This window comes from Tribolium madens, unplaced genomic scaffold, assembly GCF_015345945.1.
Source record: "Tribolium madens isolate multiple individuals breed KSU strain unplaced genomic scaffold, Tmad_KSU_1.1 Scaffold_97;HRSCAF=244;Tcas5.2_LG3a, whole genome shotgun sequence".
Taxonomy (NCBI): Eukaryota; Metazoa; Arthropoda; class Insecta; order Coleoptera; family Tenebrionidae; genus Tribolium; species Tribolium madens.
The window spans coordinates 6,388,339-6,515,577 of NW_025401069.1; the positions used below are offsets into that span (position 1 = coordinate 6,388,339).

General features: G+C 31.4%; 9 protein-coding genes across 20 annotated transcripts; 5 read left to right on the top strand and 4 right to left on the bottom strand.

The window, feature by feature from the left end:
- The first annotated feature begins 3,240 nt into the window (after window positions 1–3,240).
- LOC123014721 lies at window positions 3,241–4,165 on the top strand. The gene has a single exon (XM_044413969.1). The coding sequence runs from the start codon at window positions 3,264–3,266 to the stop codon at window positions 3,861–3,863; it is 600 nt and encodes a 199-aa protein (XP_044269904.1). The 5' UTR covers window positions 3,241–3,263; the 3' UTR covers window positions 3,864–4,165.
- Window positions 4,166–19,149: 14,984 nt separating this feature from the next.
- LOC123015139 (gamma-glutamyl hydrolase-like) lies at window positions 19,150–27,761 on the bottom strand. 6 transcript variants are annotated; one of them, XM_044414646.1, is made up of 6 exons: window positions 24,058–24,266; window positions 23,920–24,006; window positions 20,794–20,926; window positions 20,689–20,739; window positions 20,411–20,637; window positions 19,150–19,712 (listed from the first exon to the last, which is right to left on the bottom strand). In XM_044414646.1, the coding sequence occupies exons 2-6, from the start codon at window positions 23,924–23,926 to the stop codon at window positions 19,231–19,233; spliced, it is 900 nt and encodes a 299-aa protein (XP_044270581.1). In that variant the 5' UTR covers window positions 23,927–24,006; window positions 24,058–24,266; the 3' UTR covers window positions 19,150–19,230. The 6 variants fall into 6 exon arrangements, with proteins under 6 accessions (XP_044270581.1, XP_044270578.1, XP_044270576.1 ...); XM_044414643.1 differs by having other exon boundaries at window positions 20,794–21,038; XM_044414641.1 differs by lacking the exons at window positions 23,920–24,006; window positions 24,058–24,266 and adding an exon at window positions 27,617–27,761.
- On the top strand, window positions 24,544–27,454 carry LOC123015137 (pentatricopeptide repeat-containing protein 1, mitochondrial). The gene is made up of 4 exons (XM_044414639.1): window positions 24,544–26,035; window positions 26,087–26,217; window positions 26,268–26,442; window positions 26,501–27,454. The coding sequence occupies exons 1-4, from the start codon at window positions 24,587–24,589 to the stop codon at window positions 26,732–26,734; spliced, it is 1,989 nt and encodes a 662-aa protein (XP_044270574.1). The 5' UTR covers window positions 24,544–24,586; the 3' UTR covers window positions 26,735–27,454.
- Window positions 27,762–28,082: 321 nt separating the features above from the next.
- On the bottom strand, window positions 28,083–30,966 carry LOC123015138 (eukaryotic translation initiation factor 3 subunit L). Its single transcript, XM_044414640.1, has 4 exons — window positions 30,818–30,966; window positions 30,319–30,582; window positions 28,316–29,530; window positions 28,083–28,265 (listed from the first exon to the last, which is right to left on the bottom strand). The coding sequence occupies exons 1-4, from the start codon at window positions 30,854–30,856 to the stop codon at window positions 28,131–28,133; spliced, it is 1,653 nt and encodes a 550-aa protein (XP_044270575.1). The 5' UTR covers window positions 30,857–30,966; the 3' UTR covers window positions 28,083–28,130.
- On the top strand, window positions 30,611–40,614 carry LOC123015136 (85/88 kDa calcium-independent phospholipase A2). 2 transcript variants are annotated; one of them, XM_044414635.1, is made up of 7 exons: window positions 30,611–30,680; window positions 31,311–31,515; window positions 31,569–31,659; window positions 31,710–32,012; window positions 34,798–36,074; window positions 38,047–38,314; window positions 38,370–40,614. In XM_044414635.1, exons 1-7 carry the CDS (start codon window positions 30,653–30,655, stop codon window positions 38,586–38,588), a joined length of 2,391 nt encoding a protein of 796 aa, XP_044270570.1. In that variant the 5' UTR covers window positions 30,611–30,652; the 3' UTR covers window positions 38,589–40,614. The 2 variants fall into 2 exon arrangements, with proteins under 2 accessions (XP_044270570.1, XP_044270573.1); XM_044414638.1 differs by lacking the exon at window positions 30,611–30,680 and adding an exon at window positions 30,702–31,251.
- LOC123015140 (mitochondrial inner membrane protease ATP23 homolog) lies at window positions 40,554–41,433 on the bottom strand. Its single transcript, XM_044414647.1, has one exon. The coding sequence runs from the start codon at window positions 41,388–41,390 to the stop codon at window positions 40,611–40,613; it is 780 nt and encodes a 259-aa protein (XP_044270582.1). The 5' UTR covers window positions 41,391–41,433; the 3' UTR covers window positions 40,554–40,610.
- An 11,861-nt stretch (window positions 41,434–53,294) lies between these two features.
- LOC123014859 (pleiotrophin) lies at window positions 53,295–79,889 on the top strand. 3 transcript variants are annotated; one of them, XM_044414150.1, is made up of 5 exons: window positions 53,295–53,590; window positions 61,131–61,257; window positions 73,733–73,867; window positions 78,751–78,909; window positions 79,299–79,889. In XM_044414150.1, exons 2-5 carry the CDS (start codon window positions 61,131–61,133, stop codon window positions 79,319–79,321), a joined length of 444 nt encoding a protein of 147 aa, XP_044270085.1. In that variant the 5' UTR covers window positions 53,295–53,590; the 3' UTR covers window positions 79,322–79,889. The 3 variants fall into 3 exon arrangements, with proteins under 3 accessions (XP_044270085.1, XP_044270086.1, XP_044270084.1); XM_044414151.1 differs by having other exon boundaries at window positions 53,298–53,590; window positions 73,730–73,867; window positions 78,751–78,903; XM_044414149.1 differs by having other exon boundaries at window positions 53,300–53,590; window positions 73,730–73,867.
- A 614-nt stretch (window positions 79,890–80,503) lies between these two features.
- Window positions 80,504–82,543, top strand: LOC123014278 (cyclin-dependent kinase 9). Its single transcript, XM_044413309.1, has 5 exons — window positions 80,504–80,814; window positions 80,886–80,970; window positions 81,025–81,401; window positions 81,456–81,723; window positions 81,966–82,543. The coding sequence occupies exons 1-5, from the start codon at window positions 80,708–80,710 to the stop codon at window positions 82,257–82,259; spliced, it is 1,131 nt and encodes a 376-aa protein (XP_044269244.1). The 5' UTR covers window positions 80,504–80,707; the 3' UTR covers window positions 82,260–82,543.
- Window positions 82,544–82,585: 42 nt separating this feature from the next.
- On the bottom strand, window positions 82,586–121,587 carry LOC123014277 (ataxin-1). Of its 4 annotated transcripts, none has more exons than XM_044413308.1 (4): window positions 121,387–121,587; window positions 93,609–93,753; window positions 90,662–91,490; window positions 82,586–85,013 (listed from the first exon to the last, which is right to left on the bottom strand). In XM_044413308.1, the coding sequence occupies exons 2-4, from the start codon at window positions 93,728–93,730 to the stop codon at window positions 84,594–84,596; spliced, it is 1,371 nt and encodes a 456-aa protein (XP_044269243.1). In that variant the 5' UTR covers window positions 93,731–93,753; window positions 121,387–121,587; the 3' UTR covers window positions 82,586–84,593. The 4 variants fall into 4 exon arrangements, with proteins under 4 accessions (XP_044269243.1, XP_044269241.1, XP_044269242.1 ...); XM_044413306.1 differs by having other exon boundaries at window positions 93,609–93,756; XM_044413307.1 differs by lacking the exon at window positions 121,387–121,587 and adding an exon at window positions 108,199–108,379.
- Window positions 121,588–127,239: the final 5,652 nt, after the last annotated feature.

Here is a 127,239-nt window from a genome sequence, read left to right on the forward strand (position 1 = left end):
GATTTAGAGCGTTCAATACAATTATGTGATCTCCCTGGATAGCAAATTAAGACTTATAAATTTGTTATTCAATACTTTGAAGAAGACTGCTTCGTTATTCAATGTTTGTTTCGTTGACCAAGGACAAGATCATCATAATTATTCGTGTGTCTTTTATTTTTTACGTCTCACAATCAAACGGTCTGATTGAAACTGAATAATAAAATCAGCGTTCCAAAATTAACAAATCTCAACAAAATAAATATATTTCCTTTTAAAAATCAAATCAATGTGCACTAGGTACTACTAGCCCTTTTTCTAACACAAAGAGAAAACATGCCATTTATAGCAACTTATTATTATTTTTATTATTTGACAGAAAACAAGTCAAGTTGCAAACAAATAAATTATATACTATAAATCAATTATACCTACAACCTGCTGTTTTTATGTTAATTGATTTAATTTTTACCCCGATAATTGCTTTATAGAAATATGTTGTAAATAAATCATTCTAGAACTCGCAGTTTGCATCAGAAATAAGAAAGACTTTAATTTAACCCGATTTGACCTGACCTCTTGCAGTGCCAACTTATGTCTCACTAAATTCAGTGCTTTCAACCGCATTTTTTATTAACAATCAGAAGTACATTCTTACTTTTTTCATTTGCAATTACTCTCTTAACGATTCATTGACTTATATTGGGTTATTCTTCTACCCACTTATAAAGCAGAAACTCCAATAGTTACCTGAAATTCAGCAAAGAAAAAAAAAGATAATTACAAGCACATACAAGTAATAAAAAAGTTAACGACAGGAGTATTTTCAGCAACTTTGTTTAGAGGTTACTGGTGGTAGACATTTGATCTTTCTCTAATTATCGCATAATTACTGTTTAGTAAAATGGTTAAATTATTAATTTCACGTCGACAACTCTTGTTTATGACATTTAATTCGCACGTGGATCGTTTTCCTTGTTTATCCTATAGCTAAATAGCAAAATTTACGCGTAGTTGTTCTTATTTAAATAGTCTTGTTTTGTATTACCTAAATAATTTCTTCTGAAACAAGTAGCCGCTCTTATTCTAAAAGAAGGAAGTCAATAAATAAGTCAGTCTCACAATTCAGAGAATTTTATATTTAAAATTATTATAAAATGTATTATTATTTTTATTTTAATAAAAAAATAGAATACCTACATACATAATAAAAAGACTTAACTGAATAATATTGCTTTTATAACAACGCATTATTATTTTCAAGGAAGTTTCGGTAGCGTCTCCTTTCTGTTAACATTTAAAAAAAATTCCAAATATATTGTGTGATATACATATGTAAGGTTTTAACTGTTGGATTGTAAAAGGCATTGAAGACGAGGTGAATGACATCCGCGATTTGTAAATAAAAAAATGAGATTTATTAAATTATCTCTATATGATTCGCAAAAAGAATACCAGTTGCACATAATAGTCACAATAATAGACTTATCTTTTGGCACAATAAAGACACAAGACGTAAATCTAGTTTACTCGTTTTCACGAATAATACTGTTTTCGAGTAAGCTTCTGAAAGCTTTGCTGCCATGCTTTAAAGGTTTTCTCTTACACGAAAACTATCAAAATAAATAGGAAAATTAAAATTAACAATGTAAAATCAACTAGATTCCCTTTAAAACAATGTGGTAAATAAGGATTGTATCCCAGATATTATTGTTCCACCTGTTGCTACTGTAGTTGAAAGACACTAATGTTGAGTAACACTATGCAACGGCCATAAGCTAATTTTAGTCAATTTGAAAATGCTAAGTGTACAGGGTGATTCTTAAATAAACCGCCAAAGTTTTATCCTTGGTAGTATCAAATGAGTACATGCTGGAAGAAATAGTAAAAAACTCTTTGTTTAACAGTTTTCAAAATAAAATTCATTACAGTTATGTTAAAGCGAACGCCATTGTGTTCGTAAATAGCATTACTACAGTTAGTAAAAACCTCGGTAGAAACCATAATAATAATTTGATAAAAATGTACATCATTGCAACAATTCATAAACGCCGTAAGTGGCACGGGTCAAGATGGTTGTATCCCTAAAAGATCTAAACGTAACAAGGGTACAGATCATCTCCTCTTATCCTTAGGAAGCTGTGTTAAAATTTTGTCGGTCTATTAAAGAATCACCCTCTATTTTTGAAATCAAAATTGTGTAGTTCGCTCGTTTTATAGTCTCATGTGTTTTTTACATTTTTACAAAAATTGTGTTAATTTATTGCTAGGGAAATGTAGAAACGTAATGCTCCCATGCTCGCAGGTTGCTATTGTAGAGTCAGAAAGACTTCAATAAACATTATAATTACATATCAAGAAACATATTAAATTGGATAATGCTCCACAGCTTAACTTATTAAAGAAAATGCAATTATAAATATACAGTATGTCCCTGGATTGAGTTTACAAGAGGAAAAATTTTTTATCTTTGATTTTACGCCAAAACTGCAAAGCAAAAACATTTTGTTTACTTTCAGTAAACTAAATCCGGGGACATACGGTATATCTACATAATTGTAGTATCTTTTTTTCTAATTTTCTTACTCGTAGCATTCGCTTACTGTGTTACTTTTATTGCGTCGTCAATACATTTTCCGTTCGTAAAATCATGAAATTGAAAAAGACAACTTGTCGTTCGCCATGATTACAACATAATGTAAGTACACGTGAAATTGAAAATGGTAATATTGCGTATGTACTTAATTATTAATTTGGTTCAGTAACGTGATCGTTTAAAGAAATTCAACGTGAAACATCACGTTATTTGCGGAGCAATACTGCAGGTGAGTTCTAATTTCACGTGATCTTTCTAATGATTTACGTGCGTCTTAAGTCGTTTGAATAATTAACAAGTTTAATTGCAAAACTTTTGAAAATAATTTAACATTATGCAAGAAAATAAACTCTGGATGCACGTTTTTTTTTTACTTAACAAATTGCTCATTCCGGAAAAGAATAACAAGCATCATATCATGCTTGTTAGTCTTAGTTGATCTTCCTCTTACCCGTCCCGCGTAATAAGACACCTGTCGCGCAAAATTTTTTGTTATTGCGTTTAACATCCCCTATCATAGGCATTTATTAGCCCTACGTCGATAGCTCGTCGTCTCGTCCACGTGCTCCAACCCTACCACCTCAGAGCTTGCGCAAAAACTGCAACCCCACATTGGCGTCGTCTATAAAACCGGACGTAAACACAGCCACCGCAGTCTGATCAACCCCCGTGCAAAGTTCAAACAATCATGAATTCAGTGATCCCGCCGACTGACAACACCGTGGTGTTAATAACGCTAAATACCTCAGAAAATCGCAGTGTGTCTCCTATGACGCCGTCGCCCTCCAGGGAAATCCGAGGCATAAGACTCTTCCGGGCCATCAGCCGCAAACTGGCGCGCCGTTCCAACGAGGACCTCAACACCGACGTGGACAGTCGTTCCTCCAGCTCCGACTCCTGCTCGTCGACTAAGAAGGAGCACCTTTCCGGAGACTCCGGGTTTCGGTCGGTGTCCCCCAACCACTCCAGTAGCTCAAGTGAAGCCGGGAGCGACCTCCAGGTGCGCCCTCGACACCACCACTCGACTTCGGCCGACAGCATTAGAAGAGTGTTTCAAAATCTGAACCTAAACAGCCGGTCGCAGAGCTGCACCAATGCCAAAGAGACCAAGAGGAAAAATAGCAAGAAGTCGACTCCGAAGCGGATTTTGAGGTCGCCAGTGACTTACACGTATGTGAAAGGGTTGTCGGGACTGCCGACGCAGAGGATTCCCAAGAACCAGTCGAGGATGTACATGAACAATCCGTGCGGTTGCAGTATACAATACATGGCCGGTTTGAATCGATAATTTTTTAATGTCGATGACTACCTGAGTTGTGACTGCAGCAATATGTGCGTCTCTATTATCCTAAGACTCAAGACTGTAACGAAGGAGAGAATTCTTCCAATCCAATAGATTTAAGATTTGTAAATAAATCAACGTTTTTATAAGTATCTATGTTGAAATGTTGTTGACACAGTTATATCTTACACCATGTATACTATATTAAGGGACTCAATGATTCAAGTAGGCTCTAATTAATGGAATTCAATTACAAAAAATGTACTTATACAGCACCAATGTCAGTTTATAATGGTACAAATGTTGTGTATGCCTAATTCTATATTGATTCTGTATCTTTTACAGTTTACTATTGTTCGTATAAAAGCACTGACTATTCGAATTATGCAAATCCCCACTTAGTGCCTTGTAGCTGTCGACCCTATTAAACATTCAAATTAATTTAAATGATTTATTACCCTCATTCCTATAATATTTAATATAATTAACCCAAAAACAAAGCGATTACTGATGTAAGCAAATCAAAAATAAAAAAGTCTTTTTATTTATAGTCGTAATACGTCATCAGTATTACGAGAAAAGTACTCGAGAACAAGCTAACTATCTAACAGCTTTTTTAGAAAAAGTAATTTTTCTCAAGCTTAATAATTAAACAGATTTTAACTGGTTCTTATTTTACTTGACAATGAAAATTTATTTAAATGAAATAGAATCCCAACAGAGTTTTGAAAATAAGAAGTTGGGGTTATCGATAACATCCTTAAGTAGGTCACAACAACAAGTATCAAAATCATAATTTGATCGTATCGGAAAAATATACTTCCACCACAAAAGAAATCAGAATATTTTTTTCAACAATTATTACATTAATTTATCAACTTCATGAATTACACTAGTTTACAAATAACACCTTTAATCAAATTATTATTTCTATGTTTCTTTACCTTTAATTAAACAAAAATAGTATCATGTCACAGTTTTTTGTTACGGTTTAAAATTTATTTATAATTCAAATTGTTGCTAAATTATTGCTACATTATCACCAGATCGGTCTAAATGGGTTTTAAAATACATTTCATTGATTTGCATTTGGACTTCTTTTCTAAAAACTTAGGCAGCATGAGTGACGAACAGGGTGAAAATTTTCACAAAAATCTGAAGGGTTTTCAAAGATATGTACAAAGGGTTTTGGGATGAAAATATGTTAGGAGATTACTGTTGGACTGTTATAAAGAAAACAGATCCAAAACAGTATAGAAAACAAAGTAAAATAATTTATTTTTAATTTGTTGTTTAACGATTTTTGTGTTTTTGTTAATAACTTATTTCTTAAACGTGACGTAGTGAACTTTTTTAAATATTTTTTGGTACTCAGTGCTGAGAAATTAAAACTTTCAGTTAAGGTGTTAAGGTATAAAAATCGTGTAAACTAGTGTTATAATTAAAGATTTAAAAAATTCCTTTTTGCTGAAACAGCAGTTCTAAGCTTTTTTTTTTTAATAAATATCACATATTAGACGAAGCATTAATTATTAAACCTGTAATCAATAAATGCCTAATTTTCTTTGCCGTTTTCCGATTTCTTGCCTCAAGCGGTCTACCAAGATTTCAATTATTTTCAATTCTCAAAAGGAATTGTTCTTGCTAGAATTTGAGTTGAAAATTTTATGAAACATTTTCATCATGTACAGCTATTTTCGGTTAAGGTTAGTTTTAGTCAAAGTTACCTTTAGTCAAATTTTCTTAACATTCACAACATAAATCACTTGTTTTTAAACAATCCTTTAAATTACAAAAATCTTTCAATTGCAAGACCACTTAACTAGACTTTTAATTAAACTTAAAGTTATGTAGATTAGATAAACATATTTCCTTGTAGATATAAAAAAAGGGCAATTCAAAAAAATTGGCAAAATAGGTTTCTCCAACAATTATACCAATTATTCGAATATTTCTGCAATAACAAAATGCATTCAAGTGGCTTTTCTTGCTTTTAAATGAGAGTTTTAAGAATTTTAATTATTTCTTTGCAAATATCACATACATTAGAGAGATTAATAATAAAATTTAAAAAAAAAAGTTTTAAATCATTTGTTTTTCATTTTCTTTAACAAATTTATTTGAACCGAAATTTTGATCAAAAATTCTCACCATATACAGCAATCTAAGCTAATTTTTTAACCAATTCCCACTTGAGTCAACTCAACCTTTCAATGTTTCCAAAGCTCCACGAACATTAAAGAGAATAATAACCTAAAGCACATGTGTCAATTTCATATAAATGAAATTTTTTTATTACACATTGTAGAAATTTCACTGTGAATATTCCCTCAGCACCTCCACTGCTTGCAACTAATCAAAAGCAGATTTGTATAATAAGTTAATTATAATTAGTGTAACGGTGATACAATAAACATTACTTATTTTTGCAGTAAAACATGAAATATGTATAAAGCCAGTCTATTTAGATCAAAATTGTGATACTAATTAGATACCATTAATATCAGACGAACAAAAATGAATCGAAAACATAAATTCAACTTCTCTTTGAGATCAAAATAAAAATTTATTTTACCACCGAACTTGTCGTTTTTATAGCTTACAAAGTTTAACGACCTTTATCCCCGTTCAATTGAATTTCCCCATTCAAATTTACATGATTGAAGTAAGCAAAAAATAATTCGTTTATTTCCATATTTAACACATTTAAGAGCTTTCAGCGGACGTGAATCCCATCACACATCACATTTCATAATTTTTATCCAAACAACATTCCACTTTATCGGTATTTGACCATTATTTATGTTTTACATTTCTATGGTGGTAGTGGTGGTGTCGGATTTATCAAACAAACTGATGAAATTGAAGTCTGGAATAACTCTAATTTGTGACAACTTAAACGCAAATGTATTGTTAGTATGTATAATCAAATAATTTTATACATAAAATTATTTTCCAACATCGCAAATTGTTGAATTTCACCTACATCTACCCACACCCCACACAGTGAATATACCTAACGATTCTTTCAGGAAACATCAGACATTCTACTGGTGTTGCTATAAATAGATGCGGCTTTGAATCCTCCTATTAGTGTTTCAATTAAACACAGGCCTTATCTTTTGCATTATTGTCTTATAAAGGTTTATAAAGCGAATGAAGTCAAACAACAATAGCAAAGTTATGAATGAAAGTCGTCAACGAAAATAATGTAAATTTTAGTTTGTGAGTGTGAAGTGGATATTGTGTGTTTTTTAAATAAATAATTAATAACAAAAGCCTTAAAACAAACCTCTGCGTTTGACACGAAGTCGAAGCGCTTTAGAACTTTACACTCGTGTGATTCAGAACATTATTCCGAACGAAAATGAGTTTTTTTTACATAATAAATTAAAAAGCTCATATTCGTATATTTTGGTTTCTGTGTTGTAGCTTAAATATCGTAGCTGGAAGAAAATTATGAAAAACTTGAACAAAACATGAAAAATCAAGACAACCCTGAACATGTCCCGGTTACACCAGAACACTTGATTTAATTACTTTTCTCAGAAAAGAAGACCGTTATGGTAAAAAATGGTTTTTCCTATTTATACTTATTATCTGAAATAATTTTTATTCGCATACGTCAGCAAAATGACCTTTTGATGTCTAAATGACAGGAGTAAAAATTTTACCTTTCAGGCAAGGAGTAAAAACTTTATTTTTCCGCCTAAGCGTTTTTACTTTTACCATGCAGCATTCGACATTTTGCACTACAAACTACACTAGTAGTGTTGTTTGTTATGATTTCATTGCAAAACGTTCTGATTATTTTGTTCATTTACTTGCTAATTATTATCTTGCTCTTTACTCTCAATCTAATACGTTTGCAGATAAAATACATAGTATATCCTCGGATTGAGTTTACAAGAGGAAAAATTTTTTTATCTTTGATTTTACGCCAAAACTGCATTTAAATTTTTTTAAAAGGATTAATAACCATTGTTTACCTATACATAAATTAAGGGACCAGAAATAAAAAAAATAATCTACAATAATGGGAAACTATAAGGGAAATGAGGATTTGAGGAATATACTTAGGTATAATACATATACTATTAAAAATGTTCTCTCAATTACGTTTTTGATATTTTCATTTACATTTTATTCGTTTAGTTAACAAAACTTAGCCACTAAGCAAATGAATATTAAAAATCAATTTATCCTGTATTTTTCCATTGTTTTGAAGCATTCTTTCTTTTATTGAAGTAAAAATTTTTTGAAGGATACAAAAACACCTTCAGAAAATGTAGGTCAGGTCAGGACAAAAATCAGAAAAAGTTCACATTTATATTCGAGAAAATATGAACATAACTCCTTTATGTAAGACTTCTACATTTTTGCCCAGTTTCTTTTATAAAAATTTAGTTTCTTAGAAATCAATCTTATTTGATTTTTATTTGTAACAATAAGAAAATTAAAATTATTAAGACGGTTGAGTGACAAAAATTCTATACAGCTTCATTAATCTCTTACATAACTCCTGATTTATTCCTGAAATACAAACAAGCAAAATACCAACGACCTCGGCCCGGTCACCGGCCTAGATTTTGTAAGGGATGACCCACTTTCAGATATACATCTCCCCATGACGTCATTATATTCCCCTTCTGACGTCATTTTACTCAACTAGGTAACCCGGACAACCAGCCAAATTCATTTTTTTAAAGAAATGAATGGAAAATGTGTCCCTCAAGTACCAATAATTACAAAAGTGAGCAACAGGGCTCTTTTACTATTTTATAATCCAATTGTGAAACAATTTGTAAAGAAAAAAAACGTAATTTCGTGACGCACTTCAAATAAAGTTTGTAAAAGTGTTTGTTGATCTAGCAAATACAGGAATTCCTGTAAAAATAAACAATGACGCATTTTTAAGAGAGGTTTTTATCGATAATTACATATAAGTGCGTCTTTTAACGATCTGTGCAGCCATGACGTAAAGATCATTCAAGGCACCAAACACAGGAATGACCTAGTGACCCGAAATTTCATCCCCTCCAACTTCATTCACGTCCCGGAGTTTACCGCTCCCGACGATTCCCTGGCTAAATATAGCTCAGGAGTCAATGAACTACAGAATTGGGTCGTCGATCCTGGCGTGGCCTCTTCCCCTTTCTTCCTTGCAGCATCCAGGATTGTCTACCGCATCACAATCAGTTCATTACTTCCAGGGAGTAAACTCTCCACGTTGGTGGATAATCAAAAAGGATCAAAACAGGAACCAAAGTTATTTATAGAGCCAATAATTGCCAGTATCGCTGGCTTTCCTAGATATGTCAACCGTGAAATAAAAAAAAAAATATTTTCCTAATTGGAAATGAGAAATCATGACCTGTTTTTTTCACCTTCACTTCCTTCTCCAACACCAGAATCAATTATTACAGAAATACGCAACTAAATATACAATTGTTTTAGATAAAAGGATTCCAAAGGTCAAAATTTATTTCAATGATCTTTTTCTACGTAACATGTATTGCAACTTTTCTAAATCTAATAAATCTGTACACATATGTAGAGGTATGACTATTAAAATTACTACTTTTTCCTTAAATAGAAAAGTTTAAAGTTTAATGACAATCTGGTGCCTTTACATACTTTAAAGGCCTATTTACAAAAAAAAACAAATTAAAGTACATAATTTTAATTACGTTAAGTCATTATTTACTCGTAAATTAATTAAAAGATGTGTCAATAATATTTAAATACTGCCCTAAACATTATATGCAAATATCTAAATAAAACTAATACTGTATATGGTTTTCTACCTCATTAAAACAAAAGAAAGTGCACAGAATTTATATTTGTACAAATTATTCCTTTTGTCTCAGATAAATAAATATTTTTACAATTTTATTTAAAGACATACTTATTTCTGACATAAATATACATTTCTCAAAGTGTTAAAATAACTATTGGCTAGAAAAACAAAAGTTATATAAAAATTACTTCGATTTGTTTTTAATTTTGAATTTTATTTAGTCTATTATACCACAAGGTTTTCAGATAATTGGCAACATTGTTTAGGTATCAAATGATAGGGTATCATTAAAAACAATTTAATTTAATTTCAATTAATTTAATTAATTAATTTAATATTCAACCGACACAGTTTTGAAGTTTTTTTTGCTGGATCGTGAGAAAAATTATATGTATGTATTACACTGAAGAAAAGTGTCTTTTCCTCCCTCGGGCAGTAACTTCCACCCGCAGGAGCAAAAGATATACTTTCCTCTTTTTTAATAATACATATAAATAACTATTACATGTTTTTTTGCTGCAAGCTGTTAGAAGAAGAAACAAAAAAATTCAGGTATGCTGAATTGTAAGTATGTTTAACGTTATTTGTGACTTTTTTGGCAAAGTTTTTGTAGCTTTACTTTATAATTGTGAAGAAACATATAGAAGATCATCGACAACATTAAATCTATGCATTAAATAGACATAAAGAAATCAAATGTCAAAAACTAAATGCCAATTTTTTTGACATAAAAGATTTTTTCATGTTCCTGATATCTTATACTGTGACATCAAAAATTATCTTGGTCAAATGTGGTCATGGATTTTAAAATAATTGTCGTAGGTTATGTCATCGACGATGTCAGGGAGTCAAATATTGATAGAATTATTTCAAAAGGATATAAGCAACGACAGACGTTTTCCATTCCATGACCACTCTTGACCAACATAATTTTTGATCTCACAGTATTACTTGAAATTTTTCTCTGGGGCGCGAGTTCTGAATCACATTGTTTGGGAAACTTTCAGTCTTAACAAAAACTAGCGCCTTTCTCTTTCTTATTAAAATAGAGAGAAACAAAGTTTAACATTATTAATTTCAAAATAAATTTAATCACAAAGCTGTTACTGCATATTATCATCTTGGCAGTGAATTATTAAATAACCAAGTAGATAAAAGACTAAAGTGTGTTAAACTTGCAACATAAAATATAGAAAAGCAAACTGAATTGAGTTTGTTACACCCAGTTTTTGCAAACGTCTTCGTCTGGCATTTAAATAGAAAACTTCCAGATAGTTTTTTTCTTTAGCAAAAAGTGTAACATTCTGCGTATCGGCTGCATAAAAGTTCGTACAAATACTTGTTTATTGCATCAAAGCTAGTTTTTAGAATTGAAGACTTAAAAAATACGGCAGTATCACGCACGGGGGATTTCAATCAAAATACAAAATTAAAAGTTTTTCCAAGCGATGTAAACAAGCAATTGGGAAAGTTACTTTTAATACGCCGTGGAATTTTGAAATGCGAAGTTTATGAAGTTTCAACTTATACTAAAAGCTGTGCTTCAAATATCTCATTAACTTTTTAATTATACAATAGAAGTAGATGATCTTTTACAAAAATGTCAGAAGGTTCCGTGTACTAGGACACTTTGTATTTGACATCCAATCCACTCAGGTAGGTACAGGATAAATGAAATTTTACCACAATCTAACTGACACCCTCCACATGTAATTGGCACAGAACGTATTACTCATGACCACACACACATGTGAGCTTGTCATCCACAAACCGCTAATTCCTTCAGTTGGTGGTGTTCAGTGTTTCCGTTCAGTGCGTCATCGACAGCAGGGTTATGACCCTTTAGCAAATGCGTCACATTTGAGCGAACCAATCCAATAAATGAACGATTCTTTCTGACCCACTTTAAAACTATGTTAAACTGCTTTTCACATTAAATTAGAGCTCATCGACAATTCCATGCAATGATGGCAATTTATGTTTAGAAGAGAAAATGTGTAAGATTTTAAGCTAAAATTTTATTAAAATACAACATAACAAAATATACCAGTAGGTACAGAAGGAGCTATTAATGAGACTGACAAAATATGTATTAAAATCGGTTTATTTTTGCTTGAATTTTATGGTTTTGACTTACCAAACTAGTTTATGACAGATTTAATGAGGGTGGTTGTAAAGCTATTGTTACCAAAACGACCAGCTGGGTGCCAGTGTATTACGCTCACTTTAAGCACGGCATTTTAATCCCTACATAGGACTGCGCTCAGAAAATTTTTACTTACCTGCGTTGCGTTAATCCCTATGTCAACTGCGCTCAGTTCGGTCGATGTGTCTCAGCGTAATGGAAAGAATTACATTATTAAAAATTAAATTCCCAGGCTAATAAAAATAGGGATGAACCAGTTGCAAAAAGGTACTTTGCCTTTTGAAATAAATAAAAACGAAATAGGTTATTATTCACATTTACTGAACACAAATATGTATAGGTATACATAACATAACAGTGTATTAAAAAATTTGGTCAAACTTATAAGATAGACATTTTACAAAGAAAAATCTATTTGCTTCTCTTTCAATATTTTTTTTAATTAAAACCTACCTTTTACTACAGGGTATTTCAGAACAATAAACCTTTACAATTAAGAAGTTAGGGTTTCTTTATCGTTAAAGGCCCAAAAATTAAAGCAAATATAGACAGACTTTAAACTCTGCTGTAATAATATTAGTTACGTTTCTTCTTTTCAAGTAATTAATTATATTCTACATATGCTATTAATTAACATAAGTTAACTGATGACAAAAATCCATACTTGTCATTTAAATTTCTTAAAAGCATTTATAGTGAATGCGCTTGACATAGGCTTTTTGTTGTCGAAGTAATTACCATAAATATCACCCATAATAACTTTCAATGATTACTAACCCAACCCTTGAACGCAGATAAAGACTGAGTTTGGACCCTGTCTAGGGTGTATTACTGGTTGCTTTTGAAAAAGAATAATAAGTGCTGAAAACCGACTAGTCCGTTCACTCCCGGACAGCCTTAACATAACATGAATAGAACAGTATATCTTACTAATAAAAAATATTTCATCAATTTGCACAACCACCAAATAATACTGTTCACATACTCAAAAGTAAATTACTTGTTTATTTAAAGTTAAAATGTTTAGCATTATTTTCACCGCAAATACGAGTACATAGAAAAAAACTCCTACTTCAAGATTTTGTGCTAAGTGGGATAAGAATGTAATTTAAAAGTACTTTTAAGATGAGTTTACTCAAAGGTTTGAAAATTGTCTATAAATTACTGCTAACATGTACTAAATTGGTAATGCAACTTTAATAACACAGCAAATTAAACATCAAAGGGTCTTATCCTTACAAGTTCCTACATAATTATAAATCCTAACCAAGACAAAGGAATTACTGATTGATTTTGCCACTTACTTGCTATACTAGCAAAGCATAAATGTCAATGCACCTATTTATTCACCTATGAATTTTAATCAGTTGTGACTGCAATTTTACTAGCTAGATGGGGTTGTGCTTATAAGTAAAAAATGATATCTATTTTTTTAATGCCATTTATTAATACAACAAACTTTCTATCCCAACTATCAATAATTCAAGACTAGAAGATAAAATTCACTTCAGCAAAACTAAGAATGAAAAAGTTCATTGGCCGCGGAAAGCTTAACACGGAATTTAAATTCCCACCATGTACAAATTAGATTAGTCACATATTGCCTTTCCAGTATTATGAATTAATTGAAAGCGGAAATTAAAACCCTGTTAAAAAAAATAGAGTAAAGTTGATTCCTCTCTCGGCTTGAGTTCCTCCAAATTAAAACTTTGGCAAATACAGTGTGCTCTGTGGATATATTATATAGATGCGAAAAATTTAATTAGGAGGAAGTTGTGGTCTGAGTGAAATTACGTTATTAGAATTTTTTTAATAAATGTGTTTTTTGAAAGTAGATTTTTTTTTCGAAAAAAAAATTGCCTAGTCCATGTCGTGGCATCAAAATTAAGAAAAATTAAATTGCCTTGATATACCAATAACGACTAAACTACAAAAGTCTAAGGGCCGGTTTTTCAATCGTTGATTAAAGTTAAACCTCTAGTTAAACTAAAAATGCAGCATTTTGATTGGTTAAATTGGAAAAATTTTTATAGAAACCTACTAACTAAAGGTTAACCAACGATTGAAAAACCGACCCTAAAAGGATAAATTAAATTTAAGATTTTGTAGGCTTTTATTAATTTTTATACTATAATATGTAACACAAATCTTCTATTACAAATTTCTTTTATTAACTTTTATTAAATTGTGTCTATAATAACTTTAGATTTCTTTAACTGTTCTCTAAATTTCTATTAAATTAGTGTTCTCTGTCACATTACATCCTCTAATGCCTCTGTTGTTTGCAGGTTTCTCTCAATAATAGACAATGCAAATCAACAAGGTTTGTCAGCTACGCAGAAAGGACTTCGTAACACGTGACGTAACAATTTAATACGCTGAAAATAAGACGAGTCCTGTATTATTTTAAAGAAATGAATGGAAAATGTAACTTGGTTGGCACAGCGTTTGGGTATCAAAGTACATATTTAGACTCTGTTTTGATTGAAAATAATAATTAGAATATGTTATCCTAGAGAAAGGGTAATGAGCTTCTAGAAGCACTAATGCAAGATCTCTAGAAATTCACGTGAATTATAACCGCCGTCATTTTTGATTCATCTATAACGTGTTCAAAGTTCACGTGTTTATGTTTGAAACGATTCCACAAAGCGTCGACTTTGTGACGCTTTCATCTATCCCACGGAACTTCCTTGGAAGTTGACAAACGTGACGTATTTTTCCTTTACCTACTCCACCTCAAATACCTAATTAATTTTGCTTATTAATTAATACATCGTCCTCCAATACAGCGCCTATAAATAATCCCGCTTTCTTGACAGGAGTTATCACGTGTTGGAGTAACGTGCAAGAAATTTTACTCACCCGGTTCATTTTCGTCAAAATTCCCAATTTATGTAATTAGAAAAAAAGAAATGTTGAACTGACATTTATCAAACTCTACTCACAGAAAAATTACATGTGCCTTAAATCAGGCACATGTAATTTCTGTCAGCCACGTGTTTACTTCATTCTTCACAAGAATAAACCGAGTACCTAAGTTAATATCTGTGGAAGACGTTAGATCTGACCCCAGCATGTCTTTTCTATTTTTAGAGGGGTGTACAAATTATATAATTTTAATAAAAAATTCAAGATCAAAATGAATTTTCTAAAGGAGGATAAATTGAAATCGATCATCTTTTTTAAGAGCAGATAATAGCCCCCGACCAGGGTCAACTGTACTTATAACGTCTGACTGTGTAAACAACTTATTCTTGTCAACAATAACGATTGCTGAACGCAATTTTAACTGCTAAATTACACTACTAATTACTGATATGGCCAATCTAGTGTAAACAGTCCTTTTATAAAATTTTCACAGCTTATTTTCAACTTCAACACAAACACAACACTTTGCATGCACTCAATTAAATATTAATAGCTGTTTACATATCGCAAACAAAATTTTCCGCATTGAATTTGGAGTACTTAATAATGATGTTATATTATAACGAAAGGTTACATTTATGATTTGAATTGTGTAATAATAAATAAAAACACTTATTACTAAATATAAAAGCAAAATGACTTCTCAACTTTCCAAGAGAGGGCTTTTTGTGTAAGTTAATTAATATAAAATTTATATTTTCTAATACAATTTTGCAAAAACCCATCGCAAAAAAATTTTATTCCTATACTTGCACCGAGTGTAAAGAGGTGTGTGATGTATTAAAATTTGATGACGTAAAACAGGAAATTAAAAGGCTATATGTCTGTATGTAAACTGGATCAATTTTCAATTAAAAACAACTTTACATGTCCATGTGTCATTTGAATATGAAATGATGTGACGAGTTATAACCGTGATAACTTATTGTATTCTGGAGTTAACCGACAACTAGTAGGATGGATGATTTGATAGTAAGTAATGCGTTTTAAATAAAATGATAAAGATAAATCAATAACAAATTGTAAATAAACTGTACACAAACATATTCAAACTCCTAAAAAATGTTTTGAATTTACTGAAAACACAATTGTGTGCTTTGAATCTGCCGTTGTACCCGGATTGGGTTTAAAAGAGAAAAAAAAATGTATCTTGATTTTACGCCAAAACTGCAAAGGAAAACAGTTTTTGCTTTACTTGAAACCAGCAAATCTGTAATTAAAACTTCATTATTCTAACTCAGTAGAAAAAAAAGTTCATTTTTCTCTTGATTTTGGACTTTTAATTTTTCTCTGCTTAAAAAGTCTTTTTGGCGGTTTTAATTATTTGACAATTATATGTCACTTTGACAATTAATTTATTAATTAAATAATGATAGTTCTTGTTAAAAATGACTTCGGTTTTTATATTAAAGCTGTTTCTTTGAGTTGCTGGTTATTAAGAGTATATTATAATACTAGATTATAAGCAAGCCCTTAAAACACGCACAACGCGTTTAAGAGCACGACGCGTCAGCGGAGTGCTTTTAACGTCGTAAGTGTTTTAAAGCCTCTTATAAACGAGTTTTATTCGCTATTTTTTATTATATCTGCCAATTTGCGATCTTTTATGAGCATTGAAAAAATGTGAATTTACACAATAAAATTATCAAAGGTTGTTTGTGAATCGTTTTCGTAGAGACGGTGACTAGTTTAAATTGTTAGGCACATTTTTCACGTTGTAATTGGTCCAGAGATTTCACTATTTCTTGTTACATAGACAACTTTAAAATTCAGAGTGCCATAAAGGCCAAATTACGCACGCTGCAGCGTGTTTTAGTTTAGGATTATAATGCAGGTATAATAAAAAATTATGTTTTTCACAAACATACAGGGTGTTTACAGTCTTGGAGTTGAAAATTGACCTAGTAATAGAAGAGTACAGAAATACTGTAACCGAGAAAAAAACTCACACAATTGTTATTAGCAAGAATATTATTTAACTTCAAAATATTGGTACACGGTTTGAGGGTCACTGGAATTATTTCCTTGTTCAGATAAATTGTATTGTTGCAACAAATAAAAAAATCGTATCCAAGTTTTGACATTGTCATCATTTGATTTACTTTTGCTTTAGTTTTTATCAAAATTCGAAGATCTTCTGTTTAATCTCTTTCAGCAAATGGTTGGTTTCCAATAGGTTTGATTCGTTTTTCTTAATTTTTCTTCAATTTTATGAACACGTATGGCAAAATATTAAAGTAATAAATTGGTTGTCGTGATTATGATTTATGGTGAAACACAAGGTAATAATACTAATGGCTATTGTTGCAGCCGAAGCAGCAGTTCTCAAACAAATAGTGTAAAATGAATCATTTCCTTTAACAAAGTGAATTTTTGTTTTATATAGCGTATTAGTTTTCTTCTACCGTGAATATCATCTCATTTAAATTTCAACCTCAAGACCGTAAACACCCTGTATTTGTTATTTAACTTGCGTAAGCTCATTTGTCAAATTGACAATGAGGTCAAAATAATAAAACCGCCAATGTGATAGGACTTAAAATGCAGAGAAAAATTATGAACTTTTCTTTCTACTGAGTTAGAATAATGAAGTTTTAATTACAGATTTGCTGGTTTCAAGTAAAGCAAAAAAAATTATTCCTTTGCAGTTTTGGCGTAAAATCAAAGATAAATTTTTTTCTCCTCTTGTAAACTCAATCCGGGGACATACTGTATATTGGATAATATACAATATGTACAACACGAAAGTTAACACAAAATTAAAGGCAGCAAACGCAACGTAAGAGGGGACGGTACTGTGCCTGGTTCCTGGTTGATGCCTGGTGGAGAGTCGAAGGCTGGAATCCATCGGTTGACGACAGGACGGACCAAGATGGTACTACAAACTACCCGATGGTAGTTGAAGACGACGTCGACGACGGAGATGTGACCACGATGCTGGTTGTAGCAGTGAGCTTACAAACGACGCTGGACAGTCGTTGCAACGCACACTTGACTTGATTCACGTTGTAATACAACTTGACAACGACTTGACAACGGGTATCTATTTTCAATTCCTAAACCACGTGGTCCTTCGAAATTTTTGTTCCGACGAATAAGGCCACAAGCAAACAACAATATTTTTTTATCATTAGTTTCTGTCCTGTTTTAGATTATTGTAATAAAAATAAATAAATAAAAATGCAATAAAGCAACTTGTAGATTACAAGTTTTCCGTAGGATAGGGTCATTTGATATAGCATCTTTTGCATTATAAAAAATTCGTAAGTATAGTGTGTGAGTTTTATTATCTAAAATAGGTAGGTATGTAGGTAGTTTAGAACGTAATCTTTTCCCCAAAACATCAATATATCTTAAAGAATGATTTGCTTTAAAGAAACATAAAAAAACGCAAAAAAAAACTTGAATACGGACTTATTATAAATAAAACTTGATAGGAAAACTAATGATGAACCTAATGATAATAATTGACATCATCATGAAAGTGTTTTGGTGAACAAAAGACTTCTTTCAAGAAAATCACATGGCTGCACCACATAAAAACAAACACCTACCCACGGACATCTGAGAGTAATATCAGCTTGAAGCACGATCTCAAACACGCTTATTCTCCAAGCCGCGTGCATTTTCCTGATAAAGTCCGTCACCACAATATTCTTCCGTATAAAAATTCAATATTCTTTATTCTTAATAACTTTTAAACTTGCAGCCAATGTTAAATAAAAGACAAATGCAAACAAATCAAAACTTTAAAGCACAAAACTTTTAAATACGTCAAAGCTACGAAAAGTATAGTTATTTATTCGACGAGTTTGAGTGTAAATCGGACGCTTTATTTCACGGAATGGATCATCCACGAGGTGGAATAAAGCGTCCGATTTACACAAAAACGAGTTGATTACAACATTTTATTCTTCGAATTAGACCCAACAAGGCTTAAAATTGCTTTAAAACTGTTAAAAATAATCTGACGTTTCCTATTGAGAAATGCCAAACAGTTGTCAAAACTTCCTTACACAGAACAAAACCATAAATTTTGACAGTGTCAAAGAATAAAATAAATAAGAATTATTTATCCACAATCACTCTATAAAGAGACTTCATTCCACACTTTAGATGCGTATAAAGTACCACTTTATCCACTAGTGGAATAAAGTAAATAAGGTTACTATTAGTAACCAGCGCACCGCGTAACAGTTTACTACGTTTAACCGAAAGCACATTTGGGGTGACGTTTAAATGTCAGTTAAATTTTTAATTAAGTTTGGAATAATTTGGTCCTGTGATTGTGAATAAAACGTTATATTGCAGTCGTGTGTTAGTAGCGTTTTATCCACTTAAGAAAATTAAACATTTTTGCGTGGATAAAACGCTATCTAACACACTCTTACAATAAATAACTATAAACAACTAAATATATCAGCAGTCTTTTATTTCAAAATTTGTTTTTTACTCAAATACAACAAGTTAAAACCACCACAATAAAACCTATTAGCCTACAACAACTTTCTACTGTAATCTTTGTCATTAAACAAATATAATTGCTCATAAGATGTGTTGTAGATACTGTACACTGGATTAAAATTGTAAATCAACGAAGCTTCTTCCACTTTTTTGTTCTCGAATGTGTGATTATTTTTCCTAGCTTCATTAACAAAGAAGTTTCCAAAATACTGAGCAAGTTCCACTGCTTCTGGACAATGAGGAACAGTAGTTTTTTTAAATTCGAAAGGATTTTTCTCCGGGTGAAACTGCGTTCCAAAAAACGGATAATTCACATGTTCCATCGATGAAACAAATTCCAAACCATTCTTGTCTTTATTTTTTGAAATAATCCGCCAGTCTTTTAATAAATTGTTATTCTTTAAAACATCTTCAAAGATACAATATCGGTGGTAATTGTATGTCAAATTCTTAGTCTTTAAATTTTCGAGAAGCTGAGACGAGGCTTTGGAAAATAGTTTACTGTCTTCATAACCTGCAAAATATCAATAATAAAAAAAGTTACAAGCACAAACAATTGTACAAGTTCTCAAAATAAGTGAATAAAAGAAACAATTACACATTTCTGTTTTTTAATGTAAAAAATGGTGGATGCGCCGGGAAATTGCAATTTATTTTTATTTTGTTTTTACTAATGCATATAGCTTAATAAAACAAAATAAATTATTATATTGAATTTATTCTTTGACAAAATTCATGTAATTTCATAACACGACTGTAAGACCTATAAACTTTAGTGTTTATGTAATTAATTATGTAATTCTAAATTAATTAAATGTGTTCGCAAACGCAATTAAGTAGTAATATACTCCAAATAAAAACGCTTAGTTCACAAAAATATCCGTCAACTTGTGTACAAATCAGACGCAAATAAGGAAGTTGCTAAAATTTATAATACCAAATGAAGTCGGTAAATAATGCAGTATAATATTGTAAGTAGGTGGCAATAATTTCCTTTTTAGTCCAAGTTAAAAGCACATAATTACCAATTAGTCAAAGGTCAAACACCACGACATGTTTATCTTTTGTTTCACCTCAGTCGTCTCGTGTATGTTCTTTAATTAATACTCAAATCCCTAGGATTACATCATAACCTGACACAACAGTTCCCGATATAGTTTTTTGTACTCAAAAATAGATCATCATTTCAATACGATAAAAAAAGATTTTAACCTGCGACAAACTCCAGAGGCAAAGCGACGTCCTTCGATTGGCAATCCCCTCGAATATCCCTGCCCAACGCCCCATACATCAACACCTGCATACCCAAACATATACCCCACACAGGGTAATGAACTCCCTTCTCGTTAGTTTTGACGGCTAATTCATAAAGCTGTTTTGCTGCCTCGCCATAACCTCCCGTCTCATTAAAGTAGGTCCCTCCGCCGGGAAATAGAATGCTGGTTAATTATGGAGTTATGGTGATTACTGATTAGTTATTACAAACTCACCCGTTAGTAAAATTCACCACCCTTTGGTAATACGCCGCATCTTGGCCTATCCTACAAAAAATTTGATTTGATAATTTTATGTGTTAAAATTGTAGTTTTGTTTACCAAATTGGCAAAACTCGAGCACCACTACTTTCCAGGATTTTTATGTAGGAAGCTACGATGAAGCTGTCAGCGTCTGGATATGCATCTTTAACTAAGTAAGCTTCTTGGGATAAAATCCCAATGATCGGAGATTCTGCGGCATTTATGTAACTCGTGAGAGCGAGAATTAACAGATATTTGAACATGATGAACGTATCGTCTACTAACTACATATCGCATTTACAAAAACAACTAAGGCGGCTTATCTAAAAGGGGAAGAGTACAATATTAATTTATCTCTCTACAAACAAAACAACTGTGGAAAATTTCCGTAAATCAATAAAGTGTTCAAAATTTTGCTTATCAGTGATTTTTTCTACAATAACAAATTAGTAAAATGGTTTATTTTTAGTGAAACTAATATAGTTATTTGAGTTTTCATTTTAAATACAACTACAAATAGATTTTTTTCTTTTTAAGTAACATTTCCCAATGGTTCTAATGAATACGCATTTTATAAAAATGTAATTACTTGAAATTTGGCTTATCTTGTTTTATTATAAAAGAATAAAAAAACTATCTTACCTAAAAGTAGGTAGAAGTAAGTACATATTCTAAAAATTCAATTTATTTTTATTCATATTAATAAATCACACATAGGTCGTAATCGATAAATCGATAAATTCGATAAATCTTTTAATTGTCGATGAAATGACAACACAAAAATATTAAATATTAGGTACATAAAGATTTCGAAAAAAAATCATCTAAAAAGTGAAATAATATCAACAAAAAACAATCATGCAAACAATCAAGTTGAGAATTTAGTATAAAAAAAAATGACCTGTTCGAGCATTTTTGTCCAAATAAAATATTTTCAATTTTAATGAATATGATTATTCCATAACTTTGCCGCTCACTGTTTAGGATATTTACAAATAAGAAAAAATGCTTCTCATTGAAAATGTTTACTGCTTAAATTTTTAAAGTAGAAACCGTTGGTTTTGTTATTAAAATATTAAACATTTAATCCGTATTATTGCAATTATAAAAAAATGTTTGTTTAAACAATTATTCCTCAAAATTGATTATGTGACGGAAAACTTTCAATATTTCAAAAATCACTACATAAGTACAGGGTGTATCAGAACTCGCGCCCCAGATTTTTTTTTATGTAAGATAAGATACCAAGAACACGAAAAAAAATGTTAAAAAAATTCCATGTGTCAAAAAATTTTGATATTTATTTTTTGACATTTGATTTTTTATGGCTATTTAATGATACTGATGACCTTGTATACGTTTTTTTATAATTATTCAGTGAAGGTACAAAAATTTTGCCAATAAAAGCCACAAATAACATTAAACAGATTTACTATTTAGGATATAGCTTCCTTATTTCCTCTTCTAAATAGCCTGTAGCTAATTATTTTTCCAACAGAACTAAAGTCAAAGTGCAAACTTTAAACTCTCATAACTTCAAAATTTTTATAGGTACTTAGAATTTTTTAACATTTTTTCCATGTTCCTGTTATCTTACCAGGGCGCGAGTTCTGGCGCACCTGTATAAAATCATTTAAAAAAATGTCCTTTTATTTATAAAAACCGCTCATCAATTCGACACCAAAATTTGAACATTGTATTCACCCAAAACAAGGAGTAGTTTAGTAAAAGTTGCAGACTTTGTTAATAAACTACGCATTCATTTTATTTGTCCAATAAATGTAAACAATATTGTAATAAAATATAAATCTGCACTAATTTTGAAAATTCGATATTCAAATAAAAAACGTGGAAATACGAATGCGTATCGCAAAGACAAACAAAATGTTTTTTAAAACTAAATTAATTTGCTTTCCCCAAAAAACAGAACCTACACATCTTTGACCCAATTAAAAAAATGTTTGCATTTGATTGCTTAACAAACAAAGATTTTTAAATAAATTAAAGTGAAGTAAATAATGCGTTCTGACCTAGTTTTAAATATGAGAATGAAATACAAACAAATAGAGTTATTAAAAAGATTGATTAATTAAAACATATTAAACTTACCCTTCCAAAATGCAATCAAAATTTATCATTTACGAACCTTTAACCATTATGTTTACAATTTTGAGAAAATTATTGATTACTGTTAACATTAAAGGTTAAAGTATAATTTTAAACAACACAGTCTCAAACATAGGCATTGCTGGTAAACATAAAACATCAAAATGAGCGTATTAGTATTTCAAGGCTGACAGGCAGAAATAAATATTTACAACGGTATGTAACAAAAATTCCCGAATACTAGTTATGCGAAGGATTCTAAACTTTGAACAAATTTTCGAGCAAATCTCTAAAGTATTAATATTAATTTTTTTAAATGTTACTCGAACACCAGTCAATAACCTTCAAACGAAAATTAATTAGGATCATCCGGATCATCGTTCACACTGAATAAACTTTATCACCCCAAGCATTCTTTTATTAACTTTTTTATAGCCAATTTCTCTTATTGAACAAATCTCATATTTTCATTTAGCAGTCTGGAAACCACATTATATCCTGTAGTATTTAAATCTCACTTTATTTAAATCGACCAAAAATGAACAAAAAAATCAAAAATTTTTTTTTTGTACAACTATTATAGAATAACAATATTCTTGGTTAATTTTTAATTACAGAATATATATTTTGTAATCCTGGAACTCCTTTAGAATGGCATATTACACACTCGCTTTCGGCTTGTGAGACAAACTTTTGCAATTGGGCCAGAATATGATATTCTAAACTTGTTACAGAATATATTATTCTTGAGGAGGTATTTTGGAAGCTTTTTTTTTCTTAAAAGAAGGACAGTTTCTGTTCTCTCATGCAAAAATGCAATTTTGGACAAACTGCTTTTTGAAAGTCTGCTCCTCATTTATGATCTGTAGGTACGCAAGACGATCGATATAATAAATTAATAATTTAATCTTTAACTACCTATAGCAATCTCTAGTTTTTTTGAAATCTTAGAGAAAAAAATGTGAACTGGGCGAAATTAACATTCCACTAAGCAGCTGCCAGACGCTTATTTTAATGGAAATAGAACTCTTATGTAAGAGCCTCTAACTTGTTTTACTGAAGAAAAAACTAAATTACATGGAAATGTCAGGTTCTTACCAGTCATATTTACGATACCTCAAATTCGCAGCAAACAATAAATATTCTGACGCCAGAATTTTAAGAAAATTACTCTTGACATATTACCTTTAAAGTCAGCAAGACATTAATAAATTAAAATTAATAAATTTATTTTACCCAAATAAATTATGTAATGTGTCTCGTTTATGATTAAATTTTTCAATTAATTCTACTACCGCAGGTTAATGTTACTTTGAGGTTGTGAAGACAATTTTAATATCGCTACGTCATAGCTAAAATCGACGACCAACGCCGCGACGTCTGACGTCGCATGTTCACCAACCTTGAAGCTCATAGTTACTATTCTTACCCCAAACAGATTTTTGTATTAATTAGAATAGTTATAATTAAAAGTGTAGGAAAAAATGCAATTAAATAATCGTTTTTTGTAATTATTACTTTACAAAAAAAAAACTAAATCAAAGGTTTACTTCTATACGAAAAAAAATTGTGTTAATGTAATTGCGTTAGATGATGCAAAAATTATCTTTAAAACTACCAAACTACCCTATTTTTAAAATAAAAAGTATTTTGTGAAAAAATATTTTAAATTTCTCATTGTTACCATGTTGGCGTCACTGGAGAACTGTCAATTGTCAACGAGTCAACAAATGTATTTTGAGGTTACGAGGAGAAGACATTTGAAATGTATCGTTTAAAACTAATAAAATTTTTGACACGGCAAGCTACACGAAGTGCAAGAACACAAGAATCTAACACATTACACACGACTAATCGTTATCAGCATCTATTAAGTTGTAAATTTGCAAAAAATGCGCAAATCAATGACCTAACCTCCAACACAAAATTATTCTCACATGCTGCAAATATTACACAAGAAAAAACAGAACAGGAGTTTTTAGTCCGTCTCAAGAATGATCCCGACACTTTTGGGGACCCTGAAGAAAGAGAAGATGTATATGCAAAAGATTTGGAAGAAGAAAAAGATTGGTCGGAGAAAACAATCCCACTAGAAAGACTGCGCACAAAACAGTATGCAGACATAATAAAGGCACTTATCAAACAACGCAAAATCAAGGAAGCAATCGATGTAGTTGAAGTAAAAATGATAAAGGAAGACAAGGTGAAACCTGAAAATTACATCTACAATTTATTACTGGGAGCTTGCGGACGTGTGGGGTACACGAAAAAGGCGTTTTCCATTTACAACCAGATGAAAAAACGCGACTTGAAAATCACGGCGGGTACATACACAGCCTTGTTCAATGCATGTGCGAATAGTCCATGGCCAGAAGACGGCCTAACAAGAGCCCGAAAATTGCAAAGCATAATGATTGAAAAAATGTATCAGCCAAATGAAACAAATTATCATGCGATGATTAAAGCATTCGGACGATGTGGAGATCTTCCAACAGCGTTTAGTTTAGTCGACGAAATGGCGTCGAAAAAGGTGAAAATAAACGGCGACACAATGAACTTCCTGTTGCAAGCGTGCATCCAAGACAAGGTTGCAGGTTTTCGTCACGCTTTATTACTTTGGCGAAAAATGGTGGACAAGCGAATTGCCCCAAATTTGTACACCTACAACTTAATGTTAAGATGTATTAGGGATTGTGGAATTGGTAATTTGGATGTTATGAACGACACGTTGCAGTTAATTTTGAAAAAAGATTTGCGTTTAAACGGCGGTAATAATAAATTGTTACTGGAGGGCTCAAATGATGGCAAATATGTGATTCAGAATCAACTCCAATTAAAGACTGATGAAGAAAATAATGAGTTATTGTTAAACGAGAATTCTTTAGTAGTGAATCAAGTCGAACAATGCCGCCCAAATCTCATGGCAAGAGTGCCTCATTTAGGAAATATTATTTCCTTGTCTGAAGTTACTAAACCCGAAGATAGGTTGCTGCTAGTTGGGGGTTTGAGGGGTTTTTTGAGTAACATGTCGGAGAAACGTTGCACTCCTGATATTAAGTCGTTTACGCAACTTTTGGATTGCTTACCTGGAAGTGTTGCGGCTGAAAAAGAGCTCTTACGTGAAATGAAACAACATGATGTTAAGCCGGATATTGATTTTTTCAACATGTTAATTAAGAAGAGGAGTATGAGATTTGATTATGAAAATGCAAAGGCAGGAGTAAATAAAATTGCAAGTTGTTTTATTTAATTTTGATGATTTTAGGCCGTTTTGGACGATATGAAGAAACACAACTATAGACCAGATTTGATAACGTATGGGGTCTTATCACTGGGTTGTAAAACCAAGGACGAGGCTTTAGAATTACTGAGGGACATGGAGGCACACGCATATAGGTTGTTCTAACTTAACACGTTTTTTTTTATATAATCTATTCTTAATTTAGGCTAAATACTGAAATTTTGGGCGCGATGCTACACCAAGCTTGTTACCACAGAAACTTCCCCTATGTCCTTGAAATAATGGAAATTAGCTTAAGAGAGAACGTGAAGCCTAATAAGAAATTCATGGAATGTTTGCACGATTTTAAAAAGAAGTGTAAAGATATCTCAAATGATAAGGTGATTATTTTTCCATTCAAGATTTTATCATTTAATCCACTTTGATTTTAATTGTTAGGAAAATAAATTATCGCAAAGTGCTCCTTTCCAAAAAGGATTTAGAATATTCCAAATGAGGTACAAAACGTGGTTGGACCAAGTTGAAGTTGATGATAGTGAAGACGTCCATCCTTGGGCACAGTTCAGAGACACAAGTAGAACAGACAGTAGGCATTACAAGGATAAATCTCAGAGGTTTAAAGCTAGACATTTGTCAAAGTTTAAAGTTAAGACATCTACAAAACGTAAATAAAGTAGACATAAAATTGTACCTTGGGCTATTTCTTCAGACATGTTGAAATAAAATTATGTGATCAAGTCACGGAGCTGTGTTCAAAATATGGTAGCACTAAGGTATATTGTCACGTGTTATCATATACTGAATACATAAATCAGTAAAGCGCATGAGTAATTTTCATTATGAATTTTATCAAGTACTCATTAGATTATTTTGGTATGGAAGTACGAGGATGCGGCGTAAAATTACCGGCCTAAAAAGGGAGACAGTAATCTAATGCAATGTTTTTATTTATCAAGATGTTATCAACTTAACGTTTAGTTAGAAACAATTCAAAACCCACCGCAACAACTGACCCTTGTTACTCGACTATAATTTGTATTACTTTTAATCGACAGTCTTGCAATGTTATTTTTTTCTCTTTGAATGAAAGAGAAATTTCTTTAGTGTCTAGTGTGCACAATAATTATAAAACTCAATTAGAACAATTTAGAATTGTTACAAGAAAAACTACCTGACGAAACTTTATAAAATTTTATAGTCACACTGGAAAAAGCATATTATTCAATGAATCTATAGATATTTTTGGTAAAAACTAACTTATATTATGCCAGGAATTATTCATCCCATCCTCGAATTATGAATTTATAAAAATTAAATAAAAATCAAATGAAAATTTGCAGTTTGATTACGGCACTTGGACCTCTAAACCAATAGAAAGTGTTTTCCACAATTTAATAATAGCAATTACACACTGATTAAAAAAATAACCGAAATGTTTTATTTACGTTTTTATCCTTTTGTCATTAAAATTGAAATAGAACGCTTTTATTTAATTACATAAATACCACTGCTATGCTAAGCTTATTTTATAATAAAGCAAAAAAAAATACTCACTTCTGTACGCAAAATATTTTAAAACATCACATATACGCATGTGTTGATTAAGTCGTGAAACTAACTTGAAATACTTATTCATTTGTTTGTGAACGAATTTTACAGAAATTAGAACAGTGACTGCAAAGCTAATAATTACGTGAAATGCAACATTTTTTTACAATAAGAGATAAGATTTATAATAACAAATGATACTTACGTATTGTTTCACACACATGACTGATTATTATTATTGTTACTTAAATGATAATGATAAAAGACTTTCCTCTCGATTTCACAGTGAGTAAACCACCTAATTAATTTCAATGATACTCGTACTTAAGTGATGTTATAATAAGTTTATCTTAGACCACCATTTCTAAATTTACATAGACATTCAAGGTTAAAAGTGCGAAAAAATTCCATTTTTAAGTTTAGGAAATGAAGGAAAAATAGCTCCAAAGAAAGATGAAGAAAATAACCTAAATTATTTCATTCCATTTTATTCGTCGAATGCAAAAGTGATACTTCACACTTACAATTTAAGATTGTGAAGTTTTCTATTCAAATCTTCAAACTTTAAAATTTTCCTTATAAAGAAATCGCCGTATCTGTGAGCCACCTTCGTATCGGCAATGTGGATCATATCGTTATCGATATAGAAATCCAACTGAAAATATTTTGTTTCATAAAAAACATTGACAATTAAAAAAACAATACCTCTGAGCCACTCTCCAACTTTCCTTCCAACCCCGACGACCCCTTCGACCACACCACATTCTTCATTTTGTGTTTGAAGCACAACAAATGAATCAACAGATTCTGCGTCTCTTTATCAACGTCGAACTTGCCCTCGCTGTTCTTGTTCTGTGCCATGAAAGTTGCCAATTTGGCAATAGGCAAAGTAGTGTACAACTTCAAGTAACTTCTGATAGTCGGCAACATCTTTTGTTGCTGTACTTCATCCATAAAAACTTGAGTTTGGTGGCGGATCGCCTCTTTTGAGTAGTCATCAGGGATGGAATCGACTGGTGGAGGACACGGAGAAAGGAATTTAGGACAGGCGAAAACGAAACAGTTTTCGAACTCCTGGAGGTCGCCATATTGCATCTTGTACATTTTTTCGTGGTAGCTTTTCTCTCTCAGAGTTTGTTGAATCGATTCGTCGATGCATTGAGGATGCAAAACCAAACAAATGGCCAACAAGTGGTACATTTGATCGGTTTGTTTGTTAATCTGGTCGTGTTGGTAGCTTTTCGAAGCAAACAATTGTTTGGTTCTCTGAATGTATAACAAAATCGACGAAAAAGTGCGAATAGCGTCAGAATAGCGCCTCATCATCATGTACCCAAATCCGACATAGTACGATGTTGAGATCAAGCAAGCCGGGATGTGGGCATATTGCGACTTCTTGTGAAGTTCAATATTTTCCAACACTTTGATCGACTGGTAATAATCCCCAAGTAGGGAATGAAGTCTCAAAAGCCCAATCAGGGAAAAGTAGCCCAACATTTTATACAGCGAGTGACTCCCAAACTCACCAGCAACCGAATCGGGGTCTCCCCCACTAGCGCAAACCTCCAATTGTTGTTTAATGTTACTCTTATCGACTAAAGAATGCAGTACATTCAATACGCAAAGTACGTTCCATACTTTATTGTGCGAGTTTAGAGTCTCCAATTCTTGAGCTGTTTTCTTTTGAAGACGGGCTCTGTATTGCGCGAAGGATTGAAACTGGTACACGAATTCGTCGATTAATTCCCATAACCACAAGTCGGGGAGTTCCAGAGGCACAGGTTCATCTGCGCTTAGGATGTAGTTGAAGAGGTCGCAATAATTATAGAATGAATTGAAACGTTGCTCAAGGGTTGGGCCCCCCTGAATGCGTGCGTAAATGTGGCGGAAATAGAGCTCTTTGTAAAGGATCATGAAAACCTGGAAAAGAAAGGTCACACACTATATTTTTGCAACGAAACATGAAAATACATTTTTTTATTTTTATTATTGAGGCATTTTTGTGAATTTTGTGCGGTTATAATAAAGGGAAAAATAGTTTCATAGGTTCTGTTCTCTCAAAGTTTATTATTGTATGTACTAGCTACATGTTTCGGCTATTTTTTTAAATTGGTTTAGCAAAAACTAATTGGAAAATAAGGGGCAAAAAATTCTAAATTGAAAATTCAATATTACAGTAACATAATGAATTGGTATTTCTATAAACCAAGCAATTTTATCTTTTTTTTTCTATTATTGTGAATTCTTTCAATTTGTTCATCTATGCTACATAACTAAACAGGTATTTAGGCAACAACTTTGAAATCAATAAGCATCAAAAAATCATAGATATTGATGGGATGTCTCTGTAATTAGGTCATTTCTGACGTGTCCTTTTGCTAAAGACTTAATAAAACTCATTCCTTTTTATTGTCCCCGATATTGTTTCCAGTAGTCGCAATGGAGCATTACAAAAGGCAACTACTTAGCAAAAAGGAAGAGCTCAAAGAGAAAATCACTGAAGAAATAAAGGACAAGAGTGAGCACGTGAAGGAAAAAATTAAAGACGTCCAAGACATTGGAACAGAAAGTATTGATCACGTAAAGGAAAAAATTAAGGAGGTCCAAGAGAGTGAAACTGGGGGTAAAATACTAGATCAAGTGAAAGGGAAAATAAAGGATGTGCAAGAAATCGGTTCAGAAGGTAAAATAATTGTGGATTTACTCACAGGATCACTGTCGACTAACGCAGACACTTCTGATTCTTCTGGCCAGGGACGCTTCTCGAAATAATCTTCTGTTAGTTTTGGCCATGAAGTTTCATACAAAGTTTGCAACTCAAAGATTAAACCTTCATTTACACAATTGCGGAAATAAATCAAGAAATTTTTGACTATTTCCGGCATCTTTAGGTGCTGTTTATTGTATTCATTATCCAAGTTGGGGTCCCCTGTGTGAGCCCCATATTCATCATAGCTGTTGTAATCATAACCCTGAAATAAATGAAAATCAGTGTCTATTCAATTTATTGTCAATTTTTAAGCAATTTTACTACCACTAATTATGGGAATGGTGCATGCAAAACATGTAGGTCGGTATTAATTGTACACTTTTACAAATATGCTTGAGACACATGGTCACAATTTACAAAGCTTTTTACAAGAGTTTTAGCACACAATGTAGCTTTAATGATAAATAGTTAAAATTTTAGGTGTTTGAGTCACTTACTTGTTCAAATTCGTCGGAAAACATTCTGAATTTGCTCATTATATGCTAACGCCACTATTATAACGAACAAATGGTCTTGCACCTAACCTAAAACCAGTTGACGTTTCTCAAATGTCAAAGTACAGATTTCTACTTTGACAAGTAAAAGAAAAATCCATTTTTTTCTCATTTTCAAACATATTTCCACTGAGTAAATGAAGAAAATGCTTTAAAATAAGACGATCAATAAATGTTATGTTAATTCAAATGTAAATTTACTGTGCCGGTGATTTAACCTAATCTCCCAGTTACTCATTTAAGCAAACCTTGAACTGTGATAGTAATTTCCCAAATAATAGACAATGATCAGTAGTAAATCTCAGTGAGTGATTAGTGTTTGTAACTTATAAATATATATATTAAGTTGTAAAAAATGTTTGCCCAAGGATTTAATGGTAATCCCCTTTCACTCTTTTCTGATAATAGGTACCTGGATTTAATTTTGATTTTTCAGTTTTACGTAGCTTCCTTAGTTCAGAAACTCCCCCAACCAAAGTTTTTGAAGCCAGATCAGACACTTTTTCGGATCGAGCGATTCATTTACGTGAAGATGGATTGGTTCTGTATCTCCCAGCAAATAATGTTGACAAGAAAAAAGCGGCTACTTACGAAATAGTCCTCCATCGCCCATACACTGAAAGCTTACACCAAACATACAGGTTTGGGGCACTAAACAATTTAAATAACTGTTTCAAAAATGGATTTGTTACAGTTTATACCGCACGCCAATTCTTGATGAAGCTGAAGTGAAATTTTGTGTCCTGAAGGATAAATTACCTGTCTTTGTTGAGGTTTCAAAAGAGGTAAAATTGCTGTAATTGTGAAATTCAATTGATTTATAATCTTGTTTCAGATGCACAATGCACAAGGTTTACAAAAGATTTGTGATGTCCTTGCTGAACACCCCTCCTGGAATTTGGCACATCTGGCTGCTCATTTTAGTCTCTATGATTCTTTTAAAGATCCTAGGATTAATAATTATTTGAATAGTACTGATGATGAAACTGGAATCTCTCCATTACAAGTTGCTATTACCACAAAGAATTTGAAAACAGTACAAGTTTTGGTTGCTGCAAATGCTTCTTTGGAACATCTTGATTATAACTCTGATTCAGTGTTCCACTATGCTGCTAGCACTACCAAAGATATCATTGCAGTAAGTGTTTTATTTCTTTTAATCTAATTCTTATGGTTTTTGAGTTTCGTTTATTAATCCTGCTTGGATGAGTCTAGGGGAGTGCTAAAGATTATTATCTTCAGTTTTATTAATGACAATGAAGGAATATAAAACTAAAAGTGGGAGTATAAAGTAGGGCAAAATATTTATTAAACAATAAAAAACAATATTGAAATGTACGATGTAATAAAATTATATTTAACTATAAAATCAATAGAATAGAATTCTAAAATAAGATAATACAATAATCATGTCATGTATCAACAAAAAAACGATGAAATTGCAAAAGACGTGACCGTATATTGCTCCTGTATGGGAAAATTCTATTTAATAACTCGCTTAAACAATAAAAAATGAGAACATCTTTTTTAGGTATTTATGAAGTTCATAGTTCGAACGTTGGCATTTTATTTACAAGATGTTTATTTCTATTAGAACATAACAGAAAAACAAAGTTATCGTTTACGAAATACTTTATCAGTCAACTGTAAAGTTTACGAATTAGTCCGTGAAGTGTGCATGCTTATTCTGCAATGTTGGTTGTATTGTTGAATACTATTTCAAATTTTAAAGTTTCAACTTTAGTTTCTTATGCAAATAACATTATATACTGCTTCACAAAAGTTAAGGAAGTGTGCAATAATTGCAATAATTTATTAAATTAATAAATTATTAAAAAAAAATCAATTAAAAGTGAGATAAAGGAATATATCTTTTTACTTTTTTGTTTTTACTGGTTTCCACAATGCTTAGAAGAATAACATTTGTTTGTTGTAAAATAATGCGACTTTCTTAACTTTTGTGGAGCAGTTTATTATGCTACCTTAGCTTCTAAAAAGCGTACATCGTTTAAAATTGTGCACAATTAATTAATTAATAAAATCAATAAAAAGGATTTGAAATAATAATGATAAAAATTTACTATAAACTACAATTCAATGAACTGTATTAAAGATTTAGTAAAAAATATCTTGGTTTTAGTTGCGCGTGATCTCAGTTGATAGTTAAACCAAAAAAATTCTTGTTATAATTATTTCCTGGTTTGGCGTATTTAAGTGCTTCGGTAAGATTTAAGCGCGGTTAAATTTGCCGTCAATTTGACCGAGGAATTATAAAACAAAATGTGTTCACAAATGCTGATATGAAATTAGACAAGACCAAAAAGGTTAATAACATGACCTTCCAGCTCTTATCATAATTTACATTTTCAGATTTTTAATAAATCATTTTTTAATCTTTATATAAAAACTGTTAATCAATGTACAAAGCTCTTATTAACAATTGGTACTTTTTGTCCTAATAACAAGGAATATTATGTAATTGCATTTTTATTAAAACTTTTAATTTATTGTTTAAGAAAAACAATTATTTTGTTTATACAGGATGTTTCACGTAATTTTACGAGGCCTGCGCCTGTAAGATGCAATCAATAATATATATTCCGATACGAACTCGATTACAAATTTTGAAAAATTGAATAATCTTCTCTAGTTTGTTCACCCTTTAAAAAATTACGTTTTTAGTTAGTTAGTGATTAAAATAGATAAACTAGAATCATATTCATACCGTCTCTTGATAGAACAAATGATAATTGTTTCTGAAAAACTGCAGTTTATGACTATTATAATGAAACAGTGATTTGGGTGCGTACATTAGGCGCAAGCCTCGTAAAGTTGTGTGAAACACCCTGTACATTTAATTACGATATTCTTATAGGTACAATGACCAAGTTATTATCATTTTAGCTACTTTTGTTTTTGTTCATTTTACATTATAAAAAAATGTTTTATAATTATACAGGGTGCGCCAGAAGTCGCGCCCCAGAGAAAATTTTCAAGTAAGGTAAGATACCAGGAACATGAAAAAAATGTTTAAAAAATCCTCTGTCAAAAAATTTTGACATTTATCTTTTGACATTTGACATTTTTTTATATCTATTTAAGGATACTGATGATTTTGTATATGTTTTTTTACAATTATTTAGTAAAGAGACAAAAATTTTGCCAATAAAAGCCACAAATAACATTGAACAGAGTTACAATTTAGGATACGGCTTCCTTGTTTCCTCTTTTAATAGCCTATAGCAAAAAAACGTGGAAAATTATTTTTCTAACAGAAATAAATAGAGTCAAAGTGCAAATTTTAAACCCTCATAACTTCGAAATTTTTATAGATAATTTTTTTTTAACATTTTTTCCATGTTCCTGGAATCTTACCTTATATGGCATTTTTCTCTGGGGCGCGAGTTCTGGCGCACCCTGTATAAACAATACGTTGTGTAGGTAATGCAAAAGAAAATCCAAAAATCAATTTCTTTATGTAAACTTTTTCGATAATCATCAAGCAAATGTTATTGGTATCTGGGAGCTTTTGAAAGTTTTATACACTAAATTGACAATCAAAAATGAAAATCAAAACATATGTTTACATATTGAGTTAATAAATGCCATAATAATAACTTACTTAAAAGGCTTACATCCTTATCATTAAAAAATATTTTCTAATTTTGCTCAATGCTTCAAACAATAGTCTTTAACTTACTGTATTCTTTGTAAAAATTTGTAAGATATTTCTTTAATCAATTTATATAAAAACTCACTAACACTTTTTAAGGTAGATCTCAAAATGTAATGTTTACAAAAGGTACAAAATAACGTAGGTAATACTTTCTTAGATTCGTTTTTATTGTCATTTGGTACAAATTTAAACGAAATTGAAAATATGTGAACAAGGTGTAAAAAGTTTTAATATGATATATTTTTAGGCATTGACTCAAGGAAGCGCCCCAAACTGCTTGAACGCCCGTAACAAAAACGGTTACACACCACTCCACCTTGCATGTCAAGCCGACAAACCCGACTGCGTCCGAGCCCTACTTCTGGCAGGAGCTGATGTAAACAAAACCTCAGGCTTAGTAGACGACAACGTCCTACCCGGCTACGTCGGCGACTACCTCCAAAGCCATCCCAACAGCCTCCACAAGGAAGACATGAAGATGGGGGGTACACCTCTACATTGGGCCTGTTCTCGGGAAGTAATCGAGGCTCTAGTCGACATGAACTGCCACATAGACTCTCTAAATTTCGACAAAAAAACAGCTTTGCACATCATGATCATGAGAAATCGCCTCGAATGTGTCGTTGCACTTCTTAGTCGGCAAGCAGATGCCAACATTGGGGACGCAGAGGGAAACCGACCGATCCATCTCGCTGTCAAACAAGGAAACATATCGATAATTCAGTGTTTGATTATTTTCGGAGTCGATTTGAATATTTTGAATAATGCGGGGCATTCCCCGAGACATATTATAACGAAGGAGCAAGAACCGAAAATTTTGTATTACTTGCACGCCGTTGGGGCACAGCGGTGTCCCCCGGGGACCCCCTATTGCACCGATGGGTGTGTCCACGGGGGTACATACGACGGCATTCCTCCTCCACCGGTGATCGGTCCCACCAATCGCGATGTTTTAAACCAAATGCTCGATGTGGCAGCGATGGAAACTGCCTCAAAGAAGTACAAACATGGGAAATTACCCAAAAATGGGCGCCTTTTATGCATGGATGGCGGCGGAATTCGAGGTTTGGTCCTCGTGGAAATGCTTCTAGAAATAGAAAATGTTCTGCAAAAACCGGTCAGTCATTGTTTTGATTGGATAGCGGGGACTAGCACTGGAGGGATTCTGGCGTTGGGGATTGCAACTGGTAAAACAATGAAAGAATGTCTTTGTTTGTATTTTCGCATCAAGGAGCTTACGTTTGTGGGGATAAGACCGTATGCTAGTGAACCGTTGGAAAACGTTTTGAAGGAAACCTTCGGAGCGGAAACTGTGATGGCGAATATTACGCATCCGAGAGTTATGGTTACGGGGGTTCTGGCCGATAGGAAACCGGTCGAGTTGCACTTGTTTAGGAATTATCAAAGTCCAAGTGATATTTTGCAAGTTGAGCATAATTCGCCGTATGAGTTGCCGCCACCGCCCGAAGAGCAGTATGTGTGGCAAGTTGGGAGGGCTACGGGGGCTGCTCCGACATATTTCAGGTGAAATTTTTGCAGTTAATAGAATTCATACAAAATACTTGAATAATAACTACGGATACGACACGATGTAAAACAAAACGTTCCCGTTCTCGATAGTTCCGTTAGCGAGGCCAGATAGCGCAGTTGTTCCTTTCCGTTCAAGTTTTAATAAAATAAATGGCTGTATTTACATAACGGTGAGCAAAACGCAAATAAAAAATAAAGGCAGATAGAGCATTAAATTCTCAATAATAAAAGATAAAGGTAATGCAAAAATTTTATTGAAAACTATATATATAAAAATTTCAAACGTTTAGCAATTTGCGCCTCGTCTCATATTTGTGAAAATGTTACGAATACGGTTAGATACAAGAAAAATAAAAAAAAGAAAGTAGAGAAGGAAATTTCCAAGAAAAAGGTCGACGAGATGATACCTCTATCTTCAATGAATGGCTCATTTTTACCGGTGGTCAAGAGACAGAAAATTAATTTAAACCTAAACGGTTAAAGATAGAGATATGGTCTCGCGCACTTTTTTGTAGGAAATTTAATTCTCTACAATTTTGTTTCCTACATTTTTTTTGTATCTTCAACCGTATTTGCAGCGTTTTCAAAAATATCGAAAACAGTATTAAAAATAAATTATAAACAATTATCAGTTTGCGTTCCGCCTAATATTTTTAAGAACGCTGCGAATATGGTTAAAGATACAAAAAAAATGTAACAAACAAAATTGTAGAGAATAAAATTTGCTACGAAGAAGTCTGCGACACCATATTTCTATCTTCAACGGTTTAGCTTTTAATTGCGTTAATTAAAGTGTCCCCCCGGCACTAAATCACCAGTAAAAATGAAATGGATCCGTCGCTTGAGCGGCTTTGAACGTCTTTGAGGCCTAAACCATTAACAATAGAGGTATGGTGTCGCAGAATTTTTACTAGAAAATTTTATTTTCTACAACTTTCTTTCTTACATTTTTATTGTATCTTTAACCGTATTCGCAGCATTTTGAAAAACACGAAACGGGGCACAGATTTTGAATTTTAAATATTTTTTTCTCATATTCCTCGTGAAAAATTTAGTGGTTCGTTTTTTACAGCTTATTAAGAATATAAATCTCAACATTTCTGCATTTTTTTCCAAGCAATTAGTAAACTGGTTGAATTTAAATTAATTAAAAACGATTTGAAACTGAGACGGTAAAACGCTCTAAGCGCCCTCATTTTTACTCCGCCGTACTACTTTTTTTGGGTCCAAAAAATCAAGCAATTTTGTATCTCGTTTCGCCTCCTAGTATGTAGTTCTCCGTAATAATAACAAATATTTGCGAATAAGTCTATTCTGTTTCAAAAATCTTTCGATTATTTTAGGTTTTTTTTTAATAAATGTTTTTTTAATTTTTTTGTAAAACGTCTATCCAAAAGTTAACACTTCCAAAACTCTTTGAAACAGTTTTTACCAATACCAATACCAAAAAGCATTCATTACGAACGTGGTCAAACTAAATAAGAAGTTTCACATAAAAAAACATCAAATCTTAATTAGGTTTTCTCAAAACTTCAGGAAAGAGGTTTTAAAATTAGATTATTTTTTCACCAAGCGATTTCTTTTATGTGTTTTAGTTTTAATCTATTCGATTCGATAGTTTCTAGTCAAAGTGACTTGTGACTTTGAAATTAAGTTGGCAACACCGAATTATTCGTGATATCAGATTGGGTCAGGTGACGGCCATGCCAACGGTCGCCCCTCGGAAATGGATGACAATTGACTACAAAAATGTGACGTTTAAATTTGATAGTCTATGTTACCAACTTAATTTCAAAGTCATAGAACACTTCGATCTGAAACAATACTGACGAGATTTTTTATGTAAGATGAAAGGGCAATTAAAAACCACTCGATGGTATTTAGAACCAAAATAAGCAAATACAAGATCATTCAACAAAAATAAGAATGTGGTGTCTTGTTTTGATATTCATTTTTTACAATTCAGAGCATTTGGGTACTTTCTGGACGGAGGTTTGATTGCAAACAACCCCACACTGGACGCCCTGTCTGAAATTCACGAGCACCATTTAGCTTTAAAAGCAGTTGGTCGTGAAGAGGAAGCCGCCCCGGTCTCCGTGGTAGTCAGTTTAGGCACAGGGGTAATCCCCGTAACCCCCGTCAAGGATATCGATGTGTTTCTTCCTGGCAGTATTTTCGACGGGGTGAAACTTTATACGGGTATTTCAACTTTGGGAACACTTTTAGTCGATCAGGTAATTTGTTTTTCAAATTAATAATCCTTTCACTAGAAGAATATTTTCAAAATAGGCAACTGCCAGTGATGGGAGAGTCGTGGATAGAGCTAGGGCCTGGTGCTCTACGATTGGAGTACCATATTTTCGGTTTTCTCCACAAATGTCGGAGGAAATCGCAATGAATGAAACTTCGGATGAGAAGTTGTGCAAAATGCTGTGGGAGACAAAGGCGTATATGTATAAAAATCTCAGTACTATTAAGCAGATTGCCGATTTACTCAATACGAGTTAATTGTTTTAAACTATTATTGTAATGTGATAAAAGTTAAATTTTTAGTAAATTATTACATTTTTTACACAAATTTTTTAGCACTTAAAAATATTTATAATATTATAATATTTGTAATAGATCTTGTTAGTGTTGATCTAGTATGAGTGCAGTAGTTGCAGACTTTTTCGCCCAGTTTACAATTTATTTAAGGTACGGTAACGTAAAATTTTTATGGCCGTGTTAATAGTTTTTTTGTGTGAAATTCATTGGAATGGAAACACATTATACGTAAAGTTTTATTGAATACAAATAAAGGAATTGTGCTGTGCAGTTGCAGACGAAATTCATGTGATATTATACAAAGTGGGAAAAGTTTAAGTGATTTGTTAACAGAACTGAAAATTCGCATTTTTTTTAAATATCGATTGTTGGTGGAAAAATATTTAAAAAACTATGAGAAAATAATTTTCCAAATTTCTGAGATCTCAATAGAGGACATGATCCCTACTCTGACATACTTTTCTACCTTGAAATGTTTTTTGCTCAGTTTTATTTTGTCAATTCTTTTTTGGTGGAATAAAAATATCAAATTACATTCAAACAGATATACGTATTATGAAAACTACTTATGACATAAATTATGTACAACATTAAAAAAATATGCTACTTAAGTAAATTAATATACATATGTAATAATAATTTATTTATTAAATCTTTTGTTTAAATGTTGCAACACCAAAATCTAATTCTCTCTCGCATCGTGGATTAGTCAATTCTTGTCGCTTCTCATTGTTTATTGTAAAAAATTGTACCATTTTATTAGTTTAAAGGTAAAATTAGTTATAGTTACTGTTAGTTACTATACTATGTAGTGTATATTTTAGAAAATTTATAAAAGTTATTTAAAAAATTCAGTTGGACAATCATGGTTATCCTAACAGTTGTGATTTTTTCATGGTGATAATACTTCTACTTTAATATTTTTTGATTAACGGGCACGTTATCAAGCTTAATTTTTTAAATGAATTTTAAGAACGAGCGTAGCGATTGGGGTAACAATTTGGATGAATAACAGCGATTAAGTTTTGTTAAGTCAAATTAAGTATGACGTTGTATCGTTGATTGTAACATTTTTTCTTATTTTCAAAATATAGTTTCCAAAACTGTTTGTAATGAGACATTTCAATACAAGGTGCTTTTTTTACAATTACTGAAATAAAAAAATGAGTAAGACTAAATCCCACAATTATTATTAAGTATAAGGTATATCGAGCGTAGCGATGATGCCAACATGGTTGACGAAACACGTGTCGGAAAAATATTTGATATGTTGGGATTTAGTTTTACTTTTTTTTTTCTTTTTTAGATCTATCTCTGTCTGCTTTTCTTTTATAATATAGGTAGAATATTAATGTATTAGAAATTTTTAGATAACACATTTTTCGATACAATCAAGTTTTTTCTTGACTGTATCGAAAAATGTGAAAAATTATCAATAGTTATCTGAAATTAGCTGTTTTGAATCACTCTTATGATTAATTGTTCCGTTGTTATTAACATTGTTGTACGTACTTTAATAAATTTATTTGAATTTTTTTTATGTAGATATAAGTATGTAATTGAACTACAATGTGCATGTCCATATGTAGAATACGTATTAATTTCTCAAACATGACAAATAATTATTCTAGTAACTCGCATTTAGTGTATTTTTTTAGTGTTCTTCTATAAAATACAATTATCATAATTATATAAGGAGTGTATAAAAATGTGTACTTCTCTTGCAAAATCATGTATACTTAAACAACTTAAAATATTCTGTATTCACGAGAAAAACAAAATCGATTTTAGATTTTATCAAAATTCATATTGCAAAAAACTAAGAACCATTGAAAATCATCTGGGCTACATGATAATAATGTAGGAAATAATGTAAACAAATAGAAATAACCCTGTGACCAACCGTAGCAAATTAAATTCTAAGTGTAACGTGTTAAAATATTTATTAAATGTTTCTATGTACAACAATAAATAACATGTTAGCTAAACACTATCATATCCATAATAGAACCCTTCTGTATAGGCCTTGTACATATCATCAGAATTCCTCCGTATCCGTCTCCCCACAGGTTCCAAATCCCGATAACATTTGGGAAACACCCTTTCTATCGCATCTACAGCCTCCTCAGTGGAAATATTCCTAGTTGCTAGAATTGAACTAAGCGCTTTACTCTTAACACAATCACTATGCGTGGCCTTAATAGTAAAAAGTGAGGCATCTCCCTGGACCCATGCTGACATAAAACTACAATGTGCCAAATTCGCAGCCCTAATTTCAGTACACGCCAAATGATCAAGGTTTTTGAAATCCAAATCATGGCGGCAGTAATCGAACATATGGATCATTTCGTGCAATAAAACACCCTGAACATGTGCGGGCTTTTTCACCCCATTTTGGCACACCACTACCTGATTTAGAACGGGGTCAAAGCCACCACTTACACTGGAGTCGCATTCTTCACAAGAGATGTGACGCCTAATGTCCACAGGGCATCCAGAGCTTTTCAATGCCCCCATCATCAATTTAATTATGGGGCTTTGTTTAATGCACTTATAAACGTTGCGTTCACATTTTATTTTTTGGATGTTTTCGTAGCCTTTTTTGTCTAGAAGTCCGCCTGAACTGGGGTTAGTGTCGGGCTTACGACGTTCCGGATACAAATCGTAGCCCCACTGTTTTCCTTCTGAAGACGATTTTTCTGAAGAGTTATTTGACTCATACTTTTTCTCTTCGTCGGACAGAAAAGCATTGATGAAAGTCATTTTACGTCAAATTTTTAGGTTAGTAAGTGCACTGATAATGTGTCATAAATGTCAAACTTTTGGAGCACGTGTTACCTCAAGTTTAGATTGTGCACTTGAAGGAAAATTACAATCGTCCAATGCAAACAGTGAGCAAATAACTTCAAAAGAATGATAACCATATAGGAATTTTTATAGATTTAATTAAACTTTAAGAAATATAAATATCGAAACCAGAAAAAATGAAGACGTTTCTTTGTCAAAAATCTTGTTATACAATTTCTCCAAATGTGATTTATAAAATAAATATAATTGAATGTAAAAAAACACTATTAAATAACCATATTTTTTAAAAGTTTGTATTGCATGTAAATAATACATTTTTTAACTAATAAATACTCGTAATCGTTGATTACCAGTTGCGGAGATTAAATGTAATGCAAGAGCTAAAATCACCAAGTGGAATGCAAACTCTGAATCAGTAAAGCGCATAAAGTCAGGAAATGGCCTTAACTCAATTTCATTTTCGGAAATCAACTAAATTTGTTTCAAAATCTAAGACAGCTAAGCAGTTTTAAACTAGAAGATGAAAAATAAATTTCTTCTTGGTTTATTGAAAATAAACTGTTCATTTGCTTTTTCAAAAAATAGTTAAATACATAACGAATACATATGGTAAATATTATTTTGTCTGTAATTCTAGTTTTCTTTAGTTTAGTTTTATTAAAAATGCTTTAACAAGAGCGCTCAAAACCAGTTCTTGCTAGTGGACACTAAATGTGGCAAAATAAAATAAAAAGAAAAAATGATTAGTGCACTTAAATTCAGATTCAGTTAGATTGAATGTTTGTCCTTATCACTAAAGAAAAACATTGCTTTGAAACAACGATAAAATCTACTAATCGTCTAAAGAGGCAATAAATTGAGTCCTGAGAATGAACATACAAGGCTTTTATCAAAAGTCGACCAACTAACTTTCGATAAATCGCCTATCTTCTTAAATAAACGGCCCCTTGCATGGCTTCACTCGTAGTCTATTGTCGGTTCGTCTGCACTTCGACTATTCTACTAGAAGTTTTTGCTTTTATTTGTTAACTTTACAACAGAATAATACTTATCAGCACACTCGTCTATACTCCTTAAAGTTGAAGAAATGCTTACATGGAAAAAAAATGACGCTAAAAGCTGTTTTGAATGAATGAAACAAAAGCTCTTAACAAAAGATAAAGTCAATACAGTGTGTTTTTATTTAAAAAATGAATAGACCTTGTTTTTAATCAACGTTTGTGACTGCTTTTTTCTTTAATTTGAAGTTTTATGTCTGGTTTTAACAATGCTGAATAAACTAAGTGAAATGATGTAATTTAGTTAATTACATAAAATGAAAAGTTCATTAGGTACTATTAAATTAGATTTAATTTGGCGATTGCAGTATATTAAATTTTAACGCTTCAGCAGTCGTATGCATACCATAGCACATTTTAATCCAAATCAAAATATTATCCAACATTCTTAAATGGCTGCAATTAATAAAATTAATTATGAATAAACGTCAACCATTCCAACACGAACAAAAACCTTAAAATTAAGCGTCGAGTGTTGTATTCATAAATTGAACATTCAGACATAAAATGCGCAATTTAACTGGAAGGGCGTTATTCTTTTTTTTCTTTCATCCATATACGACATTTTATTTCAACTACACGCTGGACTGAAGTGTAACAGAATACGACAAGGTTTACTAATTAATGTCCATTTACTGAGAAACCACTAAATGGTATTGTATTTCACCCCTAACGGCTTTTTAAACATTGTGCAGAGTGCCCTCATACCTGGCGTGATCGGGATGAAAGAGGTACTCACTTTTATGCATTCCGCCCACATATGATCGATATAAAAAACACCTGGGACTAAATAAAAGAAGATAATGCGGCTTTGTAAATGAGCAGATGGTGAGACGTAAGTATGTTTAATAATTTAGGACTGATTAGTGGGAAAAAGTTGGTGCACAAAGCAAGCTACTTGTCAGAAAGTTTTAACATTATTTTCTAAAATAACGTAAGTAGGAGCATTAGCTGGTTGCACTTTACATTAAAAACTGTTTTTTTTTATCTTGCCAGCATGTTTTTCGTAACAAGTCGAAATATAAAAATTGAGGACTTATGAAAAAATGTACATAGAGGGTTGATTAATTTATTTTCTTGGAATGAAAAGTTAAAGCAATTTATACCCCAGTAAATATAAAGACAAAAACAATAATATCACATTGTCTCATTTCGTTAAATTGAGATATTTATTTTTACCACTTCTGAGAAGCTGATATATTTCACCACCGAGAAGTGTCAGTTTTCATGGCATAAAGCACTTTGTTCAGTTTCAGTTCTATTTCTACTTTCAAAGCCAACACAGGAACTGACGACTTGCTCCTATTTTTACAGTTCACATGTATAAGTTTTTTTTCTTTCTTTATTTGTTGTGTATACACCTGGCTCCCCACGCAGTTAACCTATGGCATATAACGCTTGGGATTTATTTCTGTCATTTAATGTGAATCGAAAAAGTAAACAGCTCGAAACCAAATTAAAAGGTAAGTCTGATACAAGAGAACAAAAAGACGAACTCGATTTAATTAGGAAGTAACGAAGTTTGGAAGAAAAATACGAATTTAATGCTTGGTAGGGTAATTAAAGGTTTCAATCTTTTCAGTAATATGCCTTGTTTTATTACGGAGTCAACCAAGGACTCATGTGAATTTCGAAGAGGTCTCATCTTAGGAAATTATAACGATTATTTTGTCGATTACTAAATATGTTGTTCAAAGAATTCGTATTTTTTTAATAATACCTGCAAATAACTAAGTCGAATAGTTCAACAGCAGTTCAGTTTTTTGTATTTCATAAAAAAATTATTCTTCCAAGATAAACCCGTTTCGAAATTTGCAATTCAATTATTTTATACAGAGTGTTGTAACATCAAATTACACTGAGCAAATTCGAGGGTGTATTGAATTTCTGATGTGTTTGCAGATTTGAGCACATCCAAAGATCACATACGAGTATCTATATATACGTACACAGATACAATAGCACTACTGCAGAAGTTTCAGTATATGGAAGCACGTAACGAATTTTGTATAAATATTTGAAAAGCACATAGAATATTACGAGTTGACAAAAGCTCAATTTTAAATTTAAATAAATCTGAATTATAGTTAATATAACAATCTCAAATCACTAATAGTAAAAAGTCGTTAGCAATTCTTTCTTTCTACCCTTACAATTGAATAATTTTTAATTTGGAGAAAAGCCAACAAAAGCTTGATAATAATAATGCAACAGCATAATTACTGGTAACTTATTAGTTATGCTTTACACTCCTCATAATAAACAATCGTTTTCTTTAAAAAAACTGTTTGTGAAACACTTTACACCTTTGTTGTTTTTTCTTGTTTTTATTGTATATTTATTGTTTCCCAGTTTTTTTTTCTTATTTACACTTGTCTTATTTGTTTTTAATATTTTGTGCACACTTGTAGGTATCATATTGTTATCTAGAACAAAGCCGGAGGAAGGATACCACGCACTAGTTGATTGCTTTTTCTATGATTAATACCATTTCATCCATTTATTGTTATTTATGTATTTTGAAAATAAATTCTGGTTCCTAACTAAAACTAACTGTACATGTATAAGAAATATTCTATAGTTTTAAAATTGCCTCGCAATTGTCTAACTTTATTTTTGTTTAATCAATCAAGTTCTTTTTTTAAGTAACATCAAGTGTAAAGAAGTTAAGTTAAACTAACAATAAGATTAAAATTATAGTTTTCTTTGCAACTTCTGCAAAGTGTGGTTGCTTCAAATAAATATTACATTTTACATTTTATTGATATAAAATATTGCAAATTGAATTATTATCGAATATTTACTGAAACTGAGACGCTATCTCTACAAATTTTTATTCGTGAATATACATTATAATGTCTTTTCTCGAGTGCCACCTGCCACCTTACATATCTTTTTTCTTTAGCATTACCTTGATTTTAAAAAACAACAGAAACACAGAATTTCTATTTGCCTCGTCTACCTAGTTGTTCAAAAAATATGCACTTACTTAACTAACTGAACACATTCCACATTATTCGCTTAAAGCTACTTTCAAAACAGCAACGAATAACGTAGAAGCTTCCTATTTTGTTTATTAAACAAGTGAATGTGTATTCATATGTTCATATGAACATGTCTTTTTATTCCGACGGACACCGTAGAAAAAAAACATTGTATAAAATCTAAAATGTTTGTAAATCGAGCAACTGCAGCAGAGATTAAATATCGTCTTTAAAGTTCTTTTACTTAAAAGTTGTTTTGTAAATCTGTAACATTGTGTGACATCAAAGGTTTTTCTTTGTACGTTGTATCAAGAGAAAACTGTTGTCACGACTAAAAAGAAAAAAAAAATATTCTGTTAAAATAACCATCTATAGTTTGGTTCTTTAATTAAAGTGTTTGATTGGTAAGGTCGCAGATAATGAGTGGCGATAAGAAAGTTCCCAGTTTGCAGGTAATTTTCTAATACATAATTTGATAATTGTTTCCCAATCGGTTGCTACACAACATAATTGCTGGCTTTGGAGGCTTATCTGCAATTTTCACCGCGAGAAGTTAACTTTAGCTAATGATTCCTATTCTCTGCTACACCTAATCTGAATACAAGCTGTTACAGCTATTTTTTTCTTAGTTAAATTCTTTGCTATTAATAAGTAAAAAGCAAAAATATTTTATTTTGTTCTGTTTACAGAAATGTTTAAAAATTTGAAATATTTTGACAGATTTTATAATCACCATCTTTTAACAGCTTATTTAAATATGAATAACAAAAGTTGGTTAAAATTGTTCTTTTGTTGATAATTGTGATAAATGAAATCTTTTAAAACTATACTTTTTGTGCTGCTACTTTAACGTAATCTTTAGGAGACAATTCTTTTATGTCTATTTAATAATACTGATGATCTTGTATATGTTTTATTATAATAATTTGGTAAAGGTACAAAAATTTTTCTTAATAAAAGCAACAAATAACATTAAACAGAATTATAATTTAGGACACAGCTTTCTTGTTTTCTCTTCTAATAGCCTGTAGCAAAAAAACTTGTAAAATTATTTTTCCAACAGAAATAAATAGAGTCGAAGTGCAAAATAAACTCCCATAACTTCGAAATTTTTAGATATTTTTTTTAACATTTTTCTTGTTATCTAGGGCATCGCCCAGTGATACACGGGAAGTGCGAGTCTTTCCGGACACTCTGTATAATCATTTCATTTCAAAATTGAACGTTTTCAATAACCTTTGATTTTTCGAGTAATACGTACAGTTACTGGCCAAATAATTAATCTCACTTTTGAAATTTTAAATTTCTTTAATAATTTTAATTTAATTAAGTCTATGAGTATGGTTAATTGTTAATCGACCAATAAAAGAGAAGTATTTCAGTGAGATAATTCTTCAAAAACAAGAGAATTTCAATTCTACGTTGACTCGAAAAATCCCCACACATGAATAGAAAATGTTTTAAAAAAAAATATTGGGATAAGAAAAAATTACAACTACAATTAATCTTACTAAAGAGAATCATTCGCCATGAACCATAAACCACAATTTAAAAAAATCCTCTTACGATACATCGCAAGTATATCTCGTGCATAAGAAACTTTGTTAAAACCTAGGATAGTTTATCCAAATATTGTGCAAATATTTTGCACATATGGCTTAATTACATACTTGAATAACCACAAAACAATAGTAAATCTAATGTGGCCAAATGGCCAGAAACTGTAATTTCAAGAAGTGACACGTTGATTAGGATCGTAAGAGGGAAGTTCAAAACCGTTTTTAAAAGCTTTTTATTTTAAAATTTTAAAAAGCATCTCTTTACTTTATCAAACATTATTTAGAAGATGTAAAAGCTAACCGTGGTAAAAAATAAGTAGTCGGTTATACTCTAAAATAAATGATTGTTTCACAGTTTTGTTCCATAATTGCAGTTTAGCTGTTATACCTAGATAAAATCCGTGATAACCAAAATATTATTGGCACCGGTTAAATTCCCAATATACCTTCAGGCTGTGCATCCAGCCTGTCGCAATAACGAATCAACCCATCCGAAAAGAGCTTAGAAGGTTTGGCAGGTGAAATATGAACTGGGTTATAAGGCGTAGATAAAACTAGGAACATAACCATTTCATTACATTTCCTCTATATGGCGAGAAGTTTACATTTGGATTAACGTTATACCCCATTATTAACTTCTTATTATCCTTGATGTCCAAAATAATTTCACAACATTGCAGGTTCGTGCACAAAGCTTGTTAATTGTTAACATGGTGCAAATGCTAAAAGCTGTTTTGTGCTGTTGCTGTGAATTTAATTTGACCATTCTATTTTCTTTAAATTGCAACTACATTAATTACACCTACTGCTATTTTTTAACATAAATTTGGGTATAATAAATTGTAAACACTGATTACTGTTGTAAACTTAGTTTAACTCAACAAACTGTACGGATAGGTGGTAGATTAAAAGTTTCTTTGAAAGTAAGTTGTGCAGCGAAACTGATGAATCTAAGGAAAAAGCCAAGTTGATGCAGTTGTTGGTTACGTATCTTTATAAGCGAAATTCATTAAAAAAGATGATAAGTGTGAAGCGGAATTACATTTTACTGATTTTACAGATAAAGGAACTAAATTCAACTCAAACAATCTTAATATTGTGCACTATAGATAAATTTTCAACATTTCCGCTTTGTGGGTTTTAACGACGCAGTATAACTAGGCGGTAATAACACATTGCATACGACCAAATATTCAAATATATTAAAATTTTATTCAGCAGACGAATTTTATGCTAGAAGTTCAAAACTGATTTCGTAAAATTCTTTACAATTTTTTTTTTCGATTTCTGGAGAATAAAGCGTAAAAAATAGGTTTTAAGAACGATGTATGTCAAAATATCAATAAATACGAGTTTGCAGATTTGAAAAATCAGACCAAGAATATTTAGAAATCTTGCTGACAGGATATTATAAATGTTAGGCGTAAAAAGAAGCGGATATCCTGTGTTGAAGAAATGTGAAAACACCAACAGAGAAAAATACGACGTGTAAAGAACGTAGAAAATAAAAGTGCTGACAAAATTTCGATGCGGAATTAGACAGGCCGCAAATACATTTTGACTGAGGAGAGATAAAAAAGGCGGAATATTAAAAATTTGTAAGCAAGGACTGGAGGAGAAACTGGAGGAAAGTGTTGGTCTGACGGGCGGCTTATTGTGTGCTTTTGTGTAGAAATAATATAGAAAAAAATTATATAAAAGGCATTATAATTATGCATGCATAGAAAAAATTCTCAAAAGCCAAATAAGAGGTAATTTTATGTTATGCTTTATATAAATTTTCATTTCTTTCAAATTACATTTTTCGATGTTTATAATCAATTAATTAGTAAATATTAATAATAAAAATTTAAAAAGCGATGAGAGATTCAAAGATTTATTTTTATTATTTTGCGTGGTATCCAATTTTTCCTTTTCTGAATCTTACACAAAACCTGAGATTTTGTTACAATGTAAAAAATAAATTATTGAGCAAAATAAGAAGATAATGATGTTCTTTGAAAATGATAAGAAAAATACCTCTCTATTCAAAACAAAGTTAAGTATTTTTGTTAACATAAGAAATGAAATGAAATCATTATCACAACAAAAGGAAACAGCGACCCTAATTAATTTTATCAAAATCTCCATCAAATATATTTTTGCTCTTGACTCCATTATAAAAGTGACGCTTTAATTTAATTAAACACAAAATAATTCCAAATATAATATTTATACTTATTTAAGTATCTGAGGGTTTACACTAACTTTATGTTTCAATTTATTTCGAGATGAATATTTCAAAATTTATTTAATCATACAGTGACTGTACTAGTCACCAGAAACACCAAAATATTATATCAATTCTAAGAAAGAACTACTGGTTTCATAAAGTTATCTACTAGGGGTTTCACTCAACCTGAGATTCTCTCTCGTTAGCGCTAATTACTATTGAAAATCACACCCACAAACTACCTAATTTGCATCCATCACAATTTAATTTAGTACTCCATTTTCCCTCCGTTTTGAGCACAGGCGGTAAAACCAGGGGCACTTATGACACACCCTTGCCCCAAATGTTCTCCTCGTCGTCGTAATTATAAATCAACATGATCAAGGTTTGTTGGGATAAGAGAGCATCAAATTGATCATGGAAGATGGTCTCGTAGTGTTTCGTTTCACAAGCCGTCGTGTCTTGAAACTGTTTGATGAAATTAAATCAATTTGGTCCATGTGTGTTACACGACTCGCCCAAACGCCCAGATGCAGATGTTGGCTTCGGCTCCCAACCATTCATCTGGTGACAAAATGTGGGGACAGTTTCAATCCTCTTAAGTGGTTAAAGGATGTTATTTTGTCAAGCAAGACAACACGTGCATTAACATATTTAAATTTCAGCACAAGCTGATATTTTACGAGCGTTTTATGGCTTCGTAACAGAACAAAGTTGTAAAATTTTAATAATAATTACCACTGGAAAGATATTACGAAATTCGCGAAGCGCAATGCTAAATCCCTTTTCAGATTTTCAATTATCCGTTTTTTTTTTAAATAAATTAAACTGATACCTACTCAATGTTATGATCACCAACTGGTAGAAAATTTGTATCTACCTTGGACTGAAACAAACCTCTTAAAATTAAACTACATTATAATGTATAACGCAAAATTAAATATTTTTATTTTACTTGTATTAGAATACTCTCTAATTTCACGTACTAGCCAAAAGCAATAAAAATGTTAACTTAAATGAATAATGAATACGATTTCAACGAAATTTTTTTTATAATAAATTTTACAAAGGGGTAAAAGTTAATTAAATTTTTAATTGAACACATCTTTTTTATTGTTTGTTATTTTTCTTTCGTGACATGTAACAAGTAATTTATTATCAAATTAACAATTTAACAACAGACCAAACTAATTTGGTATTTACAAAATAAATCCGTTGATAACATTTATATAATCTATTTGTGTTATGTTTAAATTTTAGTTAAATATACAAAGATGATAAAGTTGCGCATAAAATTCATAACTCTTCTGTTCAAACATATATTTATTAACAAAAAATAAAAACAAATCGGAAAATTCAATAACACTTTTTACCACTTTTTTCAGTTTTTAAAATCTCTGCAGCATAAAGCTTTACACATTAATTAGTGTAGTTACACCAACCATCCAACGATAAAAACAAAATGTGATTATAAAGTAATAAACAAAATTCAGGTTATTGTACCTACATAGCAAAATTGAAAATAAATACTAGAGATTATAAATTTTTACTTGATATTCTTTTAAAAATTATGATAAAAATGTTAAAATTTGCATATTTTAAACATAAGCACATAAGTACTGAAATATTCAAATACAGGGTGTTTCACATAATTTTACGAGGCCTGCGCCTGTAAGATGCAATCAATAATACATATTCCGATACGAACTCGATTACAAATTTTGAAAAATTGGATAATCTTCTCTAGTTTGTTCACCCTTTCAAAAATTACAATGTTTTTGGTTAGTTTGTGGTTAAGATAGATAAACTAGAATCATATTCATGCCGTCTCTTGATACAACAAATAATAATTGTTTCTGAAAAACTGCAGTTTATGACTATTAATGAAACAGTGATTAGTTTGACAACTACTGTCACGGGTTTCCAAAAATTAAATAATTGATTGTGTATTTTTTGTATCCAGTGTTTTGTGACTTTTGTATACTTGGGTGCGTATATTAGGCGCAAGCCTCGTAAAGTTGAGTGAAACACCCTGTATTTATTTAATCATTTTGTGTAAAATAACTAAAATATTTATATAAATATTTAAAACCTGATTCCAATCGATCCACAGCTCTATTGTGTTCTGTTTTTTTTTTAACTACATCAACTTCTGTCATCAAAATAGCAAGTTGCAAATTGATCTGTCTTCACAAAAATAGATTTAAAATATTTTTCAAACATAGAACCAAAACGCATAATGTTATTATTTTTTTATAGTGAATTTTTACTGTATCTCAAAACTGTGTACAAATGATTTCAAAAAGACTGCAAAACGATGAAAAAAGACTTTGATGCCTTTTGTTTTTTGTGTCTCAAACCACCATATTAAACAGATTCGTCCCTCAGTGACTTTTAGACTTTGTCCAAAATCAAATTGATCGCAAATAAAAAACGATATGGCATGGTAGAAAAGATCAACAAGGCCAGAAAAATTTGGATATATGCACTTCAAAAATTATTTTCAGGTTTGGAATATGTATAGGGAGCAAGACAAGAAGGGAAGGTATATTTACCTTACATACATTTTTTTTATTTAATTAAACTAAACCACTGAAGCTAGAAACATGAAATTTGGCAGATATGTTTCTTAGAAGGTGTAGAGGTCCGCTAGTCAACCTCTAAGGGGGTGAAATGGGGTGTAAATGTTTAAACAAAGATAGAAACAAAAAATTTGGAAGATATGTTCCTTAGCGGTTGTGAAGGTGCACTAAAACTAGATTTTTCAAAAATAATTAGTAAAAACTTATTTACTCTCTTAGAAAAAGGGGTGAAACGGGTTGTATAAGTTTAAACGAAAATAGAAACATTAAATTTAGAAGATATGTTTCTTAGAGGGTGTACAGGATCGCTAAGAAAATTTTTTTGAAAATAAATTTCTACGGGGATAAAATGGGGTGTAAATGTTTAAACAAAGATAGAAAGAAAAAATTTAGAAAATATGTTCCTTATCAGTTGTAAAAGCGCACTAGGATAAGATTTTTTTGAAATAATAACTAAAATTATTTTTTTGAATTATATTTACAAGAGGGTGGAATATGTTGTCAAAACTTTAACGAAGATAGAAATATAAAATTTGGAAGATATGTTCTTTGGCGGTTGCAAAGGTGCACTAAGACGAGATTTTTAAAAATCAGTTTTTAAGGGGGTGAAATGAGGTGTACATGTTTAAACGAAGGATAGAAACATGAAATTTGGAAAATATTTTTCCTAGAGAGTAGAGAAGTGCACTAATCAAACACTTATCAAAAACCAACGTATAACGGGATGAAATTAGGTGCAAACATTTAAACAAAAATATAAATTTAAAATTTTGCGGTTTGAGGGTGTAGAAATGCACTAAGAAGACACAAATTCGATGAGGTGAAGCGTTTATAACGTACTTTCGTCATTCTTTTAAAAATCGGGTTTCTGATGCGTTGTTTTGAATTGATGAATCAAGAAAATAATAGATAAACAGACTAACTTCACATTTCTTCTTTAAGAAACAACAAAAATTTATATCGAAACTTTAGTTGATAAATAAGTGAAAAACAAAAACAAATGGTTCCATTGCTGTTTAAGGTGGGTACTGAAGTTATTAATTGTTCAGTTATTTCGCGACAGCGTTTAATTATAATTTTTCGTAGACAATATTTCATTAAACGCGGTGTAAACTCGCAAATAAAAGCAAACCATAATAAATGTAGTAGCAAAAAATAAATAACCCCTTATAAGGTTTCTCGAAGCCGAAAGTCATAAATAAGACTCTTTGGTCTACCTGTGCTTGTAAAATATTCTGGAGCCAGTGTATAAAACTCTGAAAATCTTTGGTGAAAACTTAAAGCGCACAAATAGTCGAACAATAATTGATAAGCTTTTGCGAGCACCCTTCACCGGCGCAAATTCCAGTCAAAGCTCGTCCCCACAGAGCAACGAGCTTTGAACTGGTGGCAACAATAAAATAGACAATCAGTCTCCAGTCCGAGGACATAAAGGCCGTGCAACCGCAAAACAATACTCAATGTCGACAAGATCTTTGGCATGATCGCAACATTTTGAGGCAGCCTCAGTCGGTCCTGGAGGCCTGTCGCGCGCAGAGGGACGGGCGGCGGCGGCGGCGGTATATCCTGGATCCCCGCCCGCTGTTCTCGCCTGTACAGTGATCAATAGACGTCTCTTCTGTGCTCCGCTCTCTCAACACGATCGCGGAACTCAGTACCCACTCTCATCTCATCTTCGTTTGCTTCAGTCGGCGCTGCAGTGACTTGTGGTGTTTCTTGCACATTTCGCCGATTTAACGCGTCTTCCGACACCTAACGAGGTAAGTACCACCCCATTTCTCTAATTGTTATTTCATCAACGATGCGACGAAGACGAGAAAACGACACTAAAAACATCGACGAGCAAACACCAACCCTCTCAACACTAATAAACGCCTTCGTCAATGCTAATCACTCAACGTCGCCTTATCTTGTCTCAATACGCCATTGTTTGTTGTCTCAATTTTAATAAAATTGGACTTTTTAAATCCAAAATCTTGGATGCATAAAACAGAATATTATATTAATACCAGACCATTTTCTCACGCTTTTGTTTGCAAAAAAGATTACTGTTAGCCATTTTGGGTCAACATCAATGTCCAGATTACAACAAATCGAATTGATTTATTGTTCGAAAGGTTTTGCACAAATGTAATTAATTATACAAATGATTTGTTTAATTGTCATGTCCGCAAACACTTCAACAAATCCTCGCTATTTACTTTATTTCTAAAATCTGTTCTAAAATCACAACTTTTTGTGTAGTTAAAATAAGTTCTAAAATAATTTACAAGGCATTTTTTTAATTAAAATTTAATTTTTATGCAGATACTCATGCACAACCTTTATCTTTGTGTAACCAGACCACTAAAATAATCAAAAATTATTAGTTTACAAACATGGCGAGTTTGTTGGTGTTGCGAGCTTTTTGCAAGGTAATTGTTTGATGCGAGTTGCAGGTTTAGTTTCAAATTGATTTAAAATCGTTCCACGAGAGATAATGTGGAAATCTAAAATGAAATTACTTTTTTTGGAAAGATTCTTGTTTTAAGACTTTATACGCAAATGTTTGTCGTTGATTCGATTTTTATTTATTGTGCGATGAAAGCCGGGCCAAAATATGATAATATGAAAAGGCCGTAGAATTTTTAAATTTAATATTCAAATTTTAATATTACGAGCGTTCGCACTTATTTGGTTGGTTTCACCTCAGTATTGAACGTTTTACTTTTATTAGAATTATTTGAATCATATATTACATCGAATACACCCCAGCTGCAATTTCGCACAATAAATTTTGTTTCTGAAACCATTATAAAAAGATCATAAAATGCTTTTAAGCACACTTTTAAATGCAAGATGTATAATTTTAACTCAAGTACGACTAAACTGTACAGGGTGATTCATATAATACTACGAGTTTTGAATACAACTCGTTTTAATTATTGATAAATAACTTGATTCTTTAAAAGTAACATTTTTTTATTTAAATCTAATATTTTAGATTGCACTTAATGTTAGTAGGGAATCAACCTGTAAAAAAATGTTTTGAATACAACTCGTTTTAATTATTGATAAATAACTTGATTCTTTAAAAGTAACATTTTTTTATTTAAATCTAATATTTTAGATTGCACTTAATGTTAGTAGGGAATCAACCTGTAAAAAAATCGAAAAAATAAAAATTGTACACTTTAACTTACTACGTAGGTATTTAGGTTTTACATAAAAAAAAAAAATTCAATTTTGACAATTCAATTTTATCAATGTATTTTTTGTGGTAAAAAAAATAATACAATTTTATAGAAGATGATTCAAGTGTACGTAATTATATATACAATGTGTTTCAAAATGATTTTTATCTAATCGTCTGTCGAATTTTTTCTCTACTCTTTTTGAACCAAATAGTTCTGTCAACACTGACAGTTGTCAATCGAAATAAATTAACGTTTGAGGTTGATTAGATTCAGTATTTTTAAAAGAGGCATTTTTTATTTTACATGGTAATTCCATAGGCGACTAGATGAAAATCATTTTTAAACACGTTGTATAACAACGACAGATTTTGGAGTTTTTTAAAACGAATAAATTTTGTCTTTGTACTTTACTCAAAGGAATCAAATACATGCATTTACTTTTAATAAGTATTATTATTATAAAAAAACTTTTTTATAAAGTAAAATGCCGTTAATACTTTCGAATTGATATGAGCATTTTTTAAATGTAAATATTGTAGAAGCTTAACGCGTTTACATTTGAAACTAGAATTGTTTATATACATATTCGTACATTTTAATATCAGAAAAACTTTTTGTTTATTTAATTTGGTTTTAATTTTAATTTAATTTAACCGCAATTTGTTGCTTCTGTTTTGTAATATTTTGAAATTCACAAATTACTCCTTCGTTATTGCTCTTGATGAATTTAAAGCACTAAAGCATGCGTGATTATTATATGTTGGAATTTATTTCTGGTTTAATTTCGATTAAACCAACTTTAATATCGTTTTGTGTGTAAACAAACTGCATTCATGCATAAAACAAATAGAATTTACTTAAACTTGTTTGTATGTTTGTGAAGATGAAAGCTGCAACTTTACGTACGAGAACGTACAACTTCTGAGAATGAAGTTTTAATATAAATTTTCTGAATTAATTTTCTAGTTTTTTATAATCATTAATTTGAAATTTCAAATAAAATATGGTGCCATAGTTAGTAATGAATCATTTGTAAAATATTCAAAAAACCATAGATAGTCACAGTTGCGTTCGACAGCGACAAATGATATTTGCATTTGTATTAGCGAAGAAGACTAAATTACATTTTTCTTTTACATAACATTCGTCTCTGAGACTGCATATCAACAAACAATAAATATTGACTGTAGTTTTCAAATTAAACAATTCGTGTAACATTTTTTTCTCAGAATAGTTAATAATTCATTAATACTAGTTAATAATTCATATCTTATATTAGAAAAACTTTGAAGATATATATTTACATTTCCATAATTTGTTTAAAAAGTTCTCAAATTTGCAATATAAACTTGGGTATCTCTACATTTAGTAACAAAGTTGAGGGAGGACCGCATACACGTCTTAAAACCAACCAGCAACCTAAATCACGTTTTACTCATCTATAACTTTAAATTGATCCAAAAGTTAGACAGAACATTCTACAACCGCGCTTTTGCGTTATAGACTTTATGTAGGATTTGATGAGGTTGGTGGTATTTATTACAAAAAACAAGCTATTGTTCTGCTAAAGAATTTAAATTATTTGCCTCAGGTACTAATAATGTAAGGTGAAGAATTATTATGTAAAAAATCTATAAAAGTAGTTAGACAATTATTGGCGTGATCTGTTTTTAAAAATTCTTTGGATTATTAAAAGACAATAAAAGTGGCCTTTTTATTCAAGATTAAAAAAATGCAAAGAAAGAATGTAGTTATTTTAAGACACATTTTTTCTCATATAAAAAAATTTCCATATAAAGCTCAGTTAAACTTAAAAGTAAAGTTCTAAAGTGATTAGTACAAAAACGGATCTTATGTGTCAGAAAAAAATATTGCGTTACTTCTTGCATATATCTAGCATCCAAATTATGCTTGAGTTTTTGTTAGTTACACAAAACTGATATTCCAAACTGCTTTGAGGTTTGTGGTTTACTTATAACTGTTCTAATGTAAATTTGCTCGGTACGTATTTGATTTTATAGGTAAATTTGAACTCTATAATTATCTGCAGCTCAAAGCTTGAAGCTTTCGAATTAAAAATTTGATTATTTCAATATTATAAAAAAATGTATTAAAGTTTTTAAATATGAATTGAATTTACTTTTTATTCTTATTGAAGCTATTGCAATAAAAGTTAGTTTTAATTTGTTTCTCTCATTTTTATGAGTTCTGTGAGGAAGAGTAGGTATATTCGTTTATATGTACCTATATAAAAAGAAAGTTTTTTAATTATGCAATTTATTGTTTCATTTCCTCAAAATATCAGGTAAAAATATTTTAAATTTAATATTAATTATTATAAACGGTTACATAAAAATTAAGATTTTTGGTGTGTTCGTATTTTTCATTAATTTTATTTTTGCCAAAAAATTCTTAAATCTGCACCAATGTGTGAAAATTCTTAAAAATATACAGGGTTTCTCTTCTACAGTACTACGTCAACTTTAAAATAGGAGTAATAACAAAACAAAATAACAACAAAATAAAACATAAGGTTAACAATTTTTTACAAACAATTTTTTTTATAAAAAATATGAAAGTGAAGAATGAAGAAAAGTAAACCTTTCATTGCATGACTTATTTGCAATATAACACACTTGTAGGCACAATAGATAACCATTATCTAGGATTTTTAGACTGTATAAAATGGTAAGTTATAATTATTATAAAACAAATTTTACTTGGCAGATGTACTGTCTGCCATTTGCAGTCATTAAAAGTGGTCATATAACTTTTTTTTTTAAATTATGTTTGTATATTTCCTGTTATTAAAAAATAACAACCTTACTGAGACATAATATGAATTATTTTTAATACAACATTACATTATTTAAAATGATGGATTTATTAAAATTCTGAATTATTTGTCTGAAGATGATAAATGAAGCAATCAATCACTTTCGTCAGGACAGCTTATTTATAAAAAAAATTCTTATATTTGAAACTTCAAATTTATTTTAATCATAACATAATTACAAACTAAACAGTAAAATAACAAAACTTTGTTTTTATTTTGTGTTTCTTTTTTTTAAGTTTACTTCTTAATGTAAAAGCTAAAGTCGATTAATATTATACCAAATTTTTCTCATGTATAACATTTATTCTTCAGCGACATTAATTCTAAACTTTGATATACCTTAACATCAGAGCAGCAATAAACGTAAAATTGGATAAGAGCATATAAATTGTATGACATTTTTCGACATTGCATTATAAAGTCGAGTCTTAAAGAAGCATTTTACTACACTTTTATCTAAAATACCAAACTTAAAAGTTTTCATTTTTATATCACAATGACATTAGCAATTTCTTTATCTATATTAAGTTATGTTAGCCAATATTATAACTGATTTTATACCACGATGAATATAAAGTTTGTTTTATTGAAAAACAAAAAGAATCTTTCGGTTTATTATGTCTTAAAAAGGCTTTTAATAAACGCAATATATTCTGGAAAAGCAGATTTGTGCGGTGCCAGGTGGTCATTTTTCCAATAGATTTGGGAAAAATGTGGCTTGGACGGACATAGGAACATAAATCTGGCACAACTTTTAATAAATAGCTTGATTTTGAAGGGTCATAATTCTTGTTGTCATAATTGGCAATCATCTAACGTTGGCCTTTTATATGGATCTGTATTACAGCTTACGCACGTTCGCGTAGGTGGGTACATTCCCAAAGTTAAATGATAAAAATTTGAGTCATTTATTATATGAACTACCTTTTTACGCTGAACTTTTTCTCTATCAGGAAAACTGATTCACGCGAAGGTTGGTATTAACCAAAATCCCTCTCCTACTTAACAAGAACCGGATGTAATCAGTTGCTGAAATTTACTCAAACTGTTAATGTTATTAGGGAAGTAGACACCTTGCGATTCTCTTGCAGAATGTATGCTAAATTTCCAAGCTGTTGCAGAGGAAAGTAATTGTAACTGAGTCAAATTAAATATACTGCAGAAGTCACAAAGTTCTAAGGCATCGTTTTTCACGACTTAATTATTGTTTCTTATTATTCAAGTTAATAAAGTTTACGATTTACCAATTAAAATAAATTCAGTCAGTGACGTTGTCACGCCTTCAGCTCCTATCCTTAAAATTTAGGAAATAAACTCTAATTAATTCAGCAATCAACTTGACGTCAATAAAAATAACAATTTTATCAAAAGTTTGCCAATATGAAGTTATTTTGAATCAAGTTTTTTGAAGATTTTTTATCGCAGAGCATTCGTATGGAAAAATTTGTCTCTGGGTGTACATTACCAGTATTTGCTAATGAAATTTTACTTCCTAATGAGAAATTATGAGGTTGCTTTAATTTAAAATGGAAATGGATTTGGCGAGGGCGCCACTAACAGTATAAAACAGCGTCGAATATTGTTCACAATAATTAAAATTGATTCAATATATTAAAGTTTCAAATATCGTAAAATAAACTTTAACTAATTCCATTAAATGCTAATTTAATGTTTATTAGACCTTTACTATTTTTTGAATCAACAAATTTTATAAAAAATGGAATTACATTTCGCAGATTTAAATTCTTTCAATCACATTTATCAAATCTGTCTATGCTTGTTACTAATGTTCTCGATAATACTTTCTGTCAGAACAAATAAATGGTAATTACTAGGCATCAATATCAACTAATAAAAATTACGTTTTGACAGCAATACAGCCAAACTTGAATGCAAAAAATATTGATTCATTGTTCATGAAAATTACAATATTTCACCATGAAATAGCTACTTTTCATACCCCAAGCAATAACAGCTATTTATTGCATGCATTGAAAAAATTGGAAAATGTTGACACAAAATTTGAGGCTCGTCAATTTTTATATATTCTGTTCATAATTATGCTTTTGTCTCTGCATTAGGTATTCAATGTTGCCAACTTAATTTCAAAGTCACAGGCCTTTGTGATTAGAAATTTATTGAACAAACATTTTTATAAGACAAAGATTTCTTTTCCTAAAGTAAAAATAATGTTGTAAGCAGTGGGTGATACCTTTTGTAGCATTTTTAATTTAATTTTAATAAACACTTTGTCTGCATCGTGAATAATTTTAAGTAGTGAAAACCTCGTAATTTTCTAAAAGCTTTTTTCTTGTACTTTTTAATTAAGTGGCTAAGAAAGCTTTTGCAAATACTTGCTTTGTTGATATAACCAGATTTTTACAAGACTCCGCGTTAAGTAGAAAATGCTGTTACATTATACACCTCATTCAGTATAAAATATTTTTTAAAAATTTTCTGTAGGCTTTAATTATTTCATGCAACAAATATCTCGCCCATCTATTTCAAGAAAAGTACAGGTGTTAAGCGCGCCCTTTTTCCATCGATTTTTTATTAAAAATTTTAACGAAGCCCAGCGCCCGGTTGTATAATATACGCAAATTGCTTGGAAGCAAAATATACTAAAAACAAGGCATATTTATTACCTAACATTGGTGAGCTCTTGTAAGTACTTCTGAAATATACCGCATCCGCAAATGAACTGTTTTACATGCTGTTCCAGCAGCGTTTCACTGAAATAAATTAGGCCGCTCGTAGATATGGCTGTAATTGGGTAGAAGCTGAGTTATTGATGAAGCAAAAAATGAACTTTGCTACTAATTTACACGAAATATACCCGGCCATTCAGGTGGATATATATCAATTATTTTCATTTGATTAATGATAGAGGAAATTGCTGCACTCGGATCTAAAGACATGACCGAATTTACTGCCAAGAGTACAGACAAAAATAAAAGATTATTTATCTCGCCAGTGCTGCAACATTTGCAACAAGAGTAATGACCATAACACCACATCTCTATTTCGGGCGGATCCTCTTACTTATAAATTTAACAAAAACCTAAATAACTTCTACTAGTCACAAAATTTGAAAAATGAACTGTTTTCAAAAATTTAAGCTCTATAAAGCATATATTGTTTCCGGATTACTTTTGTGTTTGAATGGCGGCCAATTAACCTGCCGAGGTTGAATTGAGGGCTTTAGAGCAACAACAAACGGTAAAGCGTATCTCTCACATACACAAGCCGTTAATTAATACTTTTGTAACTCATCTTTTGATTTTCCAGATGAAGTGGTTAGCATTATGCGTATTAGCCGTCGTATTGATAACTCTGGCTGTGGCAGACGGAGAGATATGGGAGGAAGACGACCATGAAGTGCTTATCAGAAGTGAACGAGGAGCCAAGAATCGTGGTAAGCCTGGCTTATAGATAACTGTTTTTATTCTTCATTTATTCTTATCGAAACTTTCATAAACATTGACATTATTTATAAATTTAACCCGATTATAACTCGACAAATATTGGTAATTAATTATGTTACTTTATTCGTGTTATGTTTATTATTTCGAGTTTGCGTCGAAAGTGATAAGTGGTCCGGAAGACGGGGCTATTTTTAGAACGCTTATCGGTCGATGGAAGCAAATATTTTGTGTCAGCAGCGTTACTTTGCAATTTTTCTTAATTATTACGAAATGTAAATTGTTTGGCCCGGCGCATCCACCAAAATTGTTACAATAATTTTAATGTTTTAGTAGGTGAACGTTGCTAATTTTCCAGTTTCAGTTTACTTGGTTTAACTGAGGTTGCTAACAAATTGTTTAATACAGCGAGTTATTAGAATGCCCAAAGGCCTAGATTATAAACCCCACTTAATGCGAAATTTCTATCATAAACTTAAGTACTGTAATTTCTATAAATTAACTCCATAAAACTGTCTCGTAAACTTTATTTTGACATTAAATATATCCTAAATTCTATGTTAATATTATTTTGGGTTGTTTCCTATTTTCTTAGTAATTTTAGAAACAGTTTATAATAAGAATATAAAGTTAGTAAGTAATTATTCATAAAAGTGTAAATAAAAAGTTTATCCACTTGGGTGCACTTAAAACAAAGTAGTTGAGTACATTATCGTAGTTTCTATAAAAAGTTAAACGTTTTTTATATCCATTTTTTTAAATCTAGACCTGAAAATCATTAAGATCAATAGTTTGAAATATTTAAATATTTTAACAGGAATAATTTTGGTATTATATTATGTAAAAAGAGTACCTATCCACTGTTACGTTTCTTTTTTTTTCCAATTTCTGGATCGCAAAAGTCTATTTAGTGTTTGAATGTATGCATATTTATGTGTGCAAATGCGCAATTTTTGTTTGTTTTGAAATAATGACATCTCTCCGGCGCGGTTTTTTAATTGCTTTCGCGCTGTGATAAAACTGTCAACTCAACGCATTTCGTCTTGCATATGCATGACAGGAACATTTAACTTTTTGATTAAATAATAATTGGCAAAAAACGGTCCAAACATATCGAGGCAAACAGGACATTGTTGGCTATGATTCAAAAATAACATGAACAAACACAATATTCCTCCTGCTGAACGGAAAAGGAAACAAAATGAAATGAAGACAATTACAGGATATCCAGAACAGCAATTCAACCGATACATATGCGTTATTTATCACAGTTTGTTGTCACCGGGGATTCAAGCTGCGTTGCTAAATTGCCGAATCGGTGAATAAATAGGAAAAGCAACTAATAAAAACGATACGAGATAAATCCAATTGGTAAAAGGCCGAAAAATCCTCTTCCGAAATTGTTTTCTTTGCAATTTACCGTATGATGGAACTAGGGTGGTGTAATCAAACATCCGAACGAAGGTTTAAGGGACCATCAAGAATGCGATGTCAGGTTAGATACTATCTCGTACTTTGTCCTGATAAATCGTTTGACTGAGCTTCGCATCACGCCGCAGATTGAATATTTATAAATTTTATCTAGAATTGTGCTCTCACCCTTACCAAATGTATACAGGGTGCGCCAGAACTCGCGCCCCAGAGAAAAATGGTAAGATAAAAATGTTAAAAAATTCTATCTATAAAAATTTCGGAGTTAAGAGAGTTTAAAATTTGTATTTCCACTCTATTTGTTTCTGTTAGAAAAATAATTTTAAGTTTTTTTGCAACAGTCTATTAGAAGAGGAAACGAAGAAGCTGTATCCTAAATTGTAACTCTATTCAATATTATTTGTGGCTTTTATTGGCAAAATTTGTGTACTTTTACTAAATAATTGTAAAAAAACATTTACAAGATCATCAGTATTATTAAATAGACATAAAAAATGTCAAATGTCAAAAAATAAATGTCAAATTTTTTTGACAGAGAATTTTTTAAACATTTTTTCCATGTCAATAATATTTTGGTTATCACGGATTTTATCTAGGTATAACAGCTAAGCTGCAATTATGGAACAAAACTGTGGAACAATCATTTATTTTAGAGTATAACCGACTACTTATTTTTTACCACGGTTAGCTTTTTACATCTTCTAAATAATGTTTGATAAAGTAAGAGATGCTTTTTAAAATTTTAAAGTAAAAAGCTTTTAAAAATCGTTTTGAACTTCCCTCTTACGATCCTAATCAACGTGTCACTTCTTGAAATTACAGTTTCTGGCCATTTGGCCATATTAGATTCACTATTTTGTTTTGTGGTTATTCGAGTATGTAATTAAGCCGTATGTGCAAAATATTTGCACAATATTTGGATAAACTATCCTGGATTTTAACAAAGTCTCTATTGCACGAGATATACTTGCGATGTATCGTAAGAGGATTTTAAAAAAAAAATTGTGGTTTATGGTTCATGATTCTCTTTAGTAAGATTAATTGTAGTTGTAATTTTTTCTTATCCCAATTATTTTTTTTTAATGTTTTAAAACATTTTCTATAGGATTCCTGTCTGGGGATTTTTCGAGTCAACGTAGAATTGAAATTCTCTTGTTTTTGAAGAATTATCTCACTGAAATACTTCTCTTTTATTGGTCGATTAACAATTAACCATACTCATAGACTTAATTAAATTAAAATTATTTCAAGAATTTAAAATTTCAAAAGTGAGATTAATTATTTGGCCAGTAACTGTTCGTACAGTTGAAGACAAAATACTTTGGTCGTCACTTTTGTGACACTTTAATGTAAGTCAAGCTTTAACGTTAAAATGAATGACAATTTCAAATTATTGACAGCTATTATATTTTTCTATCAAAAATATGTACATACAACTTGTCAACTATGATTGACAGTAGCTAAAAATAAGATTAACAGTCCTAAAGCATGCTTTACAATTTAATGTCACTCAAGTGACATTAACGACCAAAGTATTTTGTCTCCAACTGTATTACTCAAAAAATCAAAGGTTATTGAAAACGTTCAATTTTGAAATTAAATGATTATACAGCGTGTCCGGAAAGTCGCGCACTTCCGTGACATTGTATCATTGGGCGATGCCCTAGATAACAAGAAAAATGTTTTAAAAAAATTTCTAAAAATTTCGAAGTTATGAGAGTTTAAATTTTGCACTTTGACTCTGTTTATTTCGGTTGGAAAAATAATTTTCCAAGTTTTTTTGCAAGTCTATTAGAAGAGGAAATAAAGAGGCTGTATGCTAAATTGTAACTCTGTTCAATGTTATTTGTGACTTTTATTGGCAAAATTTTTATACCTTTACTAAATAATTGTAAAAAAACATATACAAGATCATCAGTATCATTAAATAGACATAAAAAATGTCAATTTTGACAGATAGAATTTTTTAAACATTTTTTTCATGTTCCTGGTATCTTATCTTACTTGAAATTTTTCTCTGGGGCGCAAGTTCTGGCGTACCTCTATATAAGTAAATTTTATGCAAAACCGATGCTTAATAATTACAGGTAAAATTTTAACTTCAAACATGAAACAATTTACAGTCACGGAATGGTGTTTAATCACATGAAACATTGATTTTTATCCATATAATTAGATTGAAAATCGCACGATTGCAGAGTTGGATATTTATTTGTCATTGCACGCCCGTCCTATATTTTCCACTTTGTATTATAAGCACGTCCGTAAATTACTTTTTAAACTAATACACAGATTTAATAAAAAATTGATGGGTCATAAATTAAAAAAAAACATTAGCAAAAGTAGCAACAAAATTTTATTTTAATAAAAACTGCTAAAATCACCCTGTAGCTATTTATGGTGTGTTTTAACCTGATACACATTTTTTCACCGTGTTTCAGAACTTATGTTGATTAATTAAACTTGATGTGTTACATTTTCGTTATTATAAGCCTCTAAAACTACATACTATAATGTCAACCCAATTTGACTAATGGTATGTACAAAACTTGTAACAAGCTTTAAAACTCCTGTTAACTATTTTTATACAACTCATATTGTAAATAATATTATTTATAAACACCAATTAAGCAGCCATTTCGAGTGCATTTTTGCTTGTATACATACTTCAACTTTAACTAAGAGTACGCTTCACTGCGCTTTTCATCCACGACAAGCCAGTTTATGAAGTTGCAGTCTCATGTGTCACAAACACTAAGAAATTTATACATAGTTTTGACCAACGAAAACCGAAACTGCCGTTATGCAAGGGGAGTTTTTGGAACAACACATAAAGCCCTACTGAGTACCATTAGGCGTGCTTATGTTGCAGGGTATTGTCCCCAGAGGTTAGAAAGAAAGCATACATACCAAGTTTTATTGTTTTATTTATGTTCACAAATTGCTACTCAATCGAGAGGTCAGCTACACGATTGTTTTAAGCGAAAATTGTTCTTTCGGCAAGTATTTAAATATTATATTAAAACTGAAATCACTATCAGTCTGTAGGAGTGCAGGTTAAGCAGATTTGGTAACATACACTTATGCAAAAAACGACTCTTTGATCTAATCTAAACTGAGATCTTGCAAAAACGTTATTGCGTACATCCAATTTAGACAAGAATGTGTTTGGGACTGAACTGTGCTTAGCAAAGTTCTGCTTAATCTGAATTACTAAATGTTTCAACAGCAAATTGATGGAATCTTATATCCTGTTTTAAATCGCAACATTGCAACAACGTTTTTGTAGTTAAATGGGTACAAAAATAGTCTATGTAACTCTCTTTGAAAAAATATGATTTTTTATTTCGTAAAAAAACAACAACATTGGGATTGTTGCCCTTTTTAGTTTTACAATAATATTGAAATTGAAAAATATCTGAATAAAATCTGCATCGTTTTCTTATCAATTGTAAAATTTAAAGTATACAAGGTGATTCACGAGGAATAATGAGCCTGACCAAATTTTCGATGTAACCACCATAACTTTATTATAACATTATTCCTCGTGAATCACCCTGTATATTTAGAAAAGAATTTTATTCCAAAAACTAAAAAATAAATATATGAGAATGAAATAACATTAAAAAAAATAAGTTCAATAAATAAATAAAAAAGCTCATACGTGCTTAAATAATAAAGTTATATTTTTTAGTGTGTTGTATTTCAATAAATAAATCGATTTTCATTGTTTGCTAAATAGAACAAATCATTCTGTACTTCAAAATTAAACATAGTCTTTCCTAGGCCATGTTAATTTAATACAGTTTTTGCAAATAAAAAATTATGGATGAACTTTAGTGACAACTTAAATTAAATTAATAAATTTTCGTTAATTTGGAATATTTTGAAAAAAAATTGTGGTTAACTTTTATGTACCATTTTTTGATTATCATTATTATTAATTTAACGAGATCAAATGTAGCGTTAATAACCGAGCTTTGCAGCTCCAGCCTGGAGGCTTTAATCATTATTGATTACTAATGTAAGGTTTGACATCATATTACTAATTATACGGCGAAAATAAACAAACTTACTAATAACGAAATAAATTAATGAAAAAATATTTTTATAATTTTGACAGAATATTCTTTTTTCGTAATTCTGTTATTAAAAGGTCAATTTTTTTTAAATTGTTTTTTTTATAAAATTCTGTAAGTATCAAATGCCTATATTAATGATCGTTACTTCTATAAATAACATCACTTCAATATTTATCCTTCTGAATATGTTCCTAGTCACTAAAATAGAATATTTATTTTAAAATTGAAAGAATTTAGAAATTCTTTGTTTTGATGAGTGTTTATAAAACTACTATTTTAGGAAAATGTGTTTATTTAAAAACATTTTTAAAAGCTTGTAACCAAAATTGCTACCGCCGACGTATGTGATGAATGAAACTAATTGTACTTTAACTAGACAAGAGATATTATTTACACGACCACTAATTACACTCCGTAATTAGAGGTAATGAATTAATTAGAATACTTGTATACAGGGTGCGTCAGAACTCGCGACCCAGAGAAAAATTTCAAGTAAGATAAGACACCAGGAACATGGAAAAAATGTTTAAAAAATTCTCTGTCAAAAATTTTTGACATTTATTTTTTGACTTTTGACAATTTAATGATACTGATGATCTTGTATATGTTTTTTTACAATTATTTAGTAAAGGTACAACAATTTTGCCAATAAAAGCCACAAATAACATTGAACAGAGTTACAATTTAAGATACAGCTTCCTTGTTTCCTCTTCTAATAGTCTGTTACCAAAAAGATTGGAAAATTATTTTTGCAACAGAAATAAATAGAGTCAAAGTGCAACATTTAAACGTAAAGTCTGTTTTTTATTTAAATAGAAAAAAAAGTCAAAATTTTGGTGAAAAAATTGGTAGCAGCTTGTCTCCATAGCCACAAATTTTGTTTGCTCTTTGTTTTTGTCCCTAGAAATTTTGTTAAAAAATTATGGTTATGTGTTCAAATTGAGATGTTGTCAAAATTTTGACTTTTATGAATCTTGTGTGCCTGTTTGCTCTTTGAAAGCGCTATAATTGAATACCTGATGACAGACATCATTACCTAAGGTCCAAAGACAGAATTCAGTGCTAATAATTTTGATAGAAACACACTGCAAGTAAGTACAATGTTGTGGACAAAAATGAGGTTCTCGCTACAAAAACTTTGAAGMAAAAGGATGTATATACAGAAAAAAGTTATTTAGCAAAAGATACAAGTAGGTATTATGATGATTGGCAATAAATTTTCTATAATTTATTGAAATGAGGTCAAAGTTGATGCATTTTATAAATTCTTCTTCAGCTTTAGTTTCAAAATTGTGATTTTTACAACTCGTTCCTCAAAAACGATGCACAAGACACTAATTTAATTGCATTCTTTCCGAGCTTCTTTCCCATTCATGTTTATTTGTGTTCTTGTCAATTTCTTGCTAAAAATTGGGAATGTTTAGCAAACCTGCATTACAAATTGCGTCTACATTTTAACGGRCCCTTTTTCTAACTTTCTGCTTGCGAACTATTCGTGTCCAAATGTCTAAAAACTGTTAGCGCTACTAAATTTGTTCCTTTTTTGGTGTTTCGTTTCTAAATTTTCTTAGACGATTTTTGTGTTGACGTTTAATGACATTGTTTTCAAATTAATTCAAAAAACCGTAACTGCCAACTTCCTTTATTAAAATTACCATGGATGAATTTACTAGTGGTGCCAACGTTAAGACTGTTTGGCATTTCCATTTAAAAAAAAAAACAAACTTTAACTGGTGTTTTGTTACACAGTGTAGTTTTTTCGAAGTTTTCCAGGGTACATAAAGTTTTCATTTTTGGATTTATAGGTACTTTATCTATTTTAATATTTGAATTTTAACTTCATGTTTGAGGTTTGTAATTTTTTGTTAGAAAGTTGGTATACCAAATGTAATATGACTAAATAAATAAATTCCAACACAAGAGTTTTAAAAATTAATCTAACTTTGAATTTTTATTTAATAACCTTCCGTTTCCAGGAAGCATACGAGTATTTTACTTTGCCACTTAAAATACGCATTAAGGTCAAAATTTATTTTAACTGGCAAGAGTGTTGGTTATGTATAAGGAGCTTTCAGACTGCTATTAATTTTAGATTTAAAAGATGTGGAAGTTGTGTCTCCTGAATTATAAATTCCTTATTATCGTACTTGAAATTGGCACTTTCAAACTTTTACCAAGATAAAATATTTTTGTTGGATAATAGTCCTAATAGCGGCACAAGTTGTAACTCGAGCAAAATTTATGCGCCAGTAACAATTTGCATTTCGAAAGTTTATTATTATTTTTTCCCACAATAAAGAAAACTGGAATGTAAGGATTTATAATGCGGTATTTGTCTAACGTTCCTGCTGCTTAATATTTAGGCAACATTCATCATATAACCCCTAAGCGCTGAAGGATTGTTGTGGATAAAAATTGTTACTATGCAAATTGCGTTGTAACTCTTTGCGTTTCCCTATCTCTTTCCCTTTTGGTTTGTCAGCGTCACACAGGATAATTCCACTGTAATTAAAATGCAGTTAGCTTTGTCGTTTCCTCGTTCCGGTTTCAAGCGTTACTGAATAGTTCAAGATTACAGCGAACTATTTAACAACTAACAAAACAAATTATTGCAAGTGAGCTTCACAAATTAGGAAATTGATCTGTTTCCTATCTGCGAGAGGAAGAGAACCAAGTTGTTACAACCAGCAATCTTATGTTATTACTTGCAATCTTAAGTAGTTATCTTCAGATAAAATTCACGACTTTTAGAGTACATTATTGCTGTTTTGAGCTGCTACAGCGAGCCTCGTGGATTTATTGCAAGCACGCCCTACGCCCATTTCTACTACGTCCGTTCAATATAAAGTAGAAAAAGACTCTAACACGATTTTCAGCAAAACATCATTTTTATTTCACAACAGTTTTGACAACCGTAATAAAAAATTGTCGCTAATTAAAACCACTTAATAAAAACTGAAAACGTTTTTTCGCGTTAAATGCTAATTAAAGGTAGAATTTTCTACCGGAATACAACAGATCATCAAAGATTTAATTAGGTGAAACAATTTAATTAACGCGGAACAAAATTTCAGGCGAAATAAAAACCATTTCTGTTTTATTTTTATTCCTGTACCAAACTAGTATATTTTATATTGCTCTCCACCATCTGAGCGTTTTCACCGCTTCTGAAATTGGAGCAAAACTTACAGAATTGCGCTGAAACGCCATAAATCAAATTGGAAAAGGCGTTTTCACGCAGAAAAACAAAGTGAATTTTAATGATTATGTGCAGAGATTCGTTTGTAATTAATTATCTCCGTGCTAGAACACATCCTCGGAGTTGCTCTGTAATAATTCGTCTTTCGTGCACCACGCAGATTGTAATCTATTTTCCTAAACGTAGAACGATACTATAAATCTAACCCCAACTTTGGCCGACCTACGAGTTCTATTTGCAAATGTCTTAATAAAACTCGGCTTTGCCAATATATAAAAACGGTGACTTCGAGAGGTTTCTGTTTACCAATCATTTATGGGAGGGAGAGGAATTTGGACCAGGCATTAATAAATTTATAATTAACATTTTATGTCTTATTGCATAACAATGTGTTCCTACAACGCAGCGTGATCTTGTCGTTATCTACAGGATGGTACATTGAACCTGCTAATTAATTGTCTGCATTATTAGTGTTCTATAATTGACAGTGTTAGGATGTATATGCGTCAATTTTATACTAATTATGTAGTATGCTAAGTGGTAGTGATAACAGCAAGCCAAGAATATTGTTTATGTATTCTAATAACCATCAAAATTAATTCTGAATGCCTTAACACAAGCTACTAATTATTCCAAGTGGTAACATATGTTACATAGTAGTTTGCAGTTTATATGTATACACAAGTTTTGAAAGAACTTTTAGATAAATAAGTTTTAAACAAGCATTTTTACAGGAAAAAAGTTAATTTTTTAACATTACCACAACACGTAAATTTGAAGTCTAAATATATGTCAAACATTTCGAATATTAAAATTTATTTTGTAAATATTTACTTTTAGCCCTCATTAAAACTACATAAACAGCTGAACTACTTACTATGTTTTAGATTTAATTTTGGATCACTATGCACATCCATTTGTCTTACAGGAACTTTGCTACAAAAATTATTTTTCCATAATCGTTTGTAACTGTCCTACTTTCTTTTTATTTATTTTTATTAGGGTATTTTCAATCAGAGCCTGGGAGGGGGTTTATATGTCTCAGTCTGTAAATTGAATTTTTATGGCCTAAGGCAAATGATACATTGTTTCAAAATTGAATTTTGATTATTGGGTTTATTTTTCTTTTTGTTTATTAAAGTCACTTTTTAGAAACAAAGGATGGAATTTTTATATTGAAGAGTTTAAATAAATTATTTATGATGACTTTTTTTGATAACACAGAGTTGTTTGATTTTACATTTATATTAACTCTAAACTTCACTTTTTATGATATGTGTATTAAACCCAGTTTATTGCAAAATATGTTTATTGAAGTTTTACAAATTAATCTAGTTTATTTCTGCATTACCAAACGCATAATTACAAAATAATTTAAATCACAGATTGGTTTACTTTATCACGTTTTATTTTGTTGGTAATTGCAGATTACAAGTCATTTGTGACGTATACTTTTATGAAACGAGATAATTTCAGTATTTAGCACTCATTAACCACACTTGAGACAACAAAACGAGTACGCTATGTCGTTGAGACATTACGAGTAATAACATTTAGGATTTTCTTTTGCAAGGAAAATATAAATAGAAAAATGTTCTGAACATGTTTACTTCAAAGCGACTTCCAATAACAATACAACGTTTGTGCACACTAAGCCAACATAACAATTTTCGTGACGATTTGTTGTTATTGTCCAAATCAAAAAGAAAACTCTCTTAACATCATACATATGTAAATTCACACACTAAGAAGTTCTTTTTATTACGTATTTTATTTTATAAAATGTTAGAATAAACATATTTGTGCTCGAAAATCGTTTAATTGCTTTTCAACGTTATTAATGCATCAAAAAAGAAAATAATGAATATACATATGAGGAACCCTTAAAAACTTTTTCATCAAGTTTAATTTATGCAAATATGTAAGAGGTTAAAATGTACCTTATTCTTTATTCACATCAATTGAGAATATATTAACAATGACGTATCATGATTCATGAAACATCCGACAAATCTGTTTCTTCAAGTTTTGTGAAACTTGATTAACTCATATATAGAATGGGTAAAGAGACAAATTTCATGAAAATCAATAGTAAACACTTAGTGACACTTTAACCTTTTTGTACCGATTTTGGAGTTCCCAGACTCTAAAAAATATGTTTGATTCTTCTACTCTTCTTATAATCTTCTACTCTTATTCATTTTGTGTTTAAAAGCAGATATTAAGAAAGAAAGTTTTAGCTGATAGTGCTGGCACATCTTTCATAATACAAATGAAAATTAGAGCAACCATTGTTTGTACAAATCCATCGGTGAAAAGAGCCAAGCTGTGTACTCAAATGTAAAAAAGTAGTTTTGTCATGTTCCACTGATGTACTTCCTTGATTTATCAGGCTCTATAATTAATTATAGCTGATATTTTTTGTCTATATTTTTTTTTTAATTAGGTATAACTAATTTTTTTTTAATCATACAAACTATTGAATATGAACCAAAAAGTCATGATTCTCATGATTTCTTTTTTTCTTTTCTGAATGACACGTCCGGAAATGCCTTTATACATTTTAACTTTTTTTTAATATAACTTTAAACACAGGACAGAATCTTAAAAATTTTGCTGTTTTCCAAATGTCAATTTTAACTTTTTAAATACTTTTTAAATACTTTTTAAATACTTTTTTAAATACTAAAAAACAGCTTGAAATGCTTTAAAATTCAGCACAGCTTCATGAACCAAAGACAAATTTTAACTTTTTTAATATGGCAGAATATTTAAAATTTATCTTTTTTGCCAAAGGGGAATTGTTAAGTCAAAAATCGTAAAAGATAAATCATTTGGCAGATAATTATTTTAAGACATAATTTTCTGACAAATAATTTCCACAACCTTTACCTTCCACTGACCCATTTCACAAATTTTTAAAGTGACTGCTTTTTGGATTCCAATAATTAAATTTGAGTTTAATTTTAAAAGTTCTAGATTTACTTTTAAATTGTTAGGTACAACTCTAATTGCGAAAATGATTATTGGTATTATTTTGATCTTTTTCATGTTGCAAGGATCATATTATACTTGGAAATTTCTGTTTCATAAGTCTTCTGGATGTTGAGTGTGTTTGAAGCTGCAATGTCAATTACAACTAGGAACGCATGTTTATCATTTACTGTTGTTATAATCAAAAATCACATATTTTTGGTAAAATAATTTTGAAAGTAAATTTGCAGTTATTTTTTATAAATTTTGAAAAATAATTTGAGAAATAATAAATTAATCAATTAATTTCAATCAATTAATCAATTAATTAATATTTTAAATTTTATAAATACTTCCTGTTGCACTCTGAAAATCATAAATTCCAATTCCGACATTCAAGTAGCACCGAATTTGAATTACTGATTGTAAATTTACACAACGCACAAAAAAATAAGTTTTCTAAGAAGTTTCACAGTTTTAACATTGTGTATCGTTTGTATAAATTAGGCAGATAACCTAGAATTACCCCAAATGAAGACTTCTATATTGACTAATTTATCTAAAATTAATTTTTAGAAGATGATGTATTTTTATTGTGGAAAATTTTTAGACACAATGGTTTCATCATAACTTATGCAACACATAAACTGATTTTGAATAATCTAAAGGTGCAGCATGCACCCGACGATTGGAATTAATTAATAATATCTTATCATGAATTGCAAACATTGAATTGCAGTTGATATTGTCTTATTTACCACTATGTGTTTTGACTTTCAGAAGAATGCAGATATGGCAAAGGAGCATGGTCGGAATGTGACTCGAAGACCAACATGCGTTCGCGAACGTTGACATTAAAGAAAGGCAACCAGACCACATGTGAATCTACGAAAACCATTCAGAAGAAATGCAAGAAAGGTAATTACGCCTTTAAGGCAAATAATATAACATTCTAGGTATGTCGTTTTGAATCGCTGTTAAGAACGTGCGCTGAATATGTTTTATTTACAACTCCAAATTATACAGACACCTTAGACGGTGACGAAGAGCAACTTTTTATAAAAACTGCTTCGGGTAGTTTCAACAGATGCGCTTTATTTTTGTTCCTTTCAAAAAAAAAATTTTTCTGATTTTTAAACGACTTGCTTAATATTAATGAGCGACTGTAGATGATGTCCAGTGATAAATTTTGCCCCATTAATGGGAATGAGCTAAATTCTCACATCATTTAATCAAAAAATGTGCATTTAGTTAAGCACAAAGTTAACGGTTTTTTTATGGAATCTGTAGTAGTCTGTCCACTTGGAAACGGTTATACTAATAAATTTGGAAACGTTTTAAAGTAAGATTCACAGTGTACGGCCGCTGTGTGTAATGCAATTTATGTTTTATATATTATGTTAAACGCTAAATCTTGGTATATATGCAGAAGCATTTTTCCCTAAAAATAAAACTCAAACTCCGTCTATAGCTCGCCGTTGAAAGAATCTGTCGATATTCAAATTTATGATGCTTTTTACTTTATAGCACCCGATCTAAATCTATGATACGGTAATCAAAGTTTAGGGATACCGAAGGGATAACAGTCTCTGCCACCGTTATTACCTTATGTTCTGTTATAACTTTGTTGTTTATCACAAGCAATACTGTTGGAAAACATATTAAACCAATTACTGTAAAAAGGAATAATGTGTCACTACAATCACTAACTTGTATGAAGGCTTTGCATTAGTTGGTGTAAATGTTTAATAGATGGAATTTTGAGATCTTTAAGATCAATGAAATAAAAATTAGGCGAAATTATCTCATCTTTTAATGTGCTGGAAATATTTCTCAAGAATTTATATTATATAAACTCGTTTTCATATTAATGTGCACCGAAGTAGTCGTTGAAAGGGATCATTTTAAGGTGGCAACCATGCGAAAATTCAAACAATCCTAAACTCAATCTTCCCTAAAAATTATTTTTTCAAATAAATGTGTACTCCATGTAGCAAAAAATAGTTAAAATTAACAACGTAATCAACATAGGATAGGAAACATAAAGATTTTTGTCATTATTGATGAAATTAAATTTGTTTTGAATGACATTAATGACACTTTTTGTGTAAATCGGACTTTAAATTAAAGATTCATTTAAATTAAACTTCTACAACCTACTTGATGCACATTAATATGAAAAAGAGTATAAGTAGCCGATTTTGACAGCTTTTTATTTTTATTTTTAAAGCTAAACTTCCAGTCAATATTCGATTTACATGCATACAACATTTATAAAGCAAAATCTCGGCTGAGAATGTTATTTTTATTTGTGCTGATAAATTTGAAAGGGGTGTTTTTAGTCTGCTAGTTTCCCCTTTTCTAAAAATAACATCAAGACTATCCCAATAAAAATGTCACATGATCGAACAAAATTTATTACTTATTTTTAATTCATTTTTACAGAAAATAACACTTTTATAACTCAATAGAATAATTCTCGTGATAATATTTATCTCGTAAAGCGAAGTTACTGCTCCATTTCGTTTTAAACATTTTTTTCTTATATGGCAATTTTAAATTACTTTCTCAATCCTTCTTTCATCTAAAATAAAAACTTCAATCTAGCTAGTGCGAAATTGAATTTCAAAAGAGCCACAGTTTTTTTAAGTCAAATTATACTCAAAATTTGTTTTAATTTAGTTTTTATGCTTGTGTGATTTGCGAAATAAAGCAAAATAAAATACGGTCCAGTACTAAACTTTTTAAGAGTTGTAACTGTCTTCTTTATTGGAAACAAAATTGGACATTAAATCGTTTTATGTTATTTTTAACCTAGAAAGAGCGGTATTGCGGTTTAATTTTTATTTCAGCTTTATTTTATTTTAACTGAAAGAAAAATATCAAAACTTTAAAATTGTGAGACTCATATACGATTTATTAGGTACTCCAGGGGATTCGTAAACAGTTCAATATTTTTTGATCTTCACTGCAGTATTTACGTTTCTTTCTTTTTTTTAGCATTTCCACTGTCGTCAGTCTTATTCTTGACATTTTTCTTCTCTTTGAAAGAGGTTCTAATTTCATCAGAAATACATTGTTTCGGACGCTTTGAATCATGTATGAGAAAATATAGAATTTTTTTAATTGTAACAGATGATGATTTTTTTCTGAGGCCGTCTGACTCGTTGATTCACAAACGTGAAAACAACATCAGTTGGGAATAAAATGAATCCAAAGTAAGTGAAATGAAATTTCGTTAGAAGAATAGTTCATCTGATGGTCACGTCGCATTTGCGAATAAATTTTAATTTGTTCCGTGTCGACAGAGATAAGTCATGTTGAAGATAAATTTTGTGAGCCTCGCTTTCAAACTCTTAAATGCTTCTCGTTAATTAAATTTTATTCGATTTCGTAACGAATACCTCCCCTGCTGATGAAATTTGCCATTCAAACGCCGTTACTGGCTTATTTACCACAAAAATTTCACGAGGCAAAGGGTGTTCAACCCGACATTTTAATAGGGTAAATTCTATCAAGGCGAAGGATTGTAACACAAAACTAATCTATTCGACAATGTACATACGTTAAATACTGCTAATTCGGCCCCTAATTCTACAATACGACTCCTGCAGATTTATTAAACGTGTACTGAGCTCCTTTTAATGAAGGATCTTCGCCGTATGTGTAATAATTTAATTTTACATTTACTTTAATATAAAAGCAATTTCGTGTTATATAGCAGGAAAGTTCCACGTTATAAAGTTGTAGCAAAATGAGTTTCCTACTAAGGGATGAACGTTTCCGCATGTTACCTATAATGAAAGAAAATCTACGATATTCAATAACGAAAATTTAACGGTTTCGAAAACAGGAAAAAACGTCCCAATGTCTCTTTGATCTTTTGCGTTCTTTTCTAGGGCGGATTTTCTAAACGCACCTGCTTATTGATTTTCTTTCTTATTGCCATAACATCTATAAATCTGAGCAATCTTTGTGATTAACTCAGATTTTGCTCCACCCCAGACTTAGCAATAAATTTGTTTGCAGGCCTCGTTCCGTAGCAAAATTTTTATGTACATAAAAAACCTATTCTTTTTATTCGCGGACAGTCTAAATTCCCTGAATAATAAAAAGTCGAAACTTTATTAATTTGCAGCGTATTGTTAACGGCGATTCCACTTTTAATTTAATTTTTCATTTAATTATTGATTTCATCTCTTGTCGAAGTGTCTTTATTACCACACCTGTGAAAGACGACAAATTACCAGTGTGAGTACGAAAAAGTTAAAATAAAATACTAACATTCTTAAATTTTGCTTATTATTTCACAACTACTCTGGATAAAATTTATACATAAAACATGAATCTAACATATGTATAGAGAGCTTTTTTTCACAATGAAAATGGAGAAAATGAACATTTTATTGTCAGTTTCTACATTAATAACAAATAAACAAACTAATAAAAACAATCGCTTAAAATATTGATCAATTTCTACTTACTAATTACGAGAACATACATGCAAGTTGTTGAAGGAATATTAACAACATTAGCATCAATGTTTTATTAGGTACATAAAGAAATATGTACAACATCAGTTTAACAATCAGTTTTAGTTTAGTTTTGTGTTGAAATAATCCTCCTGTCAACATAGCAAGAATCAGCTACATGACACAAAAACAAAATTTCGTCATCTTGAATATTTTTTATGAAAAAATTCATGTCTTAGTACCTATTACTAGTAATAACAAAAGAAAAAATAATGATTGTGATTTTCTCCAACGGCACATTTCGTTAGTTAACATTGAAATAACATTCTGCGAGGTCCATTTTACGTGCTGAAAAGAAGTATTACAACAAAAAGCAACAATTTTCTTTTCAAAAACCCAATAGTTATCAACTTAAAATTATAAAACGTTTTCCTGTAAAATCTCGAATCAATTATCAACTTAAAATTATAAAACGTTTTCCTGTAAAATCTCGAATCTGCTTCTGGTGGTTGAGGAGCGCCACTAAAGAAAAACGCAAGCAGAATAAGTCTTTTTTTTTTCAGTTGTAAACAACCACACTGTAATAATCCGAAAACAATTTTTGTTTCCACAAAAAGCTGCTTAGATTACTACTTACTACTTAGAAAAGTAACTAATTTGTGTACCTACTGTAAATTTCGAATAACTCACCAAATTGTTTATTTTGATTTAATTCCTGATCTCAAAGACGCTGCATAACACTTATAACAACAGTACCTCGAAAATTACATTTGGTACAGATTTTATCAAAATCACTAACACAATATCCCACGTACACCTCTATTTGTAAACAGCGGTAATTTGTCACAAAATGGGGTAATTTTTAGTCAAATTAACCAAACGCAAACAATATCGCTCAAACTCGGAATTAAAACTGCAATAGGTACTCGTAATTGTAGACGAGAACGCGTTTATCTCTCCACCCTGATCGAAATTCGAAAAAAAAGGCCTAAGTAAATCTAGAATAGTTCATATTCATTCTGATAGCTACAAAAAAAATCTTGTTTTATTTCAATAAAGGTAACAAAAGGAAAAATCATGAATGTAATTTTCTTCAACGGCACAGTTCGTTGTTAACATTGAAATAAGATCCTGTAAAGTCCATTTTGCGTGTTAAAAAGAAGTTTCTCGTTGCAACCAACACTTTATATAAGTGATAAAAGCGAGCTAGTAGATTTGCGGTCGAAAAAATGGCCCATTTACACCTCTCACTGCTATAACCGCGATAAATCTTTTTCTTTCGTAAAATTGCCTCTGCAGTACCTAATATTTAAGTGTTAAATCTTTCAGCGTGTCGATACGAAAAAGGAACCTGGGGCGACTGTAACGCTCAAAGTTTGATGACGCGAAACGACAAACTGAAACCCAACAGTGACGCAAGTTGTGAACAGAACCGGCAAATCACAAAAAAATGTAAACCTAAAAGCGTCAAACCAACGAAAGGTAAAGGTAACAGTATCGACCATCTTCATCTCCATTTTATTTAGTTTGAGATTTCCGTTTAGTTTAGCCGCTTTTATATCAGCTCATACATTATTCACTTTATTTTAAAAACTTGCTGAAGCTATTTATGTATTTTCCATGTTTCGCTGCACCGCTTGATTGATGATTCATGGAGTAGACAGTAGACACGCGCGATTCTGGAGAATTTCTCTTAATCTGCTTAAATTCAACAAATTATTAACCAAGTGTTTTACTTTGAAGTTGGGTTTATTACGTTTAAGTTTTTAAGTTACCCTAATTTGCTTGTTTCATCCCATCAACAACATTCTTAATGTCTGTTGTCTGTTTACTCCTTGTGAGATCATTGCATTAATGAAATTATCTCGGTTTTTCAGCCACTCGTCGCAACAGGCAGTAGAAGAGTGTGGACATCTAGGATAAAATCATTTTCGATTTATAGCAACTAAGTAATTCATTCATCTTAATTATACTCCTTCTTTTGCCCCACTTATATGGGTGTAGATTATGGGCCACATATAAAAACCCACATTTAGTTGGGTCGTTCGATGGCTGAAACTTACTAATGTCGCTTAGTAATCTACACCTATAAAGACCAACCAACCACTCTTAACCATTAACCCTCTACGGCCCACTGCCAATAAAATCACAAAACTGATCTTTCTCATCCCTTCAACTGACCACCCTCATTACCTAAACAATGTAAATACCACCACAGGGTTAACTGCGGAGGAATTTACGTTAATTTCAAATGTATAGATGTTTGTTGTAGGGTTGTACAATAGTATAATCATCGAAAATATGTGTGTAATTGTTACAGTTCATTTTAATTATAATATTTTCAATTATTATTTTTCGTATGTAATATTTTTTACTTAACTATAAATGTGGATGTGGACTTAATCTAACATAATATTATATCACTGTATTTGACACATTCAGACAAAGAAATAAAATGTTTAACATTATGCTAGTTGTATTTTATTACTCCTTTAGCTTGCAAGAAGAAAAACAAAAATAAAAGATTTGAAACACTTGGATTTTCCTCTTATATGCACTTTTTTGTGAAGCAAAAAACCCATAACTCAAACTTTAAAAAGACAACGAGAACATCAACAATGTATACAAAAGATTAAATAAGAAAAAAACATTGTACTTGAACACCAAACAAAGCCAGGATTAATTAATTGTTTAATAAGCTCAAAAATTAATCATCGCTAATTGCCTAATTAAAAATTTTCAAATATTAAAATGACATAATATTTAATCACAAATAGTATGAAATAGCACCTAATTGTTTTTTTTTGTTAAGTAAAATTTTGTATTTGAAAAAATTAGATTTTGGTAATCTTACTCATGAAGGTTTTTTTTATTTAGTATAAAAGAAGATTTTATTAAATTTGTTTGCATCTTTTCTATTGCTGAATCTTTTATATTAATCAGCATTTATGAAATATTTTATAAAATTAACTTTATGTTTACTTCTTCAAACTGTTGTAGGACTATTATATTTTTCGAGCTAAAGACCATTCGTTAGTAAGCACAGTTATGCGCAGTTGATTTATGTTGCTGACGCAATGACGTTATGTTTAGAGGTTATGTTTTGAATGTGTATGTGTTTTGGCTCATTTGTGATTCACGAAAAATAAACAGAAACATGCATTTAAGTACTTTAAAGCTAGTGATTTAACTTTTACACGTTCTCCTTTTTATCGACGGAAATTTGCGCTAGTTTTTACTTGGATAATAAATTGTGCAACATCGGGCAAGGAGAGATTTTGCAATCATGAATATGCGAGATAAAGAAAAATATATTGAAAATTTTCATTTTCCGTTCTGTGATGAATCTGAAAAATATGAGAAAATTGCGAAAATTGGACAAGGAACGTTCGGGTAAGTGATTTAGTTGGGGTTACTTGAGGTCACAGATTGTGTTCTATATTCTTCTATTTCTCCTATTTTAGTGAAGTTTTCAAGGCGAGGGATAAAAGTAATCCTAAGAAGTTCGTAGCAATGAAAAAAGTGTTAATGGATAACGAAAAAGAAGGCGTAAGGGGGTGGTAACAACTTAAGGTTCTGGAATTTCATTGTTTACATTTCTAGTTTCCAATCACAGCTTTACGAGAGATACGAATCTTGCAATTACTGAAACACGAAAATGTTGTTAATCTTATAGAAATATGCCAAACTAAAGCGTCGTACCGCAACAGATACAAATCAACGTTTTATTTAGTTTTTGATTTTTGTGAACACGACTTGGCTGGGTTGTTATCAAATGTTCACGTTAAATTTAGTTTAGGAGAAATAAAAAAAGTGGTACAACAATTATTCAATGGTTTATATTACATACATAGCAATAAAATTCTACACAGAGATATGAAAGCAGCCAATGTATTGATCACAAAAAATGGTGTTTTAAAACTAGCCGACTTTGGCTTAGCTCGTGCATTTAGTACCACTAAAAATGGACTACCAAATAGGTGAGTTCAAACGTTAAATTTAAACACTGATTATTCTGTAATCTGCTATTTCAGATTTACAAATCGTGTTGTTACGCTGTGGTACAGACCTCCAGAACTCTTATTAGGTGAAAGAAATTATGGCCCCCCAGTAGATCTTTGGGGGGCTGGGTGTATTATGGCCGAAATGTGGACTAGGTCTCCTATCATGCAGGGCAACAGTGAGCAACAACAATTGACACTAATTTCCCAACTTTGTGGCACTATTTGTCCCCAAGTCTGGCCAGGCGTTGAAAATCTGGAGCTGTATAAGAAAATGGAACTTCCCGTTCAAAAACGAAAAGTAAGTCCAGATTCGCAACATTTGTGTGGTTACGGAATGACATTTATTTAATTACTGATTATTTATTTTCTTAGAAATGAATACAAGTAATTACCTTGCATAAATATTTATGTGATTAAGGGAAAGATGAGAAATGTTTTTATGTTCAACTTTGTTTGTTCAATTATTGTTGGTTATGATTGAGCATTTATTTTTTTTTTTATTTTGGTGAAGTTTACTTATTTTTTTGAAACTTTCTCTAGGTGAAAGAAAGATTGAAACACTACATGAAAGACCCCTACGCTTGCGATTTACTCGACAAATTATTAGTCCTCGACCCCGCCAAACGGGCTGACGCCGATACAGCCCTCAACCATGACTTTTTCTGGACCGACCCAATGCCATGCGACTTGAGCAAAATGTTAGCCACTCATACTCAGAGCATGTTTGAATATTTAGCTCCGCCAAGAAGACCAACACAAATGAGACATCATTCGTTACCAAGACCGACGACATCTGCTGTGCAAGATAGCGGATACCAAGATAGAGTTTTTTAGTTGTAAAAATTATTGACATTGTGACTATTTCCAATGTGCCGGAACTTCCTGTTTAAGAAGTTACGTATGGATTAACTTAATGCAAGACGGGAGGTTTGCAAGTATGAAAATTGTTTCCGAAATGCAAACATAATTAAAGGTTATTCAGTAACCCTAAAATTTGAGAAAAAAGATGTTGTATTTTTTATTTTGTTCATAAGTTTGCAACGTCTAATATTATGAAGTGGTTATTACATTGTTAATTTATCTGTATGAAAAATAGCGAATAAAATGGATAAAAAGTGTTGCTTTTTTGGATTGGGGTGAAGGTAGTGGAAGAAAATCACTTTTTAGTACATATTATATATTTTATTGGTTTGACTGCACTGCCATCCGGCCTTACAATTCAACAACATGGCACACTGTACATGTATCTGTAAAATAATATATATGTATCTGTACATATCTGTTAGCTTGTTTCATAGATCCTCTACATAGGTAAATAACATTCTTGAAGGAGAACCCTTCATTCAAGGCACTTCAATAATCATTGTCTTCTCTTCATTTAATTAGACGTAGTTTCCTACCCATTTCAAATTTGTCTAAATTAAAACGCAATAACATTATAACTCTGTAGCTAATTTAGTTGAGCTTACCGAAATCTAAAAACTTAGCGTTTGGCAAAAAGAACTGGTAAATAAAATGAACCATTTCATAACAATTACCTTTCAGAATACTGATTATGAAATCGTAAAAATTTTGAAGGCAAATATCACAGAATGCCCAACAAATTACACATTAAATCACATTTAATTGTAAAACATTTGCGGAGGACGTCAAACTTAACAAGCGACAAATTTTATTTCAATCATGGCATATTTACAAACAACAATTTTTCAAGCGCGGTTAAATTTAACACCTCCTACTTAATTAACTTAACATTAAATTTAATTTATCTAAGACATTCTGTATATACACAATAAATAACAATTCTTGTTACCAAATAACGTAATCATTTGAACGATCTGAATTACAAGCATTTAGGGATAATCGTCAATGTAGAAAAAGCACAGAGTGAGGTATATGTTACGATAATCTTATAATAACGTACAATTCACACTTGTAATATAATTACGATCTTTAAAATAAAGACATGGAGGGAAGTGTCGTTCATTCCACATACTTTACTGTATCACAGCCAAGAATTCACATGGAAATCAATATAAACAACATTAAAAAGCAATAAGATTTGATTCCTCTCACTCAAGATAATCAATTGTTATTCTTCAATACTCTAGAGTAAAAATTTTACATAAGTAACGAACGCTAAATATATTATTTATTATCAGCAGCAGCGGCGCCACCTTCCATCAAATCTTTTCAATTTGGTCAACAACCGGAAGAGGTGGCGCTGTTGCTTCACATCAGTTCGTGCATGATCATTTATGAAAATCCATAGTAAATAAAATACAGATCTTTGTGAACAACATTAAAAGCATTTCTATCACACAACTCTTTTTGAGATCGACAGTAGCAGTTTTCTACTACCATAGTCCTCTACGTATTCAAAACTTTCATTTAAATCAACTGTTCTTGTCAGTACATTATCACTCTACATAATACTCCAGTTCATAATCGGCACAGCGACGTTTGCTACATCCTGCCCTGTCTTATATTGTCATGAGAAATCTAAATTTACATTTTAGATAATTCCATTGCACTAGCACAATTACCAGAGGATTTATGTTGTTTGTACTTCTGCACCTGAAATGTTGAAAACAAGTGCAAAACAACAATAATCCCTAACATGAACTTGCTAATTTTGAAAGAACCCTTTATGCAACTTTTATTTACAAATATACAATGCGCTTATATAACTGTAATATCATTCTGTCGGTCAATAAGTGCAACCAGCTTGCAAGTTCAATATTTGCGAAATGAGTAGAGAGCAATAAATTTGCTGAATCTCCTAAATTGCATCATACACTTCGGATAAACTTTACAAATATCGCTAAAACTTGACTATAAAGTTGACATTAAACACTTTTCAAGCACAGAAAAATTCTTTATAGCCATGCAAGTTCGCCAACAATTGTAAAACGTGTCGGTACCCCGATGTAAGTGCATTTCAAGCATGTAAAACGTAAAAATAGCAAGTATCGAATTTGCATGAGTCAACTGTGGTCGCACCGGTTGTCTTTAATGGGTTATTTCAACATGAGCTAACAAGGCGGGATAATATCATTTCAGAAGCATTGATCTAGTATTGAAAACAGTCTATCCCACAGTGAATTAATTAGTTAAGTTTTTGAAACCTTCACAGTCACCTTGTAATACCCTAAAAGTAGCAAAGTTTCATTCGACTCTTCTCCTCATCGAGTGCTGTTCTTCGTCATCACAGATTTGTTCAAGGGCGGACCTTTTGCGCCCCTCGGGCGACAGCGTGTGCGGTGGATGGCTTGCGGTGTGTAAATTGATTGGATGCATTTGACTATTTGTTTGGTCGATTTTGTCGTGGTGAATTTTCGGCATGCTGTCCAGGGACAAAGGGCGCACTGTCATCGCTGTGCTGGTTGCTGTCGTCATGATGGTCGTACTACGAGTCGACGGAACGCTACTAAAGTGCTCCCGGGGTGTCAGCGAGATCAAAATATCGCCCACTTGCAAACGGTGCACTTTCAGTCCGTAGCACTGCTGAGTTTTTTCAGGATTGTACGATGCCCAGCCTTGGCCAAACACGAAGAAGGGGTGCTCCGTCGTTGACTCCACATCAACCTGGAATAGACGACATAAGACCATTATTTTAGGAACATGTAGTAAAATCATTTTGTCTAATTTTAAATGACCACTCCAGAGGTGAGTGTTTTTGTTCCTGCTAATCCTACTAATTAATATTAGGTCTCCACGTGAGACTAATTAAAATTACACACCGATATTCGAAACTATACAAGATGTGGGTAAGTATTATAATAGTAATTCATTTTCCCGATGAAAATTTATTCATTCATAAAAAAGATTACACACGAACCATGAAATTCTACACAGAAAGTAGGTAAATTTGTTTGATGCGAAAGTTGGAACAATTTCAACATTCAATATTTCAAAGTAAAATTCTTTCATAAGTGACTCATTTGTTTACAGCTAGGTTTTCTCTCGATCTATCTCAAGCAATTTGTGGTTAAAAAAGTGATTTATAAGTCTACAACTGTTACTTCGTGATTCATTGTATCCCTTTATTTTTGGTGTGTTCAGTATTTATTATGCAAAAAACAACGCTTTAAAAACCGTACATTTTTGTTGTACCTACAAACTTAGGGTTTACGCACAGATTAGACCTTATTAATCTGTTTAATATTTGCTAGAAGAAATTATCTACTACTGTACATACTATAGGCCTCTAGAACCTGTAGAAAAGAGTCTTATTTTCATTCCACCCTTGCCCATGGTGAGGTTATTTTTCACTTCTTACAAGAAAATATTTAGTTTCAAAGAAAATTTTCAATTCCATATCTCGTAGCCAATTTATGTTACACACATATTTTAAGGTTAAAAGTTTTATTTCCCAACCAGAACCAAAGCACATAAAGGGCACATAACATTTTCATTAAAAATTTGAACGAATGAATACAAATCCGAATTAACTAATTTCGCTACATTTTTGAATTAATCTAAAGTCTAAAGTGATTGGCTTCTCTCGTTATTATAATGGCCGACCTCAAACGGACCAATCACATTATTGCATTAAATTATTGAATGAATCCAAAAATCTAAAGTGATTGGTTTTTTTGCATTATTATAATGGCCGACCTTAAACGGCCCAATCATAATGCTTACAACTTTTACAACAATCTTTACGTTAATTCATTGGTAGTTTTGGTAAAGAGCGCGATATTTGCTAGCGATTTACGTCCTAGAATTGTGATTTATCATTCAAATCATTTTAAAAGTCTAACGTCTACGAATAAGTTTTGACGTTTTTTGTGTATTTAATTCATATCATAATTTATAATTACAACAAAGAAAAACCCTTTTTCATTACCAAATTCTTTAGGTATTAAAATTTAAGCGAATGACCTCACTTTTACATTTCTTTATTTTGGACCGAAAATAAAACTCCTTCCTATAAATTTAAGGAAGAGTCGCTATAAATTAAATGTTTGGCTTGACTTTTGTTTGGTATTTATATAAGCCTTGTTTTTTACACCAAACATCAGCCGCTCTATTTTCCATTTTATTTTATACTTTGACAAAAAGTACGTCGTGAGAAAGAGATTCACAAGATGCTAAATTAAGACTCTATAGCTCATTAATTCTAACTGCGCTGACTTTAGAAATTCAATAGTTATGTTGGCGGCTGGTGCTGATACATTGTCGTGATGTAAAAAGATTCCTCACAATCCTGTCTTTGGTCGTTGTCCTCGAAGTTTATCAATAACTTAGAATGACAACAAACAAGACATAAGTACTCTTGTCCAGTGGCCGGTTTTTGCTGTCCAAGACTAACAACATTTTTAGAAAATAATTCTCGGACGTGTCAATCTTTAATAAACTTAAATTGACGTGAGAAAATTTTCGTATGCAACACAGCATGTTTTCAGTCTCATTTACACTGAAAACATCAGACGCAACAATAAAATAAATATGTAAAGTGACGAAAAATGCTAAAAATTTAGAGACAAATCTGTAAAATAAAGTTTTAACCTGACAAATATAATTCCACATAATTACTATTTGTTTAAAGTACTTCTGTAACTTGGATCAAGCTAATTTCTGAAATATTTCTATTGAAAAATAGGTAATTAATTTAATCACTCTGTACAAGCTACACGCCATTATTAAAAATCATTCACCATATGAATAACTTTTTAATGTATGTATTGACATGAAATTGCCAAATCTTATAAGTACGTCTGCTTTTTCGTCATTGTTTTTATTCCACCTACAACTCGTTCTCTGATTTACTACACAACATTTATATATGTTCAAATTTAAGTTGGCTATGATGCAGGGGCGTACTCGGCATGAAGTGGGTTTAATAATACTTGAGTCTGACGTGTGAGTTATAGCTTTTTGCCAAAACTGCTCCTAAAACCCCATTATTTGGTCCATTAATTAGGCGCCTCGCATAACAAATTTGGCTTTTCATTAATATCCCCAATGACGAATCCGCGTTCATCAATACAACATTCCATTGAGTGGAACATATAAAGTATGCTGTGGGAGCCCCCGGCAAGGTCGGTGATCTTTTTGAACGCATCTGAACTCAAAACAACTTTCCGTTTATGAAGTTGACAGAACCACTTGAAAAGTGGCATTCTGTTGGTTCGTAATAAATTCGGTCGGTCGCGATAGGTAGATAAAATTAATAAATAAAGATCCAAAGTCGAGATGTTAATCCACAGCTGTGCTGATACCGAGAAAAATGGTAACAAAACATTTACATCAACAAATAACAAACATGTCTGTGAGATCAAAGAGTAGGCCTGGGTCGTTCAAGGACATCGAGCCCCGGAACCAAACCACTTCTTTTCTGCTCCGACTGGGCGTGGAGTACTACGAGATTTGTACTCGAAGCATTCCACTTGCGCGATCAAAGAACTTGTCGGATGGGTTGCCAGATTGGACGAGCAGAAATGCTAAATGGATGATGGTTGTATCGATCCTGGACACATAACTGATGTCCAGGATTCACGACAACTCGTAACTTTCTAGGAAATGTAATGACTGTTCAAACTTAAAACCTGTTTATAAAGAAATATGAAGGATATCCTGAATAGTTAGAAGAGGTAATTAAATATTTTTGGTATGTACATCAAAAATTGAGAAATTACATATCAAATAAGTTGTTGGAAAAAATAACCAACAGTTGAATATTTTATATTTCTGTCCATCTTAGGTCTCAGGAAATAAACTCAATTTGCAATTTAGCATATAAGGGTGCACCAGAACTCGCGCCCCAGACAAAAATGCCATTTAAAGTAAAATACCAGGAACATGTAAAAAATATTAAAAAAAAATATCAATAAAAACTTCTATTGGAAAAATAATTTTCCAAGTTTTTTTGCTATAGTCTATTAAAAGAGGAAACAAGAAAGCTGTATCCTAAGTTGCTATTCTGTTCAATGTTATTTGTGGCTTTTATTGGCAAAATTTTTGTACCTTTTCTAAATAATTGTAAAAAAACGTATACAAGATCATCAGTAGGAAGAGGAAACAAGAAAGCTGTATCCTAAGTTGCAATTCTGTTCAATGTTATTTGTGGCTTTTATTGGCAAAATTTTTGTACCTTTTCTAAATAATTGTAAAAAAACGTATACAAGATCATCAGTATCATTAAATAGAGATAACAAAATGTTAAATGTCAAAAAATAAATGTCAAAATTTTTTGACAGAATTTTTTAAACATTTTTTCTATATTCCTGGTATCTTACCTTACTCCAATTTTTTTTCTGGGGCGTGAGTTCTGGTGCACCCTGTATTATTATTTAAATGCAAAAATTCAAGCTCATGTTGCTAACGGAGCGATAAAAAGTATCAATTTAGGACTGTCAATATTTTAAAAATTTCATCGTGTGATTGTGATCAACTGTCATTAATGTCAATAAAATTTATGTAAAAATTGTCAAATATAACAACCAGTAAAGCCAAAATTGTCAAGTTATAATCCACTTTTCGATTATAACATATCTTCAAAGGCCTACATTACAGACATCTGAAATATCAAACGAGAATACTCACTATAGTTTACATGGTTGTCTTGAATCGACACGCATCAAAAAAAAAAAAAAATTCTACGCTAAAAGTGGAGCCTGATATTTAAATACATGATTGACAGTTTATCAGACCTACATCAATCGAAATGAAAGAATTTTTTGCCTATTAGTTTATTTATCAAATCAAAATTAAACAGCATTCGTCAAATTTACTGAGAGCAATTTCGCTTCAATTGTGAGACAAATATAAAATGCAAATTTTTATTCATTTTGTTACTACCGGATCATTTTAGCAAATATGTGGACGTTACGAAACATCCACTACATAATCAATTACTTTTTTGTCTTTTTAAAGCCATACAATTGAATTGGTTTTCGGATTGTGATAAAATCTAAAATAAAACCCATGTTTTTTATTTTTGGCTCATCTCGTCAGTCTGCTGCATAAAAACCGATTTGGTCCCGGCCTTGGTTTTAAAATAATGTGCTATTGTCTTGTTCTTGGTTTGGAATTCGAAGACTTGTTTCATCTTCTCCACACCTTCAACATTCACTTTGTTCTAAAAAGTAATAATTTCCGATTTAAAAGTTCACTCAGTTTGTGCCACTAGTGATATTCCATAGGCTAGGAGTTTACTATTGAAATGGACCATATGTTATTATTAATTTTTCATCGCGGCTATTTTGGTAGTCTAGTCTCAAACTATTTTAATCTGTATATTTACAAATTTGAAGTATCGGGATTTTGCCAAAAAAATATTACGACATTACTATACTATTGGCAAGGAAATGGTTTCTAAAATTAGTCGTCATTCTAAACTTTAAATTTTTGAGTGGCTTTTAAAAATGGGTTTTTAGATATTTGTTTCCACTAAAGTTCATTGCAATCTACAAATATTTTTATCTCCAAAAAGTAAAATAAATAGTAGTACGTGACTCATGTCGCAATAGTACTCGTGTTCTAATATGACAAAACGTAATAATACGATTGTAGACACATTTTACGGTTCATGGCGTGGCCAATTAGGCATATTTTAATCGCGTGGTTTTTCCTTCCATTATTATTTTTCTTGAAGACCATATATTAACGTGCTCGCATACTCATTTTGTTGATGACATCAGCAAACCATAAAAATACATACTCTTCTATTTATACATACACACTGCTAATGAACACCTGCGGTTGGAGAAGACACGAAACCTTTTCTGAGAAAAGTTTAAGGTCATTAAAATTGCATCCAAGTTGTTGTCTTAGGAGTGTTGACCTTTCGCTTCAAATAGTTCAATCATTCAATGGAAATCAAGCGAAACTATTTCAAAAATTCCAGCCTCAGGCAAAAAGTCTAACTTAATTAATATCCCCAAAGTAAATAAGTGTAAAGTTGGTGACAAATAATGACATCATAAAGATAACGGCCTGCATAACTCATTAAATAAACCTTTTTTAAGGAATGCTTACTATTTCGAAACTATAGAGGCAGTCACTATGCCAATGGAAGCATTTGCATCAGTTATTGTACTGCAATTATCAAATAGCCTCAACGATGGTGTCATTAGTAAACTCATTCCAGGTAATTTTAATAAATTCTGACAAGCTAAAGCTGAAAAATGATTTAGAAGTGTCATCAGCTTTGACCTTTTTTATGTGATAATAACGCTTTTAAAACAACCATAATTTTGACTGTTTTTTCGTTTAACGAAAAGCTTTACCTGTGTGCGTCTCTGATTGTAACTAAGCGTAATGGTGGCAGTTCCGGTGGCGTGGTTCTCCTCTATCCTTACCACCGTGCTCTCCGCTAGCCTCAATTCCGGGCTGTGTTCGGCCGAAGAGACAAAATCCTCAGTCCTCATGTCCTCAATTTTCCTCAGCTCGCCATTGGCAAGTTGTATAAGAGATCCTTTTGTGAAATTGCTCGGAACTGTGTTATTATTATTAATAGGTTTCTTGGGTGACCTGGGAGGCGACATGGTCGCATTGAGCCTTTTTCTCTGTGCTTCCACAGGCTTTTGTAAATCTAAAGGTGCAAGATTTCGGCTGCTATCCTCCGGCCTTGTAAGTATCCTATGTTTTAAGGATCCCTCTTTCCCCGAGGGCACCTTGAAGGCTACTGACTGATGATTGGACTGAATTTGTGCTGTCGTCTGGGTCGGAACCCTTGAATCTCTTAGAACACTTTGGCCAGGTTTAACCGGTGACGGAGGACTGAAAGTGGACGGGGGTGATAGGAACGTTGACGTGATTGCAGTGGGAGTGGTAGGAGAGTACGTCTCCAAGGGTGGCAGGGAGGTAGTGGGAAATGTCGAACGGATTATCGGAGTGTAGGGGTTCTGGTACATGGTGGTGAATTGAGGGAAATGGGAGAGATGAGGTGGGGCTGTGTACAGCCGGTAGTACGGAAGCTCTTCGACGAGTTCATCTTTCTGCTGGGTGAGGTTGACGGGAGTTGTTATCGATGCAGGCGAAGGGTACTTGCTGAGGGAGTGCTGAGATGGAGCCAGGCGCATTCCGTTGGCCGGTGTGCTTACCCCATTGTAACGGCTGCAAAACCAAGAAAAGTAAAACTATTGCAACTATTTCGTCAATATAATCATCACTTAATAAGAAAATATGACCCTAAAAGACAAATTTGTGATTTAAATTTCCAATAAGATTATCACAAACTTCAATAGTTTGTTGAATTTCTAATTTCAGTTCGCTGATAGTTTATTTACAACTCTTACATTTTAGGTACCTACAGATTTTTATATTATTAGGTACACTTGGTTGCAAAAAAATTGGAAAATGTCAAAGCGTAAAAATGTCAGATTTTTATATTTATCCATAGTTTGAACATGGCTTAATTCTAAAAGGTTAAGTTAGAACTGACAGTTAATCTGTAGTACTCACTACTCATTGGGTTTTTAAGTAAGTACTCAACTAATTGATTATCTTGATTTGTATTTGAGGCTCTCGGCATTTAAGTGCGGCATTGCAGAAAAAATTATTTGAATGCGACAGACAAGAGCAAAACCTGTTTCAATCTAAAGAAAATTCTATTTTCCGTTTTTATTGCAACCAACTGTATGCAAGAGTATGTCGTGGCCGCATAATGTAAGTAATTCGACATTTCATGAAAATCCTAATCTACGTTTCATGAAAAATCTACGCTTTTTGAAAAGTCTAAAAGTTTCAGAAAAAAGCCAGGACAATAGTTAACCAGAATATAATAAATAAATATTATATTCATTGTTCTTTCTGTTGATAAAAAATCTATGATTGATAATTTCATTTGCAATTATGTTGCAATTATATAAGACAGGGGCGATTTGCATAAAGCAAATTAAATTTTAATTCAGAATTAAGCTAATTCGAATTAAGTTGTCATTTACTTTGCATTGTCACACGTCAAATTAATCTGTAAACCGCCTCACAGTTTCATTAACTTAACTCATTTCTGCACAAATGTATCTTTCTTTTTTGATTCTTCTTCTGAGTGATTATTAAAAGCAAAATTTGAATGTATTATTATAATAAAAAATTCTAATGTAAAATGTAGAAATGAAAGTAAATTAAATTCTTCTGAAAATTTATGGATTGATGAAAATGAGAAAAACCACAGATTTGTTCTAGAAAATGACAATAACAATTATAAATATAACAATGTCAAACTTTCTAAATGATTAAAGAGATCAGTGTACTAAATACGAAAACAAAATATGTAAAATTTAAATTCTATGCTTCACACTTTGTAATATCGCTTGTGATATGCACTATGTAATATGGAAACGTAAAACATTGTATTTTTTAATACTTATTGTATTTATTTGCTGTAAATATTCCGAAGAATAATTAAAAAAATTAAATGTCACTATGTTTTGAACGACAACATTTTTCATAAGTATTTTGCTATGAGTATATCCCTGACTTGCCCTAACAATACCAGTGCTTGAAATCAGTAAAAAAATAATACGGAGGTTAGAAAATCAGTTGATATCTTGCTAGCTAATTTTCATGTATAATAATTCAAAATGTAGATCCCAAAAAAATGTGAATTTGTTGCTGCAGTTCTGTTGTCAGCTACGTCGACGATAATTCATTCTCTGATTAAAATTCAAACACAGAAAAGTGCCTAAATGCGTAAAGTCAAGTAAATTCAAATTCAGCAGCTTCTTCCAATGAAATGCCTTGCGCATCTACAAGAGGTCCTTACAAAGTCACGACCAGTTTCACCGACAATTTTAAATAAACTTTGTAGTTATACAAGTGTTATTGACATTAGGGAAAAGACTATGTATGAGTAGAGTTTGTTGATGTTTAAAAAAAACTATGTTTACACTTCGCGGTCGTTAATTTTTTATGTCAACAACATACGTGTGGATACTATCAAAACAATCGGCAATGCCACAATCAAGAAGCATCCCGTTTACTAGCGTGGTGAGTTGATGTCGCCACTGAAAGACTTTATTATTCGACTGGAATATTGAAAACCACTCGTTTAACGATTTTACTCGGTTATGCAATGGTCAAATGACAACCTTGGATCATTTGCTCCGTGGCAAATATTCCGACTTTAACAAATATGTGCTAACCACACAAGGAATTGTAAAGTACCCATTCACATACAAGTCACGGCCATAAGTCCTGAAGTTCGTATTTAAGTGGGTTTCAGGTTATTACCTAGTTGGGGGTACTGGCTTGGGAGCAGGCCTAAGAAATTCCGGAGGCTGCTTGGGCGGCCCACGCCAAGGCTCTGGGTAGGTCATATAGGGCAATCGTCCCTCCAAACCTGCGGAAATCATCGGCACCGAGTTTCCTCGCCGCCCTTCTGAAACAAAAGGTTTTATGTTAGGGATTGAATCAGAGAAGAAAGAATCATAAGATCTAACTAAATTATTCTATTAGAAAAACCTACAAACGAGACTAAACAAATTTAAAGTATCAATATGTCAAATGGAAAAAAACTAAATTGTCCACATGCCAATTAGAGTTGATTATGCAAATATATAATCTACTTTGCAATTAAACTTTTCAACAAACAAATATTTAACTGGGGGTTTTTGACGTAAACTAGTATTTTGAAAAGTTATTACCGACGAAGTTATGCAAGAAAGTTCCAGAGTACACAGAATTCCTTTTTCGTTACTACCGTGTAATTTAAACTTGAAGTATCGTTACGCTCAATTAACCACAGCACAATTGTCTCCCTCAATAAAGGGGAGACTCTTGCAATAAAAACTTAACTTTGCTTTAGCACTGTAATATTATTTAACCGTTCTGTATCACTAATTTTAAGCACAATAGCAACTCCTTATCATTTTTAAGATAACCACATCCTGTAGTAAAGATTATTTATTTACGATATAAATGATAAGACCTTACTAGACCCTAATCAATAAATGGAAATATTTTTAGTAATTCATTCTTTTTATCAGTAGTACAATACAGTCACACAAGTGTTAGTCACTGATTTCCAGTGGCAGATTAAGGATAATTTAGTTGTCAAGGGTCACCATCATTTCAAGGCAATAAAAAAAATTCTTGCAAAGTATACTATAGAAATATAGAATTAATAGCTTTAAGTCAAAGTTTATTGCACATTCACGCTACAAGAAACTCGTTTTATAGATGGCTTTAATCATGTTAATCTACAAAAGACAAAAATTAACTAAAAGCCTCACACAAACCCGACGCATGAATAACGAAAAACAAGCAAAAAAGAGAATCACTGCTTGCAAATTATTCAAGTGTTTAAATGTTGTTTGCGTAGGAACAACATTAAATCAATAATTCCCATCGTACTAATTTTATTAAAATTTAAACAGTTTATTTCTCGGTGTTTGTACAATTTATTTGTGGCAACATGTAATACACACCTCAACAAAGGAATCATTAAAAAGGAAATTTACGAGAACGACCACCTGTTACCATTTTGTCCTGACTCTTATGTAAATTTTTTATTAGCTTATAATAATTTTATAGTTCGTAGTTGGGTATTTACTTTGAATTTCGCATTAAAAATACAATAACTGTAATAGAAGCGAAAGGTAATAGTAACAAAATGCTTCATAAATTTTTATTAAATATTGTTTATGCAACGCAGTGTGCAAAGAAAAAATTACAACACCGCATCGCTGCACAAAAGCGAATAAAAAGATCTGAAATACCACCTACTGTCAGCAATAATCTACAAATTATAATCATGAATCAAGCTTCTAGTACTCGAAATGTTTTACCTTTTCATAAAATGAAAATTCAAATCCTAAAAAGAAAAGATCTAGACGTCACTATAAGAGAAAAAATTGAATCCATTTGCAGTCGTTCTAACAGCATATTTGTTACTAAATCACATGAAGTCCTATTAAATTTCTACGTCAGAAACAAGATTTTAAAAAATCTCATCATTTCTAAAACGGCGAACTAGTATACGTAATTTCACACTTTCTAACTGTATGAAAACAAAAGTAAAAAGCATCTCAGCTGTTTGAAAGAGAATATAAAATCTAATAAATTGTATTTATATATATTTGTCAATAGAACAACAGATTTTTTAATAAACAACATTCGAGAACAGCAAGAAACGTGAGAAACAGTCCTAGAATAGCTTTTTTTTTTAAAAAAAATATGAACTTTTCTTCAAAAACTACCATTAATAATAAATACAATAAATTCATCCACCAGTAATTTAATTAAAATTTCATTAAAAAAAAGTTCTATCATTCCACGCTTATTGACTTTTGGAAAGAAATATTAGTCTGAAAATGCTAAATTCGGAGAGCAGGGCGGATCGTTAACCAGTTCAAAACATTCATAATATTTGGAATTTGTGATTTGGTTTCTGTGGTCAACAGTAACTTATTGTTCTTTAAAGACTTCTTGATCAATTTTTTTTAACCAACTTCGTTTCGTTTTCGTGTAGGCTGTACCTTTATTAAATATTCTATTGAAAATTTCGTTTGTCTCTGCATTGTCCTAAACTTCAACTTAAAAGTTTAAAAGTCGAATTTTCGTATACGCAACAACTTAATAAACCAATTTAGAGTACGCATTTCAATTTTTAACAACGATATCTTATTCTGCGATTCTCTATTTCTTGTGTAAATTTTAGAAACAAGTCTTTATTATTAATATAATTTTACACTTCTGGCACCGAGTAGTGGCAACATGAGATAAGTAGTAACTAACGTAAAACCCAACGTTGAGGAAGATCTTAACCCAGTAACCCAAAACCAGCAGCGAACATACGATCGATTTCCACTCAAACTCGAGTCGTTTTCATGAATCAAGTGCAACCCACGCCTACGCTGCAGGACAACGCTTTTCCCTCCCGAGAGGATTTACTTCTCCCGTTTTAACCCGTGTTATTTATTACGATGAACTTTGGCGCTTGAAGTACAAAAGGTTGCTACGCTACTCACTCTACGTCGTTAGCTTCAAGAACAAAACAGTAGTGAGACTCGTTCATTATAAATTTAATTAGTGTTGAATAGACAACAAAAGTCAGGTTGCGTCAACTATTTTTATTTTCATGATATTACCTATTGTTAAACAACTGTTCTGTAATAACTGATTAAAATTACGTGGTGACGGCGGCAAGGTCGGCAAGTCATCTTTAACAACAGTGGACGGACGAGTGCAAGGCGAAGGTTGGTCTGGACTTAACCTTCCTCAACCAAACCAACCGTGCAAGCTGATTCTTGCTGTTACAAGCAAGATTTTCGGATAAATTTGAATAAAAAACGACAACAGTAAAGACTAAAAAAAAGAAAGAAAAACTACAGATTTGAGTTCCTGGTACTGCTTGCACAAATATTTTTCTCGATGCAAATTACCAATTGACATTTCCAAAGTATGATCGCTGTAATAGAATACGTTGAAATGAAACTTGCATCAACGTCACTCATTTAGTTGAGTGAAACCTATTACCAGCTAATAATAGTTTCCTATTAAATTTTTACTGTTAGTGCTGTCATTCATGTAAATAGCAACACTACTTACTTAAATAATGGCTTTAAAGTACTTTCCAGAAGAAAAAAACCAAATCATCAGCTGCAAAATAGGTAATGATGGATAATAAATCATTTAATAAAACCAATGCAACTGTCTGCTTTCAGTAATATTGATAATGATCGCGAGTCCATTTGCAAAGTATCTTGTCTTCAGTATTCTTGTATTTGCAATACAAATAAATTACAACTGTTTCAATTAAAATGTCACTTGTAATTACACAGGAAAAATCATAAACAGCATTATTGTGAAATGAAGCATGACAATGAATGACAAGTTTTCAACATTCACTCTCATTTATACAAAATCAACTGCTTTATGAGATGTGCTGATTTAGAAATATTGGTTTAGAGTAAATTTTCTAAAAAATAATGTGGTCAATTAAATTTCTAATCAAACTTATTGAGTTATTATTAAGTTGGCAGCACTGAATAGAAAAGGGATTGTAAATTATTACGTGTTCTTTGTCGTCAAGGAGACCAATTTAAATTCTTAATGTGGCAACATTGATCATCAAATATAAACGTTACGATTTTATAGTGATTTGTCATTTAATCAATGTTGCCAACTTAATTTAATGTCACAGCCCAACTTAACTCATGGTATCGTAAAACCGTTTAGTTTGAATGATTTTTGGACAGAATTAGTATATTATTTCTAATACGAGGAGTCAAGAATTCTTACTTAATTACTAACAACTATCTAGTTATTATCCCCATATTCTCTATAATCTACCATACTAAAATTCATTAATATGTAGGTATTTTTAAATGGAAAACGGAAATATTTTAAAGAATATTTCCATATGTGTAAATCAAATACGTTTTATTACTGTGATAACCACTAATTGCGAGCTTTTAATAGCCTGTAATGTTAAACAACATCGTAGTAATTTTCACCTACATAATTTAGCATTTTCCAATAGATGATTATAAAAACTCTACTCATTTCCAACGTTTAATATGTTGTAGATATTTAAAACAATACAATTACTAATAATTTCAAGTACCGCCTCTTCTAAATGCCCATTTCAATGATAAAATTGTACAGTGACAAACCAACAGTTGTCCACGTGTCTCCTAAGGTCAATTATTTATTGACTCCTTCTACTGTAACCCAACAGTTAATTACTTTAAGTTATATTTCCATTTGTATCAGTAATAAACTTGAGTCATACAGCCCGTCAAAAAGAGTAGATTTAAAGTCTTGACACTGACCTGAGATTGTCGTTTCGATTAATTCCTCCTGAAAGTGATTATTACACAATCAAACACTTATCACGTCTGATAGAATAAGAAGATTACGGCTATGCTCTAATAAATAATGTACTGTTACTGTTACTTAATTTCACAACCATTGAAGCATCTATTTATATTGAGAGAGTAAACTCTTAAATGGATCGTAAAACTGAAAACGAAATTTAAAATCACAGATGACTGTCATTATTCTACTTTCCTGAATTCGGTGTATCCGCGTGTTCCAAATACAACATATCGGTTTCGTAAACAAAGCACTTTTTGAGGGTGGAAAAGGTGTACCGCAAATTGTATACACGGATAAATCCAGTTTACTAACTTGGTGAAGTTTTTTCTGTTATTTAAAATTCAAAATTGATGGATTTATTAAAACAGTTCTACGTTCAACCTTCAACTTTTATAAAACTGATAGTTCCTGTGTTAGAAAAATAAGTGTTTTCAATTACATTTATGAACAAAGCGGCCTGTGATTTTCAAACTAAGTTGGCATCATTGGAAACAGATATGAGTCATGCTTATGTTTCATATTTCCTATCTTCACTTTGTTCAGTGTTGCAAACTTAAAATTTTAGAATCATTATAGGTACTTTTATTAAAAAAATATGTTATATACCGATTTTGAACAATGTTCTCTAACAGTCAGAACAACATACTACGTAAGCTGGTCTTACCCTCAGTTTTTAAAAATAATTAAAAACTAGTAAAAATAATTAATAAAATATGTGTTAGGTATCCACTGTTATTGTGGTTTTTACTCTTCTGAATATTCAGAAAAAGATTCCAACTTCCAACAATGCAATTACAAGTCCTTAATAATATCCTATATTTGAAAGTTGAGTCGTTTAAAAATGTACGAACAAAGGATAAAATCTTCTGCATATTAAAAAATATCCATCCAAAGTCTGATAGCGTTAAGAGTCGCTTTTTAAAGTTTCTATACAGCCATAAAAACTACTTAGAAGATAAAAATTATGACCAAAAGCGAGGAAATGGCAGCTGGTGACGTCGTTTCGAAATATTCCATTAGATAATCAAAGCGCAAGAACAATTTCAGTTTAGTTTTAGTATGCACAATGAATTCCTCTACATATCGCCTGAAATTATGCAACTTTTATTTGAAAAACTACAAAACGTGCATTTAAATTCCCACCTGTTTTCCTCGTGCGAGCTTTATCCAAAAGCTGAATTAAAAGCCCTTATTCTGCACCTGCCCTAGAAATTGATGAATGATTCGTTTTGTATATTCGGCGGCGGTATCCCGACCTGAATTCAACCTTGTAGTAAAAATCAATGCAGCCTTGGCGTGTTGTAGTTGCCATAGCAACGGCGCCCATTCATCCCGGTCGCGCCGCCCCCGAGCTGTGATTGCAAAATGCGAAGTCGTCGCAACCGAATACGCCGCCCCCGACGTACTACTGCCACGATCCAGACTCTTTCCTTTGTCTACAAAGTGGGTACATGTTTACTTGCCGCAACACCGCGCCGCCACAGTCTACGTTTTCCATGGTGGCGGCGGCGGCGGCGGCGGCGTATCTGACGACCACCCATTCATAATTTACGGCCACAGACAGGAATATTTGCAAAACTAGCAATTTACGAGACTGATTCAATAGACCGAGTTCAGTGTGGTTGTTAAACGGGTAATTTTGTCCCCGTCTAGTGTTTTCTTAATTATAATTAACATTAAGAATTAAGCGAGGTTACGATGTCTTACAACTGACATTGACTGTTGCTTTGTTTACAATAAAGACGAATACAAAATCAAGAAAAAAATAAGTAAAATTTGTTATACAGAGCGCCGAGAAATGTGGTAGCAACTTTTACACAAAGTGTCACAAGATGGCACTTTCGAAGAGCCAAATTTGTTCAATCTTGCAACATTCAATTTTTGAGTTGTTTCAAAAGTCATTGTTTGACATTTCGTTGTCTAAAAAATTTATTTAACTGTAGAGCAAAGAATAAACAAAGTTAAATGGTTTTACATGGCCAGAGACGCTATAGAACAGAAAATAGGACTATTTTAATTGTCCAGGACAAATTTAGGCACTATTATAACCGCGCACCACCCAATCGTGCAGCAATTTTAAAAATTGTAACCAAATTCTAAACCATTGGAAATCCTGATATTCAAACCCTAAAAGAATATGTTAAGAACAACCCCGATTTATGCACTAAAATTTGTCGAGATGTTGCTCGAAGGGTTCAGTTGAGCATAATGGGAGTCAATTGGAACATTTTCAATAAAATTAATTTTTTTAAAATAAATTTTTCTCGTTTGACAATTCTTGACATTTATTTATCTCAATTTAGATAGCGGCGTTGCCATGCATAAAAAAGATCTCTGTAAAAAAGTGTCATCTTGCGTGACGAATCGAAAAACTTGCTACCACATTTCTGGGCGCTCTGTAGCAAATCTTGGATTCACATCTAGGAAGTAGTTGTTGCACTTGTTTTAAAATGATTGTACACATTTTCCACAATGATATAATTGTGCTCTTGACCCTGTGTAAAATTAAACTTAATTGAAACACTCTTTGGCACCACCTAAATAAAAGAAACCACTACAAAAATTGTCAGATTTGATTGATTCGGCACTATTATAAAAAAATCGATAAAAAGTTACTTTTTCATAATTATAATAATAATTTTCGAGTCCTGCTAAAAAAATTTTAATAGCAGTTTACCTTAAAAAAAAAAATTTGAATTTTTTTTTCTTTCACAACTGCAGTTGTCAATTCAAAATTAAAAAGAAAAATAATGCTATGAAACCACCTTATCTGTGTAGTTTCGAAAGATTACCTTCCAGGAACTCTCAACAATTTAAATCTTATTGTGCCAACCTTGACTGTCAAACTTTTCAACAACTCAGTACTGCCAACAGAAATTTTTTCATGATGTCGTTTGAAATTAGGATACGAATAACAAACAGAATCCAATCCCATTAATCTCCCCACACAAATTTAAATATTTATTTGAGTGTTTTTAATTAAAAACTAAATATAGAAGTATTAAAGCTGTAAAATGATGACAGTTTACGAGTGCTTCCAGTTATCAAAGGATTATTGATTGTGCCGAGCACAGGAATATATTTATAGAAACAATGTTTTTCCTAACATGCGCTAAAAGCAAAATCAAACAGTTTGACAAAATGATAAGAAACCATCAGCTCGATCTCATTTATATCAAAACCCATACCTTTATTGACAATTCATGTATGGCAGATGTAAACTGTATATCAATTTTAAAGAAACATTGGTGAAATTTTTGAATAAAGAAACTCGTAAGTCTTCGGACTAATTTCTACGAGATAATGACACAAAATATTCTTATTTCAAAACATTTTGAAATACAAGACGAAACATTGGGTTACATGTGTAAATATTGTGATTAAACAAAAACAATCTCACATTTACAGTAAAACCACCACAACTGTAAATTGTAGGTTATTAAAATTATTACACCTTATTAACATCATGTATGGCTGTGCGATTTACTACTGAAATTCAATAATTCCATTGGTCATTTTAACGATACATGAATAAATGCATACACCATCTTTCACCGAAACTATACGATGTTATAATAAGGTACCTAAGGTGCTTAAAAAGGCCCACCGTTAATTTTTCGTCTAAGTTGTGAAGAAAATTAAAACCATCTAGCCTACGTTGGACCTCCAGCCATCTACCATCAATCATACAAGATACTCCTAGATATGTCTTTTAGTTGACTGTAAATGGTGAAATATGTTATAAACTGATGCGTCATCGTGTTGGATGTTAAAATTAAATACAGGGTGTTTCACATAATATTACGAGGCCTGCGCCTGTAAGATGCAATCAATAATACATATTCTGATGCGAACTCGATTACAAATTTTGAAAGATTGCATAATCTTCTCTAGTTTGTTCACCCTTTAAAAAATTACAACATTTTTAGTTAATTGGTGATTAAGATAGATAAACTAGAATCATATTCATGCAGTCTCTTGATAGAAGAAATGATAATTGTTTCTGAAAAACTGTAGTTTATGACTATTAATGAAACAGTGATTAGTTTGACAACTACTGTCATGGGTTTCCAAAGAATAAATAATTGTATTTAATGTGTATTTTTTGTATCTAGTGTTTTCTGACTTTTGTATATTTGGGTGCGTACATTAGGCGCAAGCCTCGTAAAGTTGTGTGAAACACCCTGTATTTATAGTTACATATTAATACATGTTTTGAAGTTTCTTTTTTTTTGTATTTCTTATGTTGTTTTTTGTTTGTTTATTAAAGATTTTTTCCTTAACTTACTGTTAATTCGATTAATGAAAAATCCTATCTCAAATTTTAAATATGGCCCTTATCTAATGTCGATGGTGGGCCTTACTTGGGGTTAGGAGGTTCCAAAAAAGGCCTTTTGTAATATTTTATATTTATGTTAAAAACATGTAGAAAAATTAACAAAACAGGCATTTTTGTGGTACACATTGTTAAACAAAAGTACAAATTACAATTTCGATAATAAATCCAAACCTTTGCATATTTCAAAAAATATATATAAAAAATCGTAAAAATTAAGTGGACCTTATTTGGCTAAGTTAATTTATTTTCCAATTTGGTTTTCGGCTGAAACATCCGATTTGTCGTAATCATGTTTATCAGTTTAATTAGGAAATTACTCAAAACCACTCATTGACTACCTCAATTCATATCTACTTCCCACCGCACCGGTTTATTCTCAATTTAGAACAAAACACTTTTCAAAAACTCTACGCAATGCTTGGTGTTAAAAGTCCGCAACATTTTAGCAACAATGTAAAGTGCTGATGGTTAAAACGATAAAAATCCAAAGGCATTTGTACCGTATAGCGTGACTTAACGTACTCGATCAAGCCGCTTATCTGACATGGTCGAACTTGAAATCACCATTAGCACACGCCCGATCGATACAGTAAAAGTTCATTCAGTCGCTATGAAATTCAAGTTGACCACCATAAACCCTGCCTGATCGCGATTTTTTCACTCATGATAAAACTCACGTGCCACATCGCGAATCATATGACTGCTGTTTTATAGAATAGCCACATCCTGAACGTCAATAGATAGCCTTGATGATATAGATATTATCTGCGGTACCACAAATAGAGTTTCTTATTGCTAAGCCAAATATAACTTTGAATGCAATGTTTGTTGCTCTTTCCTACTGCAATAATCAATGAATCATAGTTTTAATGTTCGAGCCATGTTCCCTTTTTGGATGAGACACATTCTCGGTTTATTTACTAACAATTTAACACTTGCAACAGTTTGTAATACTTGTAGTAGTAAATCAAATAATCAACTTCGTTATCACAAGTGGTGTTTACCGAAACAACTAGGCTAAATCTTGCTTTGGCATACCGACAAATGAATTAAGGTTAAATCATAAGATAAAATAAGTGGCAAGGTGACTTAGCAAAGCAAATTCAAGAATTATTTTTTGCCCTTTAACCATAAAAAATTTAATAAGCAAAACAACTGTTGACCCACTACAGACCAAAAGTCACATTGTTATAAATATAATTGGACTGCGTCTTGTAAACTCTCTTTCGTGAGTAATATACAACAAAACCCACTTGTACCATAAATACAGGGTGCGCCAGAACTCGCGCCCCAGAGAAAAATGCCATATAAGGTAAGATACCAGGAACATGAAAAAATGTTAAAAAAAAATTATCTATAAAAGTTTAGAAGTTATGAGGGTTTAAAATTTGCACTTTGATTCTATTTATTTCTGTTGGAAAAATAATTTTCCAAGTTTTTTTGCTAGTCTATTAGAAGAGGAAACAAAGAAGCTGTATCCTAAATTGTAACTCTGTTCAATGTTATTTGTGGTTTTTATTGGCAAAATTTTTGTACCTTCACTAAATAATTGTAAAAAAACATATACAAGATCATCAGTATCATTAAATAGATATAAAAATATGTTAAATGTCAAAAAATAAATGTCAAAATTTTTTGACAGATAGAATTTTTTAAACATTTTTTTCATGTTACTGGTATCTTACCTTATTTAAAAATTTTCTCTAGGGCGCGAGTTCTGGCGCACCCTGTAACTATTTTCGGTTGTTTTGTTCGATTTGGCTTTATGATTCTATTTAAAATTTTAATTTTTATGGAAAGCAAAAACACCAAAATTCAATTTCGCGTTTACGAAAAATTTGAAACAAAAATCCACAATAACAAAATGCAGACTTACGAACCCTAGTTTTTCTCTTTGTACAATTTTTCAACCACTAGTAATTCCATGTTATAAAGTAGTTAGACCTCTGTAAAATGTTTCAAGTTTAGTACTGCAATTCATTCCGGTGTATCGTGATGGAAATTTTGGACACCACTACCATTCGTAGATTAAAGATTGGCTATTGTAAAATTTAAATCAAGTGTGTTAAAACGTACAAAATTACCATTTCATTATGTCGCTACTAGTACGTGTATTTTTCACTGGATTATGTAACAAATGAATTATTCACGATATGAGTCATCCATTACTCTATTTGTGGCAAAAATGCATGATTTGTTAGTTTATTTGCAGTTACAAGTCAAATAAGCTGTAATGCAGAGTCATTTATTCTCATCCTGTGATGGACAATTAGCTCACCGTCAAAAACAATTTTAAAAATCGATATTCGTTGCGTTTTAGCGCGAATGTACGCAATTAATTACTATATTTTATGGTCGAGTGGCCGAGTATAATACTACTGCCATGTAAGAACCAATTGCTACAGTAGAATGGCGACAGAATGTGGAATTTGTAGGTTTTCAAACCGCCTGCAATCTGACATTCATTCGACCGAAACACATAAAAAATAGCTTTATAGAGCAGCGGCCATTGATCCTTCTATACGTGCCTTCATCTGCACCAAAATGCAAACAACTGCGTTATAGACTTGTTGAAATCATGCAGAAGGTAGCCAAGACATAACAAACAAGGTGCTAATCTCAAATAAACTATACTTCTCTAGTCAACAATCCCTCCAACTGGTAATTATTTTGACACACCAGCCCATGAATGAAACTTTTACACAGCTGGAGGCGAGAAATTTATCACATTTGTTTGATTCCAGTCTACACATTGATTATAGATTCAAGTCAGCGTTTCAACAAGCTCAGCAGTTTTCAGTAATGACTGTAAAGTAGACATGGCTATAATGCAATTCTAATGGTTGAATATGACACGAATAATAATTAACTGCAATTCTGACATCTCTGACATTCCCAGAATGCACGCGCGTTTCCACTAACCATTGTTCCATCTCAAGAAGCAAGGTCAAGACAACACGAATTGGTTCCAGGACCGGAAATTCGTAATATATATCATGCCTTCATTATACACAAATACTGATTTGAAAAGTTTAACAATTTGCACACCAAAAGAGGAAAAAACTGCTACAAATTGTGATTGAATTCCACAGTTACTTCCTGTTCAAAATGCACTAGGAAGCACACTACTCTTAATTTAAAAAATAATTCTGGGCATTGCCTCTCCATGACACAACTTGCTTTAGAAAATTACACCTATTTCATAAAATTCTAACAGATTAATACGAACTCGATTTACCAAATCATGTCACACGCACCTTTACTCGTATAAACTATGATAAAGTTAAGAAAGTGACAATAAGTAACACTTATTACAACACATGAATTGTAAAGAATAAAGTTGTTGTAGGTACCTACTTTTACAAATTCAAATTTTCTATCCATTTGATGTCAGAAATAACTTGAACAGTAAATGACCAACAGTCTCTTTTAATAATTGCCGTCTCGATAGAAATACTCCTTTCTCGCCTGGGCATTTGTTGAGTACAACTGATTTCCGTTGGAGCTTAAAATTTTTTTACACATCCAGTTTTTTAGCTTAAAGGGTTCAACCTCATAATATCAATTCTCCCTGGCGTATCTTGTTTTGTTGTATCCTTCCTTCCCAGCTTTTATTAATTGCGTTATTTTTCGTTAATAATTAAAAATCATTCAGTTTTTCCTTAGTAGCCCTCGTAACTAAGAAAAAATTCGTAATAAATGCTCCAATTTTACTAAATGCCTAGGCGGCTTATTAATACATTTCTTTAAGGAGGCAGTGCTTTTAATTTTCCATTTGAAAAGTTCTTCAATAATAATAGTTTATTTTTTAGTTGCAGATGCTAAACTTGAATCTGACTTTTAAATTATTTGCTTAACTCTGGTTTAAAAAAATATATATTTGAGTTTTTGTCATTCCACTTAGACCTTTTTCCAATGAGTTGCTGTCATGAAAAGTAGATATCATAATCACAGATTATACTGTTGTAGTTTCATCAGGAAACCTCCAAAAATAATTGTACCATAATAAATTGATAAATTCAGTCAGATTAGATAATGTTTGTTTGTATACTCGTACATGCTGTACAAAAAATAAAATCTAGCATTTTTGCATATTTAAACTCAACTTTTTGAGAAAACTAAGCGTACGTAACTAAAAACTAAAGCAAATGGAGAAAAATTAATATCATATTTACATTTCTCAACTCAAAATAGTTGTTACCTTGTTACTAAGAATCTCTCTACTTCAGACTAAATTTATCAGTGGCTCTTAACAATCAGATTGTACATCATAAAAAACACTATGTAAGTACTTACTAAATTACAAGTCATTCATTTAACCAAGTGATTAATCACAGAGTTCAAGCATTTTTGTAAAATTGTAAAAATCAATACGACTTTTTTGAGAGAATGATCTAAAATATTTCATTTCTATAAATTGACGAGTTACCTTTTTCTATTGTACAATGTCAAAATAAAATTAATTGCAAAATGCAAACTGTTTTTGATTTCATAACGCCAATCTTGATTAAAATATCCTGTTATCTTGTTCCTACAGTTTTAATTAATTAATTAGGTTTATGCTTCTTAAAAAGTACAATAATTATCACATACTATTAAAATGTCAGGGTTACAAATATGCAGTGCAAAATAGTTGAGCATTTAAATCATCTACAGATTTATTTCATGTTTAATAATTTCTTCCATTAGATTTTTATTTTGCTGCTGAAGATTTGATAAAGTTCGCCATATTTAATTTAATGTAAATTTCGAACAGTTTATTTCTCCTTGAATCACTTTTCGTCATGTATTTTGCTTTATAAAAAGTCAATGAAGCTGCTATTACCAGCGGATAATAAATCACTGATACAGGTATTTAATTCATTCAGTTGTTGATAACGTATCACCGTGACAGACGGTATGATCCCTGTCATTAGTCTTTGGTATTAATTGCGTTAGTGACCCTGACCGAAGTTAAACGATCATGAAATCAAGGCCGATAAAACGCAGAAATAATTCCATGTGAAATTAGTAGATGAGCGTAAATGCCTGGCAACACTGAAACGTTCGAAACAATGGCGTATAGTAACAGCGATAGTAAAGACTGAAATTTACTACAAGAGCATTCCTGCAGCTCAATCGTTACACGGACCCAGCTACTGTGCAACAACCCAATCACGCAGTCGCCACAAACGACATCGTGTTCTGTTACGTAAATCCCAGCGTTTCGCTGGTCGATTGTAGAGTTTAACTCGAAATAGAACCAAGGAAGGAATATGCAAATTGGTTTAATTTTTTAGCCATGTTTCGGCAGGAACAGCACTTTCAGCAGGAGGAAAAGCGGGCTATCGAAAGCCGGTTTTTCTCCTGATGGTATTTTTTTGTAATGATGTAAAGTCGAGTGGGAGCTAGCATGTTTATAAACAAGTTGTATACATTGTGTGTGCAGTGGGAGAGAAAGAGATCGGGCGACAAAGGACAAGAAGAACCAATAAGAGAGCGCTTGGCAACAAGGCTAGAACCGCACTTTTCGATACTTTTGGTCCGCGGTCCCACAAACCGGCTCAGCTAAGCCTACATTCCTAAGGTGCGTTCCTGCAGACATTCGTGGCCGATGACGCCACGGGGTTTTTTCCAGGACGCTTCCTGTCGACGAAGCAAACAGGTGGATCTAGTGCTAACCTTATGGCTTGCAGAGATGGCTCGAAAAAGCACGAAACGGTGCTCCATGTGCGACGAAATCCGACGTGACACTCAACTGCAGGACATCGCAGGACGCACTCACCACACCACCAGCTGATTGCGTAGCCAAATAGGAACGGACTGCCGTCACACCTTCGCGTTACCGAGAAACTGAAGTGAAACGAAACGCTGAAGCTGATTTCGAACTGGCGGCTGGCGGTGACGGTGGTGGTGGCAGAGAATGAAACCTGCAGCGTCCTCTTCTAGCTCGTGCGGACGCCAATCGCGCCCACTTTCTCCCACTTCTGATAATCGAAGCAAGCCGTCAATTCTTAGGGGGTGATTCTTTATGCTTGAAAATAGACGACAGTGTACTATACGACCAAACCTCACCCAATTGTCTTTATTAAATAATCGATCCCGAATTCTTCTTCGCCCATACAAAGCCCGAAAGCCGCATTCGCATTTTATTTAGTTTTCTTCAAAAGATTTCACTCGAAGCTTTGGCTTATACACCAACTCTAGCTTTTCATTAAAACAATAAAAAGCTTCGCTTTTCTGCAACAACATATTTTTTATAAAAGCTAACAATGTGGTACTGATACAATTTATTAGAACTAATTTATTATTGTGTAACAACATATTAGAACTAAAAAATACGACACAAATACAAACAATAGATACATTAATTACAAATAATTAAAATGTTATGAGATCTGGGAATATTTCCACTGCTTATCTCAGAAACAATTGTTAAAAACAAACTATACATAATATAATTTATCAACAAAAAAACTTCTTTAGCAATCAATCATGATGATTCTTATAATCATAGTAGTTAATTAAACAAATCATAACATATTTAATGTAATTAGTAGTATTACAAGTATTAATCTACCCGCTCATTTTTCTCCTGCAACACAAACAGAATTTACTTCTGCTTAATATTCCTAACATGAAAACCACAATACAGCTGTTTCTGTCTTGTACAATTGTAAAATTAAACCCCCTAAGACAGCAAAATTACACATGTTAACTGAAAATAAAACGGTTAATCGATCTTTTACTTTTTGCGAAAGCATGGATGCAATTGTTGTTTAATAATGATTAAGCAAGTTAAATAAATATTGCGACAAACTAAAAAAAAATATTATCTTCTTTTTCAGTTTAAAACAAACATGAGAAGTGTGTACAAGGATTTTTGATTCACTCGGTACACTGACATATGTATAGATAAATCAATATCAATTCAATATTAATAAATATGTATTAATACAAATTATAGATATTATGTATGTATTATATGACTGCACCTGAAACGCAAAATAAATAAAATTAAAAAAGGTTTCAATTATTTACTCCTAAATGCCATAAACAAAATTATTTCCAATAATAAAAATCGGAAATTAATTTCCTGTCCTATTCAGTAACTTATTCAAACTTATAGATAAATCAATGGATCACTCTTTTATATTTCAAGTTTCCTTAGCAACAAATTAATAGAATCAAGTTATAGCGTAAATTCTTTTCTATAAAAAAAGTATTTATTTGTGACCTATTTGAGTTGTGTATTTTTTAAATGTTCATTCATTGTGTGACACACTGATGAAAACATTTCCCTATCACAAGGAAGAGTTTATTAAAGTTGTGGATTCACAAATGTCATTATTTATTACTAAATTTGTTACAATGTTTTTATCTTATCGCCACGTTCAAACAAGTTTTGTAAGGTTCTATATTTAGCCTCGTCTTCCGCACAGATGCATTAACAACCTTATCAAGTGATAACAACCGTAAAACTAAAGATCTCTTCTGCAGAATTAATGTTATTTGCATGGTGTCTGATAAACAAAACCAAAAAAAAAAAAAAAACTGTGACTGGACGAGTTTTAAAGACTAACCCGAACTGCTTTGAGCACCATGGACAAATACCAATATTTACTCGTGAAAATTTAAACTATTTACAAAACACGAACCCTCTTTTCAGCTAAGCGATTCGAGGTTTTTGTTTCAAGTCTCTGAATTACCGATCCTAACTTTGTGGTGGTGCCAATGGGACCAAATCGGAGAGTTCTTTCCTGGGCCAGGAATAGACCGGTAGCGCGTCCCTGCGGTCGTCCTGGCAACTCTAAACCAGCTCGTTGACGTCCGCAGCAGAATCTACGACCTTCACCTCGCTCATCTCGATTCCACCAATCGTTTCACCTTACGTTACCTAGCCTGGGAGTTCGATTTTGCATTTACTGTTATCACTAGTATTGCTATGTTTTGATGTTCTTTGATGCTTGATCGAAAATGTCAAAGCCATTATGAAGTCAAAAGAAGCAACACATTTTGCGTTGCGACCACACTCGCAAAAATTAGATGTAGCAAGGTTTGATTAAAACTGTTTTGCCAGCCTTTGTGCGTTGCCTTTTCAATGTCTTTATATCAACCCAACAATTGGAAGTAAACACCAAACTGCAACTACGAAGCTTTTTATTTGGTAAATAATGGAAGGTTTTCAAAATGGGGTGAATAAAATTCCTGTACTGAGGAGGTAAGGGAGAGTTGCCTGAATTGAAAACTGAACCAATTTAATTCTTTCAATTTAAGACTTATTTCTGTATGTCATGATCTAACACTCTGCAACATTTTATCTATTATTTCAAAACCATCCTGTGTTGGTTTAAACAAAAAAAAATGGTTTCAACTTAAACCATGAACTTAAACTTAATTGTGTAATAAAAGGATTATAAAACACATTCAATTCTTTTACTGTTACAATTTCAGGAAGTTAATGTTTTACTATTAAATTCTTTAATTAACAGCAATGTTCTCAAAACTCAAAATTGAAGTAAATAAAAAACACTGCGTAATTGTTATATTATTAAATAATTATTACTTCAAAGAAAATTTGATTATGCAGATCGATAACTATAATCTATAAACCTAACATATGTAAACTTGATCCTTTGAAATAAATATTTTCAATATACAGGGTGTGTCATAACTCGCGCCCCAGAGACAAATTTCAAGTAAGATAAGATACCAGGAATATTGAAAAATGTTTAAAAAATTCTATCTGTCAAAAAATGTTGACATTTACTTTTGACATTTGAAATTTTGTTATGCCACAAATAACATTAAACGTATACGTATATGTATATGTTTTTTTATAATTATTTAGTAAAGGTACAAAAACTTTACCAATAAAAGCCACAAATAACATTAAATAGAGTTACAATTTAGGATACAGCTTCCTTTTTCTTCTTCTAATAACCAGTAGCAAAAACACTTGGAAAATTATTTTTTCAATAGAAATAGTCAAAGTGCAAAATGTAAACTCTCATAACTTTGAGATTTTTGTAGATAAAATTTTTTTAATATTTTTTTCCATGTTCCTGGTTTCTTACTTTACATGGTATTTATTTTTCTCTTGGATGCGAGTTCTGCTGGCGTATCCTGTATGTATACATTCCTGTATGAACTGTACCAGAAAATACCATTATTCAATATTTAAAAGCAGATTTGGAACTTGTGTTTTTATCGACCAGCCGTATAGTATTATATTTTTATAATGTTCATTAAGTAAAACTTCCGTTTATTTTAAAACTCGTCTTCAAATCTGTTGTCCACAGATCCAATATAACCAACTTTCCCCTACAATTACAGCTTCCACGCTACATTTATGACATAAAACCCTTTCCTATGTTAAAATCCTAAATATGTAATATTTTTTGGCACAAAGCTTGACAGAAAATTTATTTTACTGAGTGTTTGTGAATTTTTTTCGTTTTAGTATCATTTGATGCTTCACAACACTCCCCAACGTTAAAAAACCTCCAGTATGAGTTACGATTCGGCCTAAGAATCACGACAGAAACATTTCCATTTCTCTAGTTTAACAAAATGTGATTTATGAATTCTGTTTCCTGGAGCTAGTCGTTATTTACACTCGACATTCAGTACAATAGTGCTCTGGGATGTACTGAATGAGAATAAAACTAAATAGTCCGAAAAAATATCAAATTAATTTCTACAACATGTATCAAAAGCGCCGACTCTGTGGGTGTTTCAGTATTCAAGCACCCTTCAAAAATAAATCTTTATGGAGCATCCACGTCCTTTAATATTCAATAATGTGAAGAACATAAGTATAAATTACGAATTTTTTATTAGTGGGTATTGAAGTCATACTCATAAGTATGTGAAAAAATTCTTCATAGCTGTGCCTGAAATAGCTCGAGACCAACTTCGATAAGTATAAATAAACTTTCAAATAGTATACAGTTTACTTGATATGTAAAAAAGAGCTATTACTCACTGCAAAAATAAATGTTTAACATCGCAAAAAACTGAACAGATGTTTGTTGCCAAACAGCAAGAAAATCATAAACTTACACAACGACTGTGATGTTATTATTTGCACTATCTGTCCAGGTGCTATTGTTAAAATAATCACTTCGCACAGGTATCAAAATCATTCTACGTCTAGAATGTAGCAAAATAAATTCTAATTTAACACAAATCTATTTTTCTAGTATATTCCCATTTTTTTTCAGTTGCTAATTAACTAAAAGTTTCAGTTGACATCACAGAATATCGTGATTATTGCAAAAAATAAAAGATAAAACCTTATTTATAGCTGTTAATTATACAATTAGAGGTAGAGCAATGAAACACTCAGATCGTACTTTCAATTAATTAAATGTAACTTAAGTAATTAAATGCTCTCATTTTAATAATAAAAAGTTATTCTCTCCAATTCGTGCTTTTAGAACTTATTAATTTCAAACCTTAAAAAAAAATAACCCCATTGAGGGCAAATACCAACTGCCCAAGGCAAATCAATAAATTTTTCGAAGAAAAATGGCCTGATTCTGAACCTAAGTTGGCAGCATTGAATAATAAATAAACAGTCTCTTTCCTAATCTCAAGTTACTTGATCAGAAATTACATTAAGGTACGTACGGTTTATATACCTATAGTAATAACTGGAATCATTCATAACGAACAAGGTTATTACTTATTTGTTGGTAAGTGATGTAAGCTTTGAGCATGATTTAATAAACCATTTTAATTGTTTTGTTTACCCAATTCATTCATAAGTTATTTAATTATATTGCACCTGTTAAACTTAGAACTATCGCAGTCTTACGTAGCGTAATTTACATTAAATTACATCTATATGGACATTAATTGCAATTATTTACCTACCTTAATAGAATTTACTGTACACGCTTTTTATGTCATGCTGTTAAAACAGCAATAATTTCAATTTAATCAGCATGTAATGAAATTAAATATTAATTTGTGCCAAAAGTGTTATTTCTTTGAAAAGAAGTTCACGGCCCGAATTCGCACTAATGCCTCATTAAGAATGTGCATATGAGGCAATTAAATTAAACACACAACAGCCACTCTCTGCATAAATTAAACATTTGGGCAGACGGCTGTAGTAATTAATATGTTGACTGCGTTCCGCCACCAAATTTTTACACATCCGTTGGTTGAAGGTCGTCTCAGATAATTTATTGTCTTTATTTACCCGAACAATAAAATTAAACAGACAAACATGGTCAAATTCCGGTTCATCCTACTCTAGTTGTCCTCTTTGTAATTCAAGCAATCCAAAACGGTGTTGGAACGTTAGATCTGCAATTAAAATTAAAACCTCTGATTTTCCACTCCAGCATGACGCAAAACACGTGGAATAATCAGACAGAGGAATCATTTTTACATAAATATTAAATTTTTGACGTGGCCGACTTGGAGGAGGCGATAAAAACATGCAACAAAATGGTTTTTGACATACAGGATGATTAAAATTAAGTTTCCAAGTTCCAGAATCTCATAAACTAAATTATAAAATATATTTTTATCGTTCATAACGAAAGTCGTTTCAAGTTTTACAAAATATTTTACACAGAATTGAATTGAGAGCAAAATATTTTTTCACATTGGTGAACAGAGATTTTTGGCTTTTTAAAAGTGATTAAATATAATACAACCTATATAAGTTGCAATTCCTTGGGCAATCTATTTTTATCCCATGTTTGATTGCAGTTTACTGACGAATAGACGAACGTATAAATTAATTAACTCTAATGACGGAGAAGTGAAGAAAGAAGTTTAAAAATGATGCGTCAGTCCCAGTTTAATTCCTGCCGACAGCAGTTCCAGAATAGAATGATTGAAACTTGCAAATAATTATCCTTGAGTTTCTTAGGGTACAAATGATTATGCTTTTGGTAACTCCAAAACGACGAAAATAATTAAAAAGTCATTTCAAACACGGATTTAGCACAGATGCGACAGCAGTAAAATAAGCTTTTTAATGGCCATTCGTGCTGCAAATAGTATGAAAATTAAATTGTTCACTTTTGCATGAAAACCCCAATTTCCTGAATTTGTCATAAATCAGTTCCACAAGACCCGGAATTATTAATAATTTAAAGCGCCGGAGCAGAGTTGATTCGTCAATTATTGTCATCGGATTCCAACAAGTTGGTATCGCAAATATTGCAGCAGGTTTTTGTAAAAAAATTAGACGTGCATTCGACGTGAAATAAAAAGGTAATTCCAGTTGGCGTAACATTCTTGAACGATGGTGTAATATCTTATTGTTCGGCAATTCCATATCGATGTTATGACGTGTTTGGTAAAAGATCATAATATTCAATTTTATGCCACACGAATGTCAACACAAGTTCGATGACCGCTCTGTAAACCATTTGCAACGTATATAATTATCGAAATTATTTTACTAAACTTCCTTTATTATTATTGAATTGTCTTGCTCAATGCAGAATTACGCAACTGATTTTGCACATCTAAGGCATTCTACCTATAACAGCAACCGATTTTTATCAATAAAATAGCCACAAAAAATAGCCACAAAAAATCAAATTATTTTAACGACACTTGATCGTAATTTACATATGAAGGAAGCAAGTTACCAGCACTTGCTTATTAAGCTAGTTCACATTCAAAGCCTTTGCCCGTATATTCTGTAATTAAATTTCTGGTTAACTACTAAGATGGTTCATAAATATGCTGTTGCATTATTTGATTTAGAGTCATACCTATTATTAAAAAGTCATGAATGTTTTTATTACCATCTTCGAGGCAATCAAAAGCTGTAATATTCCACTAAGTTGTAAATTTCTCAAAGTAATGCGAAACATGAGTGATTGTTTGGTTGCAGACACATCACAAATAGTTTATCAAAAACAATAATTATTTTGATTGCATTATATATCCACCTCATTAACTATTACTTATTGTAACACTTACTTTTCTTTAATTAAGATAATTACTTAAAAAATAACAATGTTACGATATACATACTACAGAATTATGTTGAAAGGAAAATAAACTAGGTAACAAAAAATAATATTTGCAATTTCATTTCAATTCTAATATATACACATACCCACTTTTAATTAATTACAAAACGTTTTTATCCTATTATTAATCAAGATAACTTAATTTGTATTTTTTTTCGTTTATCGATCCCTCCAATTATCCCCAAGATGCGTTTTTAATTATTTTGTTATTCAATTATTGCAGTTATAATTAATGTGTTCTTTTAATAGATTTAGAAACACCAAGTTAAGGTGCAGATTCGTAGAAAGTTTTATTGTAGATATATAAAATATGGTAAAAGTTATTGAACAAAAGTTAAACAAAAAAACCTCCAAACTTGAGACACTTTAAAGTAGAAATAATCTAAATATATTTCAGAACGTACTATTTCTCATTAAAAATTAATATTACTAAGACAAAGCAGAGGAAGTGTCATATTGAGTCTATTTTAATTGTCCCTGACCGAATTTAGGCGTAGACCTACTTCCTGATTTTTTAATGTTTTTAAAAAATTCAATTTCTCAACTAAAAATAATCTTGACTTGATTAATTATTTATCGAGGATAAAGATATTCCATCAGATACTTTTTATACTGTGAATATTAATTTATAAATTATTATTTATTGTGTGTTTTTTTCTCTTTGATGTTTAACTATTACATATTATTAAAAAAAAATGAAAACTGTTAATTTATTTTGCGGATAAATTGATTTATATCAGCATCAAATTTGAATTTACTTTCATTTAAAAATAAAACTTTAAAACACAGACTGCTTTTAAAAAATTAAAGAAGCAAAACAACTTATTGTAAATGCAAATTAAAGACTTTTGTTGCATATGATACTAAATAAAAAGTAAAAAACAACCAACTAATATAAACATAGTGTATAATCATAAAAAAAATGTATAAAAAAAATCTCATGAAAAAGTGTTCAACCAAAAAATAAATTATGTTTCCAATACTATAAGACCTTTCATCTAGTCTAGATACTGATTCTTGAAAATTTGTTCGAGCGAAAATATCAAAAAAAATGTTTCTTCGTTTCTAAAAATTCGGATTGTAAAATAATTATGATGATAAAACTGATTTAACTCAAAGATATCTTATTAATTAAATAAAAGTTTTATATAAAAACCGCCAATTACCGTTCAATTAATTAAAAACCGTTCAATTAATTAAATTTCTGATCCAGTAACCTGTGACTTTGAAATTCATTTGCCAATATTAAATGACAGAAGATATAAATAAAACTTTTCATATCTTCTGTCATTATTCAGTGTTGCACACTTATTTTCAAGGATATTTTGATATCACTTTGAATTTAATTGAATGAATGCATGGTGTTTTTATATTGCAGCAAACCACCGTTTTTGTTGTGTCACAAAACATCAATCTAATTAGACAGAAAACTTATCTCATAAATTATTAACTTATTCCATAAATTAAGTTTGGCAATTCCAATTAGCAAAGTGTTTTCTTGTGCTGTTTAATTTGGCAACTTTTGCAAAAAGCTGGAAATTCCCTACTAAAAAAAACTTGCGCGAATATGACTGTAATTTATAAATATAAATATTGTCCAGAACTGGAGTATAGAATTTGAATTAATTCAAATTCAAATTATTGTGGTAATCCCTATCAATCTATTTATTTTAGTAACTAATCTTGCCCTGTGTGTGTAGTATATTAATAGTTGCAATACTGCACAATAGACAAATCTCGTCTTCTTGTCTAGCTCCACAAATATGACTTCTAGCACAATATAACATTGTATTATGTAGTAAACAGTGGTGAATCGTGAATTTGTAAGCTTAAAAAGCAGGTAACGTATATATCAAACAAGAATACTTTATTTGAGAAATTTTTTATAACTTCACATCACTTGTTAATTATTTAATAAAAATCTGACTTGTACGAATTTTGTATAATTCTTAAAGTGGTTGAACATTCTTTTTGTACTAAAAAGGTGTGTTACAATGTTTAGAAATGATATATGTAGATACGAAACATTTTCAAATATGATTTGCAATTTTCCCGAGTTATTTATTTCTTCTGTCTTATAATAACCAAATTTACAAACATTGGTATATCAAGCAACACAATTTCGCCACCTAATATTAAGTCAGGTCTGATGATACATATACCAATCATTAATTAAAATTTAACTGCGATGATTTTAATACAATACCTCAACCGGTCTGAATTAAAAACTAGCGCATCTGAGACTTTAAAAGTGAATTTGCTTCCTTGACAATCCGCCACTGGTAGTAAAAGCAATAACATAAACCGTTTTCAGATTACATTTCAACAGATCAAGTTTCGAAAATTGCTGTTATTTATAAACAACACGCGTAAACACTAAACACTACACAAAGCAACTTAATCCAAAATATTCTTTGTTTCATGTTTGCTTTCCATTAAACAAAAATGTCGTTTGGCAGAATGAAAACCCTCTGACAAAGTTAGGGTACAGAACATTAGCAAAGGCCGATTATTTAATTATGGTAATGTGGAGTGTAAGAGACACCGAAAGTTTCCCGTAAATGGTAACGACGTTATCTTCCTCTAATGTACCATCAGCATTTTAATTTCCGAACTAATTATGATATAATAAGCGTGCACCGTAAATGTACACAGCTTCTGAGCTCCACAAAAGCCTAATATATCTGCTTTCGCAATCATTATGTTGTTTTTGTGCCGGGAATTTAACATACCGGTCTAAATTTTTCCTCATTAAGTGAATATAAATGCATGAATTCAGTTTTAATGGGTGATACTCGCAAGTAAATTGATTGTCCATTCCATAAATTTCTCTGCGGACAAGTGACCAATTGATTCAAATCACGGACGACAAACAAAACATTATAAAATATACGGACTAATACGGGCACCATTGTCCACCGTCTGCGCGCCGGCCGCTGAATACAAATTAAATATTGTTGCTAGAAATGTTATTGATCTTATTAATTTCTTTGTAATGCACTATAATGGCGAAGAAGTGCTTCACCCCGCAACAGACTACAGAGAAGCAATTTACTTCGACTGCGACGCACATTTCTGAACACCCGTCTGACTCATACCTTTGTGCATTTTAGTTTTAAACCAGTGAGTAATTTAAGTGAGTAATAATTATACCGTGGCTCATGACATCCTGAAACCAAACCACGGAAGCTCTGCTGCTGCAATGCAAGCTTTTGCAGGATTGTACAGGAACTCGTACTTGATCAAACTTGCTAGTTCTAGTTCGGGTTCTTTCTCGCATTGATTATTATAATTACATTACCATATTATTTGGCAAAAATACACTACACTTTCAGCATTCGTGTAAAGTTAATAAAATTTATTACACTCGGTTTATCTACCCACTGAATAAAAAAGCCATTAAAATAAATCATTTTAGTAATTGAGTCAACAAAAAAATTAAACACTACAGAATATAAAGCAAACTGATGTGATTATGTGATTGATAAATTGTGTAGTTTCTATTTAAATCCTTGATTTTCTATTTATAATTCGTGATTAAAATAAATCACTGGACCACGTTACTGTAAGTAAAAAGAAACTATTTTTATTTTATAATTGTTTTTCATTGTTTTTTCATTATTTTGGTATATACAGGGTGCGCCAGAACTCGCGCCCCAGAGAAAATTTTCAAGTAAGGTAAGATACCAGGAACATGAAAAAAATGTTTAAAAAATTCTATCTGTCAAAAAATTTTGACATGTATTATTTGACATTTGACATTTTTTATATCTATTTAATGATACTGATGATCTTGTATATGTTTTTTTTACAATTATTTAGTAAAGAGACAAAAATTGTGCCAATAAAAGCCACAAATAACATTGAACAGAGTTACAATTTCGAATACAGCTTCCTTGTTTCCTCTTTTAATAGCCTATAGCAAAAAAACTTGAAAAATTATTTTTCCAACAGAAATAAATAGAGTCAAAGAGCAAACTTTAAACCCTCATAACTTGGAAATTTTTATAGATATTTTTTTTAACATTTTTTCCATGTTCCTGGTACCTTACCTTATATGGCATTTTTCTCTGGGGTACCCTGTATGTAGATAATAAATGCATTCGTTAATATTATGTGTTTTATTCACAATCTTTTTGGGGTTTTTTGGTGTACACACTGTATTTACAGGACATATCGGTAGATAGATATTTCGCAGATATTGCTCCTTAGCTTAGCGATTTCTAAGGGTTAATTTTCGATTAATGAACATGATTCCTAGCTCGATTACGGATTCTGGAAAAAGTTACTTTCCATTTCACTTTAAAAACTACAAAAATACAAAAAAAAACTGTTTATTGGAGTGGGTACAATGTGTATTTTTTAATTCTTTTTTTAAATTATAATCGTGTTCCTTGACGATCAAAAAACACAAGAAAAAGTTAACAATAATTATTTTACCTAATAAAAATACCGACATAAAAAAACTTTCAACTTTTCTTCATCTAAATAAATTTTTATAATTATTATTTGATTTGAAAAAAAGAGGTTTAAAAAGGACAATTTTTGATAAATTTTAAACTAAACTCGTTCCAAAAAATTATTGTTTTTCTTTTAACAGCTTTAGGTTGTACCTAGTTTCCACAGAAAATCTTTTTCCGAGGCTATTTCATGAAAAATTTTGTAGTGAGAAGTATGTTTGCACATAATATTGCACTTATTTGTTTCCATCAATAAATTTTGTGTGTGACAATTAATTAAAACTGTTAGACGTGTAATTTGACTAACCTGTTAATTTGAAATTAAAAATCCAGTTATAGAATTTAAAATGTCGAACGGTAAGTTATAGAATAGGCATTTAAAAATTAGGACAAAAATCACTAAGTACACAAAACCAAAACAAACAAAAATATGTAGTCAGAATTTTGGCTTGATACAAGAAAATATTTAATTTCTCCAAATTCCTTTCCACAGATTCATGCAAGTTGCATGAACATCGTCAAACTCACTAAGATTTAATTAAAAGATTTAGTTAGTCAAATATTCTAATTAGTTTCAGTAGCAGAAAATAGACATCGTACAATTTAATCTTCTGCTAGCCATCCACACATCGTGCAGCATCTGGAATCCAATAAACTCTTGTAAAAACCCGTCATCAACAAAATAATGGTAGTCTAATTACGTCGTTTATGTGTGTTTTACGAGGATCGGTAATGGGTCACTTTCTGGCTTGGATCCTGCAACGTGGGTTTAATTATCTAGTCGGGGGCAAGTAAGTCAGTCTATTTCCACATACTCAGTCGAATAGTGAACAAGCATGCAAATGAAAAACACAGGCGCTTGCATAAATACAGGAGAGGTCATTGGCGCCACCGTAAATACCTTCACCCAAGCTCTGCCACTTCTTCTTGCCAACACGCTCGTAATTTATTTGTGTGATTTTTATTAAACAGCACATTTGCATAGTTTACTTGTCTCATTCAGTTTTATTTTTGTGCTTAACTTGTCGCCCAACAGCCGTTATGTCAGAAACAGGTTACTTCCCGGGTTAAAAATACCTGCAATATGTAATGAGCCCACGCTGCAAGATATTTTATCCGTCAGTCCTCTCAGACGAGGCTATCTCATAATCACGATTCGGAGGCTTTACCTACGCCGAAACCCTAACTTGTATACCTGAACACTCGAAAATCGGAAAGCACTAGTCTGAGAATCCAATACTAACATTTCTGATTTTTGTACAAACAGATAAGAGCCAAATGATAAACATTATGACGTATTATGTGATTTGAAATAATGGATGTGGTCGAGTTGTCACGGGCCGAATCCCCAGAAGTGCATACAGTTCGAATCACCGCAAAACCAAAGATCTACTTACTTGTATCGTCTCCGAAGTGGTCTCGGGCGTCCGCCCCGACTGTACCTTCAAATGGCCACAAAGTTACCACAAACACATCACCTATTACCGAAATCTAAAGAGTCATTTTTTGAAAAAAAGCCGGCACTTGTTTGCTTCTTTCTGGACCGAATTACGTATCAACTGTTCCTAGTGCTCGATTTTACTGAGTGCGTACGCAAACACTTTACTACTACGCTACTACAGGAATGTAGCGGGGATACTACGAGAAGTGGACCTGGTAGAAGGCTCCGCATGAAAACTGCTTTCGAGAGACAAAACTTGAACGATCGGCTGCGGTAAGAAAGTTCAGGGCGTGTGGATGTTTTGAAGATGAGTGGATGAGATAGCGCGCCTCTGCCTGCGGAACGTAAGACCAAACGATGGTTGGACAAGCGTGGAACTATTTTGGGTACGGTTTTGGACATGTCTGTGGTCGGCAGACGTAAAACATTAGCCTCTTGCAACGAGAGGTATGTCGGGACGACGCACAGTGGAACGAATCAAGGCATTTAATGGACATAGGATCATTTTCTAATAATTAAATTTGTCTTCTTTTTTGCTCTTACTTTATTCTTTATACTTTCAGTTTACATAGTCTTTGCTCAAATTATTTGGAAAATTAGAGTTAAATCAAAAAAGCCCACTGAAATAAACGTTTTTCAAAACACATTGATTTGAAATTTTTATTTAATTTTGTAAGGGTGTCTCCAATTACAAAATTCTTTTATTGGGAAATAAGTGAACCTTATTAGGATAAGTTAATTTAAAAAAATTAAGGTTTCAGTCATCCGTTAAATTTTTTGTTCAAAATTAAAAAAAAATTGGAAGTGAATTACAAAAATCGCCCAATATGGCCTAAAAAACTGTCTTTATAGTATGAAACTAGAACGTTTAGAGTTTATTTTTCATTACTCAGATTCAGGGCCGCCGCTAGAGGTTTTGACGCCCGCGTGCACATTTGAATTTGACGCCCCTTGATAATTTGTTAAGAAAATATGGGTATACTTATTTTATTACATAGGTATGATACCTAAAAATATATAAGTGCCAATAAATAAAACAAAATAACAAAAAATTATTTAATCAAAATTAATTAAATTTGTGATTTTAAAAACGCAAATAAGAAAATAAAACATAACATCATAGAAACTATAAATCCTTAAAGAAATTGTATTTTCTTTACTTTCATACTTGCAAACTCTGTAATTGCAAATAAAAGATAAGTTGCTTAACCTAAACTGAACCATGGTGAATCTTAAATAATTTTTAATGATTTTTAATTTAGAAAAGGTCTTTCGCCAGACAAAACTGAAACTGGCAAGGAAAGTAAAATTCTTAATGTAATTGCTATATTAGGGAAAGTAAAAATTAAATTATTTTCAAAAAGATATTGTAAAAGATTTTAAGGTTCTTGCTAGTTTGTTCGATGAAATGTATTTTTAAAGCTTTAAAAGTCTTTGAAGTTTTTTAATAATTCTTCTTGCGAAGAATTAAACATATTGTCAATAACTCCAAATGTATCATTAAATGTATTTAGTTTTTCAAACCTATTATTTAAAGAAGGCAAAACTTGATTCAAAATCCTGTAGATAAGTTAGTTTTGAAATTATTTTTTGCATCTAGCACAACTTCGTCTTGATGTTCGTAATCAAAAAGTTTTGGCTTGCCTTTTGGGCGTACAGTTTGCATCATCGGAAAATTTGGTTCCACATTAAGTTCGTCAGCATTTTTGTTTGCTTCAGTCATTACGTTTTCAAAGCTTTCATCTAAACGTAAAATTAAAATAGGATTAAAAATTTTAAAAAAATGGTACCAAGATATTTGTTTAATTGTAATACTTCCACAAAAATCACTAATTTAAAAACAAATTTTCGACTAGCACTTATCACAAATCCACTAAGTAATAAAGCAAACTAATAAAAGAAAATAGGAAATTGGATGCGATCTTAGTATGTGTATTTTTTTAACCCAAAAGTTCTAGGAAATTATATAAAATTTGTTTTATTCAGAAGTCCAGATTCAGTGAACTTGGCGGCGCAATAATAGTTCGAATATTGTAAGAACACCTTGAGTCATTTAAATCCAACAAGCCGTTTGAATGGCTCACGGTGTATGTAGGTACATCTTACAGTGTTCGAACTCTAATCTCTATAACAGGAAACGGCCACATGACTAGTTTTTTCACATAACGTTTTGTTTTTTTTTGTTTGATTGTATTTCTCTTGCAGTTTTTTTTTTTTCATTGCAAAATTCAAAATGTCTTTTTTTTATTAAATTTTGTTACCGTTTTGGCGCCCCCTTAACCTTGGCGCCCGCGTGCGTCGCACGCCTTGCACCCCCGCTTGTGGCGGCCCTGCTCAGATTCTGCTCTTAGGTGCTCTTTTACGAAATAATGTCAAGAATAATTTTCGCCAATACAGTGGCGGACACGGAATTTTGGACATCAAATTTATGTCAATTCAAAAAGTGTCAATGTAAGCCACGATTTATTGTGATTATGATTGACGTCTGAAATTAAGATTTGAAAGTTTTAGTTGAAATTTATTTTTGGCGTCGATTTTCCGAAACAATAATGCCAGCAATATGTGTTTTAATATAAGTTCAATAAATTATTTTGATTTTTTTGTCATTTTTTCTCTAGCTATAAGAATAAAAATTACAAAAACCGAAAGTGAGGTTAGTGCCTAAGGCCCGTTTTATATTTTTATGCCAGTCAAATGACAAATCGTCCAAAATTCCGTGTATTCACCCTGTATACAATAAAATACTGTTTTTCTTGAAAACTGTTAATATAATGTTTATGTGGTGTAAATTTATAGTTTTGCTGGTTTAGTGCTTACAATAGATTGCGATCGGAAGAACGTCCAAGCGCTTCATACTATCGTCCCACTTGCGACGGCCGGAGGATGAGTGAAAAAAGTAGGGAAGTTGATGGTTTGAAAGTTTGAAAAGGCTACTTGCTATTTTTTGTTTGGTATTACACAAGGCGACAAAAAAAAGTCATGTCGTGACAACTTTTGTTTATTCTAATTAGAACAAAGAAGGTGCAATTGACCATTTTTAAGCACAAGAAGATTCTTAAAACAAATACTTTTATAAAAATGCAATTTTATGTAAGATTAACATGCATTTCTCCTATATGGAGCAATGCTTAATTAGCAAACCTTAACTTCAAAAATTCTTTTGAAAATTTGGATTACAACTAATAAAAAGATGCTCTACACGATGGTAATGATGAAAAAAAAATTGACTCGTAGGGTTTTTCTTAGATTATTTCGATTTGCTTCGAACTTCTTCGAACACTGTTCGAAGAAAAGTTTGCCAATATTCAATTTCAAATTTCATATCATCCTAAAGGGCAAAGCCATCCCTTTAATGGTCTTTATTTGAAGGAAATCGGCCTAATAGTTATTGAGCAATGATTTTTTAAAGTTAAAGTATTTTAAATTCATTTAAATTAGAAAAAAATTAATTAGTTCAAAGTGTGTGGACTTTTTAATTTTTTTTTAGTGTATTTGATTTCTCTCACTGAGACGAACAAAATGATATAAAATTTGGCTGATAAAGAACAATTAAATACAATTTTTATTTAAACGGAAAATTAACACATAATAGGGCCTATTCTGTAAACATACAAACAATTTTAAAGGGTGTTTAAAATTTTAAATCACATTTAATATTTCGATGCTATTGTGTATGTATCTTTCCTGTTAAAATTTTAAATACCCCCTTTATTTTTCACCTTTAAATGCTTAATTTTTAAAGGGTACTTTGTGGGTAGCATTTAAAATAATAAAGGAAACACACGTCAGTCGTCAGTGTAGAAAAATGCAAATCAGTGGTAGGAGTGCTAAACAACTATTTGGTTTATTTATTTGTTTTTATCAAATAGTCTTTGTTGTGTCAGGTTGGTGTTTTTGAATTATGGTAATACAATCGTCACCAGCGCTAATTTAAAAACAAAATATCGATTAAAGAATCGATTAAGTGTTTCTAATGAACCAATTATTGCATTAATACAACTTAGAATTTGAAATTGTCCTGCTTCGCTGAGTTTAAGATTGACGGTTGTAATTTTTGGGAATGCAGTGCTACCAATTCACATTCGCGCACCATTTATTTTAGACTTTTTTTTGTAAATTCTTTTTATTGTAAAAATTACAAAGTGACACACCTCACTTCACTTATTTTATTATTATTATTTGACCCGGCAAAAGAAGAAGAAACCATTTGCCAGATAATTATTTTCATTTTCTGACAAATAATTTCCACAACTTTTACACTCCACTGACCCGGCGGTTTAGATATGCAGACAGACAAGATTCACCACTACGGGTATTATTGTTGATAAATTGTTTGAAATAAGATTAATGTAAAAAAAAACAATCTAGCGTCACTGCAGATCTTCCGCCTCGCAACTTAATGAATTATTATTAATTAAGTTATTTTTATTGTTGTTATTAAAATAAATTTTGTTGATATTGAGACATTTTCTAACAATATTACAAGTTTTTATCTAAAACACAATTAATTCATATTAATAGTTCAATAACACTAAATAATAACAATAATACTAAATGTAATATTAAGCACTCGAAAATACACAACACGCATTCACTGGTCATTGAAGTTCCTGAAACAAAACAAAAATTAACCATATATTCTGGAAACAAATTAAATTCGCACAATACTTGATTTTCTTCCTGTCAATGTTTCTTTAATACGTAAAAAATCCAAAGTAAATTTGAACTCGCCTTCTACAAATTTTGAAATTAAATTTGACAAATAATACTTTTTATCTAAAACACAATTAATTCTTTATCATAATTTAGTAAATACTTACTGTTGCAAACAAAAATCACAAATTCTCACACTTCACTTTGCAATAAACAAAAAAAAAATTAAAAAAATTAAATGCACTAACCTTTATGGCATCTTCTTCTGCTACCCTTTGTAGCAATTTGCCTCTTCTTCTTACACGGACCTACTGAAAATAAAGAAACACAAAATCAGYTTAAYGTGTTATTAAATTAGTTGAAAATATTAAATACAATTTAATAAGTAAAATTTTTCTAAAAAATTAAAAGCTATTGTTGACTTACCCTTTAATCCGGACCCATGAAGCACGATTCCCTTCTCCATTTCCCCCATTGGCACTCACTAGAAACTCGAAATTTTAAAATCGCGCACTACTAAATGTCTATTAAGCACTTGAAAAAACAACAGGAACTCACTTATTTTATTATTATTAGTTGRCCCGGCAAAAGAAGAAGAAACCATTTAGCAGATAATTATTTGAAGACTTAATTTTCTGACAAATAATTTCCACAACTTTTACACTCCACTGACCCGGCGGTTTAGACATGCAGTCAGGCAAGATTCATCATAACGGATATATTGCTGATAAGTTGTTTGAAAAGAGATTAATATAAAAAAACAATCTAGCGTAACTGCAGATCTTCCGCCTCGCAACTTAATGAATTATAATTAATTAAGTTATTATTATTGATGGTTTTAAAATAAATTTTGTTGATATTGAGACATTATCTAACAATATTACAAGTTTTTAAAAAGTTTGTCTTTTGAATCGCAATAAATAAATTTGAATATAATTTTAAATTTCAAAATTTACTTTTAAATTGTGTGGTACATAACAGTCTTGTTTTCTACAAATTATAAAAAAAGGATTTGAGAAATAACACATTTTATCTAAAATTAAATTAATTCATATTCATAATTTAATAAATACTTACTGATGCAGTCAAAAATCATTTTCACACTTCACTTTGCAATAAACAAAAAAATAAAAAAATAAAATGCACTGACCTTATA

Bases quoted from the DNA above. Each gene is read 5' to 3' on its own strand.
- LOC123014721 (XM_044413969.1), top strand. From the start codon at position 3,264: ATGAATTCAGTGATCCCGCCGACTGACAACACCGTGGTGTTAATAACG.
- LOC123015137 (XM_044414639.1), top strand. From the start codon at position 24,587: ATGTATCGTTTAAAACTAATAAAATTTTTGACACGGCAAGCTACACGA. The intron at 26,036-26,086 runs GCAGGAGTAAAT...TGATGATTTTAG, and splicing joins TTGATTATGAAAATGCAAAG to GCCGTTTTGGACGATATGAA. The intron at 26,443-26,500 runs GTGATTATTTTT...TTTAATTGTTAG, and splicing joins AAGATATCTCAAATGATAAG to GAAAATAAATTATCGCAAAG.
- LOC123015139 (XM_044414641.1), bottom strand. From the start codon at position 27,698: ATGAATAAGTATTTCAAGTTAGTTTCACGACTTAATCAACACATGCGT. The intron at 20,740-20,793 runs GTAAACAAAACT...AATTTTTTGTAG, and splicing joins GCTCGAGTTTTGCCAATTTG to GATAGGCCAAGATGCGGCGT. The intron at 20,638-20,688 runs GTGAGTTTGTAA...ATAATTAACCAG, and splicing joins GTGGTGAATTTTACTAACGG to CATTCTATTTCCCGGCGGAG.
- LOC123015136 (XM_044414635.1), top strand. From the start codon at position 30,653: ATGGGAATGGTGCATGCAAAACATGTAG. The intron at 31,660-31,709 runs GTAAAATTGCTG...ATCTTGTTTCAG, and splicing joins TTGTTGAGGTTTCAAAAGAG to ATGCACAATGCACAAGGTTT. The intron at 38,315-38,369 runs GTAATTTGTTTT...TTTTCAAAATAG, and splicing joins GAACACTTTTAGTCGATCAG to GCAACTGCCAGTGATGGGAG.
- LOC123015138 (XM_044414640.1), bottom strand. From the start codon at position 30,856: ATGAGCAAATTCAGAATGTTTTCCGACGAATTTGAACAA. The intron at 29,531-30,318 runs GTGAGTAAATCC...TTTCTTTTCCAG, and splicing joins CGTTAGTCGACAGTGATCCT to GTTTTCATGATCCTTTACAA. The intron at 28,266-28,315 runs GTATTGTTTTTT...AAATATTTTCAG, and splicing joins AGTTGGAGAGTGGCTCAGAG to TTGGATTTCTATATCGATAA.
- LOC123015140 (XM_044414647.1), bottom strand. From the start codon at position 41,390: ATGACTTTCATCAATGCTTTTCTGTCCGACGAAGAGAAAAAGTATGAG.
- LOC123014859 (XM_044414149.1), top strand. From the start codon at position 61,131: ATGAAGTGGTTAGCATTATGCGTATTAGCCGTCGTATTGATAACTCTG. The intron at 61,258-73,729 runs GTAAGCCTGGCT...TTTGACTTTCAG, and splicing joins ACGAGGAGCCAAGAATCGTG to AAGAATGCAGATATGGCAAA. The intron at 73,868-78,750 runs GTAATTACGCCT...TAAATCTTTCAG, and splicing joins TCAGAAGAAATGCAAGAAAG to CGTGTCGATACGAAAAAGGA.
- LOC123014278 (XM_044413309.1), top strand. From the start codon at position 80,708: ATGAATATGCGAGATAAAGAAAAATATATTGAAAATTTTCATTTTCCG. The intron at 80,971-81,024 runs GTAAGGGGGTGG...TTACATTTCTAG, and splicing joins TGGATAACGAAAAAGAAGGC to TTTCCAATCACAGCTTTACG. The intron at 81,402-81,455 runs GTGAGTTCAAAC...CTGCTATTTCAG, and splicing joins AAAAATGGACTACCAAATAG to ATTTACAAATCGTGTTGTTA.
- LOC123014277 (XM_044413308.1), bottom strand. From the start codon at position 93,730: ATGATTTCCGCAGGTTTGGAGGGACGATTGCCCTATATGACCTACCCA. The intron at 91,491-93,608 runs GTAATAACCTGA...TTGGTTTTGCAG, and splicing joins AAGCCAGTACCCCCAACTAG to CCGTTACAATGGGGTAAGCA. The intron at 85,014-90,661 runs GTAAAGCTTTTC...CGTCTATTCCAG, and splicing joins ACAATCAGAGACGCACACAG to GTTGATGTGGAGTCAACGAC.